The 144,179-nt window shown below is 36.3% G+C and overlaps 1 long non-coding RNA gene and 1 other non-coding gene across 3 annotated transcripts; one reads left to right on the forward strand and one right to left on the reverse strand.

The window, feature by feature from the left end:
• Positions 1-23,032: 23,032 nt before the first annotated feature.
• On the forward strand, positions 23,033-84,923 carry LOC141373816 (uncharacterized). 2 transcript variants are annotated; one of them, XR_012380138.1, is made up of 6 exons: positions 23,033-23,162; positions 35,211-35,470; positions 66,036-66,182; positions 71,649-71,698; positions 80,454-80,536; positions 84,674-84,923. It is a non-coding gene; the product is annotated as an uncharacterized lncRNA (long non-coding RNA). The 2 variants fall into 2 exon arrangements; XR_012380139.1 differs by lacking the exon at positions 71,649-71,698.
• A 58,144-nt stretch (positions 84,924-143,067) lies between these two features.
• Positions 143,068-143,170, reverse strand: LOC112818628 (U6 spliceosomal RNA). Its single transcript, XR_003206632.1, has one exon. It is a non-coding gene; the product is annotated as a U6 spliceosomal RNA (small nuclear RNA).
• Positions 143,171-144,179: the final 1,009 nt, after the last annotated feature.

Raw genomic sequence — 144,179 nt, forward strand, 5'->3', positions numbered from 1 at the left:
AAGAGGGCGCCTGGGTGGCTCAGTTGGTTAAGCAACTGCCTTCGGCTCAGGTCATGATCCCGGAGTCCCGGGATCGAGTCCCGCATCGCGCTCCCTGCTCGCCGAGGAGCCTGCTTCTCCCTCTGGCCCTCCCCCCTCTCATGTACTCTCTCTCTCATTCTCGCTCTCTCAAATAAATAAATAAATCTTTTAAAAAAAAAAAAAGAAAATAAAAAAAGAAGATTTAAAAAAAAAGGGAGAGAACGTGATCAGGCAGGAGACTAGAACAAAGCCCTACACTAGTGATTTAGGGTATATTTTGATCTGCTAGAAGAAACTGTATCTCAAAATTTTAGAGAGAGAATTTACATATATATGCCAAATTAAGAGTAACTACTATGAAGGGATAAAATATGACTCTAAAAATGAAAAATAAAAAATGTTTTTTTAAAAAAAGGGATTGATAAGATGGTTGAAAAAGGGAAAAAGAGAAATTAAAAAAAAAACAGTTAAAAAATTAAGTTTGAAAAACTAATGAATCATGGTAAAAAAAAGCCATGAATTCCATGTGCAGTGTTCCCCTACCGCTGGAGTTGTCCCGTTCTCCTTGATCTGTAAACTTGGTCTTTGCTTGCTGGCTGTTCATGTTGATCTTCTGGGGGAGGGGCCTGTTGCCATGGTTCCCAAATGTCTTTGCCGGAGGCGGAATTGCCCCGCCCTTGTCGGTCAGGGCTAAGCAAGCTGCTCGGGTTTGCTCTCAGGAGCTTTTGTTCCCTGCAAGCTTTGGGTACAGCTTTGGGGGACGAGAGTGAAAATGGCGGCTTCCCAATCTCCGCCCCAGAGGAGGCAAGAACTCGGGGCTCCACTCCTCAGTGTGCCCCCAGAGTAAAGCAGCCAGTCACTCCCGTGTCCCTGGTCTCCGGCCCAATCCGTGCTCACCCGGCCTGTGACCGATCGTTTCTATCTCTGGCACCCGACCCCGTGTGGAGTCTCCAAACCCAGCAGATCCCTGCAGTGCGCTCCCTTGCTGCTCCTCCCAGGGGAGGAAGGGGAGTCCCCCCAGCTCTGCCGCTCGTTGGGTCCCTGCTGGAGGAGCAGTGGCCCGACTGGGCCGCGGATCACAGTTTATGGCAACCCTGAGCTGAGAGCCCGCGCCTTGGCTCCGTCTCTGCAGCCGGCTTCCCCGCTCCGATACCTGGGAGCTCTGCCGCACTCAGGATCCCCCGGTCTTTCTGTGACCCCGAGGGGCCTGAGACCACACTCTCCCGCGAGGGTTCCACCTCCCGCTTAGCCACTGGAGCGACGTCCCTCAGCGGAGCCAACTTCTAAAAGGTCCGATTTTGTGCCCCGCAGCTCTAGCACTTACCAGAAGTGGCCGACGGAGGCCCCCTCCCCTGCCGTCTATCCTCCCAAATATCGCCTCAGATTCACTTCTCCGCACGTCCTACCTTCCAGAAAGTGGTCGCTTTTCTGTTCAGAGAGTTGTTGCTACTCTCCTTTTCAATCTCCTGTTGAGTTCATAGGTGTTCAGAATGGTTTGATCCCTATTCAGCTGAATTCCTGAGACCAGATGAAATCCAGGTCTCCTATTCCTCCGCCATCTTGCTCCGCCCAAGCAGAAATATCATTTTTTATGTAAGAATGTCAGCAATCTGGCAAAAGACTTTTAAAAGGAAGTCTAGTCTGTTAAAATATCCCAGTATGGGACAAATGTGGTATTTTTCCAATATAGTCAGTTGGAAAGGAAACAGCTACAAACATTTTAAAGGATCTGATGCAGCCCTGAGCCATCAGAGCAGGATACTTCCAGAAATCTTTGCAGCTAGGTTTCTTGAGTAGCAGAAACATTCACATAGCAACTAGTGAGCTGCAGAGGGATATGAGGTAGCCAAAAGGTATAATGATTACTTAGGTGGGGGAAAAAGAACTCCTATGATTGCCTTGCTACACATTCTCACAAAGCAGAAATGCCTTCATAGAAAACATATTGAGGATCTAAATACAAATCTAGCTTTGACATGTTCCATCATGCTTGTTATAGGGCTCACAATATGAATTCATCTTTATCCCCCATTTGTTTGGTATGGTTGCTGATGACAAATCCATTTGGGATGACCTATATTCATAGGTGGATAGTATATGGGACCCACTGAATATCTTTCCAGTCCTACCTCTTTGGAACTTGACACCCTGCCCACAAAAGTGGACCCCTCTTATCTTTATTCATGGTGTATATCCCCTACCTTCAGACCATAACTGATTACATCAGAACCAGGCACCTGACCCAAGTTGGATTGATCTCATTCTCTCTCTTCAGATTTTGATATTAAATTAGCTTAGAATTTACATATGGCAAAGTTTATACAAGCCACTTGAATAGTGATGTTAGAGGACAGAGGTGTTGGATTGCTTCATTTTCTTAAATGGCAAAGGAATTTAGAATTAAAAATAATGAAATAAAAGAGAGAGTTCTGGAACAATTATATATGATTTTGTGACAAATTCTCATTTCTTCCCACCCACTGATACCATGAAGAGAACAATGAAACACTAATGTCTGTTTCATTAATAATAAGAGCAATAATTTTTTGGTCATAAAATGCAGCAAAATGGTTTATTGTTAAATATATTTTTTATTATTATTAACATATAATGTATTATTTGTTTCAGGGGTATAGGTCTGTGATTCATCAGTCTTACACAATACACAGCACTCACCACAACACATACCCTCCCCAATGTCTATCACCCAGCCACCCCATCCCTCCCACCCCCTCCACTCCAGCAACCCTCAGTTTGTTTCCTGACATTAAGAGTCTCTTATGGCTTGTCTCCCTCTCTGGTTTCATCTTGTTTCATTTTTCCTCTCTTCCCCTATGATCCTCTGCCTTGTTTCTCAAATTCCACATATCAGTGAGATCATATGATAATTGTCTTTCTCTGATTGACTTATTTCGCTTAGCATAATACTATCTAGTTCCATCCACATCGTTGCAATTGGCAAGATTCCATTTTTGATGGCTGCGTAATATTCCATTGTGTGTGTGTGTGTGTGTGTGTGTGTGTGTGTCTATGTGTATCTTATTTATCCATTCATCTGTCAATGGACATTTGGGTCCTTTCAGAGTTTGGCTATTGTGGACATTGCTGCTATAAACATCGGAGTGCAGGTGCCCCTTCACATTATTATATTTGTACTTTTGGGGTAAATACCCAGTAGTGCAATTGCTGGGTCATAGGGTAGCTCTATTTTCAACTTTTTGAGGAGCTCTATATTCCAGAGTGGCTGCGCCAGCTTGCATTCCCACTAACAGTGTAGGAGGGTTCCCCTTTCTCTGCATCCTCGCCAACATCTGTCGTTTCCTGACTTGTTAATTTTAGCCATTCTGACTGGTGTGAGGTGGTATCTCATTGAGGTTTTGATTTGTATTTCCCTAATGCCAAGTGATGTTGAGCATTTCTTCATGTGTCTATTGGCCATTTGGATGTCTTCTTCACATGAAATGTCTGTTCATGTCTTCTGCCCATTTCTTGACTGGATTATTTGTTTTTTGGTTGTTGAGTTTTATAAGTTTTTTATTGATTTTGGATACTAGCCCTTTATCTGATATGTCATTTGCAAATATCTTCTCCCATTCTGTCGGATGTCTTTTGGTTTTGTTGACTGTTTCCTTTGCTGTGCAAAAGCTTTTTATCTTGATGAAGTCCCAATAGTTCATTTTTGCCCTTGCTTCCCTTGCCTTTGGAGATGTGTCTAGCAAGAAGTTGCTGTGGCTGAGGTCAAAGAGGTTGCTGCTGTGTTCTTCTCAAGGATTTTGATGGATTCTTGTCTCACATTTAGGTCTTTCATCAATTTTGGGTCTATTTTTGTGTATGATGTAAGGAAATGGTCCAGTTTCATTCTTCTGAATGTGGTTGTCCAATTTTCCCAACACCATTTGTTGAAGAGACTGTCTTTTTTTAATTGAACATTCTTTCCTGCTTTGTCAAAGATGAGTTGACCATAGAGTTGAGGGTCAATTTCTAGGCTCTCTATTCTGTTACATTGATCTATGTGTCTGTTTTTGTGCCAGTACCATACTGTCCTAATGATTACAGCTTTGTAATAGAGCTTGAAGTCCAGAATTGTGATGCTGCCAGCTTTCGCTTTCTTTTTCAACATTCCTCTGGCTATTTGGGGTCTTTTCTGGTTCCATACAAATTTTAGGATTATTTGTTCCATTTCTTTGAAAAAAGTTGATGGCATTTTGATAGGGATTGCATTAAATGTGTAGATTGGTCTAGGTAGCATAGACATTTTAACAATATTTTTTCTTCCAATCCATGAGTATGGAATGTTTTTCCATTTCTTTCTGGCTTCCTCAATTTCTTTCATGAGTATTCTATAGTTTTCTGAGTACAGATTCCTTGCCTCTTTGGTTAGATTTATTCCCAGGTATCTTATGGTTTTGGGTGCAATTGTAAATGGGATCAACTTCTTAATTTCTCTTTCTTTTGTCTTGTTGTAGGTGTATAGAAATGCAAATGATTTCTGTGCATTGATTTTATATCCTGCCACTTTATTGAATTCCTGTGTGAGTTCTAACAGTTTTGGGGTGAGTCTTTTGGGTTTTCCACATAAAGTATCATATCATCTGCAAAGAGTAAGAGTTTGGCTACTTCTTTGCTGATTAGGATGCCTTTTATTTCTTTTTGTTGTGTGATTGCTGAGGCTAGGATCTAGTACTGTGTTGAATAGCAGTGGTGATAGTGGACATCCCTGCCGTGTTCCGGAACTTAGGGGAAAATCTCTCAGTTTTTTCCCCATTGAGAATGATATTCGTTGTGGGTTTTTCATAGATGGCTTTTATGATAGTGAGGTATGTACCCTCTATCCCTACACTGTAAAGAGTTTTAATCAAGAAAGGATGCTATACTTGTCAAATGCTTTTTCTGCATCTATGAAGAGTATAATATCGTTCTTGTCCTTTCTTTTATTAATGTAGTGTATCACATTGATAGACTTGCTGATGTTGAATCAACCGTGCAGCCCAAGAATAAAGCCCACTTGGTCGTGATGAATAATTTTTTTTTAAAGATTTTATTTATTTATTTGAGAGAGAGAATGAGAGAGAGAGAGAGCACATCAGAGGGGATAGGGTCAGAGGGAGAAGCAGACTCCCTGCCGAGCAGGGAGTCCGATGCGGGACTCGATCCTGGGACTCCAGGATCATGACCTGAGCCGAAGGCAGTCGCTTAACCAACTGAGCCACCCAGGCGCCTGGTGAATAATCCTTTTAATGTACTGTTGGATCCTATTGGCTAGTATTTTGGTGAGAACTTCTGCATCCATGTTCATCAGGGATATTGGTCTGTAATTCTCCTTTTTAGTGGGGTCTTTTTCTGGTTTTGGGATCAAGGTAATGCTGGCCTCATAAAATGAGTTTGGAAGTTTTCCTTCCATTTCTATTTTTTGGAACAGTTTCAGAAGAATAGGTATTAATTCTTCTTTAAATGTTTGGTAGAATTCCCCTGGGAAGCCATCTGGCCCTGGGCTCTTGTTTGTTGAGAGATTGTTAAATATATTCTTGATATACCTTAATGAGAAAAAAGAATGGTTCTGGCTCTCATGGCTGGAACTGTGAGTCACTACATCATCATCCAGTAACACCTCACTGGGGCTCCCTGAGATGTTTGGGCAGAGGACAAGGCCAATGGCCTACTGTGCATTATGAAGTGTCCTACTCCGAACTCCTCTCCAGAGTTCAGGGATGAATAACATGTTTCAAGAGGTTCTTTACCTTCGCTGGCCTCACCTAACTTCAACTCCCTTTTTTCTATATTTAGTTTTGATGCTAAATCAATCAATCAATCAATCAATCAAACAAACCTTGGAAAATAAACTCAATGAAAAGAGTAAAAAGAACAGAATTTCTCTCTAAATAACATGTATTCCATGATCTTCTGCTGAGTTCTCCTTGGCATTATATCACAGTGCTTCTCAAACTTTAATGTGTACACAAATCAATTGAGGATTTTGTTAAAAATCAGACTCATTGATTTCATATGTCTTGAGTGTGTCAGAGATTTATCTGCAGTTCCAAGAAGCACCCAGGTGGTGCCAATAGCCTCACTTTAGGTATCGAGTTTTTAAGCTCTAGTGAGAAGACACTGGCAAATACCTCCGCCCAAGTTAGGAAAATGCTCCAGATTATACTACCCAAATGAGAAAAAAAAGAAACTGAGAGGGGTTCTTAAAAGGAAGAATCGCAAGTGCTATTAAAAGAGAACTCAGGACACAGATATAAGAGTAGTCAACTTTTTCTCAGTCCCGTGGCTCCTTGGCATTCTGGGTTTTGACAAACATCTTAACTCTAGTTCTAGAGTGAAGAAAAGGGGAAAAGGAGGTTTGATTTCCTTATGGTCATTCCTACATAGATTTTTTTCAATAGTGATAGTTAAATAGTTAATAGTTAAATAGTTAAATTTATTTCTATGTATATTACCAAATTTAATCCTGAAGCAACCTAATAAAATAGGTACTATTATTTTCTCCTTTATAGAGGAGGAACTTAAGTCAGATGAGTATTTGCCCAAAGTCACAAAATTAATAAGTGGGAAAGCCAGGATTTAAACAAGGATTTTTAGATACTTATTCTCAACCTCTGTGATATCCTATTAGATTTTAAATCACTGTAAGAATTTTAAATAAATAAAGCTATTGTTCAAGTCTTACTGAAAACTGTCTTTCATTTTTAAAAACTTGGGTGTTTGATTTAGAATTTGCTGTCTTAATCAGAAGGAAAATTTGATTAACACCCTTTGGCCTTCTGGCTTTATATTTTGTATCCTCTGTTCTCCATGTAAAGGCCAGATTGAGAATTGAGTAGCAGAAGGAGATGAAACCAGAATAAAATAAATAGAAACCATTTCACTGGTAACAGTGTTCTTGTATCCCCTTTTAGAAGAAGAGATTTTGAAAGGGTTATTTTATCACCATCTGTGAGAAATTCAGTTTCAATTACAGAAAAAAAAATTGAAAATAATTTATGGAGCAAATTTTGCTCTAAACTGTGACAAAGTTGTTTTTTTTTTTTTTAATAGAAGGATGTGAAAACTGGTAGAACAAATCATCTCTTTTCTATGAAGTAAACTTGATGTCACTGAAGAAAGCTGAGGCTCCCAATGGACTCTGGGAGAGGAGAAAAATACACTCCCATGTAAGTCTCAGCCCCAGAGATTTTACTTCTTAAAATTTACTTGCATAATTACAAAATTCTATAGCAGTTGAATGCCATTCCTCTTAGCCAGACAGCTGTCTCTCACATTTTCTTCCCTATGGAGCCAATATTTATTTCTACCAGAAGACTCTAGACCACAAGTCATTTGACACTTCTAGTTTATCTTCGTTAGCTGAAAAGGTTAATTTAATGCTTTCTCTACTGCATATTACAAATAGTTTTGAGAGCAGTAGCTTCGTTTAAGGAAAAAGTTTCAGAACATGACATTCTATTCACTCGGATTCCTAGGCCATCACAAGGTTTGCCCTCATAAGCAAACACGAAGCTTCTGCCTCATGTTGAAATGCATTGCCTCATTACGTTTTGGATGTGGCCATCACAACCATGGCCTAGATCCCCTTCCAGATTTAAGACTCATTCCCCAGCTGCTGGGCATGTTAGAGGCTGAGGGCTTACACCTGAGCCTTCTCTGAAACTTCTATAAAAGTGAGCTGCCTCAATCAGGGTCTTACCTCATGCATGGAATAGTAGACGTGAGGAGATGGAAGCCCAGCTTCCTTGCTTCTCTTTGGGCACCTGGAATGTCCATTCCACATCCAAGATGCTCCATGGGACCAGTGGAGGCTACAGTTGCAAATGTATCACAGTTCAACCTCTCTCTGCCCATTCCAGCTTTTCTGTTTCCTCACAAGTGTGGTTCCCAAGAACATTCACCAACAAAGCTTCTGTGTGGAGATTTCAGAGACTCAGTCTCGGATCCCAACTTGCACCATCGCCAGTGCCCTGGGACACTTGGCCCCACTACAAAGACATCATTCCCTCATTTATAAGTCCCTCCATTCATTAATTCATCAAATATTTTTCAAGTTTCTACTATGCCAGGCATAGTATTAATTGCTGGGGATATGATGGTAAATAAGACAGATGTGATGCCTGACTGTATGGGGATACTGATGGGTTTATAAGAAAAGAAGCAGGTAGTTATACTAAATTGAAATATTTGCTACAATAGGAGAAATCCAAGGAGGGAGGACCGAAGTGGTTTTCAGAGATTAAATTATTATGTCACCCCACAAGCAGTGTACAAGAGTTTCAGCTCTTTCAAATCCTCACTAACATTTTGTATGATCAGTCTTTTTAATTTTAGCTCTTCTGACAGGTGTGTTGTGGTATCTTATGTGGTTTCAATTTGCATTTCCTTAAATATTAATTGCTTTTAAGATTTTATAAGAAATTTAGTTATGATGAGTCTTGGTTAGTTATGAGTTTTCTTAATTTCAATTTTCTAAATTTAATTATGATGAGTCTTGGTTTAGTTATGATGAGTTTTCTTAATGTGTCATATGCTTGGCATTTATTAAAGTTTTGGATCTGTAGGTTTATAGTTTTGATCAAGTTTGGAAAAATTTCCAGTACTGTTTCTTCAGATATGTTTCTGTCCCATTCTTCTCTCTCTCTCCTCTCATTCGGAGTTCAAATGCATGTATACTTGGTCCCAAAGCTCTGTGGTGTTCTGCTCATTCTTTTTGATTGTCTTTTCTCTGTGTTTCATTTTCAATAGTTGCTATTGCTGTGTCTTCAGGTTCATCACTTTTCTTCTGCAACATGTGTTTTGCCATTAATCCCATCCAGTGTATTTTTCATCTCTGACATTGTAGTTTTCATCTGTAGAAAGAAGTTCTATTTGGGTCTTTTTAAAAATATGTTTTATGTCTCTACTTAACATATTCAGCCTTCCCTCTACTTCTTCAGTATATAGAATGCAGTTATAATTACCTTTCTGACATCCTTTGTTAATTTTAATGTTGGTGTCAGTTCAGGTTCCATTTCAATTGATTGATATTTCTCCTCATTATGGATCACATTTTCCTGCTTCTTTGCATGCTTGGTAACTCTTTATTGTATGCCAGAAGTTGTGACTTTGATCTTGTTGGATGCTGGAATCCCTATAAATATTCTTGAGCTTTGTTCTGGGATATGGTTAAATTATAAGTTTTGGTCTTCCTTTTATCATTTGTTAGGCCAATATAGAGCAGTGTTTGGTCTAGGTCTAATTATTCACTGCTACTGAGGAAGAACCTTGTGATTATTCTACACAATGCTCCATGAATTATGATTTTTTCCAGTCTGGCTAGTAGAAAAAGGCACTATTCCTGGCCCCATATGAGCTCCAACTACTATTCCCCAATTCTTCTGAGTAGTTATTCACTTGGCTTCAGGTAGTTTTTCTACATGCACGCGCTGGTCACTACTCAGATGAATACTTGAAAGGGATACTCTATATATCTCTGGAGCTCTCCCTCCGTGCTCTCTACTCTCTGGTACTCTGTTCTGTGTACTCTAACCACTGTGATCTCCCTCAACTTTGTCTCCTTAGCACGGGAAGTCTGCTGAGTTACACTTAGGTTCTCCTTTCCCAGCTGAGACCTAGAAACACTTTCAAGGCATTAAACTTATAATTGCAATTGTAGGGCCCACCTCATTTGTGTCCCATCTCCTAGGCTTTGTGCCTCCTTTTGCCTAGTGTCCAGTGTCTTAAAAAGTATTGTTTCATTTTTTCCTATTTTTTATGTTATTATTTCAGGAACGAGGGTAAATTTGTTCCCAATTCCTCCAGCTTGTCTGGGATATAGCAAGATTTTATTTTTTATTTTATTTTTTAATTTTTTTATTGTTATGTTAATCACCATACATTACATCATTAATTTTTGATGTAGTGTTCCATGATTCATTGTTTGTGCATAACACCCAGTGCTCCACGCAGAACGTGCCCTCCTTAATACCCATCACCAGGCTAACCCAGCCCCCCACCCCCCTCCCCTCTAGAACCCTCAGTTTGTTTTTCAGAGTCCATCGTCTCTCATGGTTCATCTTCCCCTCCGACTTACTCCCTTCATTCTTCCCCTCCTGCTATCTTCTTTTTCTTTTTTTTTCTTAACATATATTGCATTATTTGTTTCAGAAGTACAGATCTGTGATTCAACAGTCTTGCACAATTCACAGCGCTCACATAGCACATACCCTCCCCAGTGTCTAACACCCAGCCACCCCATCCCTCCCACCCCCCACCACTCCAGCAACCCTCAGTTTGTTTCCTGAGGTTAAAAATTCCTCATATCAGCAAGGGCATATGATACATGTCTTTCTCTGATTGACTTATTTCACTCAGCATAACACCCTCCAGTTCCATCCATGTCATTGCAAATGGCAAGATCTCATTCCTTTTTATGGCTGCATAATATTCCATTGTGTATATATACCACCTCTTCTTTATCCATTCATCTGTCGATGGACATCTTGGCTCTTTCCACAGTTTGGCTATTGTGGACATTGCTGCTATACACATTGGGGTGCATGTACCCCTTCGGATCCCTACATTTGTATCTTTGGGGTATATACCCAGTAGTGCAATTGCTGGATCGTATGGTAGCTCTATTTTCAACTGTTTCAGGAACCTCCATACTGTTTTCCAGAGTGGTTGCACCAGCTTATAGCAAGATTTTAAACAGAGACTGACTTGGTGGATTTTGAGAAACACCCAGTCTACAGTATGGGGAATGCTGAACTAAAGCAAACCTGGAGACAGGCAGAGAGTCAAATGAAGAAGCTTTAGCACAGGTTAGGTGAGATATCCTAATACGCAGTAGACTGTATCATCCTGCTTTGCCAATTACTGTCAAAGAGGAATCATGATAGTCACCATTGTGTAGAGAGGAGAAAGAATGATGTGTGTGTGTGTGTGTGTGTGTGTGTGTGTGTGTGTAAGGATTGATAGGTAGTATATAAAAATACAAAGAAAGGAGTCAACTTTCCAGTCCATCTCCAGTGCAACATGGTGTGAGGCATCTCATGGATTAACTTTATGTTGCAAAAATATATCAAAGCATTATTCTGCATGTTAGTATATTTCCTCCCTCCTCAGCTTGCTCACTATTTCTCAGTCACCTTTCCCCATAACAAGCAGTTGAAAAAAAGAACACTCAAAGAATATTTCAAATATATACAGAGAATGAGTTTTTCATTCTCCAAAGATTAGATGAGGCTAAGAAAGGTGGTGTATAGAAGGTATGTACGGGGGAGGGAGGTGTTGCTGTGTGTGACTCAAACTGAGGAGGAGCAGAGAAACAACCATGTTCCTGGAAGGGGGCTCATGAATCAGAATCTTCTCTTGCAAGAATCAGGGAGAAAGTGTTATGGACTTAAGCTGTCCCAGAGCATGGAGTTCCACTGAACCAATGCCTGTGAACAATAATGCTAACCAACTGCCACGTCTGACATCCCAGAACAAAGGGTAGGAAAATGTGGGCAACTTATGTGGAATTGGAGTGGTAAAGAAAACACCTTGTCTCATATCAGAGTTGGAGGAATAAATGAGAACCAGCTGGACCTTCCTCCATAAGCCACACTACCTCTGTGTGTTACTTGTGTTACTACTTGTTTCTCCTCTCTTGGTAATAACCTCTTTCCTCTCTTTGAGACACTTCATAGCTTTTCTGACTTTCCCCATTGCCTTTACTATCAAAAATTGCTCACAGGATGAAAAATTAATGACTGATAATGCAGTTATACTAACTAGACTACTAAAGCAATATAGAAGAAGAAGAATTAATAAAGAAGATCATCATTACTGAACTAGGAAAACATAACAACCTGAAACTAATGTAACATTGTATGCCAACTATACTTTAATAAAATAATAATTGATAATAATTGATCAAAAAAATCCCCAGGTAGTTTTCTGTCTATAGTTAATGTATTTACATGTGATGTCCCCTAGAAACAGATTCTGAGTTCTACTTTCCTTGATCTACAGCATCTTTCCACTGTAGTAAAAGGTCCCACACATGAAAGTTCTTAATAAATGTTGACTGACAGACACTTATGGAGTGACTAAAATGAGGTGATTAAAATCTCTAAGTTCCATTTTACCTCTATAAAATTATTCATTTAACTACTTCAGTCCATTGTGCTTTCAGAAACCAAATATATGCACAGACCTTAAAGTATGAAACCTTGGTCCCAGGATCTGAAAAAAACCACTACGTATACTAATACATACATAGGCATACTAACATATGCCTCCACCCCAGTTCCCTGCCCTGGAAGGCAGAGCTTTTAATATTATTAAAGCTAACCTTGTTAAAATAAGGGGAAGCTACTTAAAGCTCTGGCGTCAGACTGGTAGGAGTCTGTGCAGTCCATTGGCAGATTCTTTACCCGAGAAGAATATACATATGCATCATGTTAGGTATAAGTATAAAACCAAAGGTAGACAAAGTATTTTGCCCATTTATCATCCAAGCCATTTGTAGCACTTCTGAAAAGGTCTCTCAGACCTGGCAATGCCCACTGTGGCCCAGGGCCCTCATAGCCCTTGTCTAGTCAAGACTCACCATATGCCCTCCACTGGGTCTGACCAGAGATACATCCACTCCACTGAGCCTATGAACAGGAGTGCCAAAGAACACTTCTCATGGCCTTAGGTTAAATTATGCAGGCAGAATGCCCAGTAGATTGGTATCTAAAGTTAACTTTTGAATCCTTCTTACAAACAACAGAGGATAACATTATTACTCTATTTTAGGTATTGCATTAAGCACTTCACAAACATCACTTTATTTCCACAGAAACTCTCTGAGTTAGGTAACTCAGAGAAACTGAAACTTAAAGTTTAGTGATATGTCTGGCATCACAGACCTAAGTAAGAGCAGAGTAGGTCTGGAGATTGAGCCTTTGACTTCTATGACTCTTTATAGCTAGCAGGAATTTCTATTGGGCAGTCACCTTTGGTTATGATTCTACATTCCAGCCCCTTCCCATGCAAATCACATCACCCCCAGGTCAAGTTTAAATTTAATCAAATAGTAATTCTCCTCACTAAATATTAAATATTCCCTTTTTTAAAAAGTTGATGTTCTTTCTTCTACTAAATTAAAATTTCAAGAAAAAATTATAGGGTCAAGAATAGGAGGAGATCAGATGTCAAATTAATAACTTCTTTAACAAACAATTAGAAAAATTAAAGAGGTCTAGTCAATTTAGATTAAGAAAACATTGCTGGGTACCTGCCCCTTGTCAGGCATTCTGCTTGGACATGAATTGCAAGACTGCCTTTGTCTTTGGACATTAAATACCTTGCTTAAGAGTTCTTTTATATCATAAAATACAGGATAGGTATCATAACTTTTCTACTTATTTTTTTTTGTAGCTTAATAACTGATAATCTCAGCTGACTTCACTGAGTTAAACCATTTTCAACAATTTCTTTACAGAGAGTGATTGTGAAAATGAGCAGTTTTCCACAATATCAGAGAGAGATTCAGCTGAGAAGCATCCATTACATTAACAGAATTTATATGATTCAATTTTAATGCCATTAAAAGGTTAAATCTGAAAGGTTTTACTAAATGTTATTTCCTTTCAAAGAAGTTGTTTCTGTCAAAGATAACGAGTTATAGAACTCAGAAATGATCATTTTCTCCTCCTTTAATCTATATTCATTATTTTATATATATATATCTTTAATTACCTTATTTGGTAGGCAGTCTCTACAGTTAAAAGGAATATATATAATCTCCCAACTTGGAACAATTGTAGGTGGGGTTTTGTTATTGTTGATTTATTGATTTAGATAGATAGATAGATAGATAGATAGATAGATAGACAGACAGATAGCTAGCTAGCTAGATTTTAACTGTAGAGACTGCCTACCAAGTGAGGTAATTAAAGGCATAGACTCCTTTTTAAGAAGAGATATTTTCCACTTAAATAAATGTCTTCCATGGCAAAGTGTGTTCTCTGAATAAGAGAAGGCAACCTCACAGAAGCGTTACCATGGACTCTCAGTGATAGATATCTCCAGTGGTGTTTTGTCAAGCAAACTGGGACATAATGAGAGTAATAGAATAAAAGCTTAAGTTTGAACATAGCCCAATCTGCCAGTTCTCTGTTAGCCCAATCCCCCCCACTCCCACCCTCTGCATCAGTCAGATTGATTCCTGCTGTCTGAAGCTGGAGGTGGCTTCTTTGGTTAATTCAGATTCATCATGGGTATCTCCGTTCTTTTTTTGAAACTACTTGTATAAATAGACCAGGATAATGAGTAAAGGAGAAAACAAACAAACAACCTTCTGTTATAGTTTGATTCTCATTCCCAAATACACAGTCATGGCCTTATTCTTACAAAAGATGGGCAGATCTGGGATGGCACCCCACTTAGGAAAATGGCCACCTGACACTAGTTGGAGAAATGACAAATCTTGAAAGTTTTACAAATAACAAATCAAATTTTTTTTTTTTAAGTCTGGATTTTGATTCCTATTGGAGGCACACAGAAGAACAGTACCATGATGTGCAGGGTTATTAACCCAGTGCATCTAACTGCCAGAAAGTTGAAATCTCACCTCACCGCTTGCAGCCGGCAGGACTTCTGGCAACCTGCAGCTGTTTTAAGTGCAGGCAGAATGGAGTTGCACAGCCAGCCTCTCCACATGGGGCGAGCAAAGGGCTGTGGGGAGGTAGAGTGCAGAATGTAAGGGCTTCAGGAAATGAGCTCTAGCTCTAGCTCTCCTTTGTGGAATCAACATCTAATTTACATATAGAATCAATACCTACCAGTGAGTTAGATGCTCACAGTACAAAAACACTGGAGAGTAAGGAGCAATGTCAATGATGAAGAATTCTGAAGTATTATGAGGGATAGTTTATAAGTTTGTTGTTTTTGGAGGCAGTACATTTATAAGATGCATGATAATTAAAGAAGAGAGTTTAAACGCAGTAGGCATGTATCATGTTCCTCAGTTTTGCTCTGCAAAACTCAGCCTCAAAATACAACTAGCATGTCTTTCTTTCTCATATGCCTACAGGTACACTGGGTTATCTCTGCTTCTGTCTAGAGTTTGGGGGTGGGCATTTTCTTATCTGAGGCATCTTCTCTTAGCAGAGGATGGAAACACCTAGATGAGAGATGCCACCTGAAGCCTTGGCTTGGATCTGGCATATAACCACTTTTTTTGTTTAATTAAAAATTTTGTTATTATTGAAATATAGTTGGCATACAGTGTTATATTAGTTTCAGGAGTATGTACAACATAGTGATTCAACAATTCTATACATTACTCAATGCTTAACACGATAAATGTCATCAACTGTCACCATACAACATCATTATAATATTATTAACTATATTCCCTATGCTGTACTTTTCATCTCTGTGGTTTACTTATAACTGAAAGCCTGTACCCCTTAATCCCCTTAATACTCCTCTTAATGCCCTTGTTGCCCATCCCCTCACCTCCCCTCTGACAACCACCAGTTTGTAGTCATGAGTCTTTGTTTTTTGTTTGTTTGTTTGTTCATTTGTTTTGTTTTTTAGATTCCACATTAAAGTGAAATCATATGGTATTTGTCTCTCTCTGTCTGACTTATTTCACTTAGTAAAATACCCTCTAGGTTCATCCATGTTGTTGCAAGATGCCTTTTTCTTTGGCTGAGTAATATTCCATTCTATATATACCACATCTTTTACATCTATTCATCTATCAAGGGGCATTTAGGTTGCTTCCATAGCTTGGCTATGGTAAATAATGCTGCAATAAACATAGGGGTGATATATCTTTTGAAATTAGTTTTTTCATTTTCTTCGAGTAGATACCCAGTAGTAGAATTACTGGATCATACGATAGTTCTATTTTTATTTTTTTGAGGAATCTCTATACTGTTTTCCATAGTGGTCGCACCAATTTACATTCCCGCCAACAGTGCACGGCGGGGGGAGGGGGGAGTGTCTTCTCAGACAAGGTAAACAAAAGCAAAAATAAAGTATTAGGACTCCACCCAACTGAAAAGCTTCTGCACAGTGAAGGAAACCATCAGCAAAATTAAAAGGCAACCCACTGAATGGCAGAAGATATTTGCAAATAATATATCTGAAAAGGGGTCAATATCCAAAATATATAAAGAACTCATACAACTCAACACCAAAGAAACAAAAAATCTGATTTAAAAAAATGCGCAGAAGTCTTGAATAGACATTTTTTCAAAGAAGACATTCAAATGGCCAACAGACACATGAAAAGATGCTCAACATCATTAATCATCAGGCAAATACAAATCAAAACCACAATGAGATATCACCTCACACCAGTCAGAATGACTAACATCAAAACCACAATCATGTCTTTCCACATTCCTCTGGCCAAGCTCAGGTCCAATTCCATAGAAATATTTGCTTCTTCATGGAGATGGGGGAAAGAGAATGACTATTTTCTGAACAAAGAGGTAATCCAACACATCTTCCCCCCCCATAATTCAGAAAATGACAGTAATTAAGAGTGACAAAAATAAAAATTACTGGTTAAACTATCATCCAGAGATCACCAGTATTAATCTTTGGTGTACAGTCCTCCCGTTTTTTTCTTTCTGGGCACAAAGTGAAGTGAGTAGTGGGAAGGCATTAGTAAAGGAGTCCTGGGGAGGGACGAAGGGGAGAGCCTAGGGTAGTTCCCACAGTGTAGTGGGATATTAGTTGAAACAGTCTGTTTCTGGGCCTAAGCTCACGCTAAGTGGCTACAGAATGGTGGCTGTATTCATTAGCCATTCTGAACCCCAGTTTTCATCTGTAAAATGGGGCTAACAACTGTGTCTACCTCATGTGTAGGCATGAAGATTAAATGAGTTATTAAATGTAGATAGAACTTGCAACATGATGAATGCTCAGGAAAATTTAGCCACTATCCACAAATAAAACATAGCAGGGTTTTATTTTTTAGTACTGGCCTATTTATTTTCTATTCATTATCCATACTTTGTTCTCTCATTGGCAACCCAAGGGGCTCTTTTCCTGCCTAAAGCATAAATAAACACTTCAAACAGAATCCTGGCCATAATGCAAGAGAGAAAGATTTGGACGCTTGCTTAGAGTGGCAAGAGCCTCCCAGAGGCTCTCAGAGCCTGGATCAGGGGTCATGTAGTACTTCCTAAAATAATTTTTGGAAATCTACGTGTCCTCTTGCACATTTTTAACTTGACATCTAAGATTTCTCATAATGAGTTTAAATGGATATAATGGCTGGCATTTGATAAAAAATAAGGTTATAGTACTCTTTTAAATATCCAGTGAAATTTAAGTAACCAAAAAGATTCTAAATAATACACCAATAATTTCTTCCTGGACATTCAGGAATTTTGCATTTTTTGATTTATTCTCCCTTGAATTCATATTTTAATTATATTTTAAACATAAAATTTTATCCTAATATAACCTATTTTTTATTCTTGAAAGACTTTTATTGATAATCTCACCATTATTCTTTGTAAAGAAAATGTATGTATTTTTACATGCAAAGTTTCTTTGAAGGGTTATAAACATTCAAAAAAGTTTTTCAGGCTGAAGTTATTAGTAGTATTATTACTGTGCATCATAAATATGGTTTTAAATTGCTGCATAATTATTGAATATTAAAAGTAAAATTTTAATGTTTCTTATTGAGATTAGTGATTTTTTTTCAGTTAGCTTTTGTCTCTGTGAATGCATAAGAAATTGCTAGAGTCGACAGAGTTCTGCACAAATTATATTCTGATTTGGTTTGTTTTATAGATGTGAACAGAAGAAATTATTTTCACAGAAATCAGTAGAGGGGAATGGAAGGAAGTTTTATTTCTTTTTCATAGAAGTATCATGTAATTTCTTAAATGCCAAAAGTCACGGTGATCTATTATCAAAAAATTATTTTTAATTATAGACTGTTGGACACATCTTTGAAGGCCAAAATTATAATGGTATGTCACCAAAAATTACTTTTAGCCATTTTTAATTCTCATTTCAAATTGGCAAAAGCAAAGAATTGGAAACCACCTGATTTGGATTTGATTTGAAACATAATTTGTTGCCCGTCATTTTAGTCCATGCTTTCTTAATATCCCGGACATAACCAAAAAAACACTTTACAAACACATACTAATTGACTCTAAATTATACCTATTACTCTTTTGTTTAGAGGAATCATTTAATCCAACACACACAAAAGAGAGAAAAATCAAAATGTTACTATATTCTTTCTAATACAATATTTTTGTATGAAATTCTTTATATCTTATATGCTTTAAATATATTTTTATCAATATTTTGGCATTGTAAAATTAACTAATTAAATTTATGGAGAATGTCTGTCCTATAAACGAATCAGCGTAGCATCCCTAAGCTAATCAGACTTACATTCTGTCAGAAAAATTTTGCCTTCCTGTTTCGATTTAAGCAAATGTATCAATTCACTTTTCAAGTGTCCTTATTAAAAGCTTCGAGGAAATAAGTTATATATAGAGACTTCCATAAGCAGTCATGAGGATTAAAATGATGTCAATCATGAGTAATTAATGTGCTATGAAAATAATGTAATAAACCAGTAAGCCTATTACTTAATTTGTAATAATTTAGTGAAATGTTTAGCTAAAACTGTAAGTTCTTTATAAAGAGGGAGGAATAGGGTAAGATTTGGAGATCTTTTAGTATATATTTGAGGATTTATCAATTAGCTGTTGATATAGTATGGTTGCAAAACAACCAACCACGTAACATTAGTGTCCTATAACAATAAACATTTATTTCTCACGTTTATTTCTAGCATCAACTGATCTAGGCTAGCCTGGACTGGGTGGCTCTTCTATTCTTAGTGAGACTCCTTAATTTGTTTGGGAGTAGGCTGATCTAGGCTGTTCAGAGGACTGGCCCAGCTTTTTAGCACATATCTCTCAACTGTTTTTTTTCTAAGATGAGCAGGTTAGCCTGGGCATGTCCTTCACAAGGTGATGGCAGAATCAAGAAAGAATAAGTGTTTTCAAGCACTTAAGTCTCTTGTGGCTTCGGATAGAAATTGGCCTGTAGTTTCTCATTCTATTGGCCACAGCAGGTCACCAAGCCAAACCTGAGGACTGGGAAATCATGCTGGGTCCTAGAGACAGCATTCAGCACAGCTGCATGGGAACGTGAATACAGGAAGGAATGGAGAATGGAGGCAATAATTCAGTCTACCACTGTGTGCACAAAAGATTTTGTGGACTCCAGCTATTGGAAATAATTAAATGTGAATCAAATATAAATATCAGACGTAATTCAATTGAGTTCATTAGTTACCATGATTAAGCATTTCCTGTAGGCCCCCAAAAAAAGGAAAAAGAGAAAAGCACATATTGCCAAAATCTAATCAATCTGGCAACTGGCATGTAGTTTTATTTATTTATTTATTTTTTGTTAGTAGGAGGTAGAAAATATTCTACATTTTATAACATGAAATAAAATTAGGATCACCAATAATTGCTATAAATATTTCCTTTTTACAAAATAGTTTGAAATATCTTATTGGATAAGTGTGTCAAATTTGAAATAAATTATGTTAAAGCTTTACGTCTGAGTTTTAACCAACATACATTGAAAAAGTTGGGTCATCTGAAAAATTTTCCAGTTACAGTTAAAAGAACCAATATCACTCACCTGTACTACCTCGGCTATTTGAAAGTTACTTTCTTTCAAACTAAATAACATGTCTTAAGGATGAGATTGGAAAAGGGTAGAAAAAATCGCTTACATTTAAGTAAGTGTTGCTTTTGTGCTTTTCTTATGGATGGCCACTTTGCTTTGCTCGCAGCCCTTTCTCTCTCTGCGGTGATGCATTCTTTGATCTTGGTAGGGGAATAAGAAGCAAGTTCTTAAATACCTATCTTTCCTGCACACACCCCAGTCTATCATATATCTGAATTCCAACATGGGTCCAAATACCCAGTTCTTACAGAAACACATGTAGGAGGACAAGGACTGGATGTATTGCGACTTTACAACGCAGTTTAAAAATTATCAGGCATGTCTCTACCCCTTGTGTTTTATGTTTTTTTACTCAAATTAATTCTGTGTGCTTTTTTTCCCTCCTGCATGAATTTTGTGATCATTTTGTCAAGTTCAAGCAATATCTTTTTAAGATTTTGTTTGAAATGTGTTTAGATATGTAGATTAACCTGTACCTATCAGGACTTTGCCATATTGTTTTCCTATTCAGGATTATGACATCCACATAATTTATTTATGTATTAAAGAGTCATTAATAGTCATAAGCTAAACTTTGCCTCGTCTCCAGAAGTTCTTCACATTCCCTTCTTAGTTTATTATTTGATATTCCTATTTCTACTCTTGGGAATGAAAATTGTTTTAAATTATAATTACTGATTCTTTTTCTTAATAGGAAAGAATCTCAGAACACATATTGTCTAGGTTGTTAGTATTTAAATGGATGGCCTCAGGATTTTTACAGTCAGGGAATTTTAACTAACATTTAATAAAGTAAATATTAATTATACTTTTGAAATGCATATAAGTTTTATCTTTATTTAACAATGTAGGAACTTTTAAATGACATTCAAACTTTTAAAATTATCCACTGCTAAATTTTCAGTGTCTGTAGTTTGAAAGATCTCTGCTTTCTACTTATTATTTGTTGGTTGTAATGAGCCATTCAGAATTTCAAAGATCTAAGTCTGTTCTCTAAATTAAGTATATAGACACAATTGGATATGTTTGGCTGATTGTTGTCTCAATGAAGTATAATTGCCTTTGTCCATCCTTATAAAGATATTTTTAGCAATTCAAAATAAGAAAAAAAATGTTCTGAATAAGCTTTTATTAGAATTTCCAAGGAATATAGAAAGGGTTTTATGGTTCTGTTAATTTCCTTTTAAGATTTCTCTTCTACAACTACAATAAAATATGTGTCACAGGAATAGATTTTGATGTACCTGAAAAAGTCAGATTTATAACCTTTGGTTAGAATAGGGGAAATTTATATATTTGATGTGGATCCAACTATAAGAATATATGGGTGATTTAAGCAACTGTCATACAGAGATTCAAAGGACAACATTTTGCTTCAAATTTATTACAGAAAAAATGTGTTGTTTTAAAATATTTTTAGTTCAAAGATTGATGGAATCAGTAGTTGTTCAAAAAGTATTGTCAATCTTTCTCTAAAGTCAACCACCAACAATACAACAAAAAGAAATATAACCCATTGCCAGTGTCATTAGCAGTCACCTTACTCAGTGCCGACTGAAAACTGATGGCCAAAATAGAGAATGACTTCTTTAATTTGCTCACATTCATCTTGAAAGTCAAAAGAATGAATGGACTATTTTCAAAAGATGGGAATAGGCAATTTATCTTTGCTCATACTGGATGAACTATGCCTGCCCATCAGCCCCTATACATAAAGTAAGTAGAAATAAAGAGTGTGGGGGGTGGGGGTAATGGGGAAAAATGACAATGTTGGAGGGGGAGAAAAAATAACAAGGTTTTAATAAAGGATGACAGAATATTAGAGATAAAATTTTTAAAAGGAGGAATCATAATAAGACTGAGAAGTAAAATCAAAGAAAGCAGTAAAAGAAGAATGGAATAAACAGACATGCTGCAATGAACCAGAGACAAATATCATCATGGTAAAAAGAGGGAGGGAACCTGTGGAACTCAAAAAAAGAAATGGGGCAGCTGAGTGGCTCAGTCAGGTAAGCATCTGCCTTCGGCTCAGGTCATGATCCCAGGGTCCTGGGATTGAGCCCCACATTTGGCTCCCTGCTCAGCGGGGAGTCTGCTTCTCCCTCTCCCTCTGCCCCTCCCCACCACTCATGCTCTCTCTCTCCCTATGTCTCTCTCTCTCTCAAATAAATAAATAAAATCTTTTTTAAAGAAGAACTAGAGTATCATCACAGTTTAAAATCCAGAACCTCTGATGTTATTGGATTATAACCCATATATAAAATAAGTGTCTATGAGTCCATACTGATATAAATTGAATAAACAGATCAATGAGAAGAAACAGCTTTTTCTTATTGAAAAATTCCTATTAATAAACATAGGAAGGATAAAGGAAAAACTAAATTAGCATTGACAAACACCATAATAATAATAATAATCGTTGCAGGCATGATCCACCAATGGATGCTAAAATTAGTGAGCGAAACTTTGAGGGGAAATTGAATATTTGCATACTCTTAAATATTTTCTCCAAGATATTTATTAACTACAAATGGGCAAAGAGTAACTTCCAGTGGAGAAACTGAAGACCTAAAGACAGAACCTTAGCCAAGTGATCACCTGTAATATCACCAATAATAAGACTTATTGACATTAGGTACCCGCTGATATGACTGAGAAGGGCAAAAAAAAATCACTTCTCTGTCTGAACATGTATAACCTCACGTGAATAACATTAAAAAATGAGGGATATTCTATAAATTACATGACTGATACTCTTCAAAAATATCAAGGTCCTGAAAGATGAAGACTGAAGGACATTCAGTCTTGGACAAAGGAGACAAGACAACTAAATGCGGTGTGGAATCTTGGACCAGAACTGGAGAAGAGAAAAGTAATTAGTGGAAAACCTGGTGAAGTTTGAATAAGGTCTGTATTTTAATTAACAGTAGTGTACCTATATTAATTTCCTGGTTCTGGTCATTTTGCTGTGGTTATGTAGGATGCTAACATTAGGGGGCGCTGGGTGAAGGGCATATGGAAGCTACTATTTTGCAGCTTTTCTGTAAATTTAAAATTATTTTAAATAAAGGTTAAAAAAATTCTGGGCCTCAAGCAAAAACTTTAGACAAGACTTCTGTTGTAGGTATAATGTACTGATACATTTATTCGTGTTTGGTGTTTGCTGTTTTTCGATAATTCCGGTGACGTTTTACTTTAGCATCTGCATCCTTTATAAGGAGTGATTATGCTCCTTTTCCTCAAGAGTGATCGCAGGGCACTGGAATTCTCAGCTCCCACCAAGATTCTGAATTCCAGATGTGGCAATGTAACAAAGACATAGAAGAGCAACAACCTCCTGGTAACTCTATGGACTTGGGTAATTATTAAACTAGTAGCAATCATAACAGATTCATGTGAAGGGCACCTGCCTCTTCTCCTGGTACCAGGTAATTCTGGATCCCTTTATTATGATGGGAGTGAAAAGGAGAATAACCCCCAAATTTACTTACATTCCCATCAAATGTCTGAATGGAGGTTCCAATCAGATTACTGATTTAAAGAAAATAATAATTCATTTCTTGCACCTTCAAGATCGTGGATTAAGATTTATACTCACTAACTCTCCTAAATCTTGTTAATTATTAAATAAATAAAATCATGGTAAAGAAACACATTTTTCTTTTTTCTGGAATAACATATAAAGCAGAAGTTCTCTGACTTGAAATGCTATTTCCAAATCCCTCTGCTCAGACTTTGGAAAAATCTCATTTTTTAAAAAGATTTATTTATTTATTTATTTATTTATTGGAGGGGGTGAGGCACAAGGGGGAGTGGCAGAGGGAAAGGGAGTGAGAATCCAAGCAGACTTCATGCTGAGCGCAGAGCTGGACATGGGGCTCCAAGCAGGTTCAATCCCATGACCCTGAGATCAAGACCTGAGCTGAAACCAAGAGTCAGATGCCTAAGCAACTCCACCACCCAGGTGCCCCTTACTATTGATTAGTATGTTCAAGTACCTATAAAATACAGTATCTCCACGCGCTTTTTCCTTGTTTTGAGATTTGAGAGAATTGGCAATTTTCTTTTCAAGATTTTTTTTTTTTTATTTATTCATTAGAGACACAGAGATACAGAAAGAGAGAGAGAACATGAGCAAGGGGAGAAGCAGAGGGAGGGGGAGAAGCAGGCCCCCTGCTGAACAGGTAGCCGGATGCGGGGCTCGATCCCAGGACCCTGGGATCATGACCTGAGCCAAAGGCAGACGCTTAACCATCTGAGCCACCCAGGCGCCCCATGAATTGGCAATTTTCATGATGAGTTGCCATTTCTGTGACTTTGAGACTTAAATTGGTGTGCTTTATGGCAACAGATTCAGAGAAGGCACCTGACAGGCTCATCAAACAGGTCATGAAACATTTCAGTAACCACTTTCTCCGCTTAGCAACCAAGTGACTATCGCCCTCTTGTTTGGTTTAGACAAGTAAGCAACTGTGAATTTACAGAGAACTTTGATATTTACTCGATTCTACTAAAGTTCAGAAAAGAAGTTCCCAGGGTTGTACTCCATCACTACCAATTTCTTTTTCTCCATGGTGTGTGAGTGCATTTCACTGAGGAAAGAAGAGTTTGATAGATGGCTTATCCAGAAAATAAATAACACAGTGTTTGCCAATTGCTGCTGTCTTTTATGCCTGGGTAACCTAGATTTGCATTAGAACCCAGCCACAATTTACCAACATAATTTATGGTGCTTCTAAAAGAAGTTGTTTTTTTTTTTTTTCCTTAATCACCCAGGTTCATTCTTATTGTCACATTAGTGACTTAGAGGTTTCTATTTCCCCCTTGAAATCATCAGTTTAAGAATTTATGGTTGTATCCAAAGTAAGTATTCTTTAATTCAGCACAAATACTTTATAATGACATTATCCTTGACTCACATGGCTTTCACTGGGCTTTGGAGCTAGAAAAATTTTAACTCTGATCAGTACTTAGAAGCTGTACTACCTAGAAAATTAGGGTTATACGTTTGTCCTCTGAGATTTACAATGTAATATCAACACTGGGTTACAACATGGGTTGTCAATGACAAAAAAAAGGATTGAAAACTTGGCCACAATACTTTCTGGTAAGCAAATTATATTTGTTAATATAGATATAAGATAGTTTGTCAACTGGAATGAAAGCACAGCTATCTTAGAGCGAAACCATTAAAAGCTTGAGTTATCTAACTCTTCTTCCTCAAATTTCATGGTCTCCAAGCATGTCCATGATTTCCATGTTGATCTTCAGCTCTTTGTCATTCAACATATAGAATGAATAACCTAGCAAGAGAGAATGTATTCATTCTCCTGTATTTCCACACCTCCTGACTATAATTTCTCTTGGTAAATAAGTAAAATATCAACCACTTATTTTTTTCTAACGTGCCTAAGAGAACAGAGTATTGTTGTGAATACTCCCAGAATGTTTATCTGTTTATCTATCATTTGGCTTTCTGGAGTTTGTCTCAGTGAAATGTGAATCTGATCTGGCCATCCCTAGGTACTGAAAAAGGAAGTCTTTGGGGTCTTCAAAGCAAGGATTGAGCCCCAATCACCCTTACTTGAAATCATAATGCTGTATCACTTCCAAGTTTATTCTTTTATTGATTTGCATGGAATAACATCTTTGTGTTATTTACTAGCTGTGTGATTTTAGGCAAGTTATCTAGACTTTGCCAAACCATTTTTCCTTAATCCTAAATGAAACCAATAATTTGTACCTTGTAGAGATGTTTGGATTAATTACAATACCTAGGAAGTGTACAGCATTTTGTTGGGTACATAATAAATAATAATAAGTGATAGTAAAAATAAAATATAACGAGTTCTGGGGCACCTGGATGGCTCAGTTGGTTAGAGCAACTGCCTTCAGCTCAGGTCATGATCCTGGAGTCCCTGGATGGAGTCCCTCATCGGGCTCCCTGCTTGGCAGGGAGTCTGCTTCTCCCTCTGACCCTCCCCCCTCTCATGTGGTTTCTCTCTCTCATTGTCACTATCTCAAATAAATAAATAAAATCTTTAAAAAATATAACAAGTTCAATACAATTAATGGTTTTATAACAACTCTATCACCTTTCACTGTGAAGTGAAGACAAATCTAAGAGCATAGCCTTAAAGAAATCTTCATTGGAATATCATCTTAAGCAAATATATCTTATTTACTTTATGGAAGTCATATTCCCCAAACCTGAACACTGAAGACAATATTATTGGACATCTCATCCAATTTCATCACAAATGAATCCCTACTAGAACTTCACTTAGATTATTTAAAAACCTTTAGTGATTGAGAAAAGACCACTTTATAAAACACATTCCGTACTCTAAATTTGGGTAAACCTGCTCATGAAGATGAAATGCGTCTTTGTAACATCTGTCTTTTGATTTTATTAGTCTCTAAGTAACAAATGATACAAATAATTCCTCTTCAAAAACTCCTACCATGTTTTTGTTAATTTTTTTTCCAGGTTGAGCATTCAAAATTTCCTTATTATTCATATTTCATAGTTTCTAAGTTCTTTACCATCTTTTATTTTTTTAATTTACATTCAATTAATTAACATATAATGTATTATTAGTTTTAGAGTGAGAGTTCAGTGATTCATCAGTCTTATAAATACCCAATGCTCATTACATCACGTGCCCTCCTTACCGTCCATCCCCCAGTTAACCCATCCCTCCACCTCCCTCCCCTCTAGCAACCCTCAGTTTGTTTCCTATGATTTTGAGTCTCCTATGGTTTGTGCCCCTCTCTGATTTTATGTTATTTTTCCCTCTCTTCCTCTATGATCCTCTGCCTTGTTTCTCAAATTCCACATATGAGTGAGATCATATGATAATTGTCTTTCTCTGACTGACTTATTTCGCTTAGCATAATACCCTCTAGTTCTATACACATCATTGCAAATGGCAAGATTTTATTTTATTTTTTCTGATGGCCGAGTAGTATTCTATTGTGTGTGTGTGTGTGTGTGTGTGTATCACATCTTCTTTATCCATTCATCTGTTGATGAACATCTGGGCTCTTTCCATAGTTTGGCTATTGTGGATGTTGATCCTATAAACAATGGGGTGCAGGTGTCCCTTTGGATCACTACATTTATATCTTTGGGGTAAATACCTAGTAGTGCAATTGCTGGGTCATAGAGTAGTTCTATTTTCAACTTTTTGAGGAACCTCCGTACTGTTTTCCAGAATGGCTACATGAGCTTGCTTTTCCACCAACAGTTTTTTACCATCTTTTAAATGTAAGATGAACCATCTCCACGTGACTAGTCCATAAGTGGTCTGACAATGGCAGTGAACAATGGGAAAATGGGTCTATTGCCTTCATTGATTGAAATACTGCCCCCCCACTCTTGCAGCTTAATAATAAATTAATGTGCATTCACTTGTTTTAAGCATCCAATCACAATTTTTTTTGTTCACACTGAGCTTATAGACAACTAAGGTCTTTTTTTTTTTTTTTTTACAATAACTACTATCAGAGTAGACCTTCCCCAAGCACAATATCTGAGTATGATATTTTTAACCCTGACTACAGGCCTCCATAGTCTTCTTAAATATAATCTCCTTGATTTATTTTTGTCCAATATAATATTTATTCCTTTCAGATTTATTCAGACATAGGGTATGATACTCATTATATTATCAAGCAATTCACAAATATTAAACAGGATAAGAAAGTTGATCTGATAACCACCAAGCTGTACAACGGGCTTGACTTTAAAGAATTCACTGGTAATCCTCTATGTAGAAATTTGAAGAGAGGTAGAACATAAAATTCTTATACTGAAATTATTGGTAACTTTCTTATACATAGTTTACTTATTATAAAAGATTCAATAGGACACATAGAATAATGAATTAAAAAACTTATACTTGATTCATTAGTGGTCCAAATCAAAATAGTTGAATGCTCCCATGGTCTAGACTCAGCACTTTATCAGGCACTAGTGTCATTTACAAAATTTGAGTATATAAGTCAAATAATAACTAATATTTTTATTTTAAGGTTACTTGGCTCCACCATAGTAGCCTCCAAAATATTGATTAGTCAGTTCAGTTAAGCAATATGTTTAATCACAGCATAGTAACAGAAATCTGTTTACTACTAATTTATTACTAAATGCTCCCTAGGCTTCATTCCATGCAATAATTCTTAGTATGTTAAACTATAAAATGAATGCAAGTCCTGTCCCAAACTGTATGGGCTCATTTGAAAAAAAATTAAATTTCAAGCTAATGGTATGCTCTAGTGGGCTCCTTCTCTACCTTAAATCTTGTTATCATTCCGAGGGAGCAGACTTCAAGCATTCTTAGACCAGAATTCAAATGTATCTTCTCTGTACATTAGCTTCTTACTTCACCAAACACCCTGGGCCTGTCATCATTCCAAACCGCTTCTCTCTGTCTCCTCTAAGTATTCCCCACTAACTGAAATGCTTCTACTAACTTTTCCAGCTCCATACTCACTTTTTAAGGCTTGGTTTAGATGTTGGTTTATTAGATACACTTTTCTAGGGCCCAGAAGATTCTCCCCTCTAGCTTCCTATACTAATGTGGCTAGTTACATTACTAAACCTACCACATAATGTTTTGTCTTCCCCACTAGTTGCAACATCTTTGAGGGCAGAGATCCTGAATCATTCATCTTTGTGTCTCTATGACATAATAGAGTGCACAACAAGTGAAAGGTGCTCAATGAATTTGAATGAATGAAAAGCAAAATGTGGTGTTCATTGGTGAAATCAGAGCACTGAAGAAGTCCAAAAGAGAGAAATGAATTGTGAATGGTGTCATGAAGTACATGACATTTGAAATGGATCTTGAAAGATACACATGATTTGGAATGGCACCATGATATAAAATGAAAGGATGGTGCATTTCAGAAGAGAGATGTAATAAGCCATGACTAAAGATCAAAGAGTTTCACTGCAAGAATGCATTCAAAATCAAACTAATGTAGGAGAACCTGGTAGAATAAGTGAGAACAAAATATTCTTTAACTTCTGACATGGATGATAGGTCTCAAAGGATAATCAAGAGGACCTAATTAGCTGAGCAAAAGGATGTCTTTGTGATTGAAAAAGAAACATTATCTTTTGCATTCATAGAAGGCACATAAGAATATTAAATGCAAAAATTCTTGTAGAAGAAAAGATTTTTTAAAAAATGCAAATAATATATTTCAAATATGAGTAGTATTAGTTACATTTTTGTGTTGGTAAACAGATGAATAGATGTATCATGTGTAAATGACTAAAATATAACAAATATGAAGACATTAAAAACTGGAAAATGCTGGTCAATCAACAATTATTGAGCAACTTCTCTTTTCATTACTGTGGAAGATACAACTGAAGCAGAAAATAAGACACTTTACCTTAAAAAGCTTAAAATCCAATTAGGGGCACCTGGGTGGCTCAGTTGGTTGAGCAACTGACTCTTGGTTTTGGCTTAGGTCATGATCTCAGGGTCATGAGACTGAGCCCTGTGTTGGGCTCTGCACTCAGCATAGAGTCTGCTTGAGATTCTTTCCCCCGACCCTGCTCTCTACCTCCCCCAACTTGCACTCTCTTTCTCTCTCTAAAACAAATAAATAAATGAAATCTTTTATAAAAAAGTAGTAAGCATAGGGTGCCTGGGTGGCTCAGTTGGTTAAGCAATTGCCTTTGGCTCAGGTCATGATCCTGGAGTCCTGGGATCGAGTCCCACATCGGGCTTCCTGCTCAGCAGGGAGTCTGCTTCTCCCTCTGACCCTCTTCCCTCTCGTGCTCTCTATCTCTCATTCTCTCTCTCTCTCAAATAAATAAATAAAATCTTTAAAAAAAAAGTAGTAAGCATAAAAAATAGAAAGCAAAAATAGTAGATTCTAACAAGTAAAACCTAAAAATATGATTTTTTTTTAAAAGCATATTCCAAGGAAGGCAGAAGGCAACCTAGATATGAGTATTAGGTGAAAGGAAGGCATTCAAGGTTAAAATGCTACCTTTAACAAAGGAATAGAGGTTCTGTCATGTACGAGAGATGCACAGAATGGCAAGGATGTTGGAAGAGCTAAAGTGAGGGTCTGTGACAGCAAGTTAGTCACTATAGTGATGAGAATCAGGGAGAAGCCTGTAAGTATTTTAAACTAATAGATAATGTGAAGGTGCTATAAAATTTGAAAACGGAAATCACGTGAAAAAAATCTCACCAGTGTCTAAGGTTACCTGGGCCGTACACTGAATTTAAAAAAAAATAGTCCATAGAGTACGTTAATATTGTCAAATAGCCATTACTTCATTTCTTTATTCCTGTTCCGTTTTCCCCATACATACCCATGTGTGCACACTTTTACACAATCATATGTTTTTTACCTTTTTGCATTTTTAATTTGCTTTCCTTGTAATAGTTCTTATAAACTATTTGTGGATTTTACTCCTGGGTCTGTTTAGTTCTGCATCTATTCCTGTGATATTTAATGTCTTCTAAACTCCCAGTAGAGTTACTGTCTTTACACCTTTCCTCTCTTTTCATCTATAGTGTTTAAATACCATCAAAAAGAACCACCAAATTCTGAATCTTCCAGTAGGCCTTGCAGTTCATTTATTCCTAGCATCTCTACTCCAACACATGGAACACAAAGAACTGTCTTAATTTCTTTGTTGTTGGTAACTAAAGAAAAGAAAAACAAAAAAGAAGAAAAAGAAAAAGAGGAAAAGAATTGATAGGTAATACAATGCAACTACAAACAATAACTACAATTTATTGATTCATTGACTACATGCCAGACACCCTGCAAAAAAATTTACCCTCCTTATTTAGCCATGGTAATGATCTCAGTAAGTAGGCACATTATTATCCTCACTTTACAACTGAGGAAGCAGGGGATTAAGATCTGAAGTAATCTACCAAAGGTCACACGGGCTATCACACAGGGATCCATACACTGAGCTTCTGGACTTCAAAACCCCTGCTTTCAACTACTGCACTATACTGTCTCAGCCCAGATTTGTGTCTTCTCAAACTCCATCAACTAGCATTTTTAAAGAGTATAAAAAACTAAAATTCATAAAAATTTCCTTTTCAAAAATATTATTTAAATAATGCTATGAGGGACGCCCGGGTGGCTCAGTTGGTTAAGCGTCTGCCTTTGGCTCAGATCATGATCCCGGGGTCCTGGTTTCGAGTCCCGCATTGGGCTCCCTGCTCTGTGGGGAGCCTGCTTCTCCCTCTGCCTGCTTCTCCCCCTGCTTGTGCTCTCTCTCTGACAAATAAATAAGTAATAAAATAAAAAAAAGCTATGAAATTATGATTTCCATTGTGTATGTATCTTACAAAAGAGTATAGAGTTTAAAAAAAAACACCCTAGAAACACTTAAAATTTTTTTTAACTTGTGTGATGAATATGACAGAAAATTTCAGAAAAGCCTTCAGATAGATAAGGATATTTTGTTTAAGTCACTCATTCAAAAGGGCATTTAGCTCAGAAAAGGAAGGAGGAAGAGGAGGGAGAAAAAAAAGAAGTGAAGGAGGAGGAGGAAGAAGAGAGGAAGTAAGGAAAGACAAGGAGAAAAAAAGGGAGCAGCAGGAGGAGAAGGGGGAAAGTGATGCAGTTTTGGGACATAGGTGAGGTTCAGTGGGGTGGAGTCCAGAGCCAACCACCAAGAAAGAATTCCTGAGGCGTCTTTGGTGCAAAATGGTGGTTTATTACAGCACAGGGACAGGATCCGTGGGCAGAAAGAGCTGCTTCCCCAGGGTCGTGAGTGGTGGTGATTCTATGCTCAGGAGCTGGGGGGGTGAGGACAAAGGGGGTGTCCAGAAGGACCGTCATATGCTAAAGACTCTCAGGATACTGGAGGCCTGGTTATTGTCAAGCCAAGGCTGTTTCCCCCTCTAATGAGGCACTAACATGAAGACAGTTGGGAGTTTCCGGGAGGAATGTTACATTCCTCCTATCACACGTCCTTGTCAATGGACTTCAGGTTCAAAAGAAATTCCATTTTATTTACTTTTCCTTCCGCCTTAGCCTCCCTTAGTTATATGGGGGGAAGGGTGATGTTAGGGCTTCAGGAACTGAGTTATGGGTCTCTGGAAGTTAGGCTACTGATAAGAAAGCTTCTTCCTTGTAAATCACTAGGACATTTGTAAACTGAGGGAGACTTCTGTCCTGCAGGATTGTGATTTCTATCAGTTAATCCTTTTTTTTTTTTTGAACCTTTTGTTTTTCCTTTAGGGCAGCCAGAAGTGCCTGAGGAATGTCACATATGTCCCAAAGTGGGGGGCGGGGGAGTGTAGGGTGTCAGCTTATGCTTTGTCTTCAGCTGGCCTTCTGCTCCCTCATCAGAAGGAACAGGCCTACTTAGAAAGAATGACTAATGAATTGGTTAAATGACTACATGTAAATAACAAAATAGTATGAGATGAAGATAATTGTAATAGAAAGCTTTAGGGAAAAAAAATTAAACTCAGAATCACAGCAGATTAAAAAATAAATAAACCTGTATCTGGGAGTAAGAATCTCCTGTCCCCTTCAAAGTCTTTCTAAAACTGGACTAAGCATCAAATTGACATGAGGCAGATTAACAGGAGAAAATAAAATTCAATTTTGTATGTACAGAGAATCCAGATAGACATGGAAATTCCAAAGAGAGTCAGACAAAATGAAGTACGTATGTCATCCTGAACCAAGGAGAAGTGGGTAGCAGTCTGGGACTTCAAAGAAAAGGAATGCATTTCACAGGAAGCTGAAAGAGAGTAAATGTTTGGTAAATAAATGTTTGTTGGACCAGCAGAAACAATGGGGCATAGAGGACTTTGATCAAACAGGCCTTCCTAGATTCTTCCCTCTCTACCAGGCCAAAGCACATCATGATGTAGTTTTGTATGGTGATAGCTCTCTTCTTGGAGCAGGTCCCTTATCTAAATTGTTTTTAGGCAGTTGTGGGGGAGGTAAAGAGCTTTTCCTGAACCTGCTGTGTTTTGACTGTTTCTTTAACTCAAAATAATCTTTATGCCAGTATGGCCCATCTTGGGATGGCCTGCCCTTGGCCCCTACACCTGCATGGAGCTCTGTAGTATATGATGCACTGGGGTATCAGGTAGGTTCAGTGAAATACGCTGGGGGCAAACAGAAAGATTTTGGAAGAAGAATACAGATTAACTAAAATCACTAGAAGCCTGGTCTTTTGCTATTTTCTAACTTTATCGAAGTCTAAATATTCTGAATAAATCTACTGCTCCCATACTTCTCAATATTCCTTCAATCAGTCAATAGTTTTTGTTTTAGGATAATCTAACCCGGTTTCCTCTCCCTTTACTTAAAAAGATGTGTGCTTGATTTGGATGGAACTAGAGGGTATTATATGCTAAGCGAAATAAGTCAATCAGAGAAAGAATTATCATATGATCTCACTGATATGTGGAATTTGAGAAACAAGGCAGAGGATCATAGGGGAAGGGAGGAAAAAATGAAACAAGATGAAACCAGAGAGGGAGACAAACCATAAGAGACTCTTAATCTCAGAAAATAAACTGAGGGTTGCTGGAGGGGAGGGCGGTGGGAGAATGGGGTAACTGGGTGATAGACATTGGGGAGGGTATGTATTGTAATAAGCACTGGGTTTTATACACAACTGATGAATCACAGACCTGTACCCCTGAAACAAATAATATATCATATGTTAATTAATTGAATTTAAATTAAAAAATAAAAAATAAATAATATGAAATAAATATGAAAGTAAATAATATTAAAGTGAAAAACATTTCTAAAAAAAAAAAAAAGATGTGTCCTGATTGTACTGGCAGGACTTGCTTGAAACTCTTGACCACTGTCCAGTCCAGCAAGAAAGGCTGTCTTCCTCGCTAGCCTTGCATTTTGCCTCCATTTATCACCTGAAAGGGTGGGAGCTGTGTGGTATAGCTGTTTTTCTTTCACTGAGGCCTGGCATATAATATGTAGCAGGAGTTTTACTCTTGAGAATAGAAGGAAGGATGGAAAATTGCATTATGGCTTTCTTAAAATCCTCCAGCAGCTCATAGGAATAAGCAAGAGATTAGAAGTAGATGGTACACTTTACAGGAAATGACTTATATTTCTGTTGAAAGGCTCTGCTGTATAAACAGGGTACAAATGCCCTGGAGAAGCAGAGAAAGACCCCAATGAGATAACGAGGAATAACAGCCCCAAAGGTTAATTCATACAGAAGGGCTGGAAAACATCATATTTTGTAATGTCAGTTTCTATTATGTCATAAACTGAATAATGTCAAAATATAGCATAATCAAATAAAAACTCAAAGCTTAAAATTATTTAAATGACACCCAAGTCTAAGTCATTCTAAAATCTCTCAGAAATCATGTTACTCTCATGGGTTTTCTATTCTCTTTCTTTTAAAAGTCTCAAAATATATTTGTTCAAAACTTTTTGCAAGAAAGTACACAATGATCCTTTGACCCCATTTAACAAATGGAGAATCTGAATCACAAGGAAATGAAATGCTTTATCCAGCCACAACAAAATGTCACCTGATGAAGTAAAAACAATTTCAGGGTCTGACTTCCTTCCACTGGATTGTAAAGTTCAGGCAGCAGTAAAAAGAGTAGGGGATTTCTACAAACTGGAAGACAAACCCTGAGTCAAATCTCCATTATTGTCAAAATCTATTTCTTTGCCCCAAACCTCTTTCCTCATCCATTTTGAGATGTACTAACTTTTAAAGAAATATTGAGATTGAGAAAATAAATATATGTTTCCTGAAAGTAAATAATTTGTAAACTTTTGGAGCTATAATGCCCTTTCACTGATTTGTATGACACTCTATATCTTCTTAAAGTCCTGCAGAGATGACATTTGTTTTAAAGTTATGTGTCATCTATTGGCTGGGGTTCTAGGCTTAAGTAACTTATTCTACAGTTTACATTTCCCCTGGGGCATAATCATGTATTTATTAATTCATTCTCTCTCTCTCTCTTTTACCTCCTCCTAACTACTTTTGTTTGGCTGTTATTCTTGTCCCCAATGCCCTGAAAAGCACAATGTAAACAGTTTATTTTTAGTTTTGAAGCAGATTGATGTTACCTGTATTTCTCATGACAGACAGAATTGCATAATGGTTAATTTGCACACACTCCGGAGTCAGACTGCCTAAGTTTGATTCCCTGTTTCCCCATTAATTAGCTGGACAACATAAGAAAGTCTTGCATAAGCAAGATCATTCTTTGCCTCAGTCTCCTCATCTATAAAATAAATATAATAATAGTACCAACCTCATAGGATTGTGTTTAGGATTAAATTAATTAAGATATAAAAGCCCTTAGAGCAGTGCTTGGAATACGTTATTCATTGTGTAAGTATTAGCTAGTACTGTTTTTGTTTCCCCGTTCTATCACCTTGCTAACTAGTTGCGTGTTGATCAAAAGTGCAAAGCTGCTTATGGTCATCATATATTTTCATGTCATTCACAGAATGATGCCCTACCAGATTCTAACCCAGAAAATCTGACTCCTTGAGACACAGATTCTCTGGCAACCAACTGCATGTGCATGGTCTTGGCTCATCTGAAGACCCCTTATTGATTTTGCATCTGGACATAGTGGGCCAACACTGTATGATGTACAAGGTGTCAGCAAAGCCTGCAGGGGATCCTTAGATCATAAGAAAATGACAAGTCTCATTGTTCCTGTGGGGGAGCAGACACAGAGACCAAATGATTTAACTCTTTCAAGTGAGTAATACCCTAATTTGGATTCTGCCTTGGGAGATGAGCTTTCCTGAGCTACATATAATCAAGTAAAACTGTATTTTCAGTAAAAACCCCTCCAACCCCTCATCTCTACTATAACAAGCATAACTTTCTTCATAAAGCACTTACATCACAGTTAAGATTATGGTTAATTCTTTGTTATCCTCTCAAAGTGTGTCTATATTAGCTGCTTTGAAATTTCTTCTGAATCACTGCTTTAAAATATTTATGTGCTCAGATCACCTGAGAAAGTAATATTCCATGTCTTTTTTTTGTTTTTTGTTTGTTTTACTCTATGCCCACTGATGTGCTATACAGGAAAAACAAATTGTTATTGTATTGGAATAATATTGCTTCCATTGATGAAGTTCCAGAGAGAGATTATATGCAAATTTTATCATCCAGAGCCATGCAAAAGCATAGGTTTTTTATGATTTTTATGATTTTTTAAAAAGGCACTATCATCATCATAATAAAACAACCTTATAAGTGTCCATATAAAACACAATGTTATATGAAACTTATATTCCGTTTTCAAGCATTTTTTATATGCTTAAAAACAAAACAAAAATGATTACTTACAGAAGAACCCTCTTCCCCACATGAGTTTGGTGAACCCTCACCAGGATGCAGTTTATAGTACTATGTTATAAATTTAGAAAAGAGACTCTCATATTCATACTTGTATCTTCAAGAGGAAGCATCTGCAATAATCTAGATGCTTAACAAATGCTTATGAAATACGCAAGTGAATAAATATCTAGGTATTAATATACAGCTGTATTTAGCACCATTGATCTAAACATTTAATGCTCTCTTATAAATTGTAAGTGATGCCCTGTTGAAATAATTTCCTTATATATATTTCTCCTGAAATTAAAAACAAAGCTATTTTTAGTTATATTTTCTGGTGACTATATACTAGATTATACAGAACCTACTTCCTTAACCAGATCATAGCAAAGCACAATTGTCTATAATCAGTTCTCATTTGGGAGAGATACAAAAATAATATCCAAGATAAACTGGAGGGAGAAAGATAGCATAAAATGTGCTGCAAGTTAGCTTGTGATTTAAAAAAGAAAATTGCTTTGTCATGAGTCAGAAATATTTTGGCTTCTTTTAAAAAATGATTTGAAACATTTTGACTAAAGTCAGTTTCCAATGAAGAAGGATCTTATAAATATGCTGGTTTAGATGAAAGATAAAAACAGAATAAGAGCCACAGGATGAATAATTTGTATCTATAATGTATACTGATTTCTTGTTTTAAACATGTACATGTAGGGGTATCAAGGGAACTCATTTGACCTAGAGGAGATAATATTTCTGGCAAGTTCCTTTATCCTCTTTGAAAGACCTATTTTGTATTACATTGTTAAAACCAAATAAACATTTAAATGCCCTACTCAAAGCCCCAAATAATGGTAACTGAAAGATAATTTATGAAGAACCACTGTAAATTGATATCTCTCACTTCAAGAATATGTGTGAACAGAATGAGTAAGGAAAGGAGACGGAAGGAAAGGGAATCTCTAAATTATAACACCCATATGCTGATAAAGGTTTAATTAATTTGCAGCACAATCTGCTGGAATCTTTTTAAATTTTGCTTAAAGTTATCCTACCAAGCATTCTCCAGTTTTGGACAACTGCCACCAGTGGCCAGGACCACATTTTAACTTTGGAAACTTAGTGATTTATGTTCAGTGTCATGTCAAAACAGATAACTTTTCTAACCTTCTCCAGCTATGAGAGGGTTGGTAGTTGTTTCAGGATACAATGAAGAAAGATAGGGGAAGAATGATTGTCAAGTTACTCTTCACCTCTACCTAAAGCAGTGTTCTGAAGTGACTGAATCACTTTAAGTGTTTTAAATATTGCTGATGATTGAGTCTCATCCTCAAATTTTCATTTAATTGATCTGGTTGTGGCCTGGGCATAAAAATCTTTCAAAATTCCCCCAAATAATCTTATGTGCAACCCATTCTGAGAACCAGTAATCCAAAGGAAGTAAGGAATAAAATGTAAGGAATGGCTAACAGTTAAAAAGTTTTCTTTTAGGGGTGCCTGGCTGACACAGTCTATAGACATGTGACTCTTGATCTCAGAGTCATGAGCTCAAGTCCCACACTGGGGGTAGAGTTTACTTAAAAAAAAAAAAGTCTTCTTTAAAAAAAAAAGCAATTCAGTTAAATTCTTTGGGTTCTCTTACATTGGGAGAGACCGGAATCTTTGCTTCTTATGCTCCTTTTGGGCTTAAGGCAATAGAATTGCCCTAAAAGCAGTGTTTCCATGACTTATTAAAATGATCTATTCAATTTTATTTAATTCAATTTAATAAATAGTGACTAAATAACCTATTATGTGCAAAGAACTGACCCAGTGTTGTAGGACACTCAAAGATGAATAAGATCTGATCTCCCTTCTCAAACAGCATACAGACAAGTGGAATGTTAGCTAAGTTGACTAAAGTCAGATATTCGCAAATAAATCAGACCTGGTAAAGAACCTTAATGGCTTCTTGAATAGCAAATGAATATCCTATAAGTCCTGACAGCAAAATTACAAAATCAATTTTAAAAACAGCATTAGCCCATAGACATATAACACTATGTCTGATTACACCTAAGACAGTGGAGAAATGAGCTGTTAGCTGATGAATTAGAGCTATTTTTTGCCAACCTGGGAGGCTGAGGGGGTATGTTGTTTCCTAGCACAAAGTTTGAGACATGAAATACTCACTTAAAAGTCTTAACAATCTACTGGGCTTACCTGTGGAAGTGCTTCCTAGGTGCCCATTAGATTTTTTTTCAATTCAAATTAAGAGTATAATTATGCATAATCAATTAAATAAGTTGTTTTTAGATTTGCCTTTACCTTGTCAGATGAGTGTTACCCAGTAAAATCTGGCTCCATATCTCAGAATGCATTATTTACTGATTTGTAATGCAGAGATCCATAGTGTATCTATGTGTTTACATGCATGTTTATGTGGCACAAGTTAGCTTCTTTAGTGACACTTTATATAGTGACAGTGGCAAATGAATGGTCATATGGGTTCTGGGTGCAGAATGTCGGAAAGCAGGATTATGAAGGGGCATTAATAAACTTTGGGGGCAGATAATATGTTTATTGTCTTGACTATGGTGTGCTATCACAGGTATATATATATATATATTTCAATTTATTATACACTTTATTATGTGCAGTTTATTGTATATCTTTTATACCTCAATAAAACTTTAAAAAAGTCATAGAATGAATAGCTGCATCTTCTTATTATCATGAAATACTTCTTTTAACTGACAACACAGAAATATTCTCTTACACAGAACTTTTACATTTAAGATCTTAATCCATTTGGGGTTACGTTTGGTGTATGAATAGTGGACTTAAGGATATAATTTTATTTTGTCATATAAAAACAATTCTATGGGGCACCTGGGTGGTTCCAGTCAGTTAAGCGCCTGACTCTTGATGTCGGCTCAGGTCGTGGTGTCAGGGTCCTGAGATCGAGCCCCACTTCGGGCTCTGTGCTCAGCTGGGAGTCTGCTTGAGGTTCTCTCTCTCTCCCTCTCCCTTTGCCCCTCCCCCCATCCCGGCATTCTCTCCCTCCCTCTCTAAAAATAAATAAATAAATCTTTAAAAAAAACCCAACATTCTATTAGTGTCACTTAAAAAAAACCCCACTTTCCCCCACCAATTTGCCATGCCCCCTCAATCACATATCCAGGTTCCATATATGCTTGAGTGTGTCTTGGGGCTCTTAGTTCCATTTGACTGCTCGATTTGCCTCTTTCTGCACCAGTACCACACTCTCACAATTACTACTGGTTTAGAGTGAGTCTGTATCTGTTAGATCAAGTCCCGTTTCCTGTTCGATTTGAATATGTCTTTGTTATTCTCAGAGTTTTGCCCTTTGACATGAATTTAGAATCTGTGTAAATGAATTCACTTTTGCACTGAGTTTAAGAAAAATTGTGTTGGCTATACTGCTGACAATTATCACCCATAGCATAACACCATCCTTTGCAATACTTGTAATGATTGCTTTGTTTCAAAATGCTAAAAATCTTGCCAATTCTGTGCAATACATAGTACATCACTGTATGTGTACTAAATGCAAAAGCAGCCATTCATTTTCCTGTAGATTGCAGACCAGGGTGGCAGAAGCACCAAAAAAGAACAACAAAAACCACCTCTGAGCTTTATCAAGGATGAGAAAACAACAGAAAACTTTATTTCAGGTGTGCCTCCAAAGAGTATGCTTTCAAAACTGTCAGAGATAAAATGAAATGATTTTGCTAATTAAGATTGTCCTTTGCCTGTGAAAAGCTTTTTTCCCTTTTGTGATCTCTGGCCCCTGACACCCATCACTCCTCCAAATTTTATGGAAATCACCCATATAAAAGAGATCAAATATGGCTCTGCACCATTGATTCTTGTCTCATAAGAGAACTGCCAAAGGGATCAGAAGGGTAAGAGAAAATGTTAATCTGTGTTTGGACACCACTCCACCTGCTGCTGATCCAGGGCCTTGGGAAGTGGCTCTGAGAACCCAGGGCCTTGTTTCTCTATCAACTGTTCACTCCATGAAAGGATTTAAATATTTCTGGCTCTAAAAATACCACAAACAAATCTGCACTCCCTTCCCCTCAGCTAGGAAGTGCTGAGAAACATAATCAGGGCCTTTACAAGTAATTTTAAAATTGTCATGTCTAAATGAGTAAGTTTTCAACAAACAGCAGCTTTTACAAACTTGTTTTCTACGGCAGAAATGAAAAAGCACAGGAAACTTTGACAGAGTACTTGCAAGGCTTGACGGGAATATAGGAATATTCCAAATTCTAAAGTCAGATGGGATTTGACAGTGCCCTAGGAAAGCAGGATTATGCCAAGTAAAGTAGGTTTGAGTGGAGAAAAGTCTATGGAATCTTCTGCACTCATTCCCCTTCCACCAAATCAGTATATGCAAGAAACCAATGCACCTTCACTATCGCCATGACTTTCATCATTAAAGAGGTAACATAGTTACTCTAGTTACTACTATAAGGTAGTAATCAAGTAGCCAAGAGCACAAAAAGTCAGACTGCCTGGATTCAAATTCTAGCTTAAACACTATCAGAATGATTCAGTCTCTTTGTGCCTACATTTCCTCATCTGTAATATATGGAATCTACATTAAAGAATTATTATAAGAATTATTGTAAATACTAAATTAGCTAATACATATAAAATGCTTAAACAACATACATGGTATGTGTTAGTTTTTATCATGATTATTAATAGTAATACTATTATAACAGGACTCTTAGGGGTGAAAGGAATGGAAGCTGAGTTTACAACTGTAACAATTTTGTACCTAAAATTCTTTCAATCTTAACTTATTGGTGATGCTACAAGCCATACAAGCCACACTTGTAATGACTGCTTTACAAACAGAATGAAGTGTTCTATGTTATGAGATTTAAAAAAAAAAAGAAACCAAGACTATACCTACTCCAATAGTTTCATATAGCAACTCTCATTTTTACACTGTGATTAATCTTGGTCCTGATCTAGATCTATTTATTCACTCAATTTATTCAACAATTAATCCACCCAATATTGTTTATTCAGCAAATAGTTACCAGTTGCTTAAAATCCAATATGTGCCAGTCATTGTGTTTGCTGACATAAAGACATATCCAACATTTCTCTGCTACAGAAGATTTACAAAAACTTTTATTTAATTATGACAGCATAATGGAATGATAATAGCTAGGCTGACATGGGGCATCTTCATAAGGCAACTGACACTGGATCTGGATTTTGAACTGTGAGTAGGTGGGGAAGGCATTCCATGAAAAAAGCAAAGTATGTGATAAGGTTCAATAATAAGAGTGTGTCTTACTCTGGGCACAGAGAGACATTTAATATGCTTGAAGGGAAAGGTTTGTGTTGGTGGAAAAGCAGAAAAAAAGGAGGCTGTGAAAGCCATTTGTGACCTCCTGGTGAAGAATCTGCACCAAGGACTACTGATGAGATTCTGGAGACCGAGTAAAGTAAGAATCCTTCAAGTATGAAACACTTCTGCTTCATAGACTGTGTGTTCTCTGCTGTGTAATAAATTGCTGTGTAACAAATTACCAAAAACTCAGCAACTTAAAACAACACAAATATTATCTCACAGTTTCACAGGTCAAGAATCCAGCATATTTTGGTTGCATCCTCTGTGCCAGGCTGAAATCAATGAGTCAGTTAGTTAGGGAAACATCCACTTCCATACTCTCTAGGGTTGTGGGCAGAATTCATTTCTTGCATGTATGACTGCAATGTTTTCTTGCTGGCTTTTGGCTGGAACCACTCTCAGCTGCCAAGGCCACTCTCAGGTTCTTGCCACCTTAGCCCCCTCACACCATAGAAACTTACTCCTCAAGGACAACAGCAGAATTTCTTTGATGCTTTGAGTCACTTTCATTAGGAAGAATTCTTTTTAAAGGTACATCTGATTAGATCAGGCCCACCCAGGATAATCTTTTTATTGAGGTATAATTGATAAATAGAATTGTTATATATTTAAAGTATTATAATGTGATGATTTGATATACCTACATGTTGTGAGAGGATCCCCCACCATAAAGTTAACTAACACAGCCATCACATCACATATTAACCTTTTTTGGTTTGTTTTTGGTGTGAACACTTAAGTTGTACTCTCCTACATGATACCTCCAGCTGTGTTCTTTCTCAAGATTGATTTGGCCATATGGGATCTTTTGTGGTTCCACATGAATTTTAGGATTTTTTTTTTCTATGCCTATGAAAATTGCCATTAGAATTTTGATGGGGATTTCCTTGGATCTGTAGATCACTTTAGGTAGTATAGACATTTTAACAATATTGATTTGTGCAATCTATGAAGATGGAATATCTATTTATTAGTGTCTTCTTCAGTTTCTTTCATCAACATCTTATAGTTTTTCAGTTTAGAGAGCTTTTACTTCCTTGGTTAAATGTATTCCTAAGTATTTTATTATTTTAGATGTTATTGTAAATGGTATTATTTTCTTAATTTTTCTTTCCAATAGTTCATTGTTAGGGTATAGAAATGTCACAGATTTTTGTTTGTTGATTTTTTATCCTGCAACTTTACTGAATTCATTTATTTGTTCTAACAGTGTTTGGATAGAGTCATTAGGGTTTTGTTTCTTTTTTTTTTTCTAAGATTTTATTTATTTATTTGACAGAGACAGTGAGAGAGGGAACACAGGCAGGGGTAGTGAGAGAGGGTAGAAGCAGGCTTCCCACAGAGCAGGGAGCTCGATGACACGGGGCTTGATCCCAGGACTCTGGGATCATGACCTGAGCCAAAGGCAGATGCTTAATGACTGAGACACCCAGGCGCCCCAGGGTTTTCTATATATAATATCATGTCATATGCAAACAGGGATAATGTTACTTTTTCCTTTTTGATTTGTGTGCCTTTTATTTCTTCTTACTGCATAATTGCTCTGGCTAAGATTCCTAGTACTATATTGAGTAGAAGAGGTGACACTGGGCACCCTTGTGTTGTTTCTGATCTTAGAGGAAAAGCTTTTGGCTTTTCAACATTGAGTATACATACTCAATGTTGAATAAAGGCCATACATGGCCTTTATTATGTTGAGGTACAGTCTTTGTATCAGTTTGCTGAGTTTTTATCATGAAATAATTTTTAATTTTTTCAAATATTTTTTCTGCACAAATTGAGGTAATAATATGACTTTTATCTTTCCTTTTGTTAATGGGTTGTATCCCATTGATTAATTTGTGGATGTTGAGCCATTCTTGCACCCCTGAAATAAATCCCATTTGGTCACAGTGTATGATCCTTTTGATGTAGTGTACAATTTGGTTTGCTAATATTTTGGTGAGGATTTTTTCATCTATGTCCAGCAGGTATATTGGCCTGTAATTTTCTTTCTTCATAGTGTCTTTGTCTGGCTTTGGTATCAGGGTAATGCTGGCCTTATAAAATGAGTTTGGAAGTGCTCCCTCATCCTCAATTTTTTTGGAAAGTCTGAGAAGGTTTGGCATTAATTCTTCCTTATATGTCTGGTAGAATTCACCAGTGAAGCCAGCGGTCCTGCATTTTTCTTTCTTGGGAGACTTTTGATTCCTAATTCAATCTCCTTACTAGTGATTGGTCTGCTCAGATTTTCTATTTCTTTTTAATTCAATCTTGGTAGGTTGTATATTTCTAGGAATTTATCTATTTTTTCTCTAGGTTACCAAACTTGTTGGCATGTAATTGTTCATAATAGTTTCTTATGACCCTTAATATTTCTGTGTTATCAGTTGATGTTTCCCCTTTCATTTGTGATTTTATTTATGAGTCATCTCTTTTTTTTTTCTTGTGAGTCTATCTAAAGATTTGTCAGTTTTGTTTATCTTTAAAAAAACCCTCTTTTTTCAATCATCTTTTCTACTGTCTTTTAAATTTCTATTTCATTTATTTCTGCTCTTACCATTGTTATCTCCTTCCTTCATTTTTTTTTGATTATCTCAAAGTCAGCTCATTTGGGACCTTAATTATATATTCAAAATTCTTTCACATTTATCATCAAATCTAATCAAGTGAGCGATTATTGCATCATATGCATGGGTCTGCCCACATACAATGGGAGAGGAAAACATACATTGTATACATCACAGGCTGGGAAACTTGGGGACCATCTTAGAATTCTGCCTACAACATAGACTCTGCTTTTGTGGGTTAATGGGATGACTTTGACCTCCATTAATGTCTTCTGAAAAGACTTACTTAAAGGGCCTAAAATAATTATTTTTCTTTTCCTCAATATTTTCCACACATTTCCATCATGTCAAATAGAGAATGTGTTAAACTGACTGTACCCTGCAGTAAAAATTTACTTTATATTTTCAGTAGTGATTAGCTGTGGCTATATTACTAAAGTCATTTTCTAGTCACATCAAGCATGCACTAATATGTATGTTGAAACGATTTACTGAATTAAAGCAAATATAAATCAAAACTCAAAAATCAAAAACAAAAAATTAAAAAACCCAATATGCTCAATGGATCGAACAGCTTTTAATTCCGTTCATTAGATACACTTGTCATTTGTGCATGAAACACAAATATGTAGATACATTTTCCTAAGGATTGGGTTGGGGGGCAGGTAGGAAACTCGGTAAAACGTGTTTAAATATTTATAAGCTGAAGCTGTTTGAAAAGTAGTTCAAATCTTTGGTGGCATCTATTCTTGGCCAGATATAAGCCCAGGCATACAATATAGGCCACGGCTAAGCTCTACTGTTCTGACATCAATGAGAATCTTGTGGAGACAGTTTCACCCAAAGGCAATGGAGCAAAATGAAAATAATCAGCTTCCTTGAGAGCTTCTCTGTGTCTTTCTTGTTGCTGTTGAAGGGATCTATGTTGTAGGGGTAATTAAGTCTTCCAAAAGAACACTAAGGACTAGAAGAGGCCTGAGCCACATCAGAGAACTTTGGTATACAAGGCAGACAATTATATATATTTGTGGGGCATTACATTACACAGTATCTAAGAACTAACCCTCAGAAAACTAAAGTGAAAGGAGAAAGACAAGAAGAGATCAGCATTTGTGGATTACTTGCGTGAAGACAGAAGATTGGGGTCACAAATGTGTTCTATCCACAGGAGGTGGGGCTCTTCTTCCCAAGCAGCCATTCCTCATGGTTATTACATCTGTGCATTTTTCCTTAAGTGAATCAATTATATAAACTTCTTTTTCCCTTGGCTGTGCTTGCCTGAATTTTATATCAGGAATCTGGCTTGAAACAATATAAGGTGGTGTATACCTTTTGTAGTCATCTCATAATTCTTGGACATTTTGTTTTGAGTTTTCAGTCTTTCTTTCCTCTTTTCTTCTCCGTTTTAGAGATTTTTATTGAGATATCCTCAACCTTAGAGGTTTAGTACTCTGCCATGTCTAGTCTACTAATGAGTCCATCAAAGGTATTCTTCATTTCTGTTACAATGTTTTTAATCTCTGGTAATTCAAAAAATTATTTCTTTGGATTTCCATATGCCTACTGACATTACCCATCTGTTCTTGCATGTTGTCTATTTTTTCCATTAATACCCTTAGCATAATAATTATATTTTTAAAAAATTCCTGGTCTAATAATTCCACATTCCTGCCTTAACAGACTCTGGTTCTGATGTTCGTTCTATCTCTTCAAACTATAATTTTTGCTTTTTAGTATGTCTTATAAATTTTTGTGTGTGAGAAGGTGGGCTTTCTGTACTGGGTAAAATAATTTGTAGTGACTAGGCCTGTTGTAATGTGGGGTTTGCTGGGAGAGGATATGTTCTATAGTCCTGTGATTAGGTCTGTCTTTTTGTAAGCCTGTGCAACTGAACTGCCAATTTCATTGGTGCTTCTCAGAATTTTTTTCTCCTTTATGTGGGACAAATTGGCTAGAGAGTGCTGGAGTGGTATATTTCCCTTCCCCAAGGTAGGTTAGGCTCTGATAAGTCATATTATATTAGTCTCTGGTGAAATAGCTTCTCCTGAGAGCAGGAGAAACTTACTTTCCTTAAGAAGACTAGAATGCTCAGGCAAACATCAAAATGGTTCTTTCTCCTCTCCTCTGACAGAAGTCTGAGGGAATTTTTCTCTGATACTCATTATGAAGCTCCTGTAGGTAAAATTCACAGAAGTGTGGAGCTCCCCAATGACTAAGTCCTGCTGGAGTTTTTAACTTTCAGACTTGTCCACGCTGAGCCTTTAGCAATTCATCAATTACAGTTGAGATTTTTCTACCCCAGTACTGATTCCTACAGAGGTTTTCTACTCCAATAAGTCTGATTCTCTACCTGACTGTCTCTCCAGTTCTGAGGATAGCAGTTTTCCCTGTGACCTCATTTGTCTGATGGATCTAAAAAGAATTGTAGATTTTTTCAGTTTTGGTTGTCATTGTTGTTTAGCTTTTTTTTTTTTTTAAAGATTTTATTCATTTATTCATGAGAGACAGAGAGAGAGAGAGAGAGAGAGAGAAGCAGAGGGAGAAGCAGGCTCCCAAGGAGCAGGGAGCCCGATATGGGACTTGATCCCAGGACCCTGGGATCATGACCTGAGCTGAAGGCAGACGCTTAACCATCTGAGCCACCCAGGCGCCCGTTGTTTAGCTTTTTACTTGTTAAGATGGAGTGGTGACTCCTAAACTCCTAACATGCTGGACATAAAACTGAAGTTCCCAAATATATTTTTTAATCAAACATAGTAATTTTTGATCTAGTTTTGCCTTGATGCCCAAAGTTTGTTATTAATTTTATATGGGATCTACAAAAAATTTAAACATACTCTGATTCAAAATTTGTTTGATGTTTATAGACTGATTTACATAAACTTTTATTTTTTGTTTATTATACTGTGGCCAAAATACTACATGGTATGTTAATTTTTCTTTTAAGGAGCACAAATGCCAGATGCCCATTTTTATTAGTGAGACTGTTGATGTATCTGCACATCAAAATACTTCTTAGTTTTTAATCTACATTTCCAGAAAACAATTAAATTCTGCCACCTTCTCTCTTAGAAAGAAGCAGACTTGGCCAACTGATATATTACATTGCTCTTCAACTGGAGCCAGTTTTCTGTCTTAAGTACATTTCTGCAATGTGTCATTTATGCTAAAAAATACTTGAGAGCTATCATTTTGTTATAGAAAGTATTTGTCAATTGTTTCCAGCCTTTATTATTGATTCATGCAAAATTCATGGAGTAAAAAAAATTGTTTTTCAACTACAGTTTTCCAATAAAGAGAAACTATAAATAAGGTCCAGGAATGAAATTCCATTTCCTTGCATAAATGTTACAATGCAGTATGTAAATAGATAACTTTTAAAGATGATCAAATCTAGAAACTTAAAATAGAACTTAGAGGACATTTACCCAACCTCTCATACAAATTAAGAATCTTTTCAACAATACCCCTGGCAAATAATCATATTATAGCTTCCTACTAAGACACTAATGAGCTTTTTTGTATACACAAGGATTTTAGTCTACAATATTTAAATGTGTCATTAAAGTCTGTTAAGGTTGAACACTGGATATGGGTGGTAGGTGAAGGAAGGGAGGGATAAGCAGAATTGAAATGACAACTCCTGTCTCCAGACTCCTTGCCAGGTCTTCTTACCATGAATCCAGAATGACAACCAGACTGGCTACAGACGGCAGAATCCCGGTTCAGGGAACATAATAGGGACATATTTTTGGCGTTAGTTCATACTTCTCTTACAGAAAAAAATGTGTTTCTCCTAAAAATAGATAAACTAAAATGTATATCTAAACTTAGAGGTAAGTCTGCCTAGAAAAATGGCCTCAATCAAGGCAGCATGACACTACAAAGAAAATCAGTCTCAGTATGTCATTTTGGTACTACTTAGCTTTCTCAAGATGTCTCTAAACAAAGCTCTACAACAATTCTATTTCATTGCCTAAGGAACAGGATCCTCCAAATTTTGTATTCATTATCTCACCTATTGATTTGACTCAGTTATCTCAGCATTAGTTATATGATACATTTTTAAATCCTAGCCTGATTATTCTTACTTTGTTCATGTCTCCTAGCCTATCTCCTCACTTATATTTATATGCATGCAAAATTTTTATTCATCCAATATTTATAAAGGGTCTATTTTGTGTAGGGTAATGGAAGTACAATGTAATAATCCTAAATTTGATATCAGCATATGCAAAATATTTTTTAAATTTTATTTTATTATGTTATGTTAATCATCATACATTACATCATTAGTTTTTGATGCAGTGTTCCATGATCCATTGTTTGCGTATAACACCCAGTGTTCCATTCAATACGTGCCCTCTTTAATACCCATCATGCAAAATATTTTTGAAGATTAAATCTACTACACAAAATAACGTAATTCACTCCAAAGTTACAAGCATGCTACACTGGTCACTGTTTTGTTATATTCATTAATGTATTTACAAATATTTATTGTGTACCCAATATATTTCAGACTCTGTTTTAAGTTTTGTTGATACAGTTCTGAACAAAAGAGTTAAAACTCAATCTTACATTCTTGTTTTGGGAAGAGACTGACAACAAACAAGTTAAATAAAAAAATATGTAGTGTGTAAGATGGTAATGACTGCAATAAGGACATGAAGCAGGGAAATGAACCAGAGGACATGTGGAAGTGCAAACTTGAAAGAGATCCAGGGAAGGTGTCACTGAAAATGTGACATTTAAGTAAAGACCTGACGGAGGTAAGAAAGTGAGCTTTGTGGATACCTGGGAAGAGAACATTCCAGACAAAGGGAGAAACAAGTGCAAAGGCTCTGGGGCAGGAATACACCTGGAATATTCAAGGAAAATCCATGAGGTCAGTGTGGCTGGAGGAGAGTGAGAGATATTTTACAGAGAGATTCCAGGGTAGTTATATCCAAGGGACTTTGAGGTCAAAATAAGAGGCTATTAGAGAGTTCTGAGTGGAGGGGTGAAATGATTTTTTTAACTAGTTCACCAGAGGCATTGTGCAAAATAAGAAGGCAAGGGAAAAAAAAGACTACGTGGAAGGTTATCATATAATGATTTAGCTGAAAGATGTTGGCAGCTTTGATCAGGTCAACAGCACTAAAAGTGTCTTTAAAAGATAGATCCTACAGTATGTGCTGTTGAAGTGACTGTGAAATATGAGAGTTAAAGTTTGATTTCAAGATTTCTTGACTTCATCAACTGGAGGATGGAATGGCCATTAACTGAGATGGGGAAGACTACAGGAGGGGCAGGTTTAGACATTAAGTTTGAGCTGTCAATTAGATGTTCAAGGGAGATTTAGACTAGGCAATGGGTAATATAAGTCTGGCATTCAAAGGAGTTTCAGACAGGATGTGTACATTGAGGCATTGTTGACTTGTAAGAGGGATTTCAGTCAAGGAGATTAGATGAAGTTGTAAAAGGAAAACAGAGAGAGAGAGAAGAAATTCAAAGATTGAGTATTGATCACTCCACTGCTTAGTGACTGGAGAAATGAGGAGGAGCTAGCAAAAGGAACTGAGAAGGAGACAAAATCCTATAAGCCAAAAAAGAAAATAAAAACGAGTTTCTTAAGAAGGGAAGGATCAATTGTGTCAAAAGCTGCTGGTATGTCAACCATGTTGAAGACTGAGATTTGGCATTGGATTTAACTACATAGAGATTGTTTGTGACCTTGACAAAAGTAGCTTTAGTGGAGTATTGGAGATAAAAGCTAGTGGGAATGGTTCAGAAAGAATAAAAGGAAAGAAATCAGAGATGGTGAGTAGAAGAACTTCTTGAAGAGCCTTGATGCAAAGGAAAACAAAAGAGAAATGAGCACTATTAAGTGTTCTTTTTTTTTTTTAAATGGGTGAAATAAGATGGATTTTCCTCTATTTGTGGGCATTTGAGAATTCATTTAAAGAAAAGGCAATTTATTTAAGAATCTATGTGCCAAAGAGAAACGCAAGGTAATATGATCTTTGAAAGCCTATTTTTGGGCCAGGAGCATTAATGTTTGGGGGTAATGTTGGTGTAATTGTAAGAGCAGTAGTTTATAGTCCATAAACACAAAATGACCTTCTTTCAAACACACTAAGCTTCTTCTTTCTATGTTTAAAACATATTAGAAGCAAAACCCAAATCCTTAAATGAATCTTAAGAAACAAAATGACTGAGACTAGAAGCAGTGTTTCAAGTGCATGAGAAAGTCCAAGGATATTAAAATTCCCTCACATTTATGTATGTTTTGTATCAGTCACTCCAGAAAAAATGCAAGCCAAATCTCAGCTGAACAAATGTTTTCATTTTCAGAAGTTTGCACAAAACTTCAGAGGATAACCTATTTTTGGTATATATTTTATTTTATTTTTTAAAGATTTTATTTAGTTATTTGACAGAGAGAGACATAGCAAGAGAGGGAACACAAGCAGGAAGAGTGGGAGAGGGAGAAGCAGGCTTCTCGCGGAGCAGGGAGCCCAATGCAGGGCTGATCCCAGGACCCTGAGATCATGACCTGAGCCGAAGGCAGACGCTTAATGACTGAGCCACCCAGGTGCCCCTTTGGTATACATTTTAACGAAATAAAATCCTCTCTGGGAAAAAAAGCTGAACAATCTCATGGTAATTATTATGGAAATTAAACAACACTTTTGATAACAAGCAAAGGAGAGAAAACTAATAACTAAGTAATACCATCTATAGCTGTCACTAAGTCCTAGTGCCAAAAAATGCTAGCTAAAAGAATTCTTCTCACTGTGTGTTATTGGAAGTTCAAAGACACTGACTCTGTCAGGGAATGTTGAGCAACTTAATATTATAAATTAAAGAAGAAATCTTTTTTAAAATGTTGACTTATACTATTGAAAATATTAAAATAATTAGATATAACAACATATGTTTTGGTTAGAATTTTTCCATCCTCTTTTTTCTGATGTGGGCACATGCGCGTGCGCACCCGCATGCACACACACACACACACACACACAGCTAAAACAAAGTCTCCCTAAAGCAACAATTTTGGCTATGAATGTAGACTAGACAAGAAAGGGGAGGGAAGAAAGCACATTTATCCCAACACTGAAGAGGGAATTTTTTATTGTGAAAAAAAGATTAAGACCAAAGGAAAAAAAAAAGAAATTACCCAGTGTTCGATGACCTGGAGGCTGCACTAAAATAGCATGCATTTTGTTGAGGAGAAAAAGTCACTCATAACTCAACATGAGCAATTTCAGTCTATCTCTTGTTTTTATCTCCGTTGAAATAAAATACACTCTATATGTTCTCAACATGTGGGGAATGATACTCTGTCAATAGAGAATAATATGAAAATGGAAGCAGCATAATTATGCATGGAAGAAAATGGCAACATTCTAATCATGGTGTATCTTGCACTACCAGATTTTCCGCACTACTTTTTCAGCATATAAAAGCCACTGAAGTGGAGTACAAATGCAAAATTCAATAATGTAGAAAAGTTCAATTCCTTTAGAATTGGCATGCTGCAGAATAAGTCTGGTTTATGAAAGAGGAAGTCTTTATCATTGACATTTCTGTCAACTTTACTTATTTTACAAGTTAGAGAAAATTTCTAGGTACAAGTGGTCATTTTGAATACCTATACCTATTGACTTTGACACTTTAGATGTTCACCTTTATGATAAAAAATCAATAATTATATTAAAAAGGAGACCATCTCTGGATAATTTTAGAAGAAAAACACAATTTCTTCAGAATGTAAGATCTTGGTATCCTTTAGTCAGCTTAACAAGGTGTCAGTGGAAGTAGGATTTAGGTCAACATCTTGGATTAACAAAATAATAGTGCTATATCTCTACATAAAATACATGTTAATATTATGGCAGTAAGCTGAAAATTAAAAGTTAACTTAAAATAGTGTATGTTTCTCTTAATAAAAGTAATGCATACTCATTGTAGAATGTATGAAAACTACAGACACAAGACAAAATACAAATCACCTATAATCAACACTCATAAGTAACATTTAACATTTGATATATGTGTTTAAAGACATTTTCTATTCATGTTATATCAACTAAATTAGGATCATATTGGAAAATGTAATATTGTTTTGCATCCCATTATTTTAATAATGTTTTGCAATGAACATCTGCCTTTATTTAATATTATTTGGAAGAAATCATATATATAAACAATAATATATTTAACAATTCCTTTATTGTTGTATATTAAGATGTTTCCTTTTTTTGGTATCCTAAATGGGGCTGAGATTAATATACATATATTGAAGTTTTACTTTGAGTAAAGTGACTTTGTAATTATATTCATTCAATTATTGCATATCTAAATACAGTTTGCCAGTGATGGAATGAATGGTTAAATATTTAATTAAATTTATTATGCTTAATACAACTCCAAATATTTTATGAGTATTACAGCTTTCAAATGAAAAAGTAAATAAGAAAATTAAAGCAGGAAAAATGAGAATTGAGAGAGGAAATAGAGCCAGAGGAAGATAAATGCCTGAAATCCATGGCATAAGATCCCATACAGTTAGTAGAAACAAGTCACAAGGTTGTTTGGAGTTTCTGAATAGCCAAACCAAAAAGGGGAAAATATACTTCAATTCCCAATACCTGTGAGTACCAACCCTTAGGATTAAAATAATAATGCTATTCTCAGGGGTAGGTATACTTTTTCTAGATATTATGACTCGAGTAAACTTTCTACCTTGGATTTTCATGAAGACATGTCAGGTTGATAAAGTAGATTTCATCTCCAATGACATCCCTTTAACTTATTTTGACAGAGCTATTCATTATACTATCTCTCCATGTAGACCAAGGGCATAATGGCAAGAGCAAATAACCTTAAAATACACATTAATGGGTCCTCATTTGTCAAATAAATTTCTATTTGAAAAATTCTATAAGATAGTGACCACTTGGCTGAATAAAACTAACGTGTTATATTTTAATTTAATTTTTGCTTTAATCACATTTAGCTTTAAAAAGCCAGAGAATGAAAATATTTGAACCCCTTTTTGATGATGAGGAAAATATATTTTTTTAAGATTTTATTTATTTTTTGACAGAGAGAGACACAGTGAGAGAGGGAACACAAGCAGGGGGAGTGGGAGAGGGAGAAGCAGGCTTCCCGCGGAACAGGGAGACTCATGCGGGGCTCGATCCCGGGACCCCGGGATCATGACCTGAGCTGAAGGCAGACGCTTAATGGCTGAGCCACCCAGGCGCCCGATGGGGGAAAATATTTTGACAGTTGGCATAAAAGCTGTTGTTATAACAGGGATTTCCAGTATGTCATCTTGTTTCCGAAGAAGTGATTTTGTTTTTAGATTACATATTTTATCTAATTCCAAAAAGAATGTGAGTTGGATTACAGTCAAAAGCAAAAGTACATAGAACCACTGACACTAAAATAAAGTAATAAGAGTCATGAAATCATGCTATGCAGATTGGGAGTAGATGCTTATACCAAAAAATTAGGCTGAGGAGAGCTACTACATTAAACTCCTTGGCAATAAATATGGCATAAATCTAATGACATAATAATGGGAAATACTTTAGATCATCAGGAAAAATAGACACTTTGTTACTACAGAATTTAAACTTACAAATACTACCAATTTTATTTTATTTTATTTATTTTATTTTATTATTTTATTTTTTATCTTGGACGATGGAGAGTAGTAAAGTGAGTAAGCGAAAATAGCTCTTAGTGAACAACACATAGACTCCAGGTATCCTTCATAAATTGAAAAAAATGATCTAAAATTCTGAGGTGTATATACCCCCTGCTTCTCCAAACTCCTATCAACACGTCTGTGGAAGTAGCACTCCTGGTCTTTACCAGGTAAAGGAAACATTGATACAGGAGTAACGAAATTCTCAAAAGAGCCCTTTCTCCCCAACAAAGACTGCATGAAGCTCTCTGGCCGATGTCTCCTAAACAAGCAAGAGAAAAGTAAACAGAGCAAAATACCCGAAGCCCCCAAAAGCAACTTGGCTAGAAACATAGACCTGTCAGGATCAGAGATGGAAAGGAGAATGAAGAAGTCATTCACAATATTTTAGGAGAAATGAACTGTTTAGATCCAGTGAGATTCAAAGAAATGGTCTCACAGGCATCCAAAAACACTAAACCACCCTTCCCAAAAAGAGATACAACATACGAGACAGAAAAATTTTGAAAAAGATGTTAGCTCCAAAACAGAGAAAATGTTCCTACTAGTGTTTTATAGCATAGGAGAAATGAGTAAGAATGAGGATTTAATACATAAAATACCTCAAACACAAGATGATAAAACAACAGAATGAGATCAAAACAAGAAATGACAGAATCAATTAAATGATATGAGGGTCAAAATAAGACTATTACAGAAGTAAAAAAAAAGAAAGTACAGAATAGATATGCCTTAAAACTGAGATAATAACATAGAAGAATGACTTGAGATAATTACAGTGACTGCAGACAAAAAGACTAAGCAATTAAAGCAATTTGCAAGAAAATCATAGATATTGAGGCAAGGCAAAAATGAACTAATATGAAGATAACTGGAGCTCTTAAGAGAGAATCCAAGCAATTGATCAGAAAAAGAATTTGAATATACAATTTCAACAAAAATCCCTGAGATGAAGGGATGTCTACATTAACAGATTAACAAAACCCACCTTTATCTCAGAACAGATGGTTCAGAATGATGACTAAGAGCTGGTATAATCTGATGACCTGAGATTCACAACTAAAGATGGAGAAGAAAGCAAAATTCTCAAGTACAGTAGTATGGAGGCATTTAACAGGCAGGATAAAGAATAACTGCCCCCAAACCATCCTGTGTATAAGACCCGGACTAGAATTCTCTAAGACTGGAATGCTGGTGAGACTGTCCCAGAGACTGTGAGATGTTTAGACAATGGTGACCCAACAGATGGTTTTCAAGATCAGAGTGGAAAGCCATGGGGGATACTGTGGGTGAGCCCTTTCAAGTTCCTTTACATCTTCCTTCTTCTTGGAAAAGTTGGGCAGCTATAAAGAACATTCTAGAGGAATTCTGCTTCCAAGTAACTGGTGCTAGACTTATTTTCTTGTGGTAAACAAACAGCTGAAAATATTATATAAAACAGCAGTTTTCAGATATTGGACAAGAGGTAGCGCGAGACTGTGATACCAGATAAAAAGGGTAATGAAGGAACGGAGTTCTACAATACTCCTGGTTTTCTACCTCAAGGCAACTTCCTGACTACAATGCAGGAAGGGGTTCCCAGAATAAGCACAATCACAAAATAAGCACCATCTTCTGCTTCACATATAAGAAGTGATCTCTAGGAAATCTGCTTGCTCCGAGCTTCAATTTCCTGACAAATATAATATCCTGGTTTAGAACTGTTGCAAAAATTACATTGTATACAGAATTAGACAGATGTATATAGATATACACCCAAGTCATGAAAAGTGCCCAATAAATCTTCACTATTATTATTAATTAGATATCTCACAGTGTTTTTACTTATAGTGAGATTACTAAATTGAATTGAAGAAAATTTAGAATTTCATGAAACAGAGTATTTATCACAAGACTATAAAATTGGGAGAAACTTGTTAAAACGCACATGATGGCAAATCATAAGTGGAACTTTTTCATAAGTGGAACTTTTAACATAGACTTTTCAGGGGATAGAAGAAAATGGAAATATTAAAAAGTGTTTGCAGTTGTGTTGCACAATTTATGAGCTAAATAATGAGGGTGTTTACTTGCAAATGGAGCCTAACAAAAAAAAATTCATACTACATCTTGAAAATAAACTGCATGATTTGGAACAAAACCCAGCAGCTATGAGTCACTACTTGTAACTGAAAACACCGGAGTTGAGGCACTTGTGGAGGATCTGTACGTGAAGACTCCCTAGAGACAACATTCTTCTTAATTAGCCCAAGGAAGTGAAAGAAGGTCTTTTACATATTACTCTCAGGTGTTTGATAATGCTTCATAGACTGAAGAACCTAATCACATGAAAATTTTATCTTCTAGGTGAGATCATTATCCTTCACAAATGGGTTACTTGAGAGCGATAATTCAACATTTAATTGTGTTTTCTTTATTTCTCCTAAGAGATGAATCTAGAAAAATATGAATTGCATTAAGTTTCAGCAGAACTTAGTATCAGAATAATGTTCCCAAATGACGTCTTTCCTATTAGTAGTCAACAATATGAGCTTTGAGTATTTGAGTGCAATGTTTATGGGACATGGTGCCATAGGGTAGTACAGCTTTAACTCTGTATTCCCCTGTGAGGTTTTAACACCTTTGAAGTACTTCTACCCTCTGGAAGCAGTAGAGTGTGCATATACACATATTTCGCTATGGTGAATATGATCCTAAAACAATCACAGCTGTAAATTGCAAAATGGCTCAAATTCTTCACCCTTTACTAAGTCCTTGCCCTTTGCCAAATAGCCTTGTAGGGTCCTTCTACTTTGACTCTGGGGTCAGGCAAGGGTCTTGCTCAAACAGGCTTGAAAATCAGTTGCCAAATTGGGTTTGTTCTCTTGTTCCCTGCCATCCATGAGAAGGACATGCTAAGGCTAGTTTGCTGGAAGATGGGACACATGTAAAAGAGATGAAGTATCCCAGTCAAGGCTATTCAAGATCACCCCAAATCCAGTCCACCCCAAACATGTGGGAGAACCTAAGCACTAGTCAAGACCAGAAAATCCTCCCAGCTAACCTACAGATTTGTATATGTGCTGCCGAAGCGAACACTAACCTACAGATTTGTGACCTAATAAATGCTTTTTTTCTTAAGCCACTGATTTTTGGAGAGATGTGATATCCAAAATTTAGAGTGCTTAGCTTTCATCAAACCCAATCTTAGTCAAATGAATTAAATAGGAAATACAAGTCAGTTTCTTGGGGTCTTATCCATCTTCAGAAACTACGTTCCTGCATGCCAGCCTTGTTTGCTTAGGTGCTGGTTGTAACTCAAGTATTCTGCAATGAATGATTTGGCAGAATACATACTTCCTTTCCTATGCATCTCCAGCTTGATTTAAAAATGTTTCTATCGGCCTAAGGAAATCTTTCCAAATGGGGTTAAAAAATAAGTTGGATTATATTCGAAGAGAGCAGAGTAAATTAAAGCTGAGCGATCTCAACAAATATTCATCAAAAACCTGTAGAGTAAATTGGATGTCAAAACAATTATGTGGGTTTTGGCATTAACTGAAAGACTTTTGTATCTAAGAAAGAAGACTTTCTTATTTATAATATGAAATTAACTCCATTTCCAAAAATCTTGGGTAAATAAATACCCATAAGCAACCCATAGAAATTTTGTGAATTTAAAAAATAATATCTCAAAGTTAAATGCTGTAGTTGAAGCATGTTGAGTGTGCACTGGCCCACAATTTATATAACTTCAATACTTGATCTTATAGTACTTAGAGTTTATTTTTAAATATTTTTGAGTATTTATCTTTTAAAGATAAGTATGGATGATATGTTCAGCATTAAAGTTGGAATATGTCTTTAGCAAGTAAAAAACACACAAATGTTTCTTAGAATTTGCATTCATGTCCTACCTATAAATGTTAATCTCATTCACTTTGATAGGCCATTATGTTTCTCAGGTTTTTAGAAGTTTTATTAATTTTCATTTCCTTATAACTGCTTTCTTTCATCTCTAATATGGAAGCACTAGAATTTTATATTAATTTATAAATTACAAGGCAATATAGTTAATGCATGTCCAGTGTCACTGAAGATTCATACAAGAGAAAAAATGTTTTCCTCTGGAGGTCTGATCACAAGTTAATTAATAAAATTATGTACTGAAGCTCATATTTAGATCACAACTCTACAAGCTTGCTTATCCATTCATAATATCACTTTGCAGCTTTTCTTGCCAGACTTTTCAGCATGTTTGTTTGCCCCAACTGATATTCTTTTTTTTTTAAAGATTTTATTTATTTATTTGACAGAGATAGAGAGAGAGAGCACAAGCAGGCAGAGAGGCAGGCAGAGGGAGAGGGAGAAGCAGGCTCTCCACCGAGCAGGGAGCCCGATGCAGGACTCGATCCTGGGACTCCAGGATCATGACCTGAGCCGAAAGCAGTCACTTAACCAACTGAGCCACCCAGGCACCCGCCCCAACTGATATTATTTGTCTTAGTTGACAATAGCTAGGCACGTCTTCAGAGGCAAGGGAAACAAAAGCAAAACTCATCTATTGGGACTTTATCAGGACAAAAAGCTTTTTGCACAGCAAAGGACACAGTCAACAAAACTAAAAGACAACCTACGGAATGTGAAAAGATATTTGTAAATGACTATCAGATAAAGGGCTAGTATCCAAAAATCTATAAAGAACTTATCAAACTCCACACCCCAAACCAAAAAATCCAGTCAAGAAACGGGCAGAAGACATTAACAGACATTTCTCCAAAGAAGACATATAGATGGCTAACAGACATGAAAAAATGCTCAACATCACTGGGCATCAGGTAAATATAAATCAAAACCACAATGAGATACCACCTCATACCAGTCAGGATGGCTAAAATTAACAACTCAGGAAATGACAGATGTTGGCGAGGATGCAGAGAAAGGGGAACCCTCTTACACTGTTGGTGGGAATGCAAACTGGTGCAGCCACTCTGGAACAGTATGGAAGTTCCTTAAAAAGTTAAAAATAGAACTACCCTAAGACCTAGCAATTGCACTTCTAGGTATTTACCCAAAGGATACAAAAATAGTGATTTGAAGGGGCACATGCACGCCCAACGCTTGTAGCAGCAATGTCCAGAGGCCAAAATATGGAAAGAGCCCAGACGTCCATCAGCTGATGAATGGATAAAGAAGATGTGGTGTGTATATATATATATATATATATATATATATATATATACACACATACATATACACACACACACACACACACACACACACACAATGGAATATTACTCAGCCATCTAAAAGAATGAAATCTTGGTGTTTGCAATGACGTGGATGGAACTGGAGGATATTATGTTAAGCGAAATAAATTAGAGAAAGACAAATGCCATATGATTTCACTCATATGTGGAAATTAAGAAACAAAACAGATGAACATGAGGGGAGGGAAGGAAAAACAAAGTAAGATAAAAATAGAGAGGAAGGCAAACCATAAGAGACTCTTTTTTTTTACTTTTATTTATTTTTTTATTATTATGTTATGTTAATCACCATACATTACATCATTAGTTTTGATGTAGTGTTCCATGATTCATTGTTTGCGTGTAACACCCAGTGCTCCACGCAGAACGTGCCCTCCTTAATACCCATCACCAGGCTAACCCATCCTCCCACCCACCTCCCCTCTAGAACCCTCAGTTTGTTTTTCAGAGTCCATCCTCTCTCATGGTTCATCTCCCCCTCCGATTTCCCCCCTTCATTCTTCCCCTCCTGCTATCTTCTTTTTTTTATTATTATCATGTTCTGTTAATCACCATACATTACATCATTAGTTTTTGATGTAGTGTTCCATGATTCATTGTTTGCATATAACACCCAGTGCTCCACGCAGAACATGCCCTCCTTAATACCCATCACCAGGCTAACTCCTCCCCCCACCCCCTCCCCACTAGAACCCTCTCTCATGGTTCATCTCCTCTTCCTATTTCCGCCCCCTTCATTCTTCCCCTCCTGCTATCTTAACTACAGGAAACAAACTGAGGGTTGCTGGAGAGGAGGTGGGTGGGGGGACGGGGTAATTGGGTGAAGGGCATTAAGGAGGGCACTTGTGATGAGCACTGGGTGTTATATGCAACTGATGAATCACTAAATTCTACCCCTGAAACTAATAATACACTATATGTTAACTAAATTGAATGTATTTATTTATTTTTATAGAGATTTTTTTTTTATTTGCCAGAGGGAAAGAGAGAGAGCGCGAGGATGCAAGCACAAGCAAGGGGAGTGGCAGGCAGAGGGAGAAACAGGCTCCCTGCTGAGCAAGGAGCTGATGCCTGACTAGATCCCGGGACACTGGTATCATGACCTGAGCCTAAGGGAGACGCTTAACTGACTGAGCCACCCAGGTGCCCCAAAAATGTGATTTTATACTGCTAGGAGGGAAAATTTGTGTACATTTTCCAAGGAACAAATGAAAAACCTCCATAAAAAGCTTTAGAATTGTGTATATTCTTTGACAAGCAATTCTACCTTTAAGATTTTATCCTAAGAAGATCACTGTGAATGTATACAAAGATTACTATCAAGAATTTTCATCACAGTCTATATACCAAAGAACACAGAAGTGACCTAACTAACCCATAAAAAGAAATTTCTTTTTTAAGATTAAATCCATGCAAAGGAACACTGTATAGATATTAAAATTGTATTGTAGAAAGCTAATAATGATAAGGAATAATGATTATTACTTATTTTTGATTCCAAAAAATTCTAAAAGATAGCATATGCAGTATAACTCCCTTTTTATATTTTAAGTAGGTATATCAAAATACATGAAATATATGCATACATACTAAATTGATAACTTTTTTCTGAGTCGTGGGCAATAACTTTTTTAACTTCTCAATCTTTCTTAGTGTTTTACATATTTTCTAAAATAAAAATATATCCTTTCTTAAAAGAACTATAAATATGGATGTAGCTGTATATATATGTAAATTTATGACTGTTTAATTAATCTCTTCTAGGCATTTATCCAGAAGAAATTACCAGAAGTGTTGAGAATTATTTGGCTGTAATTATTTTTGTCATAAAATTAGTCATAATAGCCAAAATTTGGATATATACTTAATCTAGGAATTTATTACATAAATTATGCTGAATCTATTTTATGGAAAATCATGTAGCCATTAAAGTTCATATTCTACATTATTTCATGACTTTCAAAAATGCTAAAAAAGACTAGAATAAGATAAATATTTTATATCGCATTATTTCAATCTTATATAAGTAAGAAGTGTGTGTGTATGCCCACACAGAACAAAACTTTGATGCTGAGGAGAGATGTGGAAATAGCTAGAGAATATATACATGCTTTAAGTGAGTCTGGCATTCCAGTCCTAATGATTTATAGTAGTCCTTCCTTATCTGTGGAAGATACATTCCACAATCCTCCAGGGACACCTGAAACCACAGATAGTACCAAAACTATATATACTATTTTTTGCCTATATGTACATACCTATGATAAAATTTAATTTATAAACCAGGAATGTAAAGATTAATAGCAATAACTAATAATAAAATAGAAGAACCATAAAAATGGACTGTAATAGGGGTGCCTGGTTGGCTCAGTCAGTTAAGCGTCTGCCTTTGGCTCAGGTCATAGTCCCAGGGTCCTGGGATCAAGCCCCGCTTCTCCCTTTGCCCCTCACCCTGCTCTTGTGCGTGCTCTCTCTCTCTGTCAAATAAAAAAATAAAAAATCTTTAAAAAATTGATGGTAATAAAAATTATGTGAATATGATCTCTCTCTCTTTTGAAATACCTTATTGTGCTGTACTCACCCTTATTTTTGTGATGATGTGAGGTGATAAAATGCCTATGTGAGGAGGTGAATTGAGGTGAATGGCGTGGACATTGTGATGAAGTGTTAGACTACTGTTGACCTTCTGACCATATGTTAGAAGGAGGATCATCTGCTTCCTGACCACAGTTGACTGTGGATAACTGAAACCCTGGAAAGCAAAACCACAGATAAGGGGGAACTACTGTCCCTCACAGAATGATGAAGGAATCAGCAGATTCATTCAATAAATCACCCAATTAGAGTAATCATCAATGAAGAGAGAGATAAAATAATGCTAGTGACTAATGTGTATTGATTATCAATTTACAACCTGAATAGAGGTGTCCAGCATGTCAACCACTTGTGTATTAGACTTTGTCTCAAACTACTTCTTTATCAAGAGGGTTGTCATCATTATATATTGTATATTAAGGTATATTTATCAAGTTTTCAGATGCCATAATGCCAAGATCAAATACTAATATATATTATAATAATGATATACAATTTTCAATATAATGGAGCAATGAGATGAAACATAACACAAAATTTGGCAGATAAAAATATGAAGTCCTAGAATTTGATTCAAAAGACATCAGCACAATTATAAGATGAGGAAACCAACAACTTTTTGTAAGAACAAGTTGTTCCACTTCGCTCAGCATAATACCCTCCAGTTCCATCCACGTTGTTGCAAATGGCAAGATTTCATTCCTTTTGATGGCTGCATAATAGTCCATTGTGTGTGTGTGTATATATATATATATATATATATACACACTATCACTATATATATATATATATACCACATCTTCTTTTTTCCTCTTTAAATTTTTTTTACTTTAAATTTTTTATTGTTATGTTAATCACCATACATTACATCATTAGTTTTTGATGTAGTGTTCCATGATTCATTGTTTGTGCATAACACCCAGTGCTCCATGCAGAACGTGCCCTCTTTAATACCCATCACCAGGCTAACCCATCCCCCCACCCCCTCCCCTCTAGAACCCTCAGTTTGTTTCTCAGAGTTCATCGTCTCTCATGGTTCGTCTCCCCCTCCGATTTCCCCCCTTCATTCTTCCCCTCCTGCTATCTTCTTTTTTTTTCTTAACATTTTTGCATTATTTGTTTCAGAGGTACAGATCTGTGATTCAACAGTCTTGCACAATTCACAGCGCTCACCATAGCACATACCCTACCCAGTGTCTGTCACCCAGTCACCCCCTCCCTCCCACCTCCCACCACTCCAGCAACCCTCAGTTTGTTCCCTGAGATTAAGAATTCCTCATATCAGTGAGGTCATATGATACACGTCTTTCTCTGATTGACTTATTTCGCTCAGCAAAAGATCCTCCAGTTCCATCCATGTTGTTGGAAATGGCAAGATCTCATTCCTTTTGATGGCTGCATAATATTCCATTATATATATACCACATCTTCTTTATCCATTCATCTGTCAATGGACATCTTGGCTCTTTCCACAGTTTGGCTATTGTGGACATTGCTGCTATAAACATCAGGGGGCACATACCCCTTCGGATCCCTACATTTGTAATTTTGGGGTAAATACCCAGTAGGGCAATTGCTGGATCAAATGGTAGTTCTATTTTCAACTTTTGAGGAACTTCCATACTGTTTTCCAAAGTGGTTGCACCAGCTTGCATTCCCACCAACAGCTCAGGAGTGTTCCCCTTTCTCCACATCCCCGCCAACATCTGTCGTTTCCTGACTTGTTAATTTTAGCCATTCCAACTGGTGTGAGGTGTATCTCATTGAGGTTTTGATTTGGATTTCCCTTACTAGCTTTTGACCAAGGACAACTTAAAAACAATTTTGTAAATATTTCTTAGTTTTAGTTTCCTAATCTGTAAAATGGAGATAATTTTATCTCGGAGATGCCGAGCGATGTTGAGCACTTTTTCATGTGTCTGTTGGCCATTTGGATGTCTTCTTTGGAAAATGTCTGTTCATGTCTTCTGCCAGTCATTTCTTGGTTGGATCATTTGTTCTTTGGGTGTTGAGTTTAATAAGTTCTTAATAGATTTTGGATACTAGCCCTTTATCTGATATGTCATTTGCCAATATCTTCTCCCATTCTGTTGGTTGTCTTTTGGTTTTGTGGACTGTTTCTTTTGCTGTGCAAAAGCTTTTTATCTTGATGAAGTCCCAATAGTTCATTTTTGCCCTTCCCTTGCCTTTGGCGATGTTTCTAGGAAGAAGTTGCTGTGGCTGAAGTCAATCAGAGAAAGACATGTATCGTATGATCTCACTGATATGAGAAATTCTTAATCTCAGGGAACAAACTGAGGGTTGCTGGAGTGGTGGGGGGAGGGAGGGATGGGGTGGCTGGGTGATAGACATCGGGAGGGTATGTGCTATGGTGAGCGCTGTGAATTGTGTAAGACTGTTGAATCACAGACCTATACCTCTGAAACAAATAATACATTATGTTTAAAAAAAGGAAGAAGAAGAAGATAACAGGAAGGGAAAAATGAAGGGGTGATGTTGGAGGGGGAGAGAAACCATGAGAGACTATGGACTCTGAGAAACAAATGGAAGGTTGTAGAGGGGAGGGGGGTGGGGGGATGGGTTAGCCTGGTGATGGGTATTAAAGAGGGCACGTTCTGCATGGAGCACTGGGTGTTATATGCAAACAATGAATCATGGAACACTACATCAAAAACTAATGATGTATGGTGATTAACATAACATAATAAAAAAAACAAAACAAAAGAAAAAAAAAAAGAACAAGTTGTTCCAATTAAAAAAAAAAAAAAAAACCTCAACTATAGTCATGGAGTTCAAGCCCAGTAGCTAACAGGATAGCAAGGCTTTTCCAAAATGAATACAATCTTAGGCTGCATTAATGGAAACATAGTGTCCACAAAAGGCAAATCCTATAATTCTTTTCGATATCTAGAATAGTACATTCTGCTCCAAAACACTGTAAGACACTATGAACAAAGGATAGTGACCAGAATGATAAGTGTTTAGGAAAACAGTCATTAGGAAAGATTGTAGGAACTGGGCATGTTGAAATGGAAAAGAGAAGCTGTATGTGAAATACAATGGCTATTTTAAATCAGAAGATTTGTCCAATGATGAGAATGATTATACATTCCACACAGCCCAAGAGCAGGAGTAGGAAAATTCAAAGGAAGATCTAGAAAAGCTGACTTCGCTTCACTATGAGAGCAAACCTGTAGACTGAGAGGCTAGAACAATACTGACTTTTCCCTCTGCCTCCACAATATTTCATCATGTCTCAGTGGCCAGATGCCGCAGGCACAATGACATCAGTGATAAGCACAGATTAAGGGGATTAGGCCTCTTCTGTATGGAAAAACAACCATTAGAAAATGGTCCATTTCAAGTTAGCAAAGAGGTCTTCACTAAAGCTTAAAATAATAGGACCTCACCTATGAACTACTAATTTTAAAGAAAAAAAGTGATAGTTGTTAATAGAAAGCATTTGCTGAGCATAAAGTATGTGTTGGGAACAGTTCTAAATGCTTTACCCAAATTGTCTCATTTGCTTCTTACAAGAACCTAATGTGCTAAAAATTATCTCCATTTTACAGATTAGGAAACTAAAACTAAGAAATATTTACAAAATTGTTTTTAAGTTGTCCTTGGTCAAAAGCTAGTAAGAGGACTTCATTCTCAGGATTGTGACTTCAATTGCCCATATCTTTATACTTCAGTGTTGTGTCTTGTTGGCACGGAGGAGGTGGATTTAGAAAGTATTACTGGCATAGGCAAAAATATGAATATGATTTTGAAAGAAGATAATGAAATCTAGAAAATAGATTAGTGATTTACTCTTTGCAAGAAGTTTCTGGAGTTCAAGAAAGTGACCTTGAGACCTTCACTTCTATCGTTTTCTCAGGAATAGCACATATAATTCTATTTATAAAGCACTTTACATTAACATATTGTTTTACATTTAAACTTAAAGCAAATTTCTCAGAGAATCTGAAAACTCTGTTAACTAACACTTCTGCATGTTTATCACAATAAGCCGTGTTGTCCCTGAGGTTTCTGTGTGATCTTCAATTGTCTTCTGAGTCATCCCAAAAAAGTATGAATTAGGCTTAGAACAGCATTATGACTAGCTATATTATATCATGCCCTTATTTCTTGAATGTGTGTGTATTTGACTTTTTCTGTAACCATTACTCAATTATACAAAATAACACAGAATTTCTTGTAGCACTTTACCCACCAGAAAGCAAACATTCCAAACTCTACTTTAAGAGGTAGAAGTGAAAAATAGATTACAAAGAAAAAAAAATAAAGTTTAAAAAAATATAGAAAAGTTCACTGACAAAAGAAAAAAATACATTGTAGTACTAGACAAGGCTATTTGAAATATATTTTTTTAATTGAGGTGATTGATTATAAGGCAGGATGGATACATCCTTGGTCAGAGAAACAAAACTTGATTGTATAAAACAGCTTGAACCTGACTAAGTGGTTTATTCTTATGTTCTTATTTTCTCAGGTACTCTGATACTTGAAGATCTAGCCAAGTGTCAGGTCCTTACCACTGATAGACTTCAAGACTGTGGGAACGCATCTGGGGAACTTTCACCTCATGGCTTCTAAAAGCAACAGTAAAACAAACAACTGTTTTTGAGAATTCTTGTAGGTAAGTCATAAATCCACACAAACTCTTGTGAACACCTCCTTCCTGATCATAGATTTTCCCACTTAAATGGGAGAAGATTTTCATAAGCAAATTCCCAGTTTCAATTAAGGCCATCAGTTGCAAGAAGATAGGAAAACTTTTTAACTATGATTAGAGAGTTTCAGAGTAGACTATAGAGATCAGGTCTGGGAGACAGTGCATAGAGGAGTAACTTAAGGATAGATCAGAGGCAGGAAGCCTAAAATATTCTAAAGGTGAGAATGCAGAAAACAGCAGATGACTGGAGGGGTTTATATACTGGGTGGTGACCAGAGATAACAATAATATGAATCCTAGTGGATTACATTTACCACAGGGTTTCCAAGTGAATTGATTTCTGCAGTCTGTTGGTAGGTGGAGTGTAGGCATAGGGAGTACCAAGGCTTTTTCAACATCAGGTGTGATCTTGCTAGCCAGAGGAAATTCCCGTTTCTAGTGGACAGAGACACTCAAGTTTCCTTAGAAGGAGTCAGCAATGATCTGGATTGACACAACTATTAGATACTTACCTTCCTTATTTTAGAAACAACATTGATATTTCTCTCAACCAAAGGTGAGGTCAGGGAATATTATGCATTCATTTTGTGCCTCTAGTGCTTTGTAAGTACTCAAAAGTATTTATTGAATACATCACTGAAGTGAAAAAGAAGATGTGAAGAATTCAGAGAACCACAACTATTCATGCCAAGACTTCAGAAAATAATGACACTTGGATATAGGAGAGACTTTGAGATTGTCCCAATGGAGATTTTAAAATAATGATAGAGGACATAGGATAAAAAGCTAGGAATAATGATAAGCATTTAAAGGCATTTATAATTACATACATGATTTTGAAGTGAAGGTTGTTTGCTCTAGGAGACTCTTCTCCTCTGGATGGGAACTAATGTAAGAGCATGTAAAACAGATCCCAGGTCAAGTTCAAAAATCTCACCAACAAGTCAGTTAACACTGTGGTTGTGGCCAGTTAAAATGGTGGATAAAGCAAGAGAAAGAGAGAAAGTTTTTACTGTAGTTACTTTTTTCTACCTAATTTTCTTGCCTCCCACCTTCTCCAAGTAGTAACTATTTAGATGAACCCCATCACCCCCACGGTACACACTTCCATAAATGTCTTAAATTGCCTATAGTGAAGCACATCAGCCATATTTCTGTTCTCCCAATGGTAGTAAATATTTCTTGCCTCTTCAATTTATAGATGCATTATAAAATCAGCCTCTGAAATGATTTGGACGTGAGTGGGGAAGGGTATGTGATTCACTATAAATGACCCTAATAATACCACTTAGTAACAAGTGAATTTGACCAACTAACAGGTCCTCTATTACCCTTTTTTTCAAGTATAAAGGAGAGTTAATAAAAATACTTCCCCTCCCCATATGAGATCATATATGAGAAAACAGCCCAAGTGAGATCACATATGGGAATCACAGGGTAAATTATAAAGAGTTTGAATATGTTAGCTACTATTACCTTGCTGTGTACACTTTATCACCTACAGAAATGCCTGTTAATCCTTGTCATTCCATCTGCTAAGGACTCCACATACTGACTATAGACATTGACTCTTGACCAAGGGTTTTAAGTGGAAAGCCATTCAGAAAAAAAAAGAATAACCCATAAAATAACAGTTTTTATAGAACTATGAGGGGACAATAAAAATTTTGTTCCCAATCAATTACTTGAGGTTTGCTATCTTTGCTACTGGCAAGCATGCAAATATTTAAGAAGCATCTAATGAGAGAGAGCAATTGCACAGACTCTGCACACTGCTCAATTGTTCTCTGATGTGCCCTAAATGTGCTGACACTAGCTTTCCTTCATCTGTGCCCCTCTAGGCCAGGAACCTCATATGGCTCTCTCAATAGAAAGAACATTGTGCTGATTCTGATTCATTAAAGATGTACAAAGACTACAATTTTGGAAGTAGTAAAAAAAGTACTTGTCAAGTGACAAGAAGAACATGGCAGTGGAAATATAAAATGAAAGACTGACCAACAATAAGCTTTTGATTGTTTTTTTTTTTGTATTAAAATAGTAATAACTATGATACAAATTTTAAGCAGAAAGTTGACAAATCTGAAATGCTTATTTACTTAACCTCATCCTGAACCTCTCCATCATTGAACCAGAGCATTTACCTCTCCTCCATAGATTTAATTCCATATATTGTGTTCATTTATTCACTAATTTTTATTCATTTAAAAATTTCATTATTGTTTCATTCTTTTGATTTTATGCGCTGCATTAGTTGTAGTATCAACATTCATTAAGCAATTACTATATTCCAAGCATCATAATAAGGGCTTTACACTAATTATCTTATTTAATTCTCCTAACAATTCTGTGGGATAAGCTTTATTATGCCCATTTTACAGATGAAGAAATTAAGACTCAGGAAGGTCACATTACTTATTCAACTTCACCCAAATTAGCTAGTAAGTGGTGCGTGAGCAATTCAAAGCAAGTCTGTATAATTTCAAAGTCTGAGTGTTTAAGTACTATATTAAACTGCTTAGGTATTGGGGCTCTAAGCATGAGGGAATATGATCCCACTTATTAGTTCTAGTGGAGGAACACAGAGCAGAGCTGGGAGATATGGGGAGAGTGACTGAACCTCATCTGAGGTGAAGGATATCAGGAGAAGAGATGAGAGAGGTAGAAAGGGAGGTCAAAAAAAGCCTTAGAAGTTATGATACAGAGTTTTGATTTTTTGCTGAAAATCTGAAGGACTTTAGAAAAACTGAAGGATTAATCTTTTTTGAAGATAACTGTGCCAGATTTATGCTGGATGAACTGGAATAGGGCACGGCAGGATATATAGGAAGCAGATAAGGCTATTGTGATAATCCAGACAAGAAGTGGTAATGATTTAGGGCAATGACTATGAGAATGGAGGGGAGGAATGGGAATTGAGAGACAGGAAGAAAGCAAAAATATCAGGTTGCAAAGACTGGGTACAGGTGATGAGGTAGAGGGAGTAATCTAGAATTCCTCCTGCTTGGAGACACTTGGTGGTATATTTATCTGTAAGATAATACAAGGGCATTGCAAATTTGGGGGAAATTAGATTTTAGCTGAGGAATCTATGGCACAGTACAGGTGCTCAGAACAGTCAAGGCTTTAAGTTTGGGAGCCATTATCTTATACCCATGATGATGCATAGGATTCTTCTCAGATATTAACTCTGATCCATTGATACAAAGGCCGCCTGAAACTCTGTGTCAGTCAAGGTGGAGGACAAGATGGAAAGATGCAGCCAGCAACAAGCACATAGGATTCTGTTTGAAAAGAAAGAAATCAATCTGCCTAGAAAGAGAAGCACTTGAAAACTGTAGAGAGTAGCAGTATGAAGCCAGTAATACGGGAAGGTGATACAGCAGAGTGGCCCTAGAGTTGGACAGTCTGGGCTTGGATCTTAGTTCCCCACTTACTGTCAGTGTGACTGTGGGTTAGCTACTGAATCTCACTGTGTCTCCAAGTCTTTACCTGGAAAGTGAGTACAATTATATTAATACCTCAGAGACTGCTACGGGAATTAGATATTCATGAAAAGTGCTTTGCCATGTGAAAAAAAATCAATGTTGTTCATTTTGTAAACAAATAAACGTACATATATATGTATTGGAGATATATAGACATATATATGAGGATCTAAAGCACCAGACAGAAATTCAAAAGATATGACAGAAAATGAGACATTAAATGTATTAACATTAAATGCATCATGTTAAAACTGAAAACACTGGTCACTAAAAAGGACATTTTTCTTTTTCTTTTCTTTTTTTTTTTTTTAAAGATTTTATTTATTTGACAGAGAGAGAGATAGCGAGAGCAGGAACACAAGCAGGGGGAGTGGGAGAGGGAGAAGCAGGTTTCCTGCGGAGCAGGGAGCCCGATGCGGGACTCGATCCCAGGACCCTGGGATCATGACCTGAGCCGAAGGCAGCCGCTTAACGACTGAGCCACCCAGGCGCCCTAAAAAGGACATTTTTCTTAAAGAAAAAGAAAAGACATTTTCTTCATGTGAACTAATACAGAATAATGTGAATTAGAGATTGTTCAATCAATTTTGTTTTCTTCAGACAGTAAATTTGAGGCCCAGAAATGTTCGATAACATAACCAAGGTCACACCCAATCAAGCCAGAGCCCAAATCAGTACAATTTCCTAATCCCCACTATGATGAATTTTTTACTACATGGTGCTAGATAATAATCCTTTCAAAGAAGGATCAGTTGAGTAGAAATCTTTATAACATTCGTGCCTCATTTTTTTTATCACTTATCTATCAGAAATAGCTTGTGTCAAGTTGTTTTTAGAATATAAACTCTCTGAAGCAGAGATTTTTCTACCTGTTTATCTGATTGAAAGACAGTGAATGGGTATTTGTCCTTTGGTGAAAAATCACATACTGATAAATTTCAGTCTTTTTGTTGCCTGTCTCTAGAAAGTTTGACTTTCCTATAAGGCACTCTTTTCAAAGTATGTTTATGAATGGGTTGGCAAGATAGAAACAAGATGATGGATTGAGGATGAAGAGGACAAGTGAAAGAGCTGGGAAACCGGTTCTCTCATGTAATTGCCACCCTTCCCTCCCCTTCTCCTGCTGAGATATTTCTATAATTTGTGATTACATCAGGTTGGAGAGTTTACTAAATATAGAATATGAAATTTCACTTTAATAAAGCTAAAAATTCAGACGCTCATACTCCTTATGCAAAGATTTAACTATGTCTAATCAACTGCCATGAGTTTTGAAAACATCCTTACTTTCTCCAGGATATGAATTTGTAGAATGGAAAAATGCCTTTTTGCAAAATATTGTTTCAGACCTCAGTATGTAAACTGATACTTATTCTCACTATACTTTTCCATATTTCATATGTCATCAGTGGGGCTTGCTCTTTTAGTTTTTTCACACATTAGATTTATATAGTTCTTTATAGGTTAAAAAAATTCAAGGATATGGGTACAAAGTACTGATTGGGCAATTTAAAGACATAATATATATCCTTCCCTTGTTCAACAGAGAATTTGCGGCATCCTAATAGGGAAAGAAAAATGTAACCTGGAAACCCAGGACAATCATTCCAAGAAATTCCAACAGCCACTCTAGAGGAATGACCTCTTAACACTTAGTGCTTTTTAGATATTGCTTCAAGGAATTATTAAAAGAAAATGAGAAATAATCCAATTATGAGCTAATTCAGAATAAATGATAATGAATAAATAGAACCCATGATAATGGTCCTTAAATGCATGCTTAAATAATGAAGCATTTACATTTACTGCAAAGGGTGGATGACTTCAATTAAATTGTTATTAGATAATACTTATTTGGTACTTTGCATTTTCAAAGTGTGCTACTGTTATTGAATTGAGGAAAAAGTTTCCAACATTTTATATGAATAACTCTCATTCACAGATTATGCATGACTAGAAAGTACATGAAAAGGTTGCAAAAAAATGCTATTGGTAAGTTTCATTTCTTTGTTAAGAAAAAAGAAAAATTGTGAATTTAAGGAGCTGAATGTTGATTTTAGAGAACTATGGAATGAGGGCCAGGAGAAGCAAAAACAGATCTTTTCAATCGGATTACAAATAATGACACAGGAACCCATCTGCCTATGTTTTATGGTGAAGAATGCTGTGATTATTTGATGAGTAGGAGGAAAAGTTTGGTGGGATGAAAAGATGGAAGAAAGCCAGGGAAGCTGGCTGCCTCAAGTTCAACAAGAAAATGTCAAATCAAATGTGTGTTCTCTTTCTGAAAAATACCCACCCTCATTATGCATCCATGTGTTGATGACTGATGCAAATGAATTTTTCAAGTGCTAAATAAACGAGTTGCCTAACTGATGTTAGCCTAGTGAGAGCAAATCCCTAGTAATATAGAGAATATTTTTAGCCTTAGATAAAAGCATATAGACATTAAATGTTTGCAGGCTCAATCTTCCTTTCCTCTTTACTATGTTCCAATTTAATTAATGAAATACTGGAATTGGGACAGTTGTGGCTTTGGACTGGAAATTATGTGAATTCTGGCTATCATCTTTATGGGCAAAACTAGGCTACTGGTACTTTCCTAAGGCAAACACATCTGTGATTTAAGCTAATCAGTCCCTGCGTGTCACTGTTGCTTCATACAATCAGGGTGAAAATAACATGTCTTCGCGATGAGAAGCTGTCATTTTAAAGAGAGGTCATATCATTTTGAGTAAAGCTCACCTTAATGGATGAAATATGTGCATATCAATTAATAATTTTCCAACTGAATAAGTAAGTGTTTTAGTCAAAGAGCATATGGGGACATTTTGACATATTGTCCATTAGATATAAACTCTGACTACTGTATTAATTCTACATTTTTATTTTATAAAACTGAAGATGGCTTTTTAAAAAGATTTTATTTATTTACTTTAGTGAGAGAGTGCACAAGCACGAGAGAGGGATGGGGAAAGGGACAGAGCAGGAGGGAGAGGGTAAGAGAGAGAATCCCATGCAGACTCTGCACTGAAGGCGGAGCTCAATCCCATGACCCCAAGATCATGACCTGAGGCAAAACAACAGTCTGACGCTTAACTGACCGAGCCACCCAGATGCCCCTGAAGATGATTTTTCTAGACAAACCTGAGGAAAGCTTGAATTCTTTTGTTTTAGTGGCTCAAATCAGGAATTAATCTTTATCAAAAAGTAATTGCGATTTTAGTGAATACTAATGTAAACACTGGAAAATAGTACCATAAAACATTTAACCTTTACCACAAAAAAGCATATATAGCTCAGGCATACTTTGGAGATATTGTAGGTTTGGTTCCAAATTACCGCAACAAAGCAAGTCAAATGGGGGGGTTCCCAGTGCATATAAAATTTATGTTTACACCATACTACAGCCTACTAAGTATATAACATTATGTCTAAAAACATATATACCTTAGTTTAAAAATACTTTCTTGCTGAAAAATGCTAACCATCATCTGAGCTTTCAGGGAGTCATAATCTTGCTGGTGGAGGATACTGAGGGCTGCTGACAGATCAGGGTGGTGGTTGCTGAAGTTGGGGTGACCATGGCAATTTCTTAAAATAAGACAAGGAAGCTTGCCACATCAGTTGACTCTTCCTTGCACTAAGGATTTCTCTGTAACATTTTAATGCTGTTTGATAGCATTTCACCTGCAGTAGAACTACTTCCAAGTGGAGTCAATCCTCTGAGACTCTGCCACTGCTTTGTCAATTAAGTTTGTATATTATACTTTGTTATCATTTCAACAGTCTTCACAGCATTTTCACCAGGAGTAGATTGCATCCTAAGACACCTGTGCTCATCCACAAGCAGTTCCTCCTCACCGTCAGTGTTATCATGATATCACAGCTGTTTGTTATCTGGGGGATAGTTGTTCAGTCACATTGTCAGGCTCCACTTCTAACTCTAGATCTCTTGCTCTTTCCACCATATTTGCGGTTACTTCCTCCAGCAAAGTCTTGGACCCCTCCAAGTCATCCATAACTGTCTTAGCTAGATCTTCTGGATAACACTACAGCTTCTATACCAGCGCTTGGATTGTTATGGAGACAGCTTCTTTCCCTAAACTTCAGGAACCAACCTCCGGGAGCTTCAAACATCTCTTCTGCAGCTTCCTCACCTCTCAGCCTTCATAGGATTGAAGAGAGTCAGGCTCTTTGCTTGGGATTAGGCTTTGGTTTAAGGGAATGTTAAAGGAATGTCGTTTGACCTTCTATCCAGATCACTAAAATGTTCTCCGTATCAGCAACAAAGCTTTTTGCTTTCTTATCATATCACTGGAGTAGCACTTTTAATTTCCTTCAAAAATTTTTCCTTTGCATTCACACCTTGGCTAACTATCTAGCTCAAGAGGCATACCTTTCAGCTTGTCTCAGCTTTGGACCTGCCTTCTACACTAAGCTTAATCACTTCTAGATTTTGATTTAAAGTGAGAGACATGTGACTCTTCCTTTCACTTGAGCACTTAGAGGCCATTATAGGGTAATTAATTACCTAATTTCAATATTGTTGTGTCTCAGGGAATAGGGAGGTCCAAAGAGAGGGAAAGAAAGAGGGAATGGCTGGTCAGTGGACCAATCAGAATGCACATTTATCAATTAGATTCCCACTCTTCTGTGGGCATAGTTTGTGGTGCTCCCAAACAATTACAACAGTAACATCAAAGATCACTGATCACCTAATAATGAAAATGCTTGAAATATTGCAAGAATTACCAAAATACGACAGAGACACAAAGTGAGCAAATGTTGGAAAAATGGCGCTGATCGACTTGCTTGACACAGGGTTGCCCCAAGTTGTCAATTTGTAAAAAATAAAATATCTATGAAGTACAATAAGGTGAAAGTGCATTAAAAGGAGACATGCCTATAGATAGTTCAGTAAGTTAACTGATTTGTCTTCAAATTAAAAAACGCTTCATAACTGGAGAAAGTAATAAAAACAAATGCAAATGCAAAACTTGAAAGGAAAGGCTTTGGAACATTTCATCCAAATATTTTCTTTAAAATTGGAATTTGAAATATTTAAAAATTTTTAGTTCCAAGTTTACTCATAATTATCATCATATATTTATTTTTAATAATTTAACTATTGTCCTTTCTAGCCATATATTTATTCCAATTATTAATTGAAAACTACACAATAATAAAAATATCCAGTAGCAACTCTAACATCAAATACTAATATACCATGTTGTTTAATCATAAGAAAAAAAAAACTGAGGTTAATTTGCCTTGGGTTCTTTTGTCCTTTTCTTCACAAGCATGCAGTTAGTAAAGTCCTGTAAATGTAAATGCCAATAAAATAGTATCTCATTGTTCTTCATGGAAATTAGTGATGCATGATAATGCATGTCATTACTAGTCAAGAAAACCATTGGAGAAATCATATTGCATTTTAATGAATGAGTTAAATGCCTGGGATTGTCAACTATGTTAGAGGAATAATCATCTGAGAAAAATTAATTCTGGCATTTGGTAATTAGTAGTAGAAAAATTATAAATTTCACTGAAAGAACACTTTGTCTAAAATATTTTATGCTATCTCAAATGCAAAAGCCACAAACTACACTGTTTATAGAAAATATTTTATTACACAATCAGACTATTCTGGGTCAAGGAATTATTTTAAAAGACCTAAAAACATCCTTATCCAAGTAATAATAGCACTAATAATAACAACTACATTCTCTATCAGAGGTAAATATTCATAACAATGACAAGATTACTTGGACAGTTGTTTTTATTATATGTAGTTTAAAAATATATGTGGTAAAACATGAATTAAAACTTTGTTGATATTTTTTCCTGAAGTTATGAGGCCAGTAAAATGGCATTTTGAAAGTTTACTCATCACAGATTTTCTTTTAACCAGATTTGATATTACCAAATATATGCCAAAAATTTTTTACTTTTTTACTGTTTTGACATTTGCAGCAATTGTGTAAAACAATGGTGGGCAAAACTGCTGGCGTCTTAGGAATCAAGGCAGGGCCACCAAAACGTACCAGTAGTTGCATTCTTCACTGACACCTACACTTAACAACAACAACAAAAAAGCCAGTATCTCTAAAGAATGTTCCAATAAAGCAGCAAAATTTATTAATTTTATTAAATCTTGACCCTTAAGTACAAATCCTTTAATATTCTGCATGATAAAATGAGAAGCATAAAGCATTTCTGCTATATGCTATAAAGTACGATGAAGAAAAGTACTTGTTGATTGAACTAGGAGCAGAACTAGACATTTTTATCATAGAACACAATTTTTACCCAAAAAACAACCAACAAAAAACTATGGTTGTTCATAGGTAGATATTTGAAGAACCAAAGCAATTTTGAAAAAGAACAAAGTTGGAGGATTCACCCTGCTTGATTTCAAAACTCACCATAAATTTACAGTCATCAAGGCAGTGTGGTAATGGCATAAGGACAGGCATATAGTTCAATGAAATAGAACTGAGAAGCCAGAGATAATCCACACAATTATGGTCATTTGATTTTGACAAGGGTGCCATGGAGGAAGAAGAATCTTTTCAAAAAATTGTGCTAGGAGAACTGGATATCCAGATACAAATGAATGAATCTGGAAGTGTGTCTCTTATCATACATAAAATTAGCTTGAAATAGCTCATATGCTTAAATGCAAAAGCTAAAACTGAAATATACCTTGAATAAAATACAGCAGTAAGTCTTTGTGACCATAGGTTAAGAATGGTTTCTTAGATATGACACCAAAAGCACAACTGACAAACGAAAAAAATAGATAAATCAGGCTTCATTAAAATAAAAAAACCTTTGCGCTTTAGAGGATATCACATAAAAAAAGTGAAAAGACAACTCACAGAATGGGAGTAAATATTTGCAAATCATATATCTAATATAGTATCCAGAATATATAAAGAACTCTTAAAACGACACAACAAAAAGACAACTATCCCAGTTTAATCAGGGGTAAAGCTTCTGATTAGACATATCTCAAAAGAAGATATGTAAATGCCAATAATGTCCATTAGGGAAATGCAGACCGAAGCCACAATGGGATCTTACTTCATACATACTAGAATAACTACAGTAAAAGGTAGGCAATAACAACTGTTGGCAAGGAAATAGAGAAATTGAACCCTCTCACGTTGCTTTTGGGAATGGAATGTAAAATGGCACAGACACTGTGGAAAACATCTAGGCAGTTCCTCAAAATTTTAAATATAGAATTACTTTAAGATCCAGCATTCCATTCCATTCCATTCCATTCCATTCCATTCCATTCCATTCCATTCCATTCCATTCCTGTGTACCCAAGAAAACCGAAAATGTCTGTCCACACACAAAAAAAATGTACACAAGTGTTCAAAGCAGCATTATTCATAATAGCCTTAAGTGGAACAACCAAATATCCAACAACTAATGGATAAATAAACAAAATGTGGAATACCCACCCATAGGATGACATATTATTTAGCCATAAAAAATGATATACTGGATACATGCTACAACATAGACAAATCTTGAAAACATTATACTACATAAAAGAAGCCAGTCACAAAAGACAACATATTATATGACTCCATTTATACGAAATGTTCAGAATGGAAAAATTCAGAGACAGAAAGTAGACTAGTGATTATATAAAATTTGGGGGTTGTGCTGGAATGGGGAGGGACTGCTAATGGATGTGAAGTTTCTTTCTGGGGTGATGAGATGTTCTAAAATTTACTGTAGTGGTTGTTCACTGTGAATGTATTGCAAACCACTGAATTTTAAAATTTAAATTGGTAACTTTTATTGTAGATGAATTATATCTCAATAAAACTGCTTGGAAAAAGGTGAGTATTTGGCAGACATTTTTTTCAAAAATGAACGAAGTGAGCCTGTCACTTTAAGGAAAACAACTGACAGTATTTGTTGCCAGTGAGATAATTTAAAACTTTCAAGCAAAAATTCAAATTAAAAAAAACTTTTATCTGCCACCATGTGCTTAACAGTTTCCCAGTGTTAGATTTTTTTCTATGGAGATCAGTGAGGATATTAACAAATGTGGTTTTTGATATTTATGAAATGTGTTAATACTTAGAAGTTCTGCACAATGAGCCAATATTTTTCAAATGGCCATGAATGAGGTTACAAAGTCATGCATACATGGATAAAAGATTCATTTAAAGTGCAAAAGAAGCCATTGGATTTAAAAGTAATAGAGTAAGAAAAGTTTATTGACGGTATAAAAAGTTGATTAAAAGATATGGCTTCAAATCCACATTGAAATTAATCTTTAAGAAACTACCACTTAGGATGAGACATAACAGCAGTTCATCTTCCAGCAGCCTGAGACCCCCATGGAGGGCTTCCAGCTATAATGTCTGCCTCTGGGGAGGGAAGCGGATGGGAAGCACCACCAACCAGCAGAAAAGCAGCCCTCTGGTGGGCAGGAAACCAGCTCCCCCATCATCACCCACCACACACCTCTGCTGCCCTGGCAACTGTGCTCTTGACCTGCTCCACCTCCTTCCCTGGAGGGAGCACCCTCTGGACAGACAGAACCATCTGAGGCTCACACTTGGGTTTTGTGACAAGAATGGGACGTGTTGGGTTTTTCTTCCTTACACTATATTTTGGCTGCACATATGTCTTTAACCCAGGAGCCCAGGGGTAGACAAAGGAGGACTGAGGTAATCACTTTTGCACCTTTTTAAATTTTTTTTTTTTCCCTTTAGTGGTGACTTCCTTCCCTTTTATCTTCCTTCATCCTTCCCAGTTCTCTGCCCTGATCTATGTAACTCTTATCTTGGGTACTTGAGCAGATGGAATATTCCAGAGGTGGGGGGGGTGGGAGCGGAGGGGAGAAATTCAAAACAAAGTGTTCTTGCTCTGACAGAATATTAAAAAAAAAAAAAAAAAGGAAAGAAACTACCACTTACTGAGTTTTGGTATAGTTTTAAAAAGGAATTATCTGTGGGGCGCCTGGGTGGCTCAGTTGTTAAGCGTCTGCCTTTGGCTCAGGTCATGATCCCAGGGTCCTGGGATCGAGTCCCGCATTGGGCTCCCTGCTCCGCGGGAAGCCTGCTTCTCCCTCTCCCACTCCTCCTGCTTGTGTTCCTGCTCTCGCTTTCTGTCAAATAAATAAATAAAATCTTAAAAAAAAAAAGAGGAATTATCTGAAAAGGCTATTAATGTACTTTTCTTTCCAATTTGATGTCTGCCTACAGTTAGATTTCTTTTTTATACTTTGAGCAAAACAGCATATTATAATGGGTTGGCTGCAGACCAGATATAAAAATCTAACTGGCATCTAATAAGCCATACATTAATGAGGTTAAAAAGTAAAACAACACAATTCTTCCCACCAATAATTTTATTCTTGGAAAATAGTTATTTTTCATTACAAGTATGTTATTTATATTAATATGTAATGAGTTCAATATTATTAGTTAAAATTAATTAAAAATTAATTTCTCAGCTTAGTTTCTAATATAGTAAATATTGATAGCTATAACAAACCTAAACAAAAGCTCTTCAAGATACTCAGTAATTTGTAAGAGGATAATGGGACCCTAAAACTAAAAAGCTTAAGAATTGCTGCTTTAGGGGCACCTGGGTGGCACAGTTGGCACCCAACTCTTGGTTTCGGCTCAGGTCATGGTCTCAGGGTCATGAGATCGATACCAGTGTTGCGCTCTGTACTTAGTAGAGTCTGCTTGAGATTCTCTCTCCCTCTCCCCTCTGGCTTGTGTGCTCTCTCTCTCTCTCAAATAAATAAATAAATCTTAAAAAAAAAAAAAGAATTGCTGATCTAAACTTTCCCATCACTTTCTAGAGGGGTAAACTTCACTGCAAGTGTTCTGAGGGGTTTAATACAGAGGTAGGGCATTGGATAAACAGATTATGGAATATCTGGAAATATGGAGTTTTTACAAAAGTTTTTATGTTCAGTGTTAAAAAAGAAACCCATATGTCTTCACTGATAATAAATAACAAGAACAGAAAAAACTTTCTGAGCTATTACAGATAGCTGGACATGTGGTCATAAACACCCAGCCTAGGAGTCCAGCAAAAAGATAGAGAAAACTATCATTACAGAGACAATTCAAAAAGAATTTTGAAAAAAAAAAGAATTTTGATAGCATGTTAGCAGGAATTGAGAACTGGCTAGATATGGGGAAAAAGATGGATTCCAGCTCCTGGAAAAATCTTTTGTACCATTGACAAATAGCTTGTAAAGAGGAAGGACAGTTCTGTAATCATGAGTTTCAATTTGGCAGAAATTCTATTTGAAAATGGGATAATCATTCAAAAGGGTAGGAGTAGGTAATTAAGTGAGCTACTTGGACTGGTAATATAGACTGGATTGACATAGGCTTTATACATATATATATATTTATATATATATAATATAAATTATAGGCTTTACATAAATTTATAGGCTTTATAAAATTATATAAATATAGGCTTTATATATATAAGATATATATGTTTATATGAGATGTATATATGTATATATATGTATAAACTTTGAAAATTTCATTACAGAACACCAGATTTACTAAAACTTTACTATTTAATAGTCAGGAGCTGAGATGAGAATGGGCCATATTCAATGGTAAAGTAGAAAAGACCTAGCAGAATTCTAAAAATAAGATCAGATAAGTTGATAGAAAACTTTTGGAAATTTTCAGAAAATGTTCTACTGATATTTGGACTTTTGGTATTTTAGGAGAACAAAAGTAAATCTCAAGTTTCTTTATACTGAGAATTGGCATATTGATGAGGCCATCTGGGTGTCTGCAAAGGTGTGAGGTGAGTAACTTAACCTTTTTGTAACCTAATCTTGAGAGTCACAGCTCATCACTTTAGTCATATTCTGTTTGTCAAAAGTAAATCACAAAGTCCACATTTGTGCCACAACAGGGCACAAATACTAGGGATTATTGAGAACCATCTCAAACCTACCTCCCACAGAGTTTGATTTTAGGTTCAAATCATCACTAGGAAGATTTTTCACTGACATTATGTTACAAAAAATGACAAAAAACAGGAAGGTTTTCAGATTAGAGACTAATGAGACATGACAACTAAATGCAGTATGTGAGCTTGGATTAGATCCTGCACCAAATGGAAAAAGGTATTATAAAGATACAATTAGGTCAGTTGACAAATCTGGAATATGGGTTGTAGATTAGGTAAATTGTATCAGTATCAAATTTTCTGAAGTTAGTAACTGTTCTGTAGTTAGTTATCTTAGAGAATGTCCTTGTTTTTTGGAAATATACACTGAAATATCTAGGGATGAAGAGGCATAAGGTATATAATTTTTACTCTAATGGTTCAATATAATACTATATGCATATCATACCTACACATGACATACATATAGGTGTATATTATAGGGAGAGAGCATATGTAATAAAGCAAATGGAGCAAAATATTTTAAAAATTGGTGATTCTGGGTAAATGGTATATGGAGATTCTTTGTACTAACACTGCAGTTTTTTGGTAAGCTAGAAATTTTTATTTTATTTCCAAATAAAAGATTAACTAATAATAGTCAAGGTTATATGGAGGGGTTATAAATAGCCCAGTAAGTGAAGGAACTGTTCCTTAATAATTTAAAGCATTTAGGGGGGTGGGGGATGGGTTAGCCCGGTGATGGGTATTAAGGAGGGCACGAATTGCATGGAGCACTGGGTGTTACATGCAAACAATGAATCATGGAACACCACATCAAACACTAATGATGTACTGTGTGGTGACTAACATAACATAAAAAAATTCCAAAAAAAAATAATTTAAAGCATTTATTTTAGTACAAACCACATAGTGAAGATAGTTATACTATCTTTTATGCACCAGGTACTGTATAAAATGCTTTATTATGCTATTCAATTCAAATTTAACCACATTCTAATGAAGTGAGAATTATCATACATTTATAGCTTATTTCATAAACAAGGAAACTTAGGCTCAGAGAAGTTAAGTAACTTGTGGGAGACTGTAAAGTTTTTAAGCAGGCCAGCCTGGATTCAAACCTAGAAGGAGCTAACTATAACCAATAAGATAATTATTTATATAATAAGTAAATAGCAAACTAGGATTCAAACCCAGATGATTTACATATTATTGGTTCATTAAAGATCAGCTACTATTACCAGCTAAAAGTAGATTAAAAGTTAGTTCATGTGGTTTTTGCAAATAAAAATAATGACATTTCCTTATAAGTATTTTAAAATCAGGAATTTGGTAATTTAAACATAATTACCAATATTTTAGCAGAATTTTGCATCTTTGAGCAAAATCTTTAAAATTCTCTACCGTATCATTTCAAAAGCATTCTATTTCAAACACTGTGAAAAATTCAGTCTAAATAATCAACCTGAAGATTAGTATCTAAAAGCAGAGAACAAAGAATTCTCTCAAAGGCTGAAAAGGGCAGCTTCTCTTTAAATCTGTGCTCTTCCATTTTCACCTACATATCTTTATAATTCCCTTCAAGCCCAGGACCAAAGAAAATCAGCCATGCAAACAGTGGGTTCTGGCATGGGAACACAGTAGATGGCAGGAGGGCAGGAAACCACATGCTTTGTGGACATGGGGCTGTCTTTACCAAAGAAGAACTTTCAGGATGACCTGCTATTGGTCCTGCCTGTGACTAAGTTTCAAGTCTTCTTTTTTGACATTCTGCCCCAAACTCCATTTTTCATTGATGGAGAGAGAGGTGAATGTAGATCAAGAATTCCTGCAGTAAGAGAGAACAAGCTTCTTTCTATGACAGTCTTGGAGAACATTTTCTGATCTTATTCTTTCAATAAAACAATTTGGCCTTTTGCTTGTGTATCAGAAATGATTATGACAATCTGCCTACACAAACCCTGACCTTCTATTATTAGCACTTACAATTTAGCTAGCATTTGCTGAGCACTTGCTATGTGCCTGGCATTGTGCTAATCGATTACCTAGGTATAATTCAAGGGGCTGGGATTTAAACCCAATGCTGTTGATTGTTTGCCTAATGATTAATGTATATTTCTTCTTTATGAGAAGAGGCAGGAAGTATAGAAAGTTAAATCAGACATGGACAATGGTCTCAGAAAGATTACAATCAAGTAGTGGACTTAATGTACATAACCAGTGAAGATATACAGTAAAATGTACCAAACGTCATAAAAAAAGGGTTATGGGATTTCATGAGCACAAGAGTCATCAATTTCTATGAATGAGGTAAGACTTTATAGAGGCGGGAAAATTTGAGATGGATATTTCAATATCAGACATAATTAAGTAAATGAACAAAATGTCATTCTCATCTAAAAAATCTTAAGAAAAAATGAGGTTGCTGGAAAATAGGAGATATGTTTGAGAACAGCAAATATTTCACTTTGGATGAAATATTTATTTTGCATGAAAGGCAAAGTTTGAGGACAGTTTATAGAATTTCTTGAATACCAGTTCAAGGTATTTTAATGGTACATTTTAGGAAAAGCAAAGCTATTTAAAGTTTTGAGCAGAGGAGGGACAAGGTCAAGGCTATGCTTGAGAACTGTAATATTCAATGCAGAAGCCAGCAACACATGTAATTACCTAAGTTTAAATTTAAATTAATCAAAATTAACTAAAATGAAATATTCAGCTCTCAATTGCATTAACCATATTTCAAATGCTCAACAGTGCCCAATACCTAGTAACTTCCGTATCAGACAGGAAAGATATAGAACATTTCCATCATCACAGTTCATTCTATCGGACAGTGCTGCTTTGAAAGTTTAATCTGGTAGTGCATTATAAATGGATCAGATGGGGGAGGAAACTGGAAATGGGAACTTGATTTTAACAATCAGAGTTAGAAGTCCTGAGTAGTTGTAGTAGAGAATAGAATTTAATCTATAAAAGGCACAATGTTACCTTGTACTCTTCTGAGTTTTCTACAGATATTCATGATAAAGACATTTACTATATACTCCAGAGACACCAGGCAGAATTTAGATCCCTATATTCTTCAGCAGAAATTTTCTTTGGCACACACGAGAAAAGAAAAAAGACAAAATGACTCACCAGATTATGAATAGCTGGAGATCCTAACTTCCATGTAGAAACAGGGAATTCAAGCAGATGGGCTTCCTGAGATTCATCTTATGTGGGGATTATGGGTAACCACCGTCTGGCTTCCAATTTGGTTTGAATTTCAAGGGAGGTCCAAAATCATTCAGTTGCTCTTTAAAGTCTGTTTATACACAGAAAAATACTATTAAGAATATACACTCTTGATTTTCTTTTCTCTTTTTAGTTTTGCCTTTGAGTTTTTCTGTACTCATTACAATCGAGAATGGGGGACTTTCTCATTTTATGTGTAAGGAAACTGAGGCCAAAATTAAGTGATTTGGCAAGATTATACAACTAGTTAGTTGCAAAGCCAAGGCAATAACTGATGTTCTGGAATTTTTCCCCTGCTCCTTGGTATTTTCAGAGCAACTTAGAACTTAGACTATCCATTAATTTCCTTTTCATACACTCACGGACTACCAGTAATTGTAGCTCTATAATTTAGCTTATGGTCTAAATACTGTCAGATTCGATATATATTGTGTTGAGCATTTGCTTGAAATTGGAAGCATGAGGAATTAAATCTTGCTCATGGTCAAATGTGTCCATAGGGCAAAAATTTTAATCACCCATGTTCTATGCAGACATGACTACTCTCTCTCCACCACTGACTTCTTCAGAGTCCCCATAACACTTTATGGCCCTTACTTGTTTTCCTGCCTGTCATCCTCCACAGAACAGGGTCCATATCATTCTTGCTTTTGTTCCCCAATGTTTATCCCAGCTCTCAGCACAACAGAAGCGTTGATAAATAATGTATGAATGACATATGAGTAGAGAGGTAATTTGGAAACTCTTCTTATGTCTACCTGCATTAATCTCACTTCTGACCTTTTCAAGTACACAGGTTCATCAGGGGCACAGAGGAAAATCAGACCTGTCTTTCTTCTAGCACACCTCAGCAGCCAATTCAAAACTGCACAGTGAAGCAGGAGGAGACTCTGCAGAACCCTCTTCTTTCATGCCCACAGAGGTTTACCAAAGCGCTCTTCAGCATTCCAGGCCCCTTGAATACAGGCTAATTTTTTTTTCAGAGTCCATTTAATTGATTCTTTTCCCCTGGAAACAAAAGCCAGCCTGCCAAAGATTCACAAAGGTGAGTCTGAGAATCTCAATGGGATCCTTTGAAGTCCTAGAACCTGCCACACTGCAGGAAGGGAGGATGGCTGTGCTCTCCATAGATGTATGGCTCCATTCTTGTATTGGCCAGGAGATGGGTCAGAAAACAAAACTTAATCCTACCATTCCTATTTGTACCCAGAAAGAGCAGGTAGAAATTTCATCAAGTTGAATCAAATGGTTTGAAATTTAAAATACCTTTTCATGAACACTAAAACCTGAACCCAAACAAGATAAAAATCATTTGTCTTATTCATCTCAAGCATCAAATGATGAGGCCTAATATAGTGCCCCACTTTGCCTCTTGTATCAATTCAGCAAAGGGTGAATGTACATTGCAGATTCCCTCATGATCCAAAGAACAGTGATCCAGATACAAAGAGACAATGTTATCCTTTGTTTTAGGCACTGCCATCTCATCAGTGCTCCCCACCTCCCTCCTTCCTACACAATCAGATTTCTGGTGACATCTCAATAATGAGATGCATAAGGCACTAGGGCTCCCCAAGCTCCTTTTCAACTCTGTCCAGTTATTACTGTTGTTAGTGTTATGCTAACAAAGTTGGGGTGCAGACATTATGTTTTTTTAGTGGCAATCAATGTTATATAAAGCCTGTTCTAAAAAAATGCTGTTTTTTTATCATCATATTCCCATCAGATGACATAAAAGAGCTCGTAGCATAGAGAACTCATTCTTCATGAAAGAGTATTTCTCAAATACCTAATTAAGAACATATATCTACCCATCCCAAAGCAGTCAAGTTTTGTACCACTGCCTTAAAACTACCATTTTGCTCCTAGGAGAGTATATTCTTTATTTCTATTACTGCATTCTAGACAGTTCTAAATCCCACTTACTAACATCCATGTTAACACACTTCAGTACGGGCTGCAACATGGTGTCATCACCAAAGGGAAGGGGGAAAATCTTGTTAGAAGTGACATGACTTAACTAAGTTCAGTACATTTAACACAATTTTATGTTTACTAGAAAGATACATAGAAAGTCAATAATTGCTTTAAGCTTTATAATATGTTTTATGCAAAGAACAGTGCTACACATGGTAAAAGCATATTCTATGAGTAAAAGAATCCCTAAATACATGTGAATATGAGTTCAGAGTCACATACCTAGTAACTTCTAGATTCTTGTTTTATTTCTAATATGAAGCACAGCTCCACTTTGTTTCAAGTGGCTTGAAATAAATTTTACACACAAAAGCCCTTATTGACTTTTTGTGAATATGTGCAGTTTTATTATAATACAATATACATATTCCTGAAAATTCTTATACTATGGGAAAATCTCACAATAAAAATAACAGGCCTTCAGGGGGTGGTGGTGTAGGGCACACCAATCACAACTTCACCCCTGATACATATATGAAAAAATAGGAATCTAATAAAAGGGGTAATAGTTTTATATATATTAAACAATTAAGAAATTCATAAGTAGCATAATAACTATGACACTTTACTTTGAAAGTTATCTGAAGCTTGCTTGTGGAAACTGGAGGGGTCCCAGCTTGTTAGGTTTTTGTGACATGGTATAAGAAGAATTGAAATTGGAAAGGAAATGTAGTACCAGATGTGGATGGCTGCGTGTCACAGCACAAAGAGAACTGAGAAATGATATGTGTGCATATGTGAGTTTTCTGGATTTGTACACAGTTTACTTCAGCTGCATATAGTTTTCTGCTCTTACCTAGTGTGTATCCCAGATGAAACTACACAAAAGCCAACAGAAAATTTGAAATTTGCATTATGCTCAAATCAGTCCCCAACATATCAATAGCACTGGAATAAATCTGTGTTTCAAAGCAAGTGTTATAGCAGAACTGACTGTACCGAAGTTTCCGGAGCCAGAAGCCTTCCCTGGGAGCTCTCTGATAACATCATTCTCCAGGTCCCTGTGGACAGACAATGAAGCATGTCTTGGAGCAGGAGGGGACATCACATTCTGGGCCAATGGTGTAGAGACTCCTAACTTACAGAACCAGACTTGGAATGTTCACTTCTCATCTGTTATCCAGACAAGTTCACTCAGTACTGAACTAATCAGATACTAGAGTCCATTTTGTTTCTCTTGGGTACAACATTTTACAGATTTCAAAGCTAGACCTTGGAAGATAAATCTGCTTAATGGAAATGGAAACATTAAAAATCCTTTGAAAAAGTTTTGAAAAGGCCTCAAGCCCATTGGGTATTCATGGTAGGCAGAATCAATACCTTTCAGTGACTGACATGATTTTTTTTTTTTTAAAGTGGGGAGACAGGCCTGAAGCCAATTCTATGTCTGCAGAGTCACTTCCCCAATTTCATAAACTCCCCTTGTGTGAGTCTGGATTTACCTGCCACCGATGGACTGACACACTGCTCCAGTCTGCTAAGATATGCAGAGAGAGGCTTCAAATGAAGACAAAAGCCTCCCAGTGGCTCAGCCTGGTGTTTCTGATGGATTCACTCATGATTCCTACACATTCAGCACCTGCTCCCTGATGGCTCCAACAGGCAAGCCTCGATACAGGCAATTTCCCCTAGTGTTTGGGACCCAGTGGCCACACTTTCTGGGAAACCTGAGCAGGGCTTTAGAGGGGTGTGAGCGGTCTTCCATGCACTCTCCTCCCCCTCAAACTCACCCTCATAAGTGGCACTCAAGGCTCACTCTAATTCCATACTCCCCAGCTCTCTAGCCAGAACACCCTCCGCCCACTCTACTCCCCAGGAAGCAGGCTCTGCGTCCTAGCCTCCAAACTTTTCCTCTTCCTTTTCTTTCTGTCTGACATGACTTTCTGCTCTGTTCAACCCTCATCTTTTGCTTGTTGAGGATCTACAGGAACAAAGCACATTGCTCCCCCCTCCACCCCGCCCCCAACCTTGGAGATGTGTTGACTGATTCTTGTCCACTGTCCCGCTAACTGGCACTTTCTCTGACTCCCACAGCCCCAGGAGTCCTTTTTCTGAAGCCGGAGCAGAGATGGTTCTGTGAAGCCATGGGGATGAGGGCCACAACCTGAGCTGGGACAGAGCTTCTTCTGGGTTCAGAGTTGGCACATCTAATGAGCCAGCAGGGCCAGGGAGGGGAGAGGTCATGTGACCATTTTCAAGGCCTGCGGCTTCATATGGGCCCTCTCTGAACTTCAGTTTCCACATCTATAAAAGGTGGACAGGAAATAATCATACCTACCTCATATAGTTATTGTGAGGTTAAAGGATAAAATACATTCATGACATCACTTTCTAAATGCCACTATATATAGAACAATACACTAATAATGATTTTCATATGTTCTTGCAGCTGCTCCTTGATTAATTTTAAAAGTTTTTTGAAGTAATATATATATAGAAAAGTACAAATCATAATTGTATCACTCAATAAATTTTTACAAACTGATCATATCTGTGCAATCAGCATTCAGATCAAGAATCAACACATTACCAGAACCCTATAACCCAAAAGCCTCATGCATATCTCTTTCCGTTACTCTCTCTCAGCAAGGATAACAGAGCTACTAGCTTTACTTCTAACAGTGTACCTTAGGATTAACTTAAAAATTTTTTTATTTAAATGAGATCATTCAATATTTATTCTTTCATGTCTGGCTTTTTTTTTTTTGCTAAACCTCATGTTTATAAGTTTCATCTATGTTGTTGCATGTGGCTATGAATCTTTATCCACATTGCTGTATAGCAGTCATTGTGCTTATATACACAATATATCAATTGAAAAAAATATACTGTTGTCAATATTTGAACTATTTGACATATAAAACCAACAATTTGCACATGGTTCATGCTAACATTAATCCACTCCACTACTGATAAGCATTTGTTTTCCAATCTTGGTTAATATAAATAGTGGGGCTGTGAGCATTTTAGCACACGTCTTTAAATGAACATAAGCAGAAGAGCTGGGTCAAAGGTTACACATATGTTCACCTTTAGAAAGTACTGCCAAACAGATTTCCAAAATGAGCATACCAATATACTCTCCCAACCACATCATATGAGGATTCCAGTTGATCCACACCATCACCAACACTAAACATTTTCTCTCATTCAGATTTTAGCCTTTCTGACGTATATGTACAATTACCGCATTATGGTTTCAATTTGCATTTCTCTAATGAATAATAAACTTGACCCATCTTTATATGTTTATTTGGATTTCTCTTTTTGTTAAAGATCTGTTCAACTTCTTGCTCATTTGTTTTTCAGTGTATGATCTTTTGCTCATTTGTTTCTCAGTGTATGTTCTTTTTCTCATTGATTTTTAAGATATCTTTACATTTTCTGGATATGGGTTTTTGTCAGATATATTTTTTCTTTTCTTTTCTTATTTCATTGAATAGAAGCCCCAGTACAATGGATAAAAATGGTGAGAATAAGCATAATTTTATCCCCTGATATTAAGGGGAAAGTTTTCAATATTTTACCATTGAGTATAATGTTTACCCTGGTGGTTTAGTAAATATTCCTTACCAGATTAAGGATGTTCCCTTCTACAACTAGCTTGCTAAGACTTTTTTCAAGAATGGGTATTGAAACAAAAGTTTATACTCCACCTATTGAGAAAATCATGTTTTTTTCTCCTTTTCTATGATGATAAGGTGAATTAGACTGATTTTGAAATGTGAAATCAGCCTTTCTTAGATGGAGTAACTTCTGCTTTGTTGTGTAGCATTTCCTTTTTTGACTAGCACTTGACTTAATTAAAATGTTATGCTAATAATTTTTATACCTATGAGAGAGACTGGTCTTTAATTTTCCCTTTTTATAATGTCTTTGTCAGGTTTTGGGTTATGTGGCCATCACTAAAATAAAAAAGCTGGTAAATATTTCCTCTGTTTTTATTATCTGGGAAAGATTGCATAAACTGGGTGTTAATTTCATCCTTAAATATTTGGAACAATTCTCTGGTAGAGAACTTTCTTTTTCTTTTTAAAATTTTATTTATTTATTTGACAGAGAGAGATACAGTGAGAGAGGGAACACAAGCAGGGGGAGTAGGAGAAGAAGCAGGCTTCCCACTGAGCAGGGAGCCTGATGCGGGGTTCGATCCCAGGACCCTGGGATCATGACCTGGGCTGAACGCAGACGCTTAACGACTGAGCCACCCAGGTGCCCCTGGTAAAGAACTTTCTTTGTGGGAAGGTTTTTAATAATGGATTTCAAATTTCCGGTAATAGTAATTTATTTTTTCCTTTATTTTTGTTAAACGTTCTGCCAGAGCTTTTATTAATTTTACTAATCTTTTCTAAAAAGGTTTTATCTTAGTTGCTTTTCTCATTCTATTACACTGATTTCTGCTCTTATCTTCTTTTTCTTTTCTTTTTCATAGAATGGATATGTTGTTCCTTTACTAGGTTCTTGAGATGGAATTTTAAATTATTAATTTTTAACCCCCCTTTCTAATATATATACTTATAGTATACATGTCCCTGTAAACACTGATTTCACTATGCTTTATTTGCAACCCACAAGCTTAAATCTGTTGTATCCTCATTATGAATCAGTTCAAACTAATTCTCATTTTGATTTCTTTATTTTTACTTATTTCTTTATTTTTATTTTTATTTTTTAATTGGCTCCATGTCCAAAGTGGGGCTTGAACTCAAGACCCTGAGATCAAGAGCTGCGTGCTCTACCAGCTGAGCCAGCCAGGCATCCCTCATTTTGATTTCTTAATTATTCATGTATGACTTAGAGATGTGTTATTAAATTTCCAGACAGTGGGGTTTTTCTTGTTATCTTATTGCTGACTTCTTACTTAGTTGCATTGTGATCAGCGAATAAAGTCTAAACTTTATATAGGATTCCAGTCTTATCAATTTCTGGAGATTCTTTATGACCCATCAAAAGGTGGATTTTAGTAAATATTTCATGAGAACTTAAATTGTTATTGCTCCTTGCATATGTTTCAGGTTTCTCAAGATTCCAATTTGTTGCTCCAGACCTATGCAATGGCAAAAGGGTTTCCCTCTCCCCAGCAGAGGTGCTGCACATGGGCCAACCCTGACCCTCAGCTCAAACCAGAATTAGCAATTCCTCTGCAAGAAAATATAACTGGTGACTCAAAGCTCATTTGTATAGTTTTCCTCTCTGTAATTTTATTCCACCTAGTCCTTATTGATTCCATAGATTTCTCAAAACTTAAACAGTATAATTTTTTGTAATTTATCCACTTTTTTCCACATTGCTATAGGAGAAAACTAGCCTGTTGTGACCTCCTACATCCTGCTTAGAACATGAAATCAAGACTCTTAAAATATTTGTAAAAATAAGTAAAGAAGGTTTTTGAAAAAGGCATCAATCCAAGCAATTTTTGCAATGCAAAGAATAGAGCTCCTAGAGCCTTGATTTACTTTGGCAAATTTTTATTGGTTATCTGCTGGTCACAAGCACTACACCATGTCCTGTGCAATTAATAATAAGTTAGACAGTCCTGGTACCAGATGAACTTACAGTCCACAGAGGAGTCAGAAAAGGAAACAGATAAATTGCAATGCAATGTAGCACCTGTTACAATAGAGAAGAGTATCTCCTGGAACTCAGAGGAAACAAGGACTGCCTACCCATAAGATTCAAGAGAGAGGGCGCCTGGGTGGCTCAGTTGGTTAAGCAACTGCCTTCAGCTCAGGTCATGATCCTGGAGTCCCGGGATCGAGTCCCGCATCGGGCTCCCTGCTCGGCAGGGAGTCTGCTTCTCCCTCTGACCCTCCCCCCTCTCATGTGCTCTCTCTCTCAAATAAATATATAAAATCTTAAAAAAAAAAGATTCAAGAGAGAGTTTACACATAAATAAAGTTACACTTGATTCTGAATCCTGAGCAGAGTTGGGAGGCATAAAAGGAGGAATCATATTCTAGGCATTAGTCTCATGAAATGGAATGGAACATTTATTCAAGAGTGAGATATGAATGAACTAGAATAGAGTCATATGTGTGTGGGTGTCTGGAGTTGAGTGCTTGTGTAAAAATAAGGTCAAAGAGGTAATTTCTGGCCACATTAAAGGGGCGTTGAATGCCAAGCCAGAAGCTCATAGAGATGCTTTAACAAAAGCAAATCACATGATTAAACTATTTAAGAAACAGAGTTCCAGCAGCAGTGGAGAGAGCACCCTCTAAAATCTATTAATAGAGACTACAATTGGCCAAAGCACAAAGCTTACCTCACCGTCTTGTCATTAATGTGTGTTTTGATGCCATTAAGTAAATAGGTCTCTCCCAAATAGAGTTATTTGTTTTTACAGTGACTCTAATTTTCTTAAAGATCCTGAGAGAAATCCAAAAAAGCATCTTTTTAGACCTCTGTCTGTTTTGTATGCAATGTTTCTTAGTGTCATCTTATCTTATTTAGCCAAAACACTTTCTTTCACTTAACTTTTCTAGATATAAGGTAAAAATGAGAGAGAAGGGAGAGATTGATATGAAAGAAAAAAACGAGAGGATTGTGAAGTGATGCAATGAAGCCTAATTTCTAGTAAGTGGCTCTGCCTCTCATCCTGGCCTTTCATCTTGTTTATTAGAAATATCTTGCCAGCAAAATTTCTGTAAGAAAGCTCAGCTCCTTTGGTATAATTGGGGTAACATCTACCTTGCCAAACTTAAAAGTACTGTTCAATGTAAAACATTGGCACACAAAAGTAGCAAATAGAGATCATTACCCAGACTTTAGCCTGCTCATTTTATACTTTTTTCATGTAGAACAAATATTTTAAGCTGATTAAGTGATTCCCCACAGACAGTTACCTCCTGTGACTGACTTTGGCTCAAGTGAGAATAGATACAAATTCAGAATCTCATGGAGCTTCTGATACCCCAGATTGCATTTGATAAATACTTTTTTTTTTTTTTTTTTTTTGCTGCAACCGATTACCACATCCCATACTGTGATTTGACTGTTGGACCATTTCAACCTGCCTCTTCCCTATGAAGTAAATACTCGGGTGGTAGCTAGCTTGAAATCATTGAAAAATAGTGTAATTATGTAATTTATAATGTGAAACCCCCTTAAACATTCAGTATTCACCCTGTGAGGCCGTCCCCATTTTACTGAAGAGAAAACGAAAGTTCTAAAATATTAAATAATTCATCGAATGACACATAAGTCACACAAACAGGATTAGAAGGAAAAACTTTTGGTTTCAAATCCAGAACCTTTGGTTCTTTCCACATATTGCTTCTCATATCCCTGGCAGTCAACCAACCTGAAATCCAAGTTAAACACCAAACATTTTCCTAATTTTGATAGATTGAACTCGTATTGTATGATTCCAATCCTCTCACTGAGAGAAGGAATCTTATGCTGACTTTGTGTAAATTCATATTCAACAGGTGTTGACTGTTGTAAATAGCATTAACATTTTATATCCTCTAATCCATGAGTCAGACTCATACATACAAGTGTCATTTCTTTTGTAATTGAGCCTTGAGGTGACTTTATCACAAAAAGTACAATTTTAAGAAATCTAATAAATTGACATCTGTGTGACCAGCAGCATTTTGCTGATATAAGTAATATCCAGAATTGGGCTACCAGGTTGTAAGGACCATATAACAGTAACCACTTGCAAATACAGTGAAAACATCCCTAACTTCTTTCCAAAGTTTTAAGTATTTGTTTGTTTTGTAACCCCAAAGTTTAGTTGCTTGCCCTCTTTTCAGAATGAACCATATTCTCCGGGACCTATCTCGACATAAGTTTGGTTATATATCTTAAGGTAATTTCTAATTATTGTTCTCCTCTTAAAAGCATATGCAACCCATAAATTAACTTTGTAAATTTTACAGTTTGCTGGGTTCAACTTCTAGCATTGAAGAAAAATGGACTCAAATCCTAACCACTAAATGGTAGAAAACCCAGAGCATTCATGATATATCTAGGGAGTCACAATTTTTTATAGCTTCAAGTTTATATTTCCACTCTGTTTTCGGTCTCTACCTGTAACCTACATGCAGTAAACTTTTCTGAGATTCTGGGACACTGTGGGGGCTTAAATTACAAAACATTATGGCAAGCAACTCTTTCTTATTGGAGTATAGTTGACATATACCATTAGTTTCAGGTGTACAACATAATGATTCGATATTTGTCTATGTCGCCAGATGATCGCCACAGTAAGTGTAGTTAACATCTGTCACCACACAGTTATACAAAACTTTTTTCCTTCTGATGAAAACTTTTAAGATCTACTCCCTTAACAAGTTTCAAATATGCAATGCAGTATTGTTAACTACAGTCACCACACTGTTCATTATGTCCATGACTTATTTATTCTATAGCTGGAAGTTTGTGCCTTTTGACCCCCTTCATCCATTTTGTCTACCCCCCAAGCCCCTGCCTCTGGCAACCACCAATCTGTTCTCCGTATCTATGAACTTGTTTTGTTTCATTTTTAGATCCCACATATAAATGAACAAATCATTCCACATAAATGAGCAAATAATTTTACATTGAATTTTAGATGGTACTTATAAAATTTGTTAAACACTCTGGGCTCTGAATTTTCACTGATAACCTTTTTTTATTGAAACCATAATGCTGTGACTCCCTTTTCTTTGTTTTAACCTCCTTTTCTCTTTTGCTCACTAGTTCTCCAGTTACGTATTTATATCTCATAGAGAGGAGTTTAATTCTCTTTTCATATCACTTCTTTCCCAAACTGCTGAGATATGAATGCTAATTTTATAAGCAAAATAGTAGGCAGACTTCTAAGAACTCTCAATGACCCAAGCCCTTGTATAATCTCCTCTAGTTTGTGTAGTGGAGACACTTGCTTCCGTTCGGATGTGGTGATGGGATGTCACTCCTGTGATAATGTTACACCATATGGCAAAGATAAAGGGGTTTTGCAGAAGTAATTAAGGTCCTCAATTAGTGAACTTCAAGTTAATCAAAAGGAAAATTATACTGGGTGAGCCTGACTTGGTCAGGTGAGCTCTTTAAAAGAGCATCTAGAAGTCAGAGACTCTGTTTTCTGGACCTAGAGAAGCAAGCCACCTTGAATTTTACAGATTCAAAAACATGAATTCTGTCAACAAGTATGTGAGTTTAGAAGAGGGCACTGAGCCAAAGGCGAGGTCCCAGGCTCTGAACACCTTGACTGCAGCCTGTGAGCCCCCAGCAGAGGACTCAGTGAGGCTGCTGCACCTGTCTGTAGTCCTGACCCACAGAGAATGTGAGATAATAAAGAGAGATGGTTTTAAGCTGATATATTTTGGCAATTGGTTACACAGCAGAGGAAAACTAATACAGTATCTGTCTAATTCTATGGGGATCTTAAACTAGCCATTTCCTTTCCCTAACAAAATAAGGGCAACTTTCTAAGACTGGCTTGTTTGGAATTCCTGATGGTGGAGCAGCATCCAATGAAAATCAATTGGATCGTGAGTAAAATGAAACAAAGATGAGCATACCTGAGGAATAAAAATAATCAGCGAGTCTGTAGAACACTTTATGATCATTTCATTTTTTTTTTTTTTTTTAAACAGAGAGGGCAGGGGCCAAAGGAGAGAGAGAATCTTAAGGAGGCTCCACACCCAGCGCAGAGCCTGACCTGGGGCTTGATCTCACAACCCTGAGATCATGACCTGAGCAGCAATCAAGAGTCTGATGCTTAACCAACTGAGCAACCCAGGCACCCCCTTGATGATCATTTCAGCATGAGAATTGTTTAGAACTAGAGTGGTTGGACCATTGATCTCCATTTAAATAGGTTAATAGTTGGCATCTTCTGTTGAAACATCAACACACCCAAGCTGAAATAATTAGATTTTCCATTCTTTTATCGTGATACAATCTTCCTTTATGAAAAATGAAGTTGCAATAATGTCATCAGGATATCTGATTTACGAGATTTCTTAATAATGGTAACAGGTTGTGTTTATATAGTCACACTCACCTACTGAGTCCCACTGTATGACTAATCAGTGACTTCCAAGCTGAGAAACCACTTTTAATTTCTAGCCTGAAAACAGAAGGTAATGAACAAACCTACACCTGGGCCAAGTAAGAGAATTTAGTCTGTTTAGAACCATGAAACCTGAATTAATTCACAGACCCTTGCTACTTAGGTACACGCTTATCAGATAGCTGCAAAATCTGTCCTTAGACATATAGTATATTCATTTTTAATTTTAATCATGTCTTAGATTTGCCAGATTTAAATCTGAATTTCATAAATGATATATTTTGTTAGTAGAAGTATATTCCATACAATGGAGCTCAATATTATATATTTTTAATAAGTATTCTGGGTGATTTTTTAGAACCTTAGTATCTGATAACACATGCACTTTCTGTTAGGTCCTATGCTCCACTCTAGGGATGCAGAAATATTCTAAGATACTCTTTCCCCTGGAGCTTCTCATTGACAAGTGCGGGGTATGGGGAAATACAAAAATAATTATCTGATCTTCTTTCTGCCTTTTACTGCCCTATAAAATATCACTAGTTTCCTATTTCATTAGTTTTATTATCAGAGTTTTACAGGATCATATTGTTAGCCTGTGACCTTACTCAAATTTTAGAAATACAACTGATGCTTTTTAAACATGTAGACTTAGAGAGTGCCAAGCAATTACCAATGAAACATCAATTTCTTTGTTGTTTTCAAAATATCCTGGTTGCTCTGTCCTACTTTCTCTAAGTTGGTTGTTATTAAAGATGAAAATGTCCCCAGGAAGGGAACATGCTCAAAATGTTCTTAACAAGAGATTTTGAAATATTTGACCTGTCAGAAACAGGGATTTCAAAGGGTGACAGTTAAGTTCATCCAATTCCCACACAACTGCGGTACCATCCCAGAATTCAGTACTACTGTCTCCAGACTAAACACAGAAAACATTATACATAAGACATAAGAAAATTCTTTCTGCTGATTTGGGAGTCATTCTCTGCTTTGAGAATATTCATGTCCTTATTCAAAGTGGTAGCATCAAAGAGAAGATTTATAACTGATATAATTCCCCCCATTTTCAATTCCCCTTACCCTGATGTATTTTTTTTCCACAGCACTAATTCACTTGTAACATACTATATCATTTACTTGCCCGTTATCCTTATTACTCATTGTTTACCTGTCCCTACTAGATAATATAACCTCCACAAAAGCAGAGGATTTTTTTTTTAAGTTTTGCACACTGATACCGCTTAAGTAGCATACAAAAGGGGCAAATTAAATCTGTTTAAAAAGTTAACTAATAAAATAATATTCAATCACTCTTAGTCCTAATCCATCTCCAAAAGAATAAGGCTTTTTGGCATTTCTATGCTGGGTTTTGTCCAATGTGCTAGAAAACATTTTAGAAGGATAAAAATGTTTATCTCTGTACATGGCAAGGAGTTACTACCCAGCCAACAATGGGCCCCAGCCTTTCACCTCTTTGACTGTTGTAGAGCTGTGTTTATGCTGATTTATTCCTATCCTGTCACCTGGACATCTTCTGACCAATGACCAAACTCTGAAATATTGTTGACACGCGTTAAAAGTCAGTAGGTAAGAAGGTTCTACTCTACACGTCAGCCTTTGCCTCTCAGTGAGAACTCACAATCCTTCCATTTGCTCAGTTTAAAAAAACTTGTTATTACCCTTGATTCCTTTTCTTGGCCCACTTTCCATAAGTAAACCAAATACTGGCTTTAACTCAAAGTATATCCATCCTGACCACATCTCATGACCAAGACTGCTACCCACCTAATCCAGGTCACTATCATCTCCTGTCTAACCGGTCTCTCTGCTTCCACCTCACCCCACCACAATCTGTACTAACATTATTAGCAAAGTGATTCTGTGTAAGATGTAGCTCAGATTATGTCATTTCTTGGTTCGAGCCCTCCAGTGCTTCCCATCTCACTCATAGTACAATTCAAAATTCCTACAAAGCCTTCCATGATCCAGATTCTCATTATCTCTCTGACTTCATCTGCGACTCTCACATTCACTGACTCACTCAGCTCCCTTGTTGTTCTGGGAAGATGCAAGGCACAATCCTGCCTCTGGGCCTTTGCATTTCTTGTTCCCTCAGCCTAGAATGCTCACTCTCTCACTCTCTTACAAGAGAGTCTTTGTTCAAATGTCTCCTTCCCAATGTGTCCTTCCCTGGCTCAACTATTTGAAATTGCAAACCACAATGCCTGACCCTCCCTCTTTGAAGCATTTCCCCACTTACATTCTTCATAATACTGACTAATTCCTAACACATTATTCAATTTATTTGCTAATTTTTTAATTGTCTTTCTCTGCCCACAAGTGTGGAAGCTCCATGTGGGCTGGTGTTGGGGCTGTTTTATTTTCTGGTGTATCTATAGTTTACGGAATAGTGCCTGGCACATAGCAGGTGCTTAATAAATGTTTGTTAAAAGAGCATTAAATATTAAGGAAAAATATCTTATTAAAAAAACTGACAAAATCATACATTCACCTACACAATTCAGTTTTGCTTATAATTTAAATAAGTGAAATATATAAATCCTTATATAGACTTATTCACACATTTATTCAGTAAACTTTAAAAGCGAAACTCTGAGGGCACCTGGGTGGCTCAGTGGGTTAAGTGGCTGCCTTCAGCTCAGGTCATGATCTCAGAGTCCTGGGATCAAGTCCTGTATCAGTCTCCCTGCTCAGTGAAGAGTCTGCTTCTCCCTCTGACACTCCCCCCTCTCATATGCTCTCTCTCTCTCATTCTCTCTCTCAAATAAATAAATAAAATCTTTAAAAAAAAAAAGCCAAACTCTGGGGAATATAAATAGGAAACAATGTGCAAATTGAGGGAGTTTATAATTTAAAAGAGTAAAGATACATGCATAAATAATTTCACATTATTACATATATTAAAATGTAGAATAATAACATAAAAGATATTTTATGTATTTAAATGCTTGCCATCCATAGAATACTTTAAATTTTAATAATGTTACCACATAGAGTAGAATACCCAAGATATGTTAGCAATATATTTATAAGCAAAGTCAGAGACTAAATAAATTAGGGAAACTCTGGATTAAATTAGATTAAAGAAATATCATTTCTGCAGAATTAATCAGATTATGTTAAGGTGCATTGTGACTCTATAAGAGGAGAAAGACCCAGATTTAATTTGGTCAAGGAGGTAAGTTTTTTGTTTGTTTGTTTTTAATTAAAACTAGTGCTCTGAGGAACACTGGGGCACGTGGACATTGATTTTTTTCATTTTATTCTCAAAAGTGACTTTGGGGCCGCCTGGGTGGCTCAGTCAGTTAAGGGTCCAACTCTTGGTTTCAGCTCAGGTAGTGATCTTGGGGTCGTGAAATCGAGCCCCATGTTGGGCTCCATGCTCAGCGTTGAGCCTGTTTGAGATTCTCTCCTCTCCCTCTGCCCCTCCCTCTCATGCTCTCTCTCACTCTCTCTCTAAAGTAAATAAATAAATCTTTTTTAAAAAGTGTGCTATGGTGAGCGCTGTGAATTGTGTAAGACTGTTGAATCACAGACCTGTACCTCTGAAACCAATAATACATTATATGTTAAAAAAAGAAGATAGTGGGAAGGGAAAAAGGAAGCGGGGGGGGATCGGAGGGGGAGACGAACCATGAGAGACTATGGACTCTGAGAAACAAACTGAGGGTTCTAGAGGGGAGGGGGGTGGGGGGATGGGTTAGCCTGGTGATGGGTATTAAAGAGGGCACGTTCTGCGTGGAGCACTGGGTGTTATGCGCAAACAATGAATCATGGATCACTACATCAAAAACTAATGATGTAATGTATGGTGATTAACATAACATAATAAAATAATAAAAAAATAAATAAAAATAAAAAATAAAGTGACTCCGATTGGACACCTGAAAATAATATAACACTGTATGTTAATTATACTAGAATTAAAATAAAATATAAAAGAATGTCTTAAAAAAAGTGACTCTTTGGCTTCGTGTATAGATATACTTATTTAGCAGAGGAGGAAATTAAGGTTCAGAGTGAGTTAATAAATTTTCCAAGTCACTTAGGCAGTGAAACTTATCTGTATGATACTATAATGGTGGATACATGGGATAATTTAATAAGATTGTTCAGTGGAAAATCTGAGAATAGGATATAGAGTTTTGATTCCTAATTGAGGAATCTTCCCCAACCTAAATTAGGTACACCTTTTTTGGTATGAAAATGCATATCCCTTTTATTGAGCTTGCTACAATGTTCAGTGATTCCCAGTTTATAAGACGTTCGTATCTATTACTCTATTAGATCCTTATGAACAGTAGCTGTAATTCATTTTTATATTCTTGATGCCTAGTATTGTGTCCGGCATGGAGGAAGTGTTCAATAAGTATATGTTGAATCAATGAACACATATATGTATGTATGAAGGAATGAATGTATAATTGTATGACTGAACAGTTCTTTTTGATTACAAAACTCTGCTTCTTTGTAAACTCATAAAGATTGTTTTTTAAAAAGAAAGATAGCTTTTGAAAAAATAAGCAACACCAAAAACTGGTAAAAACTACCTTATCTTTTTCATTCCAAGTAGAATACTTCTGTGTTTAGAGCCATTATGTGTCATTAGATATAAAGAAAAACGAGCAACAATAAAGGAAAATACTCTGAATTCTTCTCTGGCAGATTAGATCACTAAGCTCTCAAACCATTAAGACCTGGATATTTTTCATCTCTGATGTCCATTATTTTGCCTACCTCAGTATCTGCTTTGCCTTTTTGGAATAGTTTAAAATTCAATATAATATTAAGCAACTAATAAGTACTAAAATAACTAAAAATATACGACAACTTGCATTGTAAGGTACTTCACATGACTGTTTAATTTTTTTTAGCTGGGAAGATTATAAAATATTTTTATATTTTTATATGCACTTAGGTTCAGAAACCTAAACAAAATCAGGCGCCCATATTAAATATCACAAATTGGAACTATTTCAGTATCTTCATCTTATGAAGAAGTTTGAACTCACCTCATAAATTAATTTGAAAGTGGTATAAAATATATATGCCCATATAAAACATGTTCTAAAAAAACTGTATTAATGTCATTTATAATTAGAAAATGTGAATCTATAATTAGAAAATTTAAATCTTTTAAAATAGACTTTATATTTTAGCACAGTTTTAGGATCACAGCAAAACTGGGTGAAATGTACAGATATTTCCCATACTCCCCCTGCCCCTACACATGCATAGCCATTATCAACATGCCTCACCAGAGAGGACATTTGTTACTATTAATAAACCTACACTGACACATCATTATCACTTCCCCCTCCAAAACAGTGACTCTTTGACTCACTATACAGATATATTTATTTAACTGAGGAGGAAATTAAGGCTCACAGAGAGTAAATAAATTGTCCAAGGTCACTTAGGAAACCCACAGGTTATCTAATCCATAGGTTACATCAGGGTTCATTCTTGATGCTGCACATTCTGTGGTGTATGCACAATCTTATTAAATTATCCCATGTATCCACCATTATACAGACAAGTTTCACTGCCTTAAGAATCCTCTACACTCCACCTATTTATCCCTCCTTCCCACTATCCTTTAGTAACCACTGATCCTTTTACTTCTCCCTTTCCTAGGATGTCATATATTGGAATCAAACAGTACGTAGGCTTTTCAGAGTGGCTTCTTTCACTTAGTAATGTGCATTTAAGTTTTCAGTTTATTTGGGTAAATACCAAGGAGCATGGTTGCTGGATCACATGGTAAAACTATACTTAGTTTTGTAAGAAACTGCCAATCTGAGTTAGGAAGTATTCATTCCTTCAGCTTCAATCTTCTGAAAGAGATTATAGAGAATTTATGTAATTTCCTTCTTAAGTGTCTGTTAGAATTCACCAGTAAATCCATTTGGGCGTGGTGTTTTCTATTTTGAAAGGTTATTAATTATTGATTCAATTTATTTATGAGGTATAGGCCTATTCAGATTATCAGTTTCATTTTGTGTGAGTTTTGGCAGATTGTATCTTTCAAGGAATTTGCTCATTTCATCTAGGTTATCAGAGTTATGGGCATAGACTTGTTCATAGTATTCTTTTATTATTCTTTTAATGTCATGGGATCTCTAGTGATGTCTGCTCACTTCTTTCTTTCTTTCTCCAACTTTTTATTTAAATTCCAGTTAGTAAACATACAGTGCAATATTAGTTTCAGATATAGAATTTAGTGATTCATCACTTATATACAACACCCGGTGCTCATTACAAGTGCCCTCCTTAATCCCCATCACCTATTAACTCATCCCCCCATCTACCTCCCCTCCAGTAACCATCAGTTTGTCCTCTATAGTTGAGCTCTGTTTCTTGCTTTGTCTCTCTTTTTTTGTTGTTGTCCCCTATGTTCATTTGTTTTGTTTATTAAATTCCACATATGAGTAAGATCATATGGTATTTGTCTTTCTCTGACGTTTCGCTTAGCATAATACTCTTTAGCTCTATCCATATCACCGCAAATGACAAGATTTCATTCTTTTTATGGCTGAGTAATATTCCATATATATCCATATATACATACACCACATTTATCTATTTATCAGTCGATGGGCATTTGGACTGTTTCCATCATTTGGCCATAGTAGATAATGCCGCTATAAACATCAGGGTGCGTATATCCCTTTGAATTAGCATTTTGTATTCTTTGGGCAAATACCTAGTAGCAATCACTGCATTGTGGGGTAGTTCTAATTTAACTTTTTGAGGAATTACCATACTGTTTTCCACAGTGGCTGCACCAGTTCATATTCCCATCAACAGCACAGGAGGGTTCCCTTTTCTCCACATCCTCACCAATACTTGTTGTTTCTTGTGTTGTTGATTTTAGCCATTCTGACAGGTGTGAGGTGATATCTCATTGTAGTTTTGATTTGTATTTCCCTCATGATGAGTGATGTTGAGCAGCTTTTCATGTTTCTGTTGGTCATTTGTTTGTCTTCTTTGGAAGCATGTCTATTCCTATTTTCATGACTTCTGCCCATTTTTTAACTCAATTATTTGTTTTTTGGGTGTTGAGTTTTTTTCAATTCTTTATATGTTTTGGGTATTAACCTTTATCAGACTGTCATTTGTAAATATCTTCTTCCATTATGTAGGTCACCTTTTAGTTTTGTTAATCATTCCTCATTAATTTGTAATAATACTCATTTTTGTCCTCTTTCTGTTTTCCTTAGTTAGCCTGACTACAGGCTTGTTAATGTTATTAATCTTTCAAAAGAGCCAGCTTTTATTTTTTTTAATTTTCTCTATTGATTTCCCTTTTGATATTTTATTGATATCTGCTCTACTTTTTCTTATTTCTTCTCTGCTTATTTTGGATTTAATTTGCTCTTCTTTTTTAGTTCCCTAAGGTAAAAGCTTAAATGATTAATTTTAGATCTTTCTTTTTTAAATATATGCATTCAATGCTATAAATTTTACTCTAAGCATTGCTTTCATTGTATTCCACAAATTTTGATAAATTATATTTTTGTTTTCACTTAGTTCAAAATATCTTTTCATTGCTTTTGAGATTACTTCTTTGTCTCAGGTGTTTTATGGTAGTATGTTGCTTCATCTCCAAGTATCTTGGGATTTTCCAGCTGTCTTTTTGTTATTGATTTAGAGTTTAATTTAGTTGTGGTCTGAAGTCAGAATTTGTATGATTTCTACTCTTTTAAATTTGTTAAGGTTTTTTTTATGGCTTTATGGTTTATCCTGGTAAATATCCCATGTAAGCTGGAGAAGAAAGTATATTCTGCTGTTGTTAGATAGTCTATAGGCGTTCATTATATCCAGTTGATTGATGGTGTTGTTGAGTTCAACTATGTGTTTAGTAATTTTCTACCTATTGGATCTGTCCATTTCTGATAGAGGGGTGTTGAAACCTCCAATTATACTACTGGATTCATCTATTTCTCCTTGCAGTTCTATCAGATTTTGCCTCACATAGTTTGACTCTGTTTTAAGCATATACGTGTCAAAGATTATTATCTCTTCTTAGAGTACTGGCCCCTTTGTCATTATGAAATGCTGCTCTTTATCCCTGATAAATATCCCTTGCTCTGAAGTCTACTCTACCCAAAATTGATATAGCTACTCCTGCCTTCTTTTGATTAATGTTAGCATGGTTAGCATATCTTTCTCCATTCATTTACTTTTAATCTATATGTGTCTTTATATTTAATGTGGGTTCCTTGTAGACAACATGTAGTTAGGTCTCATTTTTTGATACATTCTAACTATTTTTATCTTTTAATTGGTGCATTTAGACCACCGAGGTTTAAAGTGATTATTGATATAGTTGGATTAATATCTACCGTATTTGTTACTGTTTATTCTTTGTTGCTCTTGTTCTGTGTTCCTGTTTTTGTCTTCTACTCTTTTTCTGCCTTTTGTGGTTTTAATTGAGCATTTTATGTAATTCTATTTTCTCTCCAGCCAGCATATCTGTTTTACTCCTTTTTCTCCACTTTTTTTGTACTTTTTTAAAGGTTTGCAATATACATTTATAAGTACTCCAAGTCCGCTTTCAAATGACATTATACCACTTCATCAGTATAATACCTTATAATAACAAAATTATCCCAATTCCTCCCTCTTGTCCCTTCTATCACTGCTATCATTCATTTCACTTATATACAAGTGCACATAGGTATATGTATGCATAGATAAGCACACATATACATACATAATATATATGGACAAAGTCAAAGACATTGCTACCATTATTTTGAATACACTTATCTTTTGGATCAATTAAGGATACAAAAAATTAAAGTTTTATTTACCTTCACTTATTCCTTCTCTGATTATTTTCCCTTCTTTATGTAGATCTGAGTTTCTGACCTATATCATGTTCCTTCTCTCTGAAGAACTTTTAAAATTTTTTTGGAAGATAGGTTTCTTGACAACAAATTCCCTCAATTTTTGTTTGCGTTGAAGAATCTTTATTTCTCTTTCACTTTTTAAAAGATAATTTCACAGGGTAGAGAATTCTAGGTTGATGAGTCTTTTTCTCTTAACACTAAATATGTCACTCTCTTCTTGGTTTCTGAAGAGAAGTTACATGTAATTTGCATCTTTTCTCCTCTCTAGGTAAGGTGTTTATTTCCTCTGGCTTCCTTAAGAATTTTTTTAATCTTTGTTTTTCTGTAGTTTGTAACTGATATGCCTAGGTGTAGTTTTGGGGGCCTTTATCCTCCCTGGTGTTCTCTGAGTTTTCCTGGACCTGTGGTTTGGTGTCTGACATTAATTTGGAAAAGTTCTTATTGCTTTAAATATTTCTTCTGTTTCTTTCTTTTCCTTCTGGGATTCCCATTACATGTATGTTATATCTTTTGTAATCGTCCCACAATTTTTAAATATTCTGTTGTATTGTTTTTTTTTCCTAGTCATTTTTTGTTTCTGTATGCTTTTTAGTTTTTGAGGTTTCTATTGAGATACACTCAGGCTCAAAGATTGTTTCCTCAACTGTGTCTAATCCGCTAAGAAGCCCATCAAATTTTTAATTCTTCATTTCTCTTATAGTGTTTTTGGTCTGTAGCCTTTCTTTTTGATTCTCTCTTAGAATTTCCATCTCTCTACTTATATTGTCCATCTGTTCCTTCATTCTGTTTACTTTATCCTTTAGACTGCTTTGCATATTAAACATAGTTGTTTTAAATTCCTGGTCTAATAATTCTAACACCCTTGCCATAGCCGAGTCTGGTTCTGATGCTTGTTCTGTCTCCTCATCCTGGTTTTTTGCCTTTTAGTTTGTCTTGTAATTTCTTCATGATATGCCAGGTAACAGGAACTTCTATAACTAGGCCTTTAGGAATGTGGTGGTAATGTGTTGGGGGAGGGAAGTCATTCTATAGGTCTATAATTAGGCCTCAGTCTTTTAGTGACACTAGGACTCTGGACTGTGAAATATACAAGTGTTTCTCAGTTTATTTTTCTCCCCTCTTAGAGGTACAGAATGGCTAAACAGGCCAGAGTTGGGTATTTCCTTTCTCCCCGTTCAGTAAGACTCTGATAAAACCACAGCACACTAGACTCTGGCATTAGTTTTTCCTGAAAGCAAACATTTTCAAAAAGAACAGAATGCTTTGGTATATTTCAAAATGGTTTCTTTCCCCCTACCTCTGTGGAAGCACAAAGGATTTTTTCTCATAGTTTTCACTGTGAGAACTATGTGGGCCTCCTGGTGATAAGCTCAGTAGCATGGGGCCCCCATATGACTGGGTGCCCCTGCTCTTTCTAAGTCTCAAAGTTGTCCACAATGAGCCTTCAACAATTTGCCAATTACAATTCAGATCTTCCTACCCTGGCACTGACTCCCACGGAGATTTCAAACTTGTGTGTTCTGCTCTAGTAAGTTGTAATTCTCTGTGTTCACCTGTTTGTCTGTCCAGTTGTGGAGGCAGCAGTTTTCCCTGTGACCTCTCTTTGTTATGAATCTGAAAATTGTTTCTTTTTTAGTTTCTTCAGCTTTTTAATGGTTATTAGGACAGTGATGACCTCCAAACTTTTTATATGCCAGACCAATTCAGGAGGGAGGTACTTCATTAAAATGACATCAGAAAAAAAATATGCTGTTGATGTCTGAAAGTTTTATTTAAAAAAGAAAGGCAGAAATGAATGGAAAGGTAACTTACAGACATGGTTTAAAGTTGGCTAAATAAAACTCATGCTAAGATTAATATAAAAGATAAAATTTAATTGTGTTATTAACCAAATATAGCTGCAAATTAAAATGATTCTGATTTTTGACATATTTGTTCTACTTGTAAAGAAATCTACTTGGGCAAATTCAATGCACCCTGAAAGTTCTATGCTCCTTTTTCTCTCAAATATGAAGACTTTGTATCCTTGAGTTAGTAGACAGTTTGAAAATTAAAGGTAAGCTCAGATTTCTTTAGAAAATGTAGACATTGCCCCTTTATATTTTGGTAAATACAGATTGTATTTAGGAAAAAAAAGCCCCAAACATTGACAGATGAGTAAAATAAATCTTATCTAGGCACTTCAGAAGAGTTACCAGCCAATTTATTAGTTATTTATCAGTTCTTTTTTTCTGATAAAATTGAACAAAAATACAAAGGGAATAACAATTCTGATATGTACTTATAAAGTACGTTCTTGTTGGCTGACATTACTGAGAGCAGGGAACTCAAATTGAATCCATTAAAAATATTTATACTCTCCAAATCTTATCCTGTTGAAGAAGGATCATGAATCCTTCCAAGCATGGCCAGGGCTGACTGTATGGAATTTTAATGTTTCCTAGTCAATATGGTCCCTGGACACAAGGCACCATAAGTTTTAAATACTTCTAATGCCAACAGCAGTAAGCAATTTCCCTCGAGTTTCTGCTACTGCTCTTGAACAAATTAGTTTGTTTTTCTTTAGCTACTATCCAAACTTAAATAGCACCCAATGTCCAGCTTGTTATCCTCATCCAAATGGGAAGAGTTGTTCCCACAGATGACCTGCCATAGTTTTGATTAAAGACTATTTTCACACATCCAGGAAAATAGCACAGTTAGCTGTGGAGACATAGAGTGTGGCCCAGAGGATTAATAAAGACCAATGAACACTGACAAATGAAGCTTATTTGTTCTCTTTCTATTATTTACTCTTATTCTTTGAACAGAAAGGCTGCCTAGCATCAGCAGAAGCTGAAGTCTAGAGGGATTTAAGCATTAACCAGACATTGCAGCAAAGAAGGAAAAAAGCAAAAATAAACTCATTGCATAGCACAAATACAACTTTTACAAAGAATTAAAAATGATTATCTATGGAGATTTCACATATATTGGCTTAAAAAATCAGCATGATAAAATTTTCTAATGCACATGTACTGTATTTCTTAACTAAACAAAAACTTTTATATCTGTCTTTAAGCAGCAAAATAATTACATTGAATCTTGTCATCATTTATTAATACTTAACGCCTTTTGCAATGTGTGCTTTGATCAGTAGTAATTTTCAACAATTCATGCTACTTTTTAAAACTCTTTGTTTTCTGAAAAATTAACCCATGATTTCTTTTAAGCTTGTAAACAAATGCTTGTGATATTATTTAGACCTCCCTTTTACCCCAGTCCTCTCTTTCAGAGATTTTAAAACTTGGGTATAAGGAAAGGCTTTAGGGGCTTTCTAAACACATTTTGGGCAAATGGGTAATTTTCTCAGGAACGTTCATACTACTTTCTAGTTCCTCGAAGATGTCTAATGCAAAAACAAAACATCAAGAACATGCTTAAAACATTTAAGTTGATGTACATTTATTTAAAGCACTTGGTCTGAAGATACAAATGTAATGATCTGAAGGGGTATGTACATCCCAATGTTTACAGCAGCAATGTCCACAATAGCCAAACTATGGAAAGAGCCAAGATGTCCACCAACAGATGAATGGATAAAGAAGATGTGGTATATATATAGGAATATTATGCAGCCATCAAAAGCCCAGAAATCTTGCCATTTGCAATGATGTGGATGGAACTAGAGGGTATTATTCTAAGTGAACTAAGTCAATCAGAGAAAGAGAATTATCATATGATCTCACTGATATGAGGAATTTGAGAAACAAGACAGAGGATCATAGGAGAAGGGAGGAAAAAATGAAACAAGATGAAACCAGAGAGGGAGACAAACCATAAGAGACTCTCAATCTCAGGAAACAAACTGAGGGTTGCTGGAGTGGACGGAGTGGAAGGGATGCAGTGACTGGGTGATGGACACTGGGGAGGGTATGTGCTATGCTATGGTGAGCACTGTGAATTGTGTAAGACTGATGAATCACTGACCTGTACCCCTGAAACAAATAATACATTATATGTTAATAAAAAATAAATAAATGAAGCACTTGGTCTGATGTCCAAAGCAGTGAACAAGAATAACCCACTTGTTTGAGAAGAGAAAAAAGTTCATATTTGCAAAAATAAGTCCTTGTCAATTTAAAATCATTATTATAAGTTAAACAGATGATAGTCTACTCACTGAATTTTTATTCAATATTTGAAAATATCTCAGAAGAACAGAGGCAGGGTGGAGTGTGGGCAAAGTAAAAGCTTTAAACTTTGCTAGGGCCAGCCTTAAACTATGCAAAACACCATGGTCCATCCTTGGGCCAGTTACTTAACCAAATTTTCAGCTTCCTAATCTAAAGAGCATCTATCATAAGATAGAAGTAGTACTTCACACATACTAACTATCCAATATATATTAGTCTCAATCTCTTGTTTTCTTTCAATTGCCATAAAAGTACATAGTCTCATTTTTATTTATTTTCTCAGAAGTGACATTTTAGTTACTAGTAACAGAGTGTAGTGACTGCCCCTGTTCTTCTTAGTCTTTAGAAAGGCACAAGTGTCAGGAAAAATGGTCAGTGCAGAAACTCACCAAACCTATTTGTACCTTGGCCAAATCAGTTTTTACAGACTATTGAAAGCAAATCAGTTGGGCATGGCTAAATTTTGTTTACATTCTAGGTACAGCTACACATTGAAAAAGTAGAAGTTTTATTTAGAGGTGACCCTGGAGGTATGCCTCAAGAATCTCTGGTAAAGGAATTGGAATTATGGTAGTTCTGCAATGTAGGTTATTTTCTGGGGCCACAGGCTCAAGTATACTAGGTCAATAGGAGTCCTGGGAAGAAAAGCAAAACTGTTAAGTATTACAATCCCAGGTTTCAAGATATTTTACAACTTTGTAGTAATCAAAACAGTATGGTACTAGCACAAGAACAGACACATAGATCAATAGAACAAAATAGAGAGCCCAGGAATAAACCCATGATTATATAGTCAATTAATTTTTGACAGAGAAGACAAAAATACACACAATGGAAAAAGTCTCTTCAACGAATGGTGTTGGGAAAACTGGACAGCTACATGCAAATGTTGAAGCTAAACCACTTTTACACCAGACACGAAAGTAAACTCAAAATGGATTAAAGACCTAAATGTGATACCTGAAACCATAAAAATCCTAGAAGGGAACACAGGCAATAATTTCTCTGACATCAGCTGTAGCAACATTTTTCTAGATATGTCTCCTGAGGCAAGGGAAACAAAACAAAAACAAACGAACAAAAACTAGTGGGACTATATGAAAATAAAAAGCTTCTGTACAGCAAAGGAAAAACAAAACTAAAAGACCCTTGCAAATGACATATCTGATAAGGAGTTAGTACCCAAAATATATAAAAACCTGATAAAACCCAATACCCCCAAACCCCAAATAATCCAATTAAAAATGGGCAGAAGACGTGAACAGGAATGTCTCCAAAGAAAATATCCAGATGACCAGCAGACATGTGAAAAGATGCTCAACATCACTCATCAAGAGAGAAATACAAATCAAAACCACTTTGTGGTTTTGTGAAGTGAGATAATCACTTCACACCTTTCAAATGACTAAAGTAAAAAACACAAGAAACAGTAAGTATTAGGAAGGATGTGGAGAAAAAAAGAACCCTCATGCACTGTTGATGGGAATGTAAACTGTACATCCACTGTGAAAAACAGTATGGATGTTCCTCAAAAAATTAAAAAATAGAATTACCATATGATCCAGTAATGCCACTATTGGATATTTACCCAAAGAAAATGAAAAAACTAATTTCAAAAGATATATGCACCCCTATGTTTATAGCAGCATTATTTACAATAGGCAAGATATGGAAGCAACTTAAATGTTCATCAATACATGAACAGATAAAGAAGATGTGGTGTGTGTGTGTGTGTGTGTGTGTGTGTGTGTGTGTGTGTGTGTGTGGAATATTATTCAGCCAGAAAAAAAGAATGAAATCTTGCCATTTGCAACAACATATTTGGACCTAAAGAGTATAATGCTAAGTGAAGTAAGTTAGAGAAAAGCAAATACAATATGATTTCACTCATGTGGAATTTAAGAAACAAAACAAACAAAGAAAAAAGACAAAGCAAAAAACAGACTCTTACCTATAGAGAGCAAACTGATGGTCACTAGAGAGGAGGTGGGTGGGAGGATGGGTGAAATAGGTGAAGGGGAGTAAGAGTACAGTTATCATGATGAGCACTGAAAACATACAGAATTGCTGAATCACTAGTTATAGACCTGAAACTAATGTAACACTGTATGTTAACTATACTGGGATTAAAATTTTAAAAAATTAAAAATGAACAAAAAAAGTAAAAAGCCCTGGGGATGGGGTGAATGAAAGATCTTTTAAGACTAGGGATGTTCAGTTTTAAAATATTTGATGTTGGATATATAATTGCCACCATTATGCCCTCTTCCCCTCAATTTTACCAAATTTTTAATAAAGTCTTCTGTACTGATAGGCTTTGTAGGACTGACATTTTTATTTAATTTTATCTACCACCCCACCCCTGCACTCCCACCCTCAATCCCAAAATCACAATTCCCATTTTGTCTGGCATGGTGCAGAATAGAAACAGAAAGGGTGGGACTGAGAAGCATTTTAGTAGAAATAGAACTCAGCATAAGGGATAACTATTAAAATATAAGTTGTACAAAAATCTGCAGGGATCTTAGAGTACATTAGAATGTTCACATGTTGCAGAAGAGTATTTTTATTAAATCTTATGAGATCTTAAATAGCGTGGTGCGCTAGCAATGATGTTATGATGTTGTGGTGGGCAAAATATGGGTTCCCAAAAATGTCCATGCCCTAGTCGCTGGAACTTGTGAATATGTTACTTTATATAATAAAAGAGAATTAAGATTGAATATGCAATAACATTTGCTTATCAGTTGACCTGGAGATGTGCAGATTATTCTGGATTACCTAGCCCCTGGATGAGTTCCCTCTGGACGAGGTATCTTTCTCTGAACAATTAGATGTGGATAGGAAAGGACCAAGTTATATCCTAGAAGCAAATATACTACTAGTTCAGAAATGGGTATTAAGTTATGGTCATATACTCAGAACTCTGTTATATCAGGGAATTTAAGTTAATAATAAGTAACATGTTAACTCTCATCTCCCATTCCACGTCTATATGTCTCATTTATCCTTAAAACCCTTATTCGCAAGAACCTTCTCTCCCTGCCATCAGGTTTTCCATTCTTATTCCTGCCCTATGAATCCTGCTAAAAATGGTTAATAAACATAGAGATTTGGTGTCACTAAAAATTTATAGTATCTGATTTTTACTTGGCTTACTCTTTCTACCATTTCCCAAAGAGGCTATACCAAGCACTTATCCACCACTCACTCCTCAGGATGTCTTTATCCCATTATCTCCGATTTGTGATAAATAGGGTAGAAACTATAAGTTAGGAAGTACCTTAAGGCTCTTTCTTCTCTCCCCACTGTGTGTATCTAGTTCTACAGTCTTTACAGCCTCAGAAAAAAATGGCTTACTTCCCTCTATTCAAATACTATCCATCCAACCATCTGAGCTCTTAAATCAGGCTTTTCTGAAAGATTTTATTTATTTATTTATTTATTTATTTATTTATTTATTTATTTATGAGTGGGGAGAGAGGGAGAGGGAGAGGGAGAGAGAATCTCAAGCAGACTCTGCACTGAGTGTGGAGCCTGATGCGGGGCTTGATCTTATGACCCTGAGATCATGACCTGAGCCGAAAACAAGAGTAGGACACTCAACCACCTGAGCCACCCAGGCACACCTCAAACCAGGCTTTTAAGAGACTGTCCTCTCTCTACTCCATTATCCACTCTTTCCTACCCTGAACCTTGTTACTTCAACTGACTCACACTTCTGAATACAATATGCATAAGAAACTCCCATATTAGAAGATATATAATCTATCCCCCTCTATGTGCATCTTTATTTTTTATAATTAATGACTCAGAAATCTTTATCTTTTGCTAAAATTAGACTAACTGAATTGTAGATAGTTTGAGGAGATTTCTCTCTCATTTCCCACTCCTAAATAAGCACTAAGTCCTGTCTATACTGCTTTCTACATATCTTCTGATTCTGTACATTTCGACCTCCATGCGTAACTTGATCTAGGCCATCATTTCTCACCTGGACAACTGTAACTGTCCAACTATACCAACAAAAGTGCATCTGTACCTATATACATTTTTCATCTCATTATAATGAATAACTTTGTCTATGTTACTTTCTAACATTAAATTCCATTTTACAGTGGATCCAGCATCCTCTAATTACTCAAGGCCTTTGATCATTTTTATCTCCTGCATTATGAATTTTGCCCTCTTGGCACGATCATTTCCATCAATGTACAAGCAAGCTCTATTATCTTACATTGTAAAAACCAGAAACTCTCTATTGACTCCCCATAACCCTCCAGCCATTGTCCCTATTCTCTCTGAAGAGCAAAACTCTACCTCCACTTCTTTTGGCATTCTCTCTCCTTCCACTTTTTTTAATTCTCTCTTGAACCCACTTCAAACAGGCTTTTGTCTCTATCACATCATCAAACTGTTATGGTCAAGGTCACAAATAATCTACAAGTATAAAATCAAATGGTTTCTTCTTTTCCTCCTTCTATTAATAGCATTTAATATTGTAGTTTTACTCTTTCCTTTTTGAAACATGTTCTTGTTTGATTTGTGGAATATGGGTTTCTCCTCCTGCCAATAACATTAGCTACTCCTGGTCATGCTCCTTTGCCAGATCCTCTTTTTATTTCCAACCACCAAATGTTGGAGTGCTACAGCACTTAGTCCTTGAGTCATCTGCTCAATATACACTCATTCCCAAGGAAAATGGCCCATCTCCTTGGTTTAAAATACACTGACAATTCCCAAGTCTCTATTTCCCCAGCCCAGATCTCTCCTCCAAATACAGTCTCATAAGTACCATTTTCTACACATAATCTCCACCTGGATGCTTATAGAGATCCCAACAGTAACAGTGAAACACATGATATCACCACCCCTCTTCCTAAAAGGGTCTCTTCAGCATCTCAGCCTAGTAGCTCCATCCTTCCAATTGCTAAGGCCAAAAACCTTAGAGCTGTTCTTTCAGTCACGTTAAAGTCAGCAGCAAATCCTCTCAGCTTGCATTCTAAGTATATCCTGAAACAAGTATTCCTCACACCTCCACCATCACTACAACCCTTGTCCAAGCCACCCCTACCTCTGTCCTACTTAAGTGCATTAGTCCTCTAACTGGTATTCCTGCTGTCCTTACCCACAGTTTATTCACTCCAGGAGATAGAATTGTGCTTTAAAAATGATATAGATTATGTCATTCCTTTGCTCAAACTTTCCATCTCAGTTGGAATAAAAGTCAAAGCACTTACAATGACTGAGAAGACACTGTGTGATCCAGCTCCCAACCATTTCTCTTATCTCTGCTTATCTACTTGAGTGATCTTCCTGAATGAAAATCTGTGGGTGTTACTCTACTGCTTTGAATCCTCCAGTGGCTATCCCCATCCCTGCCTTCAAAATAAAACCAGATTCCCTAGAAAAGCATTCAATACTCTTCAGTACTTTCTAGTCTGAGTTCCTGCCATTTCCTTTTCCAAGGGTTCTCTACATCCCAGCTACACTGAATTTCTCTCTTCCTCATTAAATGGCATACTCATGGCTCCATTTTGTTGTTGTTTCTCCAGCTTCCGATAACCTCTGCATAGAATCCCCTTCACCACCTGCCCAAGATGCCCCTCCTTCAACTGAATAACCACTTTATTGGATTCCCTTTAAATTTCTAAAGAATCATAACTTTTATATTCCTTTGGACTATGCTCCGGTAGAATTTTGATTATAGAGTTTATATTTGTTACATCACTTTTTATCACATTGTATTAAAATTTTTAATCTAGTTGCCTCCCTCTCTCTCTGAACAGTGAGCATTTCATATGCTCATTGCAAGTGATGGGAAGCATATTTTACTTATCCTTAAGCCCTTAGCATTTAGCACAGTGCTTGGCATATGAAAAGTTTTCAAAAACATCGAATGATGTTTTCAACCAATACTAAATGTAAGTATGACTATGTAAGATGAATGGCATTCTTTGAAATGTTAATCATTTAACTATTTGATCATTTAATTTTTGAGCCATTTATTCCAATTTAGCCAAATTAGAATGAAAAGTCGTAATCTAAGAAAATAAAGGCTGAGGGAGTGATTTATACTTTGTTTTGTTTTAATTTTTAATTCATAGCTACCACAAGACAATATCCTTACAAATTGGGTTATTCTTATCCTTAAAAAGTATTCCATTTAGGGGCGCCTGGGTGGCTCAGTCAGTTAAGCATCTGACTCTTGATTTCGACTCAGGTCATGATATCAGGGTCGTGAGATGGAGCCCCATGTGGGGCTCCACTCTCTCCCTCTGACCCCCCTTCACCCTTCTTAAAAAAAAACAAAATAGATAGATAGATAATATTCTATGTAATAATTAAGAAAGTAAAATGTCTAAATAAAATCCTCTAGGAGACTATAATACTTTCTTTGCTCTCTTTCTGAGGGTTTGTAATCATCGAACTACTACATAATCTCCAATTCTATTTTCCTTTACTTTAATACAATTCTAAAGCTATACTAGATAACACACACACACACACACACACACACACACACACACACACACACACACACAGGAAAAGACCCCAGTACCCAGTGATAGATTACCAGCCTGTTTCCACAATTCTTTTTAGCATAGGAAGGACTTGCCTGACTTCAAGTATCACAAAAGCATCTCTGTTTCTCTTGCCACAGTGCTTCCCTCTTTATTGTGATAGGCATTAGGTTAATTATGAAAGAGAAAAGGGGGCAAAATTAAAAAAAAAAGGTTTTCAGCTGATAATGTGGCACGTGCTGCCTCCACGTTGGTGTCATAATGCTTTAAACCATTACTCCTGCCACTTTGGACATTACTGGAGCTACAGTATTTGTGAAGATCATGAAACTGTGTGGGCTAGGTAAACTGTTATCACAGCAGCGGGTATCAAGACTTTCCTTTGTCACCTCTCCATTCGGACTAAGTGCTGCTGCAATCCATGTCCTGTTTTCTTCATTTTCTTCTTTAGCCCCATCTGATACACTCCTTCCATAATAATGTTTTATTTCATTTGGATGACACTTTCCTGTATCTAAAACACTTCCACACAAATTCTCTCATGGGTCTCATGATAACCCTAGGTGGTAGGCTGGGTTGGCATTGCTGCATAAATTTAATAAGACACCAAGGTACTGTTTGTAACTATCATGTATTAAAAAACCTTCTTGATACCAGACACTTTAATAGACACTTTATACTTTACTTAGTCTCATAAACACATATTTTATAGCTGAAGACATAAAATCTAAGCAACATGTCCAAGGTCAAACAGTAAAATAGTGGCAAAACAGAGCTTTTTATGGCAATATGTATTATAGACGCATGTACATACATATATGTATATGTGAATATTATATATGCACATGCTGGTGTGTGTCTCTTTGTATGAATATATATTTACTCTGGGTCCCGTGTAAAGGCCTTTCTGGGGCTTTTTAAAAAAATTCCTAGCTCAGCACCCTTTTACTCTGTCAGAGGTAGAAGGCAGTTAGCGTTGACTTCTGGTAAAATATATTACATGAAGTGAGATTCAGGACAAGGCAAAACAAGGCATTTCCTTTCAGGAGGTCATCAGTCAGTAAAAGGTTTTATGGTGAAAGATATTTAAAAAAGAGTATGCCATGCCCTTTTCATCTGACATAGTCTCATTTCTGTTAATTCAAGAAGTGACTCAGCTCTCAGGTAGGGAAACCCTGGCTTCTTCAAAGTTACAGACAGCTAGAGCTCAGGAACAGAACTGCTAAATTTACTAAATTGGCTAGAAAGCTTCCAGAGTTTTCTAAGACCTACCTGTCTGCTCTGCCTAGGTCTTTTCCTGCTGTAACGCTAATAGGACAGCTGAGAATGAAGAATGAAAGCAGATCTCTTCTGACTAAGACATAGAAAGTTAGCAAGTGACATAAATAGTCTTCCATTCCTTTGCAACTCAAAAAATATTCACAATGTCCACTGAAGCTAAGAGTGCTTAGTGCTGAGGGACTTTTGATATTTGTGGCAAGGGGTAGAGAGATTATTCTGACATCATATTTAATGGTAATCATAGAGAAGCCTGCCTGTCTACTGAAGTGTGGCTTTAGGTTACTGGGTGGTCCCTGTTAAAGAATCTGCATGTCCCAGAGTTCTTCATCCAACAAAACAAGATGAGAAATTCACTAGGAACCCAAGATTATATATATATATGTATATATATATATATATATACACATCTATATTATATATATTATGTATATATTATATTATTTCCATATATTATACATTCCCCATAATATATATGGAATAATATATTCCATAAAATGTATTACATATATTTCCATATATATAATATAGAAAAATCCATTCAGCTCAGACATTTTCAACAACCATATCTGCACAAAAATATTTTGAAAGAGAAAAATTAGCTTATATTGTTTTATTGTATTAAGCATTCATTTGTTTATTCATTAGTATTAGTATTGTTTTGCCATTTGGTTATTATAGTCCATATTCCTCATTTAGTTTGACATTTTATGAAAAAAATTTAGAACTCTTTTGGTACTAGAGACTAGTATTTAAAATGCTTTAGATAGCATATTAAAAGTCATATCATCTCATTGTTACAATTTCCCCTCCAAGGTTTTTGATATTCCGGAACACTAAATTTCCACTAGGTCTAGATGAATTTCAAATTAAATAAAAGTAATATGGACAATTTTCTAAACTTTTGATAAATTGGCATTTTTTGTAATTGAATATGATCCAGGGTCAAACTTGTATTGCCTAAGAGAAATGGTATAATTGTGATGCATTCTGTTGCTTTTTTTTTTAAAGATTTTATTTATTTATTTGACAGACAGAGACAGTGAGAGAGGGAATACAAGCAGGGGGGAGCGGGAGAGGAAGAAGCAGGCTCCCCGAGGAGCAGGGAGCCCCATGCGGGGCTTGATCTCAGGACCCTGAGATCATGACCTGAGCCAAAGGCAGACGCTTACCCGACTGAGCTACCCAGGTGTCCACATTCTGTTGCTTTTACAAAGAATTTTAATTATTTGTTCTTGCAAACATTCAATGTTTCTTCTCAGTTCTGTATAAACCCTGGATTGTAGGGTTCTGTACAAAACCCACTCATTTTAAAGACAGTCCCCCTTTTAAGTAATTCAAATAGGAATGCTTAACTTATTCTACAAGTGGCTTTATATGTTCTGAAAAGACACTGATTGCACTGAACAAATAATCTTTGTCTTTTAGAGGGAGTGATTAAGATAAGTAAGTAAAATAGACATAGCCATTTAATCACCAATAAAAATAGTTGCCCACATTCTGAGTCACTGTCCACCACCTCCCCTACATATATCCTAGTGAATTAACAAGTAAAATAATACTGGCAACTCAGTGTAAAGAGGTTTTCCAAAATTCCATGCCATGGACAATGTTTTAGCTAATGGCCAGGTCTATAGACACCAGGGAAGTAGTAATGCTTCTATGGCTTCTCCACTCAAGAGATTGGCCCTACTGATAAATGGTTATCCCCATTATCTCTTTCAATATAATGGGCTTTCTCCCATCAAATACCATTTAAAATATATTACTTCAGTGAGGAACTAAATCACAATTAACACCAAGTGCATTATCAAATTATGGTTTATCAACTATAGTTTTAAAGGCATGTATTAAGGTCATATACTAGACCATGCTCTGTAAAAGCTTATCAACTACAGGAAAACAGGACCAGAGGCTGACTGGTGCAGGAGGAGAAGCAGAAAAATGAAGACAAATCTAGATTTAACAGCACAGCCCTGGAAGGCTAAGAGTTCACTCAGAATATAAGCTAATAACTGATTCTGGAACATGGAGAGAACAGAGCAGAGGTAGTAGTGAAGGTAAAGTAGATGAATAGCAATCACCAATTCAATTAGTCAATGAAATATTTATTAAGGGTCTATCAGTATAGCCTACTTGGTCTTGAATATGTACAAAATTTGAACAAATAGGAGACTGTGTATCCACAAAGAGATTGGTTTATGACATAGCCTTAGGATGATTATATACAGGTGAGACAACTGTAACAAGTTCCTAGTGGTACATTCAATAATAAAATTCTTTGGATGGAATCCAAGGAAGATTTGCCCTTGCTGAATCATAGCTTCTCATTTGTTAGAGAGAAGCTCCAGTACTTTGAAAATGCACTTAGTCACTCAAAAATTAAACAGAAGAGCCCTGACAGCTTCATGAGCCACCAAACATGAATTTTAGTATTAGCACTTTTCTTACATTAATCTCAAAAATTTTGTATATTATAGAATTGTTTTACAAAAATGCAATTTTATATTTTGCCATCAGTTCTCATGATAAACAAGAAATTATGCTTGAAATTTTGCTGATGTATTTATTTTAGAGATCTTAAAACATTCTTCACTACAGTACATTTAATCTGAGGATTCATAAATGTTTTCCAGTTTAATCCAAAACAAATGGTCTGCTTCTATTTTATTAACATTATGAAGCATGTTAATGATTCTGTTCCCTTCTTTGCTCTCAGAACTAGTAGGTAACTCAGAAACAAATTTTCTTCACACCTATTGTTATACAGGACAATATGGCATGCATTTTTGTGCATTCACCTTGTCCATAATTTTGTTTCTTATCCCTAGTTTTTTTCTTTTTACTGCAATAATTTTCTCTTTCATTTTTCATCCTGATATATATTATTTGTTCTGCTATGCCCATTTTATCCTGATATATAATTATCACATACAAATAAATGTATGCATACTCTGTTCATTTAATATATATAATTTTTGACATTAATAGAAGAAAAATATAAATACTAAGACTCCCATTCAAGATCAGCAGCTTGTGAATTTGCTTATAACGGTCAGTTTAGTTTTTGATTTACTAAACTGTGTATGTACGTGTATGTGTACATGTATGTATATACATATATACACATGATAAATAGAAAGAAAATACATATGTATTTTATATATATATATATATACACATCTCAATCACCTCATACCTTTTTGAAAGCAAGACAAGTAGTTCTTAATTTTTTTTTAATAATTCCTTACAAGTAATACCACAGTCAGTATTAGATGACTATTAGGTAAAATGCAGGAGTATAAAGATGTTTCTCATTAATTTAGTAATAATAATTTCTGTTAAATAAATTATACACATACCAAACAGGAACAATGAAGGAGCCTCCCTTTTTCACACTGGAGAGTGAAGGTGGGATTTTCTTATCATTGTTTCTTATGGAAGACAAAAGTACTTTTACCTCACAGATTTTATTTAATCTCTTAATACATTTCATGTTTGCTAATGCTTTATTAAATATAACAGTAACTGCCATCATATAGCAAGATTCATTTTAAGTGAACTTCCAAACACAAAAGTTATTTTATTTATTCTAATTTTTCTCCTTATCCTAATCTGAAGATAGTGTCTGAAATAATATAACTAATCCCCTGGAAAATAAGATTTTGTGTTTAAAGATTCTGTTGACTGTTCCTTTACCTACTGACATAATTATGGTAGAAGATTTGAAAAATATAAAAATATATAAAATATTTAATTGCTATTATGGTACTTTTTATAAATATATGTTGCGTCAATTAGGCCAAGCAAGATTATGCCATGCTAACAAAGAACTGCAGAATTTCAGTGGTCTCAACCAACCAAAGTTTAGTTTTCATATGCTCTATGTCCAATGCAGGTCATCTGGGATCTCTGTTCAGTATAATTATTAAGGACTCAGGTTGATTGGTGTTCTGTCTTAGTCTATGTTATGCCACAAGGAAGCCAGGAGCCACATAGAGTTACTGAACATTTGAAATGTGGCAAGTTCAAATTGAAATATGCTATAAATGTGAAATACATATCAGATACTGATGACCTACTGCTAAAAAATAAATGAAAATATCTCAATAATTATTACATTGATTACATGTTGAAATATTTGAGATATATAAGTTAAATAAAATATATTATCAAAATTAATGTCACCTTTTTCTTTTTCCTTTTAGAATGTCACTACTAAAACTTTCAAATTACATATATGGCTCACATTATATGCCATTTGGGTAGTGATTATTTACACATTGTTTCCATAATTGTCACAGCAGGACAAAGAGAATGTAGTAAATCATGAACCAGTTCAAGTTTTCACCTGGAAACAACACTCATCATTTGCACTAGCATTTCATTGGCCAAAGAAATTCATAAGGCCATGAATAATTTCAAGGAGTTGGAAAAATTGAGAAAACTAGACCTACCATGTGCTTAGTAGGAGAATAACTTTGAACATGACTACAATATATATCCTCATAAATATATATACTTAATCTGTGCATACAACTTTGTAAGCATATTAACCAAAAATACTTTTTTAAAATTCTGTTTTAATTGCTTCAGTGCTCACCATAATATTCTTATCCTTGATTGCCTAGCTTTGATTGATACTTAACCAGTAAACTAGAGTACTCCCTCAATTAATTTTATAAACAGCATTATATAGAGGGTCCTTATAGGGAGAACAAACACCAACAAAATTCTTTTCTTAATGCTCCTGAAAAATGAGAGAGATAGGAAAAGTGAGAGAGAGAGAATGAGAAGAGAAAATTAAGATCCATTCAGGACAGAAGAAAGTAACTTTGGGGGAGGGGTTACTGAACAAATCACTCTTCAAAAGAAAAGGAGAGAACATCCTAAGAATTGTGATGAGCAAAAATTTTCTACTACATTACATTAGTAACCTAATTTTCTCCTTCGATGATAGGAATTTTAAATTGTTCTTTTAATTCATAAGGTTTGCCAGGTGTGCCATAGGCTAAATCCATTTTCATTTATTCTGCCTCATAATGTAGTAAAGCCTCTCAGTCTCTTCTCTCAGCTCCAGAAATGTATCTTACAATTTGTCTGTATTTCCTCTCTTGTAATTGTTAAGTTTTCTTCCTTAGGAACACCTAAAATTATTAGATTATCTCTCTGTTCTTTATCTTTATGTGTGTATGTATATGTGTGTGTGTGTGTGTGTGTGTACATATACACAGGCGCACAAAAGCATATGCTATCTTCATGCATCTTTACTTTCTCCCCATTTAGATAGAAATTTTTGTAATCATCTGCCATAACCTGAATTTAGTCTTCTACAATTCCAATTCCATTTTCTATTGCTTGCAATATTGATTTTAATTATTCAACTGTTCTCTTTATTTTCTTACACTTGAAAATTTTTTAAGCCAGTTTCCCTCTTATTTTAAACTCTTCTCTCCAAATGGCTTTCTGTGTTTTCGTTTAGAGCAGCACTATCTGCTACAACTATTCTGTCCAATGTGCTAGCCACTAGCCACACGTGACCATAAGTGACTGAGAGGTGACTAGAGAAACTGAGGAAATGAATTTTTAATTTTATTTTTTTAATTTCCTTTAATTTTAATTTCAATAACCACATATAGACATCATGAACATAGAATACATGCTTTCTCAAATATTAATAATGTTGGAAAATACTTGCTTTGAGCTCCTTTAATACGTTGTCTTCAGAGCTATGCACTTACATTGTTCTGGATGATATTACTATCATCTGTTATATTTTGTTGTAGCCTCTATATTGGATATTTCCATATAATCATCTTGGAATGAAGAAGAGGCTTCCAGATCTGGTATTTGCTAAGAGACAAGTCTATAAATTATTACTATTTTTTACTTTGTATACTCTCTTCTAATAAGAGTGTGGGAATCCCCTCAGACTTACAGTGATATCTATAACTGGGACATTACCTAATCCAGTTTCCAATGTCTAGAACATGCGTTCATTTGGTATGCTCTAATGAAATAGGTCAGTGTCTTTTTTTAACTCCACTATCTGGTCACTGATGCTCAAACTCAGTGAAATACATGCAAATTTATAATTTCTAACATAGACTCTTCTACTCCTCTCTAGAGTAATTAACATATTGGGATTAAACTTCCCAGAGTACAATGTGTCATTCTGGCTCACCTCCCCATCTCCACATCCCTACTACCTGCTTTGCTATTTTCTGGGAGTTGGTATCCTAATGGTTTCTGAGTTATTTTTGGACATGACCCTAGTAGTTAGTCCTGCCTTCTGATATGACAAGTTGTTCAAAATTCATATTGGGCATATCTTGCCCCAGACTTAGAATCACTAATTCTTCAAGGAGCTCTGATTTATTTTAGTGGAAAATTAAGTTAGGAGTGCTCATTGCTGTTGCACCAGCTCTGTTCCCTCGGCCTTTTCAGTAGACAGAACAGGAAATAACTATTTATTTGCTTTATTCCATATTGCTGACACAATAGTCATCACAACAGCCAATACTGTCATCAACAATACTACTACTGAAATATTTGGGGCACCTGAGTGGCTCAGTAGGTTAAGCTTCTGCCTTCAGCTCAGGTCATGATCCCAGGGTCCTGGGATTGAGCCCTGCAATGGGCTCTATGCTCAGTGGGGAGTCTGCTTCATGTTCTCTCTCTCAGATAAACAAATACAAATCTTTTAAAAAATTAAAAAAATTACTAAAATTTGATTTTGGGGGGATGTTCTTTTTGACAATAAAATATCCTACCAGGTGCAGCCACTCTAGAAAACAGTATGAAGTTTCCTCAAAAGGTTGAAAATAGAGCTACCTTAAGACCCAGCAATTGCACTACTGGGTATTTACCCCAAAGATACAAATGTAGTGATCCGAAGGGGTATGTGCACCCCAATGTTTATAGCAGCAATGTCCACAATAGCCAAACTATGGAAAGAGCCAATATGTCCACCAACAGATGAATGGATAAAGAAGATGTGGAGTATATATACAATGGAATATTATGCAGCCATCAAAAAACCCTGAAATCTTGTCATTTGCAATGACATGGATGGAACTAGATGGTATTATGCTAAGAGAAATAAGTCAATCAGAGAAAGATAAGTATCATATGATCTCACTGATATGAGGAATTCTTAGTCTCAGGAAATTGAGGGTTGCTGGAGTGGTGGGGGTGGGAGGGATGGAGTGGCTGGGTGATAGACATTGGGGAGGGTACGTGCTAAGGTGAGTGCTGTGAACTGTGAAAGACTGATGAATCACAGACCTGTACCTCTGACACAAATAATACATTATATGTTAAAAAAAAAAAAAGAAGATAGTAGGAAGGGAAAAATGAAAGGGGAGATGAACCATGAGAGACTATGGACTCTGAGAAATAAACTGAGGGTTCTAGAGGGGAGGGGGGTGGGGGATGGGTTAGCCTGGTGATGGGTATTAAGGAGGGCACGTATTGAATGGAGCACTGAGTGTTATACACACACACAATGAATCATGGAACACTACATCAAAAACTAATTTTGTATGGTGATTAACATGATAAAATAAAATTAAAAAAAAAAGATACCCTACCAGGACTGAATAGTCATCTTTTTTCATTTTAAATTTACTTAGAACAACCCTACGAGGCTATTTTACCACTAGGTACAAATCTAAGTCTATGTGTTTTGTTTTATTTTCCATTCTTAGTTATTTTAAATTTTTATATTATTTTTTAATTATGTAAAACACAGCACCTTAAGAAAAAGAGAAATCTGTAAGTCTACACACATAAATCAGTAAATGAATAAATAAATGGAAAGAAAACCTTCAAAACTTCCTTACAGTAGAATGCCAACTAATAATGCAGAAATAATGATGGAACCAGAAAATGAGTATTTGACACCATTACAATAATAATTAACTCATGCATAAAATACCAATGGATGCTAAAACTTGTGGGTGGAAGTAGGATGAGAAATAGGACTTTGCATAGTTTCAAAATATCTACCCCTCAAAAAAGCTTTAATTAAAGAGGGAAAAGAAGTAGCTTTACAGTGGAAAAACCTGCAGATAAGTGACCAAAACCACAACTACAAGTAACGATGATTCAACGTCATGTGCTACCTGGTAAAGACACAATGGAAAGAACACAGCATCACTTCTGTGACATTCCAGCCAAAACTACATAATCTATGTCTAATCATAAGGAAACAGTAGACAAACCCAAACTCAGGGATAACAAAGAGAGAAAGTGGCCTATAATCTTAAAAAAACATGTCAAAGTCATAAAAATAAGGGAAAAACTGGGGAACAAAATTGTTCTTCAAAAAAAGATACTAAAAAGACAATCAGGTAGAACACATAATCCTGCAACGAATTCTTTTGCTATAATGGATCTGATTGAAACTAGTGAGGGTTGAAGTGGGTCTCTGGAAAAAAGCTATGTGGGTGTTCTTTGTAATAGCTTTACAGCATTCTTGTAAGTTTGAAACTGTTGGTTGATTGGTTGGTTGGTTGGTTGGTTGGTGGTTTTTCTAACTATGTGGCTCCAAAATCAAATCTACAAAGCTTTGTTTTCTTTTAACTTTTCCTTTGATTTCATAAGTAATTTGATGGAAATTTAAGAGAATACTAGGAAGCCGTTTTTAAAGAAATTTTTTAAAAGATTATTTATTTGAGGGGAGAGGGGCAGAAGGAGAGAAAGGAAGACTCTCAAGCAGACTCCCTGATGAGTGTGCAGCTGGACACAGGGCTTGATCTCATGACCCTGAGATCATGACCTAAGCCAAAACCAACAGTTGGATGCTCAACCAACTGAGCCACCCAGGAGTTCCCAAGAAGCCATTTTAAGCCAGAAACTGAGTTTGTGCACATTTTTGCAGAAATTTGTCTTTTGCAACCAATGAAGCATATGTTTATTTTGCAAACCACATTTTTGCTTCTTTAAAATACATATCTCTTGGGTGCATGGGTGGCTCAGTCGGTTAAGTGTCTGCCTTCAGTTCAGGTGACGGTCCCAGGGTCCTGGAATCGAGTCCCGCATCAGGCTCCCTGCTCTGTGTGGAGCCTGCTTCCCCCTCTTCCTCTGCCTCTCTCTCTCTCTCTCTCTCATGAATAAATAAAATCTTAAAAAAAATAAAATACACATCTCACATAAGAAATAGGAATCTATGGCAAAAAAAATTGGCAAATATAAAAACCATCTTTTGGCTATTACTGATAAGACACTGACAAAGAAAATTTAAGACAATATTACAGAAGTCCCTACAACTTAAATCAAGGTGGAAATTAAGTTTTAGTATATATAGTTTGAAAATTTAAAAAGAATCAAGGATCAAAATTTTTATTCTATTGACTGACTTGAGTTTCTAGCAACATCTTTTTACTTTGGATGATTTGAAAAAGCAAGAATTAATATATTTCCAGCTATCCAGACTCCCATGAAGTATTATTTCCAAGCAGATAAACATAATTTAAATCAGTAATGTTCCCCAGCAAGTCAGTTAAGCAATTCTCCTGCATTAGAGGATTGATGTCATCGATATTAATCTATCCATTAACCTGACTTCAGGGATTTCACATTATAGGATTCCCTTCTCTTCTCTAAGAGCTTATTCTGTTGCTCAACCCTTCTTAAAATGGTAAGGTTTTCATATCAAAACTTGAAGAAATTAGGGTGCCTGGATGGCTCAACTGGCTAAGAGACTGCCTTCAGCTCAGGTCATGATCCCGGGGTCCTGGGATGGAGTCCCCACATCAGGCTCCCCCTGCTCTGTGGGGAGGCTGCTTCTCCCTCTCCCTCTCCCTCTGCCTGCCACTCTCCCTGCTTGTGTTCTCTCTCTCTCTGTGTCAAATAAATAAATAAAATCTTAAAAAAAAATGAAGAAATTATTTTTCTGTCTAGAACTTTAAGTTGATTAATACCTTATTTTAAGATAAATATTCATAAAATTGATCCATGGTCTCCCTAGGACCTACTTTTACTTATTCATAGATATTTGGTATCATTCCTTTTTACCATCTTCAGGTTTAACTCATTTTCTCATTTATTCATCATAAAAACTTCTATTAATTTATACTTCTAATTGCTCCCTCAGATTTAACTGTAATTTATTTATGGTTTAATATAATAATCAAAAAAATCAAACACATGAGAAAATAATATAATAATTTAGCCATTCATGTTGCACTAAATTCTCAAACTCCTGGAGGGATTAATTACATGGTCTTATGCTTCCTTAGCTAGAGACCGTCAGGTAAAGTACTTGGGCTGGTTTTATTTCATTTTTCATTTTAATATATTTGAAATACAGAGTTTCTAGCTTACAGATTTGCTTTTATTGAACTAACTCCAATTACTGAATATTAAATTAAAAACTCAGAAATGTTTAAATTTAGAAGCAATTCTTTTAAGACTTAGGTACTAACTCCAAAAATTCATTATTGCAATAAAATTGTACAGTTTGGGGAAAATGTAGACAGGATTTGGATTCAGATCTCCTGAGTTAGGTCTCAGGTCTGTAAGTATCAGTTAACTAACCTTAGAAGAATCACTTAATCTCTCAGAGAAGTTCCTTGTCTATAAAATAAAGATAATAAAAACTTCATACACAGATTTTTTCAGGAGCCAACATGGAAGAAGTATTTGACTGTGTCTAATCTCTGTCGCCAAATTTTGACGAGCAAAGAAGACTACTGGAATAGCAGGACACTCCCATAAGTTCGGGGATAAATCAATGGACAAATACCCCACTCTGGATGAATCCTAAAAAGTGATACCAAATTATCTCCCTCATATTTATCCTCAATAGGGAATAATCCCTACGGTATTTGAAAAGAGTATAAAAGTTTACTGAACACCCATTATGGGCAAGTCACACCTGAGATATTTGTAATCATGAAAGAGAAGGTTACAATTTGGGGGTTAAATAAGTATCCTCACAGAGAGACCAACCTTCTAGTGTTAACTGAATTGGGGTGTCACATTTTCAAGAGAAATATTTCCCTTTGGGTGGGAAGAACAACTCTTTAAAGCAGAGTACTAGTAGGAAAGGCAACAGCATGAAATCAGCACCACTAGCAGAAGAGGAGAGAGCAGTGGATTTGTCACGGCATCCACAAAAAAGGACACACCTGATTTCTCCAATACCTACATAGGATGAAAGCCAAAATGTAGCAACAAAGATGAGGCAGGAGTTAGAATTCAAGTAAAGGCTAGGAGTCAAGAGAAGTTGCTTCAAGGTTGGTGGCAGTAATCTTTTATCAAGTGAAATATATTATGTATTTAAACTGGATGAAATAATGAAAACTGAATGAAAAAAATAAGGTTCTCAAAACATTTAGACATCCATTGTTTGTTAGAAAATGCTTTCTTCTTTGTGACACTGAGGTGCCTTGACCCAACAACTAAAATTAACAGATGAGAGAAAAAGAGAAAGAACCAGAATCACTTATTACTTGCTCATACTTCCATTGTAAAATGCAGCACATATTTATACTAGCACCATCTCTCATTACCCTGAGTTGCAAATTTGGGATGATTAAAGTGTTAAGCCTCCTAGAAATATAGCTTTGCAAAGCATCAGTGATATCATCTGTCAATACATTGAGTATTATTAGAATTCTGTGGCCCTATTCCAATTCTATTATTTCTTTTCATTAGACTGTGGGCCTTTAATGATATCTGGAAACTATTTTACAAATCATTGTTTCCAAGGCTCCATTCAAGTATATATTATATCCCAGGTACTCTTCTTTGTAAACTTTATTATTTTTAATCCTCAAGCCAATAAAATATATTTATGTATAATATTTGTTTTAAATACAATATTTTATTTTACTTAAGAAATACAACTGTTACTTTGTATATAAGACCTTTACAAATACTAATATACTAATGTACTTAATTCTGTTAATAATTATAAAACTAGAGTCTATTATCTCTATTTTTCCAATGAAGCAGAGAAAGACTAAGTGACTTTCTCAGTGTTACCTGCTAGTAAGTGGTAAAGCCTTCTGGTATTAAAGTCCATTTTTTTAAAAGATTTTATTTATTTATTTGAAAGAGAGAGCACAAGCCAGGGGGAGAGGGTGAGGGAAAAGCAGGCTCCTCACTGAGCTGGGAGCCTGATATGGGGCTCAATCCCAGGATCCCCAGGACCCTCAGGTCATGGGGATCATGACCTGAGCTGAAGGCAGATGCTTAACCGACTGAGCCACCCAGGTGCCCCAGAGTCCATGTTTTTAACCACAAACCTATGTTGTAAAAATTTTATCCTCATACTATCTATAAAGAAAATGAGAGCCCAAATAGTTAAATTGTCCAAAAGGCTCACTAAGCATAACTGCAGAACCAGGATTCAATGGTTCTTTGAAAGAACAGGACCCCCAGTATTCATGCAGATTGCAAAGGATAGTCCTGGAACCCTGGGAATCCCCCAGGTACTTTCAGAGAGTTAAAGAGATCAAAGCTATCTTCCTTTTAATGTTAAAACATTGGTTGCCTGTTTTTTCTCTCCTCTCATGAGTGTATAATTGAACTTTGCAGAGCCTACATGACATGTGATAGTGCAACAGCTTGAATGCAGAAATATGGGAATCCAGTTGTCTTCTATTAAATCAGACATTAAGGTATTTAGAAAAAGGTACATGATGTCACTCTTCTCAATAATTTTTTTCGAAAATAGATTTTTCCATAACAGTATATTGTGTTAACATGTATACTAGGTTTATTAATTTTAAGTAAATTAAACATAATTTTTTAAATGTCTTAGCTTTAACTTCTTATATAGTAAACATCAAGAAATACAACCTATATGAGCAAAAGTTCATTGAGGTTCTCAATAATAAGATGAACGTGTATTTGGAATGTCTGAGTTATTGTCTCTCTATGTTATCAGGGTAAGTCATTTGGCTTTGTTGTTCTTAGCTTCCTTACCTGTCCAAGAGGTCCAAGGACCTAATGTTTATGAGTTTCTTAATTTTCAAACTTTATATCCCAAAGCATTAAGAACAGCTAGCTTTTATGATTTTCATTTTTATCATGGTATTTGATTACCTATTTCATAGTACTTTTGCCTTTTAAAAAATGTAACATTAAGTAGAGATCAATGACCTGACTTACATACGTTCTTTTGACTTTAAGTTTCCAGTTTTTCTAAGTCTGAGTTTGTTTTCTCTTTTGAGCTGAGTTAGAGGATATGGGAAGAGCAAGGTTTGAGAAATAATATGGCGAATTTAGAGTGAGGCATGCAGAGTGCCAGGTGCCTATGGACATTTGTACAAAGATATCTTAAAGGCAGCTGGAGAAATAGCGCTGAACCTCAAAGAGATGTCAGTTCTACAGCTATATATTTGGAAATACTCAACATAGAGGTGGAAATTTAAGCCAGGAGAATAAATTCGTTTAAGAGGAGAGCATGTAAAGACTGAAAGGAGAAACATGATAGGAACCGAGTTGTAGGGAATGACAGAAAAAGAGGAATCCTTGAAGGAAACAAGAGCTAGTCAGAGAGAACGAGGGGATGGCGGTGTCAGGACACAGAGAAGGTACAGACTCTCACGGAGAAAATGATCCCAGAATCAAATGCAAAAGAGAAGTCCAATCTATGCCTCAAAATATGACTTGTGAGAGCAGTTTCAGAGCATCTGCAGGGTATCTGGTGCAAGGCCAGATTGCAGTGGGTTAACTAGAAAATGGGAAGTAAATGGAAGGGTAGGTATAAACCACTCTGTCGAGATACTGAAGAAAAATGAGAGTAGGAAAGACCAGGGAAAGTCTTGAGTCTTTTTAAAAAAATAATCTCACATATTTTTCATAAAAATATAAACTATAGAACTCAAATGTTCTATTTCACACTTAACCATGCACAAACGTTTAATTCCTCCCAAAGTAGTACCACTTACTAATCAGCTTTTATCTTCTAGTTACAGAAACGATCACAGTGGACCACTTTAACTTCATTACGAAACACCCGAGAGATCAAGTGATTCCCTTATGCTTCTATTGTCAGAGGACCCACACGGAAGTTCCATGCCCACTGAACATCACTGACTTTCTAAGAAAAGCCTCAGCATTGCCAGAACATGGACTTCACACTGAATAACAAAATGAGAAGTGGGCGCCTGGGTGGCTCAGTCGGTTAAGCGACTGCCTTCGGCTCGGGTCATGATCCCGGAGTCCCGCATCGGGCTCCCTGCTCGGCAGGGAGTCTGCTTCTCCCTCTGACCCTCCCCCCTCTCACTGCTCTCATTCTCTCTCAAAACATAAAATAAATAAAATCTTAACAAAAAAAACAAAATGAGAAGTGATAAATTAGTTTCAACTTTCAAATTCAAATCCCCATGAATGTTTTATTTTCCTATCTCTTTTAAATCTAAAGAATTCTCCTTTTCAAGATCTAAGTGGTAACTGTGTTTTGGCATTAATAGCCTTTGAATAAAAAACAGGCATAATAAAGAGGCACATTGTAATATTGACTTAACCATTTCATATTCATCTCAATTAAGGATTCATTTATAGCCTATGCTACATTATATCTGACCCTGAGGTTCCATTCAACCTTTTAAAATTACCAGGCATGTCAGTATTTCTTTATATCAGTGAGATCTGGTTCAAGACGGTGACACAGGAGGAGCCCAGGCTCATCTCCTCCCACACACTCAATCTGTAGCTACCTATGAACAACTTCCTCTGGGAAAAACAAAACAAAACAAAACCTAAAAACCGTCATCTGAGGTACTGTTAAGCCTCCAACAAACAAGAAAAGTCTCATAAAGAAGCAGGTAGGAGGTGCTGGGACACAATCTGATCATAAACCGCACCCACAGCGCCATGACCCACAATAAGGAGGGAACTCAAATCCCAGAACTTCTCCCTGAGGACCAAAGGGTTTGAACCCACACCAGGCACCCCCAGACTTTTAAGACCTGCACCTGAGAGAGGAGCCCGCCAAACATCCAGATTTGAAACCCAGTGGGGCTCATGTCCATCAGATCCACAAGGCTCTAAGGATCTGAGAAATAGCTCAGGAGCTGGGACTTGCCTGCTCCAGGGTTTGGTGCAGAAGAAGCCAGCTGAGAAGGGCCCAGACTTTGTGTGAATGAGACTTGCTAAGCTTAAAGTGTAGGCCTGAGGGGCAGGCATCTAATCTAGTGCACAGCTAGGGGCCTGCTGGCTGGCAGGCACCATCTTTACCTCTCTCTAGCCAGCAGGAGACATCTTTTTTCTTTTTCTTTTTCTTCTTCCTGGTAGGTGCCATCTACACACTCTCCCTCTGCCTCATTCCAGCTCCCTTCTGCCGGCTCCAGAGCACCCATATCTCCAGAGGGGAGCTTTTATATGCATCCAGTGCCCCAGTATTTTACGTCTGGCACCCGGGTTTTCACACAGCAGCCTGGAGGACACCGGAAGATCACGTAGCACTGGTGACTAGGTGGGGTTACGCTTGTGGCCCTGACTGTATATATTTGCATACTTTAAAATCTGCTGCCTGAGGGTCTGGCTGCAATCAGCCTGAATCCAGGTGCTGACTGAGATCATCCCCTTGAGGTCACTGAGAGGTGTTAGCACACCCTCCACCACAGGGGGCCATTAAAGATAAAAATTGGCTGCTGGAATAATCCCAGAGATTTGAGGGACAACCAGGAGGTAGGCTGGGGTTGAAAGGTAAGGTTTATGTCCCTGTGAGACCACTCCTTCAAGACTGGAAGAAGTGACTGATATACCTAATGCATGGAAACCAAAACAGAGAGTCAAGCAAAATTAACAACAACAACAAAAAAAAATAGGAATAGCTTCCAAATGAAAAAATAAGATAAAACCTCAGAGAGGGGAAAGAAACTTTAATGAGATGGAGATAAGTAATTTATCTTTATATCAAATTTTTTAACTTTATCCTCAGAGTCTGGATCTTTGATATCCTGAATACATAAGAACCAAATTTCTCTGGCAAAGTTTTATGTTTGTTTTTTTTTTTTTTTAATTCTCCAGGAATACATCTCATCCCTTCCCATATACTTTGTCATTCTCCACAGAAGGAATAATCAAACAAATTTTCTTTTCCTATATTTCAACAGGCTTTCTAGGTTGAAAAAAGTTAGGTAATAATCTCATAATCCAGAGAGGATCAAAGTGCTCATATCTTCTCAGGTCAGGTCTTAGCTAGAGTGACCATAAACTTTATCACCCAAACTGGGATATTCAGGAGAGTGAAAGGAAGTGTTATTCACAATTATACAAAAAGTAGGCATTGACTAGGATAGTCAGAGAAACCCTGTACCAAGAAAAAATAAATACTGAAGGGCTTCAGCAATTATGGGTAAGGAGTAGGGACAGTGAAGGCTTGTATTTTGCTTTTACAATCCCTGTGACTGTAAAATGGGTGTGATTTCACAAGCCCCATCTCACTTTGATGTGCTGCCATCACTTCAAAAATAATATTGTCACTATCTGAAAATGGTTGGCCTCACTTATAAACCACTGTACCCGAACAGTGGTTTAAGCCACATTCCAAGTTCCTCTTTTTCTCCAGCTTTCTGACTTCATTGTTTCTTTTTTCCTCCATTCTTGGCCTTGCCTCATTCTTTGGACTCACTATATGTAGCACTGTTTTTTTTTTTACTCCAAACTTGGTTTCCTTTTAAACATGATTTGCCCAGGCTACATTGAGTTCAATTCCAACATAAGACAACAGAAAATACTGAAATTACCCAACTTTTCCATTATTCTCTCATCATAGAAAGATCTATGGGTGCCATGAATTAATTCATTCTCAGTGAATTTGAATGTCATAAGTCTGGGTCAAAAAATATTCTCTCAGAATATAACTAAAACAGGTAAATGTTAAATATTAATATATTATCACTTCCAATTTTAGTTATTTCAACAGAAAACAGATGCAGATCTGTTTTATAAGCAGTCATCAAACCCATGGAGTTGACACTGGTAGCTAGCTTAGAAAACAAGTCATTAAACTTTCTTCCATTATTATCTAAATACGCTCTATACATAAATGTGTCATTGGCAGTCTGACAGAGTTGGTTGGCAAGGCTGAGTGACGTCCAAGTTTATTTTAAATCAGGACCTCCAGGTTTAGAGATTTCATGTAAAGAATTCATTTATGACTACTCTTATTTTTTTTGCTTGTGCCAATGGGAATGGAAAGAAGCTTAGTGTGTATCTTTGTTTTAATGCACCTAGGAGACATACTACAAATTTAGATGACAGATGGGAAGAACCACTATTGACTTTGGGCAGTTCAGAGAGGGTTTCCAAGAGCCCATTAATTTTGTGTTCCAGAAGTTTAGGCACCAGCTTGAAAATAATAAATTAACTGTGCTAAAGTAATGAAAAAATCCTTTGCTTTTGTATAATGAGGAAATGCAGAAATAATATATGTCTATTTATTAACACACAACCAAATGGGTATTTGGCCCCTTTTTATTTCCTAGCAGTTTATAAATTATGACACTTCTACTCCAAAGTTGGAATATATTGTAATTAAGGACATTTGGGATTTATTCCATTCTCATCATGATATAAAGTTTCTCAAATCTGAGAGAAGAAAAATAACACACATTTTCTGCATGCAATGCTTGTTCTGTAGGTAGATACAACCTTGGACCAGTATTTATTTGTAGTGGGTGAAATGTAGGAGATGATAAAGGAGTGGTCAATAGGGTGTGAGATCCTAGCTAGTAAGATGCTGAGAAAATACTGCTTAAAATGCATTTAATATAATCAATGTCTTCTATAAATAATCAGCAACTTCTCAAACAGCATTTATTTTATTCCCCAAGAATGCATTCATTTTTAAAATCCATAGTTTTACATGAATTTATCATTGAGGAAGTTGATCCGTGGGCCTTTTGGATGTCTTATTTGAAATCTGAGTCACACTCTGTAGAAAAAATGTTTCATACAATTATATATTGAATAGATGTTAAACCTAATTTCTGAAATGTGAAAAAGACAGTTACACTTATCAAAAGGGAGATATATTTTAGTGTTGCTTACCGAAATTTTACCATATAATTTCTTCTTTTAAGATATAAAAGACTCAGAATTACTAGGTGAGTTTTTACTTTTTTTTTTTCCAAAATAAAATTTGTGAACAAATCAAGTATATAAAGAGCTCTCCTGGAATGTGTTCAACTCTACGCCCCCTAGTAGGATAGATGTAATTTATCTATCCAATTTACCTCCGGGAAGAAGGTGGGAGGAGGTTAATGCTGATAAGACAAGAAGAGAACATTTCAAAATAAAATCCCAATGTTCTTCTCGCTGAGATCTCAATCAACATCCAACCTTATAAGATTTCTGGTATCTCCAAAAAAAGCTAATCAAAAGGATAATGAAAAGAGAACAAAACCTAACTTCAGTCAAATTTGCATAGAGTAAAAGCAAATGAAAATTGTAAATTAATCTGAAGAGGTTGGCTGTTAATTCTTAATTCCCCTTCAGAAGTGTGAAAAATAGATTTTTGTTATTTATAAGCTACCCAGCTCATGGTAGTGTGCTAGAGCAACCCAAAGGGACCAAGACAACAAATTACCCCAAAGTGTAGCAGCTTAAAAAATGAATATTTACTATCCCTTTTCTGTGAGTCAGGAATCCAAGTGCAGCTTAGCTGGGTGCCTCTGGCTCAGAGTTATCTCACAAAGTGTAGGTCAGGGTGTAATTATATCGTGGCTCCACTGAATACACTTTCAAACCACCTAGTTGGCTGTTGACAGCCTCGAGTCCTCATTGACTATCTACTGGAGATATTAGTTCCTTGTTACATGGACCTCTCCATTGGGCATCTCACAACATGACAGCTGGCTTTCCTCAGAGCAAGCCAATCAGAGAAGGAAGGATATGGAAAATGGCAGCCACAATTTCTTTGTAATCTAATTCTGAAAGTGACATCTTAATCACTTTCGCCATATTCTGTTCTTTAGGAATGACCCACTAGGTCCTGCCCACACTCAAGTACATCAAATGAGGAGTGTGGATCATTAATAGCTGCTTACCATACTTGTATATAAGGTGGAAATAATATTGCCCACCACACGAGATGGTTGGTTATAAAATCGTAACGTAATTATATTCTCACTGACTTATTTCAAGTCTTTGTTATAAACCATGGAACTAATATGTAAGATCAGTGGAATAGCTCTCTTGCAGACGAAAAAGATTTAAAGGGAATTTCTTAGGGTGCAGAAATTACTGTTGGAGTTATGAGCAGAATTCCAAAGATAAAACACCATTCTGTGCCATACCCACTTATTTATGTTTTGATTTTTTCATCTGTAGATGGTGCCAAGTAGTGTTTTTTAATGTATTTTCCAGCAAAATTCTAGGTGCCAAGTATAATTACTCTAAATATTTAGAATCCTTTGGGAAAATAAATATACTTCCAGCATTAAAACTTTAATGAGCTTAGCCACAAAGTTAAAATAATCATAAGCTTTAAAATACATGAGGTCTGAAATACTTGCCGAGAAATTTAACTTTAAGAAATTAAACTATCATATATTTTCATGTAGAAAACTAGTTATAGACATTATTTTAAAAGGATGACCATTTCAGTCCATAAAAATATTAAATATTGAATAACCCAGACTTTCTAGAAAAAGTCAAGTGCAAAGATATTTTCTAAAAGTGCCTATAAGAGTTAAGGGCTTAGAACCTTAAAAGTCCACAAGAGAATAACCTAAAGATTGTAAATCTTGGACAGTTTCATGCACAATCCACCACACTTTTCACTTTAGCGTGCGTGCGTGCACACACACACACACAAATTCAATAAATATGTGGCATCCTATATTGCGCAAAATATACCATGCAGAAAAATGATTAATAATAAAAAAGACAAGAATATCTTGCTAACCAGAAACTTAAAATGTAGTAAAAAAAAAAAAAAGATAAGAGAATCACATCAAATGGTAACTAAATATAAGGCCAAATTCCCATGTGGGTCATCCTCTCCTCAAGGTCTATATAAGATTAGTTGAACCGCCATTCTTCATTCATTGGGAAGATCAGTGGCTGGGAGCCATTTCTCCCAGCTCTCTCTGGCTTTAATTTCTCCCTTCATAATCCTCTATCCAGCTTCCGATGGCTGGTTGTTCCTTCCTCCTCTCTGCTCCACTTTAACTTTGACACAGAACTCCATTGATCTGATTTCCATGAAAACCACTCACATCAGGCCTTTGTGTGTAAAGCAAGACTCACTGAATATTTGGAAAGACAAAAGTTTATACCACAGTTACAAAAATGACTAAAATTTCAGTCTCAGACATATCTGCTAGTCCATTTCCACCAGTAGCAGCCTCCCCCAATGTTATGGGGCTCTTTGTTCCTCTCCTCAGGCTCCCCTTGCCAATACCTCCAATTTTGTTTCATTTTTGTGTTTACTTTGTCCCTCAGTGATACTTAGTCTCATAGTCTTATGTTCTCTCTCCCAAGACAGTAAAGCGTTTCTTAGAACTTCTCAAACTCAACACCCAAAAAACAAATAACCAAGTCAAAAAATAGGCAAAAGACATGAAAAGACACTTCCCTGAAGAAGCCATACAAATGGCTAAGAGACACATGAAAAAATGTTCATCATCATTAGCCATCAGGGAAATTTAAATCAAAACCACATTGAGGGGCACCTGTGTGGCTCAGTCGTTAAGCGTCTGCCTTCGGCTCAGGTCATGATCCCAGAGTCCTGGGATCGAGCCCCGCATCAGGCTCCGAGCCCCGCATCAGTCTCCGAGCCCTGCATCAGGCTCCCTACTCTGTGGGAAGGCTGCTTCTCCCTCTCTCACTCCCTCTGCTTGTGTTCCCTCTATCGCTGTGTCTCTCTCTGTCAAGTAAATAAATAAAAACTTAAAAAAAAAAAAAAAACCACATTGAGATACCACCTTACACCAGTTAGAATGGCAAAAATGGACAGGGAAAGAAACAACAAATGTTGAAGAGGTTGTGGAAAAAGGAGAACCCTCTTATACTGTTGGTGGGAATGCAAATTGGTATAGCCACTTTGGAAAACAGTGTGGAGGTTCCTCAAAAATTTAAAAATAGAGCTACCCTATGACCCAGCAATTACACTCCTGGGTATTTACCCCAAAGACACAGATGTAGTGAAAAGAAGGGCCATATGCACCCCAATGTTCATAGCAGCAATGTCCGCAATAGCCAAACTGTGGAAAGAGCCGAGATGCCCTTCAACAGACGAATGGATAAAGAAGATGTGGTCCATATATACAATGGAATATTACTCAGCCATCAGAAAGGATGAATACTGAACTTTTACATCAACATGGATGGGACTGGAGGAGATTATGCTAAGTGAAATAAGTCAAGCAGAGAAAGTCAATTATATGGTTTCACTTATTTGTGGAACATAAGGAATAGGATGGAGGACATTAGGAGAAGGAGGGGAAAAATGAAGAGGGGGAAATTGGAGGGAGAGATGAACGATGAGAGATTATGGACTCTGAGAAACAAACAGGGTTTTAGAGGGGTGGGGGGATGGGTTAGCCCGGTGATGGGTATTAAGGAGGGCACGTACTGCGTGGAGCACTGGGTGTTATACGAAAACAAAGAATCATGGAACACTACATCAAAAACTAATTATAACTATTATGACTAACATAACATAATAAAATAAAATTTAAAAAAGTACAGCTGCTTTTCTTTATCTTTTCTTTTTTTTAATTAATACAATCTTTCTCTTATAATTGCTACATGTAATTTATAGGGCTAAGTATGGAAACAGGTAGAGTAAGCTGTTGTTTTGGTGTGCTTTAGGAAAAGAACTTGAACTCAAAGTGACTATATTTATATTTATATTTATATTTATATTTATATTTATAAGGATGTGGGTAAAAAGGAGAGCAAAGAGGCTAAGAAGTGACTCCCCAAAGGATAGAAGAGCTCTTACAGAGGATATGGGAAGAAGACAAAAACTCCCTTTGCTTCTGTCATACACCCTGCTTAGTACTGGGTGTCTAACACATATTCTGAATCTCACATAGTATGTTCTGCATGCACAAAGATGAAAATAAACACGAGAACCTGCCTTCATCCCTCTGTGTGTGCATTATGTAGCTATGTCTTGCTGTCTAGGAGTTGGCTTTCTCCTTCTGTTCAAGTAAGCCATATCTCTGTTATTGTGGTTAAAACTCTGTGAAACCGTCTTCCGTTGCATTTTCTAGCCACAGATAGAAACTGCTCTTGCCGTAGCTTCACGTCATCCTTGAAGAATGCCTTCCACCTGTGTTTGCATGATTTTTCTCTGTCATTCACTTTGAGGAAGAGATACCTTGTCTTGATAGTGCCAGTGCCACTCATATATCGACCCATAAGGGTGAGTCTGTATTGTTCAGCTGTCATTATTATCATCAAACAAACATTAAACACCGTGACAGATAATCTCGTCTGCCAGCTGAACGAGAGTTCAGAAAGCACAGCTGCTCCTGATGTTTGCTGCCACAGGATAGAGGGATCATCATTTAGGATCCTTCCTCTCATGCTGCTCTTCTCTCTTACCAGCCTCTCTGTCTGGAATTCTCAATTATTTGCATCTATTGAAATCCTGCTCACTTTTAATCACTGATTCATGTGCCACCTCCAGGAAGTCCTTGTGAGTCTCAACTGTATGGGATATCCATATTTTATCATTTTCCTTAGGTCATAGTATTATACTCAGAGTGAATTTATGTTACATCCACTCCCCAGATGGTAAGGTGCTGAGACTAGTGCTTGGTCTTATTCATTTTGCATATCTGTCAGTACTTCACACACGGTTCTCACAACAGGGTGCTTTGGAATTTTTTTTTTTTCCTGAAGCCCTTTAATACCTGGCTCTGCCACATAGTCTTCCTGGATTAATCTGAATTTGAGTTGGGTTTTGTATTTGAGGTAGAAGTAGTTTGGCACATGGAAAATTGAAGAATGTAGGCAAAGGGACATAACAGAAGATGCCAGTCAATATCATGTACTGAGATCATATGATATGCAGTGAAAATGTAGTGGGAAATTGAAAGATAGGAAAGTAGAGAATGAGGGAGGTAGTTGAGATGGAACCTTGGAAAACACAATTAAGTTAACTATTTGTTAAATATTTAGATTTATATAGCAATTTTCTTTCAAGGAACTTAAAGGAATTGCAGTAATACGGGCACAGGTCAACCCATTGCTATCCACTTTATATCACCAGAGAGAAGATAATGCTTGGAAGCAAGGAAGAATTCAGTTTATATTTGTGGGATGACTATATGAAGTTCTTGGTATTTTGGAAGAAAGAGGCTGATTAAAGAACACTAGATTGCAGAAGGATGGTAGAGAAAACCAAGACTGGTTTCTAGGTTTAGCCTTAATCAATTTCAGGAAGATATACGGTGGTGGCAGGGGGAAGGAAGGGTGGAAAACAGTGGTGAGAGCTGATCTGATCTTGAAACTTCCTGGTAAAAAGATGGATGTGATGTTGGTACAAATGCAAATTATTAGACGCTGGCTCTACTCTGCTCAGCTACAAAAGTAGCAGGCCTCTGACAGAAGCCTGAGGTCTAGATAGGCTGTATCTCAGCAAGCTTATCTAACATATCTGATAGTGGAAGTTTTTCTGTTGTGGTGAGAATACTTAATATGAGATTTAACCTCTTAACAAATGGTTAGGTGTACAATACAGTGTTGTGAACCACAGCCACAATGTTACATAGTAGATTTGTAAAACTTAATCATCTTGGGTAACTTTTTTTTTAAGACATGCTCCCAGGCTGCCTTAAATCAAGACACCACTCCTTCTGTTAGATTTCTCCCTTGAAAAGGAAACACTTTGAATTATCCACAGTGAGTAACCCTGAAATAATACTGATAGTGTTCTTTTTCTCTGGGCATAATGCAGAGTGGGTGTAAAAGTGGGTACAGGAAGTGGTACAAATTAACAGAAATAATATAGTGAGAGTGCAGAAGGAAAAAGCCCAGCTTAAAATAGTTTGTCCAGTAAATAATTATCAAAAACCTCATGTGCCTCAGTAAATAACCCTCTGGAGGGAAACACATTGGTATGTTTGGAGAATAATGAGGGCAGTTTGGCTGAGAGCTGTGAGACATGGGAGAAGAGGAAGGTAAGGGGATAAGATCTGAAGGGTGGCCAGAGACAGACCAGGAGGTGATAAGCAGTTTAGATTTTATTCTAAGTGTGATGTCTACACCCTGGAAGCTTTTTTCTTTTTTTCCTACAGAGGGAGAGAGAGAGAAGTGGGGGAGGGACAGAGGAAGAGGGAGAACCTTAAGCAGGCTCCACATCCAGTATGGAGCCGACATCAGGCTTGATCTCACAACCCTGAGATCATGACCTGAGCTGAAATTAAGAGTCTCCCACTTAACTGACTGAGCCACCCAGGTGCCCCACCCTGGAAGATTTTGAATGAAGTGATATAACCTGATTTAATTTTTCAAATCTCTGTCTGGTTGCTCTGTGGAGAATGAAGTATAGGAGGGCGGGAACGGAAGCAATTTGACTGGTGGGCAGACTATTGCACTAGCTGCGGTAAGCATGGATAATACACAAGGATGGTAGCAGGAGAGCCAGCAAAAGTGACTAGATTTGGGAAATGTTTTGAAATATACAAGTTGACAAGACTTGCAGATAGATTTATTGTAGGGGAGAGGGAAAGAAATTCAAAGATAACTTTGGGTTTTTGGACTTAACAGCTGAGTCAGATAGAGCAGACTGGAGGGAGAAAGCTCTGTGGGGGGGGGGGGTGATTAAGGCTCCTGCTCTGTGCAGATGCCTAATAGACACTCCCTGGAGATGATGAGTGGGCTGTTGGATACATGAGTTTGGGGTTCAGGAGGAGGTGAGGGCTGGATATATGCTTGGGGTAGTCATTAGTAGAGAGATGGTATTTACATGCAGGAACTAGATATGGCCATATGTAAGAGTATTGATAGAGGAGAAAATGGAGCCTGGCCTGAGTCCTGGGCATTCTAGCATGTAGAAGTCAAGAAGAGGAAAAGGAGCAAGGAGAAGAGATGGAGGAGGGGAGGCAGCTGAAAACAAAGGAAAATTAGCATGGTAGAGTGTCAAAAACAAAAAAATGTCAGAAAGGAAGTGATAACTCAAACACTGCTGGAGGGTTGGGAGAAATGAAGTTTGAGAACTGGCCACTGGGCAGAGCAAGATGGAGGTGCTGCTAAATTGACTGAAGCAGGTTGAGCAGAGAGTAAGAGGCAAGGAAGTTGAAATAACTATGTCCACTAATTTTAGCCACAAAAGGGAGAAGAGAAATGAGGCTGTGGTTACAAACAGGAACGATTCATCCACTTCCATCCACAACAGTTCGAGGAAAGGTAGAATTTAAGGGTATAGATGCAGGTAGAGACCAATTTGATCTTGAAAACAAGAAGGCATTATCTTCAGATGGCAAGAAAAAAAAAAGGAAAACAACTGTACTTTCTTCAAAATCATCCATCACCATATTTGTTGCTTGATGAAATGTTAGATCATGGAAGAATGGAAACTGCAGTAGGGCTTGTGATTACTTGCTTGGTGTAAATTTATTTTCATGCTTCATGTTCATACACAAGTTGTTTAAACCAGTAATTTTAATCCTTAGGAAAGCTTGCTAAACAATTCTGTGCAGAAAAATAAATAACTTAAAAACATTTAAAACGTTTTAAATTGCTGTTTGGGCATCAAGCTGAAACATAATTTTGCTTTGATTACTATGTCCTGTCCCGCATTTATCTCTATAAGTATTAAAAAAAAAAAAAACATAGTGTAAAATTTAGTGGTAACAGGTGATTCTACAAATAGTTATTCTTCTGAGCTGTTACACAATAAGCATAAATATATAAACAAGAAACAGCTTGCTCTAGTTAGTTTCTTCAAATTGTAATATACAGAATTTCAATGCTATTTGTCTCTGCTCTGCTAAGTAACAGTGGACCAGCAATTCAGCTATTCTATGACCATTCAAATATGTAAAATTGTTGACAAAGGACCAGGGCTTTAAGATCTCAGGATCCTCTTAATGAAGCAGTATTAATATATATTTTTCTGATTTTTATATTGTAGAAAAATATATAAAACATAAAATGTATGATTTTTGAAGAGAGAGACAAGGTGGGGGAGGGGCGGAGGGAGAGGGAGAGAAAGAAGTGATAATCTCAAGCAGGCTCCATGCTTGATCTCACAACCTCGAGATCGTGATCTGAGCCAAAATCAAGAGTCCATGCTTAACTGACTGTGCCACCCAGGTGCCACTATTTTAACCATTTTTAAATGAACAGTTCAGTAATATTAAGTACATTTATACTACTGTTCAACCATCACCACTATCCATATCCAGAACTCTTTCATAAAAATATGGAAATCTTTATGAATTTGCATTCCGTTATTGAGGTGTGATGCTAATATTCTCTGTAATGCTCTAAATTTAGTATATGTGTGCTAAAGTGACCACTTACTCATATTTTAAAGAAAACACTTATTTACATAAAGAAGAAAAAAATTATAGAAACTGTGACTCTGAAAGATAAGCCAGAACCATTTGATTATTATTATCAAAATAAGGGCTTAGATCAATTCCATAATGTTCCATATCAAGATATTGAGGCATGGAGGGTGACTATGATGTTCTTCCATAAAATACCTTTTGGTTGTACACTCAGAACCAGAATATGGGATAGATTTTTGGAACCAAGATGATCATTGCCTTATTTTCCTAATTTTCTTGTTGAAAATGGAACAACTAAAGAATGATTCAAACCCAAATTGATTGAGTTCTTACTATATGCCAGGCATTATGCTACAAATGTACGTGAATTATCTAGCTGAATCCAACAAGAATGCAATGAGGTAACTCTCTTATTTTCATTTTAAAGGTAATAAAATTTAAGACTATATTGGAAAGGTATAATTAACTATTCATGATTTCATAACCAGGAAACTGTGGGTGAAAGAGGTATGTACCCTTTGACCAGCCTGACCCCACAGCCCTTGCTCTTAACCTCTGTGCTCTAGTGTGTCTATTATAAAGTGATGGAAGGCTATACCTCCCCCAAGTTTTAAAAATTAAAACTCATCCTATTCTCATTAACACATTGTTTTTGTTTGTGCAAACACTTATATGTTGAATAATGATAATCTCATCAAGGTATTGAGTTGGACTCACAATTATTTCTAAGTGTTTTACTAGCAAATATTTTCTTTATAGCTGCTAGGGGATGGGGGTTGGGGGGATGATGATGGGGGATGGAGGATAGGAGATGGGGAATGGGGATGGGGGAAGATTTCATCAGTGTTCTTGGCTGCAATTTCTCTGTATTCATTCTCATAATCTGCTGACTTCTAAAAGGATGCCTTTGAAATTAGAACATTTCTTAAAATAAAATCGCTGTGCCAGAAGACCCCATTTAGAACTTAATTTCAGCTCTTATCTACAATATTCCCGCATCTACATTCTGATTTTC

The sequence above is a fragment of the Callorhinus ursinus genome, unplaced genomic scaffold, assembly GCF_003265705.2.
Source record: "Callorhinus ursinus isolate GAN/ISIS: 27379988/994484 unplaced genomic scaffold, GSC_fseal_2.0 scaffold12, whole genome shotgun sequence".
Classification (NCBI taxonomy): Eukaryota; Metazoa; Chordata; class Mammalia; order Carnivora; family Otariidae; genus Callorhinus; species Callorhinus ursinus.